The following is a 123,471-nucleotide window of genomic DNA, read 5'->3' on the forward strand; positions in this document are numbered from 1 at the left end:
GTCTGGAGATGGAGCAACTCGTGTGTGGGGCAGAGCCGGCTGCTCGCAGACGACCAACGTGGCAGCTTCCAGGCACTCCTAAATTCCTTTACGACGTGCTCTGTGAGGTCAGGTCCATCCTCCTGTCTCCAGTGTTATGCTGCTAATAATAATTGGAGCTCAGGGAGAGCAGCAATCTTCCTTGGCAAACATCTAGATGTTCCCCCGTGCATCTGGAGAGCTTCCTCTAACTTTAGTGGATGTTTGGTCTTGTAACACTGGGGTTTATGTCTGAATTTTGTGGAAAATATACCTCAAAAAGTTGCTGTATTGGTTTGAGGGATGGGCTGGGTTACCTTTGTGGTCATTTCTACCTGGGGATCAGTTGTCTTGGAGCTGGCTGCACCTTCTGCCTGGCACCAGGAAACTGCCTTGGTGAGGTGGGTACCAGGCACCGTGACAGACTCTTCTCATCTGATCTCCCTTTCTTCAAAAACTAACGACAAGAAAAATTAAAACATGGCGCTGTTTTTAGACAGCTCTTTGCACAGCTGACAGTGGAGTTTCCAGAGGATCCTCCCTCCCTCGGCATGTCCCACTCCTAACGTGAGATGGGAGACTTCTCTCCTTGGGCTTTCTCCTCTCCAGATGGACAGTTGAAAGACGTCTTGAAAGGACATGGGGAGATCAAGGGGTCTCTGTTCCCGGCTCCCACTCCCGATGCTGGCAGGAGCTGGGCTCGGAGCACGGCCACGCTCCGGCTTCCCCGACCTCTGTCCCGGCAGGGCATTAGCCACCTCCTCCCACACCGCTTTGTGCCTCTTTACAGCTTCCTGCTCCCTGGCAATATTTTACATCCTGCCCAGCAATGCTTGGTTTCCTTAATAGTGTCTCATGTGGGATTTTATCAAAGGCTTTAGGACAATCCCAATAAATTATATCTACTGATTTCCCTTTATCCATTGTTTTATTGATTCCATCAGAAATCCTCTCCCAGAGCGACGTGCACGCTTTGCCTTTCAGAAGCCACCCCAGCTTGTTCCTTTTCCATCTCGGCCATTTCATGTTTCAATTAATTTTGAAATATTGAATTATTGTTCGGGATGGCCCTTGGAAGGCACAATCCGAGGAGCAACGCGGGCTTGCGTTGCACCTAGGATCTGCACGTGGCACTCGTAGCTTCTGCTCTTGGGCATCCAGAAGGGATGCTTTTGGTGGGATGTTTGCAGGAGCGGTGCTCGCGTTGACACTGTCCCTGCTTCCAGGAGCTGGGAGCATCCCAGCAGCGAAGGGATGCGTCTGAAATAATCCAGGCTCCAAAAAAGCCCGGCTTGCCTCGGAGCAAGAACGCAGGAGGTTGCTCATTCCCTGTGACATTGGCCGAGCGCTGACTTGCTCCGGCTTTGTCCTTGAAACCCAAAGAGTGGGAGCTTGCCGCCAGGCTGGCTGCGGTGGCTCGGAGCAGGGAGGAGGCGGTGAAACCGGCCCGTCAGGGGTTAATAATTTCCATTGCAATTGTGTCATCTCTTTGGGGACCTCTCGCTCATTTTGCGAGCGGGCGCTGAAAGCAGAGGCGCGGGGGCTCGTTCTTATTCAGCTGCACGCAGCTTCAGGAGCACCGGACGGCCGCGCAGCTGGGCTCGGCCACCCCGGCCTTGCAGATGGATGGAGAAAAAGGATTTGTGTGCCTGTGTGTGCTTGCGTGCGCTCGCGCGCGCGCGTGTGTATCTGAAACCTAATTGTCTGCTGTCTAATCCGTCAGCCGGGGGGACAGCTTGCACAAGCCCCTTCCAGGCAGGCTGATAAATGCAGCGCTGCCAGGCCCCTCTGCGATGGAGTCCGGTTTAATTGGGATCGCTACGTGCGTGGACTCTGCGCACGGGGGAAGCGCGGCCAGGCTCCTGAGGGACAGACCCCTGTGTCCAGCCCAGTGGGGTCCGGCATCCTGGAAAACAGCGTTCGGCAAAGTGACGTGAGGGTAACCCAGTGCTGGACTGGGTCAGGCTAAGGGCGGCTCTGTGTTGCGTTACACCGGTGACATTAATAGTGGCACCGCGTGGTCCTGCTCATACGGACTTTGTGTCTTGGGTTCAGCATCCCCTGAGACTGGGGTGTACATACATCCGGCTGCTGGGATTTCGGGGTTGCCTGGGGTACGATGCGGAAGGTATAGGCATCAGTCTGCTGGCTTGGAGACGTTGTCTGCCATCTTCAGTGCAGCCGAAGGAGCTATGCAGGACTGTCCCCTGCCCGTCCTCCCTGATGACTGGCACCGACGCATCTCTTGAGCATCTCCCAGCCCTGAGCTCGTGGCAGTTCAGGGACTTCCCGAGCCAGAGTGTCTTTAATACCCCTCAATGGATTTCCCATGAATTTGTCTACTTGATTTTTGTAAACACGTAAGTTTTAATCATCCCCAGAGAGCTGTGGCAAGGACTTCCACTGCTTAACCACACACCACGTGAGGAACCATCTCCTCTTGTTTCTTTTGAACCTGCTGCCTCTTAATGTTATTGGATATCTCCTAATTCTTTTATTGGGAGATGCAGTGAGCGATCAATCTCGGTTCACCTTTTTGAGGCCACAAATGTGCCTCTTTAGCGGCTTCTTTTCCAGGCTGAGATCTCTGGACTTGCTTTTTTTTGATTATCCAACTCTAGACCTTTTTCCAGTTCTGATGGTGACATCAGGACTCTGCATGTGGTGACATCCTCATTCGCTCTGTAATTAAAGGTGATGTCACGATTACAGCAAGATGGTATTTGCATCAGCATTGGTCGCTTAGTGTGTGGTGATGTCAGGAGATCCTTGTGCTCTGCCCAGTCATGAGAACTTCTCAGAAAGCTGCTGATCCTCATCACTAGGGGTTTAATATTTTGCTTTTGAGTTCTCTGGTTGAAAGGGACAGGGCCCAGTTATCACCGGGAATCACTCACTCTGCTTTGCAAGATATTCCTGACTCAGAGGAGCGACGTGTCCATGTCGTCTCATCCCCCAGATGCAGTCGCCTCCAGCTCGGAACCCACCAGCTCTTCCACCACAAGTGCACATCAGGTTTCAGGACAGGTGGTTTGAGGGAATCGCGTTTGCAGGTGAGGGACTGTAGGATGGCAGACTGGCTACTTGCATGGTCCTTGGACATCTCCCTCATGGCTGGAAAATCAACCGTGTGCTGCTGCTTTTTCCCAGACCCCAGTGGGGTCCCGGCAGTGCTGCAGGGTTTGGAAGCCGCGGGGCAGGAGCAGGGTGCCCCACCCCAGGGTCACCCCGGCACCGGTCTGGCACCTCCAGCCCGTTCACCCCGTGCTCCCTGCCTGGGGCGGTGGGGGCCCCTGCCCACAGCTGCCCCCCGCCTGGCGCGCGCCGGGGCAGGACCGCGGCGCGCCGACGGACCCCGGCCCATCGCCCTGCCCTCCTGCTGCTCTCTGCTTCCCCATCCCTCCTCCTCCTCCCTCTCCCTTTCTCCCTTTGCCCTCTCTTTGCGTCTCTTTCTCTCCACACCTGCTCCTCTCCTTCCCTCCCCTTTTCTCCTTCCTCCTCCTCCCCTCGCCTCGCTATCCTCTTATCTCATCCCCCTTGTTTTTCTCCTCTCTGCCTGTCCGGCTGATTTACATGCATGCTGCGTTGAAGCAGCTCAGCTGGATCTAATGCCTCCTGCCGCGAGGAGCAGGGCCGTCTCCGGACTCGGTGCGGCACTTCCCTGGACAGGGGGGTGCTCTGTGCCCCCCACCACCTTGGCCCACACTTTGGCCCCCTTTCTGCATTGCCTTTGGCTCTTCATCCTCTCTTCTTCCCTACTCCACCCTTCGTCTGCCGCTGCCCTCCTCTCCATCTCTGCTGGCAGGTTCCCGACCCGCGTGCCTGTGCTGCCTGGGTCTCCTCCAGCCTCCCTCTGGGTGGGTGCGAGAAGATGGACCGAAATCCTGCAGCCAGCCCGAGAGCTGGGGGCTGCTTTGCTGTAACTGGTGCTGTTACACCGGTTACTGGTGCCTTGGCACTAACATCGACCTGAAAACCCAATGCTGAGTATTCCCAGGTGGAGCTCGTGGGCCCCCCATGCCTCTGCCGGGATCCCGGGACCAAGGCGGGAGCACGGGGCATCTCTTCTGCATCCTCGTGGCCCTCGCTGCTCACGGAGCCAGGATCGAAGTGCCCGCGTTATTCCCTGGCTCTAATCGCTCCCGTTTCCATTCTGCTGATTTGCATTTCTGTGAGAGGACGATGCCCTGATTAATATCCCCTCAGAAGAGCTTTATTGCGATGGCTCCTGCCTCTCTAATTGGGAGGTGGCCTTAACCTTTCATGCAAGTGGCTGGGACGTTCCCCGCCTGCCAGAAACACCGGGAAGGGTCTGGCTCATCCTGCATTTCAGGGGAGTGGGAGGTCTGGAGACTCTGCCTCTGAAGCGGGGCAGGAAGCCCTCTGCCCAAAGAGGGCACCCCTGGGCATCGTACCCCTGATACCAGGGGACGGGACCGTCCCCAGCGCAGCAGGTTGTCTGGAGAGAAGTCAGGAGGGGATTGCAGCAGGGGGACGTGCTGGGATGATCCCAAACCAGCAAGCACCCAGCCAGCCCCAAGCAACAGCTTGGTGCGCCCAGCTCCCAACCCCATGCTGACTAAGGGCCCATCAAGGTGCCCGTTCATGTGGTGTCGATAGAGCTGTTCCCGCTTCCCCTCCTGCGGCTGGGAGGCAGGATCCGACCCAGCAGCCGGGATCCTACAGCCCTTGCTCCCCGGGGAGTCCCAGGCCCACCACTAACCCGCGGTGCCGGCTTGAAAGCCTGCCTTGCACTTGGCTGCTTTCTGATCTTCAAAGGCTGTGAATGCCCAAGGAAATCAGACCTTGTGCCTTTTCTTCCCGTGCAGTCCCCAGATCTGGACTCTCATGCAATTTATTATCCCTGACACGTGCCGCTCCCTCCCTGGCCGCGCGTGGGGAAGGAGCATCGCTCTGCCGCTCTTCCTCGGGTGCCGGCCGGCGCCGGGCTGCCCCGGCCGTGGTGCGAAGCTGCTGCTCCTCGCACGATCCCGATGGCTCCCCACCCCGCGGTGCCGGAGGCAGGGCCAGGGACATGCACCAGCGTGGACACTACTGCCGACCATAGCCTGCGAAATCTTCCCGCTGGCTTCCCAGCGATGCGCCCACCGGCTGAGGCTGGCAGCTGCCCGCTCCAGGCGGGTGCCTCAGTCCCCTGCCAGTGGGATTTGCTGCTCCATCCCTTGGGCCGCGGGTCTCTGTCCCTGTGGCCAAGCCTCTTTCCCCATGCCCCTCCTGAGCTGGTGATGTGGCTGCTTTATTAAGACCCCAACTCACGTCCCAAGGTGCTTTTACCTTCCCTTCCCCAAACCCTTTCCTTCCGAGGTCACAGAAAAGATGTGGGTTTTTTTTAATTATTAGTAGCTTTTAATTTTGGTATTTAAGCTGGTTTAGTGGCTGCAGCAGTGAGTGTTCCTGATAAACAGCCCGGGAGATCCAGAGAATAATCTCTCTGCTTGGTGAGGACAGAGGCGCCTATGGCAGCTGCAGGCAGCACGTAAAAAAGCCGTCCTCGTCCACAGCCTGCTCCCCCAGCCCAGGGAGGGGGGAAATTGCCTCCCTCCTTAATCACAGAATTTGAAATCCCGGCTAGTCTGTACCTTTTATTCTTCAGGTTCATGTGGCTTTTCCGTGTGGGTAGAGGGAGAAGTAGCTCTTGGATGGGAGAAGGGACTGGAGGGGGGTCGGGGGAGCAGCAGCTCCTCTGCCTGTGACAGATATCTCCTGGACTTGCTTTCACAGCACCTCTTTCTTCAGGTGGGTTAAGGCTATGTCTTTAATAGAGAGTCACAAAATGCAGTCGGCATGAGCTGTTGTGTGCTCCAAAAGTTTGTGTAACGCTGTTGTGGTTGGTGTGAGTACACGCACCGCAGACGTGCTTGCTGGAGTCCTGGTGCCGGGGCAGCTCCCCGAGAGGTGTCAGAGAAATACAGTAAAAAGGGTGGATGAAAGGGTAGAAATACACAGGGAAGAGCCAGAGATGCTTTGTTCTTGCCTTGTATAAACACCAGTGAGGAAGAAGCCCAAACTTGTCCCCATGTTATGGGCCAGGTCAAATAAAGGACCTGGGTTTGTGGCATAGGAACGGCCCAGATTTATATGTATTGCCCAGGGAAGCTGATACGCTGGTGCTGGACTGCAAAATACTGCAGGTAGCATCCATAATGAACGTCTGTCTAGAGGATGTGTGGTGCTGAAGCCATAATATCTGTCAGGGGGTAGTTCTGGGGTGGAAGATGGGGCTGGATGTACCTCGATAACCCCGAGTGACCGCAAAGCAGCGTGTGGATGAAAGGTGCCTCCGCTCCGTGCTCAGCGCTGCTAATGACAGCGTGGCACGCGTGCCCGTGGGCTGTCACTGCTGGCACTCTGCTCAACCCCACGGTGGGAACACAAACGCCCGCCGTGCTAGAGGCGGGCGTCGGAGTCGCTGGAGAGCGCCTTTCGTAAGACAGATAAAGCAAAATGAAAAGCAAATTAAGATGCAGGGCTGTGACTTTCTTGGGGAGAAGCTGAGGGTACAAATGGTGGCAGAGGCGCTGGAGAGGTGATCATAGGAGATGTCATCTTGCGTGGACTCAAACCAGAGAGCAGTCGAGTCCTTTCCAGTGCCTTCTGCAGATATTCTACTCCGCATCCCACTGCGAGATACGAAGTAGACCCCCGTGTCGCACCTTTGGTCTCAAGGTGCCTGAAGAACGGTGTCGGTATCGTCCCCTCTCTGCTCCCCTGTCCTCCTCTCCCCATTTCCAGTGCCTGGGGTGGGTTTTGAAAGCCCCGCAGTCACAGGAGGCAACGTTCCAGCCGCAGCCCAGTGATGCTGATGGAAAGCGCTGGCTGCCTGAAGCAGGGCTGCCGTGGTCCGGGGCTGCCCGGGACCTTGGCAGTGCATCCCAAACTTTCCAGTCAGCTCAGAACAGCTGAGCTATTTCTGTACAAATCCTGCGCTGGGTCAGGAGGCAGGAAAGGGGTTTTTTGTTCCAGCCAGGTCTGTTCTTGAGCAGAGAGTGTTTAACACAAAAAACCCTCCTGTTTCTGAGCAAAAAATGCTCAGGTGCTGACTACCAACGTGAGTAGCATTGCTCAGGCGAATGATGTTTACACCCCGAAGCTTTCCTAGATTTCACCTGCTTCGCTGCAGAAACCCCTTGAGAAAATGTTACTGAACAGGGCAATACTTGGGTGGATAAATTGCCTGGAACAAACAAGCTGGAATTTGTATGATTCCATTCTTCATGTAAGAAAGATGTCACTCCTTAAGTGGTCCCTGGGGAAAGTGCTCACCCTGGGGAGCATCACCCCGGGCTGCCCGTGTTGGCTGTCCCCTGCTTTGGACTGAGCTGCCTGGGTTTCCTTGCGCTGCAGCGCTTTGCTGTCCCTTCCCAGGAATCACGGGGGGAATTGCAAACAGCAGCAAAGCAAGCATTCTCCTTTCTTTTTTTTTTTTCCTTTTTTTTTTTCCTAGCCCTGGGCCAGAGGGAAGGGGGGATTTTAAGACTGGCTGCTGAACCGGGGCGTCAAGTGGGAGGTTTGGTGCCGTATTTTACTGGTGCTACAGGAGCTGATCCCACCACCAAAGGCGTTTTGGGACACGTACCCTCCAGTCGTCATTGCTCATCCCTCTCATGGCATAGCTATTTCTGCCTGAACTTTCCAGCAAGCCGCCTCCAACGCTTCCCAGTCTAAAGCCACGCTGGTTTAGAAAGCCAGTTTCATCCCTGCTTCCATGTCTCATTTGCATATATTTGCATAGCACATGGGTTTCTGGGAGGGGAGGAGGTGCTGGAGAGGCACATCCTTTAGTCCTTTTTTTTTCCCCTCCTCTTCTCCCCTTTCAGCAGAATTGTACGTGTTTATTTAAACCCGCCACTCTTTCTCCGAGGGACTCATTCCTCACCAGGCCCCATAGGTGACTCAATGGTGGACAGAGGTGTCGGGCTGGTGCCCCCAGGCCCCATCCTGGCACCTTTGTCCCTCTCTCAGCCCCATTTCCAAAAGCTCCCCCTGGTCCCTGCCCACCGCAGAGCCACCTTCTCGCTTCCGAAGGTCCCCAGCCTCCCGCTGCGGAGCACGGGTCCCCGCCGCTGCTGGTCCAGCTTCTTTCTGGGTTGGAGACCAGTGGATTTTGGGCGAGGTGATGGGCTGGGGGGAATTGGCTTCTCGAGTCTGTATTTTTCCAGTTTCCCAGCCAAACTGGAAATGCAAACAACCTACCTTCCCCTCCGAAATCCGGGCAGGCGGAGCGCTCGGTTTTTTTGGCAGTGAATCTTCCCTTCCAGGGATGCTCTCAATGTGAAACACCCCTGGGACCAAAGGCAAGGCGGGTGTAAACTTACTGGAATTGCCACTCGCTATAGGCGATCGCATGGGGCCCAGCATGCGCCCGCCTTCCCGCGGCATCTCCCCCGGCGGGCTCTGCGGCCGCCGGGCCCGGACGGGGGGCAAAGGCTTCCTCGCCCCAGCTCCTGCCTTGCGACGGCCTTGCAGAAGGGAAAGAAAACTCCCTTTTCCCCAGGGTTTGCTGGGTTTTCCCAGTCCTGTCTGGTCCCTCTCTAGGTTTGGTGCCAGCGAGGTGAGCAGCTGTGGTAGCACGTGTTCATGGGGATGGTGACCCCCGAACTGCTCCGTCCCCATCCCCGTGAGCAGCCGCTGGCGTGAACCTCCAGGAACCGGGCAACCCACCTGATGCATCTCAGTGTCTTGGTTCTCATTTGCTGGTGGACCCGGAGGGATTCGAGAGTGGGTGGGGGGTTTGCCTTACGGGCCGTCGTTTCTGCTCTTCCTTCCAGTTCCGTGAACCCTTCCAGGGATCTTCCAGACACGCCGCGTGCTGGGGGAATTGAAGGTGTGGTTTTAGCAGAAAGTGAACTCATGCACCCCCCCGGCCTGTCTTCACTCCTTTCCCCGTGAACCAGGTTTCTTCCCAGATCCTCGCGCAGCGTGGGCTGAGGGGGTTGGGTGGCTGGAGGCTTACGAGCCGGGTGGGATCGGGGGGTGGCCGGCCGGGAAGGTGTCCAGTGCCCGCATGCCTGGAGGGGCTCGGGGGAAGCCCTGCCTGAGGGCTGCCGGCTCATCCTGAACTGAGCGGCCACAGCCGTCCGGCTGTCCCTCGTGGGCAGTAGCGCTGCTGGGGTAGAGCTAGCATTGCTGGTCATAAAGAAATTTAAACAAGGGGGTCCAGCCAGCTCCTCCGCCTGGTTCTGTGTCCTCCCTGTCCTCGGGCACGTCCCTTCGTGTCTCTGCAAAGTGTCCTTTGCTGTAAGAGGGATGAGATCAAGGTACCTCCTTACTGGCCTACGGAGGTGGAAGGGCAAATCAGCAGAATATCACGTTGGGGCCTTGGTCTGTCACCAACGGGGCTGTGCAGATGCTGGGCTCCCTTCGGCTGGACTTCTTCCTTCCTCCAGGGCAAGATGAGGAGGAGAGACCGGCCGACGTGCATGGATGGGGACAGCAGGACGGGGAAGGTGACGGCGGCCGTCGGGACGAGGGGAGGTAAGGTGCGCGTTTCCCGGAGGGGCGAGGTGCAGGGTGTTGGGATGGGACGGGACCGGCCCTGGGCATGTGGAGCCGCGTGGGACATCTCACACCTGGCTGGGGTTTGATTTTTCTGTGCGAATTCCTGTTTGCAGCGAACGTGGTTCCTGGTATGGCAGAACGCGGAGGCGAGCTGCTGAGCTGCGGCCATGCTGAAAGCCGGCTCTAACTGAGCGAGGGGGAGAGCTGGCTGGCTGTGGCCGGAACGGCATGGCACGGCTCTGCCCGCCGAGGGCTGCGCCGTCCCCGTGCGCTGCGGAGGCAGCTGGGCAGGGCAGCGTGGCAAGTGGGTGCTCGGCCGTCACCGGCCACAGCCGAGGTACATGGGATCCGGGCTGGCGAGGCTTTGCAGATCTCCATGCTGGAGACCGTCTCCTTTAAGACCTGGACTCAGGCTATCAAAACCCAGAGCATCCTCCGGGGTGAGGGCCACTGAGCCCCTCAGCCCGGATGGGGACGGGGAGGGGGCTCTGGCGCAGGATACAGCCCGCTCTTTGCTCCCATGCCCTCTCGCTCTCGAAGCTTTCCAAGCCGCCCGGCGCAGAGGCTGTTTGTCTTCAGCTTGACCGTTCCTCCGCCTCCCCCGCCTGTCTCCTCTGCTTCCTCATTCTCGGTGTCGGGTTGAGCAAGAGCAGAGCGGAGCCTCCTCGGGATCAGGGTGAGGCCGGGGGGCCTCCAGTTCCAAGTTCCTTTTTTTTTTCTCCTCCTTCGCTCTGCACACAAAGCCGGGCTATGATGAAACTCCAGCTCTGTCTTGCTCGCAGCACTCATGCACGGCACATGCTGGAAATAATTGTCCTTGGTGGAGCTCTGCGAGCTGCAGAGCGATTTAACCGAAAAGGGGTGGAAAGGAGTTTTATTTCTACACGCTGGGTTTCAGACTCACGGCAGCCCCCAGGTTCATCTACAAGGTGGATCGGCAAGCCCGGTGACCACGGCCACGTAGCGCCAAGCCTGGGTTAACGTATCTTGCCGTTCAGCAGCACTTACTACACTGGGCTTGACACGGCTTTGATCTGCTCGCGCTCAAGCAGAGCACGCCGGGGCTGCCTGCGGTGCCCCAGGTAGCGTAGGCACCGGCACGGGCTCGATGCGAACCCTCCTGTTGGTTTCTCCAAGTTTGGGAAGATGCTGCAGTGGGAATTTCTGTAGGTACCAAGTCGTGCTGGTAAGGGAAATACGTTGGGTGCACGCTGCGTGCAGAGGCTTCCTCGCAAGCCGGCCTCTCCTTTATGTGCCTTAAATCGCAGATGATTTAGCAAGTCTTGCTTTACATTTTCTATCTGTAGAAAGTAGCTGGGGAATGCCTGCTGGGAGTGTCCTGTCCTTTGTGTTATTTTAACGGGCAGAGGCGAGCATGTGAGCTGAAAGAGGTGGGGTTGGCACCAGGACCTTTTGGAGGTGGTTGGAGCAAGGGCTTTGTCTGAGCTGCCCTAAGGAAAGCGCCTGTCTTTGGTGCGGAAAGACAGGGCAAGGATGGAGCAGCCAAGACCACCATAATACCTCTTTGAATGAGATTTTGTCTTACCCAACGAGAGCTCCCTATCCTGAGCTCCAGCACGTGTCAGCTGGAGTCGCATGTGGGGACTGTGCACTCAGCACCATTCAGGATATAGCTCGTTCTTCTTTGGTTTCCTCGTTAGTCATACCAAGTCCGCCTTCTCCTCCTTCTCCTCCAATTCACACAACACTACTGCAGTTTGTCAGGCTCTGTTGTGGAATATCCGTCCACAAAAACATTTTGTTTTCTTCAAACTTCCTTTTCTTTCCAAATGGCCAACCCATCTTCTGTGAATCTCCATAGATTTCTGCTCTCGGTCACCAGGGATCTCCGTTATTGTCCATCTCAGCTGGCTTAGCGCTTTGCGGTTGGTCAAGGTCAGATGTGACTGTTTTCTGATGCAATTGGAGAAAAGCCCAAATCCTTTTGCCGTGAAAACTGGGGACTGGCGGCACAACCATCCACCCCTTGGCGAGGACCTGCTTGCCACTGCTTTTTTGGTTTCACCAGCGTGAGGAGCAATGTGCAACCTCTAAACTTGTTTTCTCCTACCGAGTCAGTACGTGTGCTCCTCAGAGCTGTGCAGAAAGAGGCTTTTGCATTATTTACTGTCTTTTGGAGCTGGAGCCAGACCTGACCCTGGTCTCGTTCAGCTGAAGGCAGTAGAGGTGGGAGCGAAGCCCTCGCAGTAACACCATCGGAGCCCCTGGAGCTGGGCTCAGGTTTCTTCCCAGGCTGATTCTAGCGGCTCAGCAGAGTCCGGCCGTGCTCCCCCTTGGTGTGGAGCTGACACAGGATTTTTTAGCTCAGCTCAGCGCTGGTGTAGCTTCCCCAACCACCACCCGCCAGTGAGGTTTCGTGCTCGGGGCGCTCGAGCCAGGCTAACCTGGGGCTGGCCAGCCCTTTGCAGGCGCTCGGGGCTGCGGCAGAGCCAAATTCTTGACTTCTGGCCCTTCGTCGGTGGCCGGGGTGGGCGTGAGGTGGGGAGGAGGAGGAGGAGGGCTGCGGTGTCAGCCCCGTTTGGAGTCCCCCAACCCCCTCGCCCATGGAAATGGTCCCAGCGAGGCCCTTTGCCCGCTGGCAGCCGGCTTTGCCCCCATCCATCCTTTCTCAAGCACAGAGCTGGGGGGTCCCATTCAACACCCGCTTTCCTCTCCCCCTCTCACCGCCCACATCCCCCGAATTCTCCCCCTCCCAAAAAAATCTTGCATCGCCTAAAAAAAAAAAACCCCACATTCTCCCTGGCTGCTTTTTCTTGCTAACCTCCGCTTGCTTTGCCTCTCCTCCCCTCCCTCCCTCCTCTCCATCTCCCTCCCTCCCTCTCTCTGGGGGGAAAAAAGGTCATTGCGCAAATGATTAGTCAGAGCTCAGTTGCTGTAGCAACCGGCTGCTGGAACTGGGACAGGCGTGCGGCGAGGACAACGGAGAGGTCGAGCATCAGCCCAGGGCTGGGGGAGCCCAGCCTTTGTATTTGCTTTCAAGAGCCGGGGAGCCGGGCGGTGCGAAGCCTCCCTGCCCCACGCCACGCGCGGGGCCGCTCCGCCGGCAGCCCCCGACCGCTCGGCTGCGGTGTGTTGAATTGCCGGCAGCTCGGTGCCGCCGTGGAGCCGGTACGGCACTGGCGTTTCTCCGGCGTCTCTTGGTGTGGAGGCACCGGCCTCCGCCGGCGATGCCCGCTGCGCTGGGAAGGAGGCTCCTGCCCTCGGCCGCGGGGCCGTGGAGCTGGGGCACGTCGTGGTTTCTTCCCCGCGGCTGCAGCCAAGCTGGGGGGGGACACGCATGCTGCTGGGGTTCAGGGCTCCTTGTCCTCTTGCAACATCCCACACGTGAAATATGAAGCCAAGTTCCTCCTGATCCTGCACGAGGAACCAGGCGTTAACTGTGTCTTGCCCGGTTCCAGTTCCAGAGCTGCAATCCCGCTGCCTTCACCCCCCAGCAGCTTCGAATAGAGACATTTCAAAATCCTCCTCTTTTGCTCCCTGCCCTAAACTGGAGGACAGCAGCTCGGCGTGCAACGTCCACGGGCTGCTTGGCCTTGGATGACAGGGCAAGGGCTCTTCTGGGGAGGGTCAGGCCACACGCGCGGTGGTGTTCACCACCACGGTCATGGTTTTCAAAGTGGTTTTGCTGCTGAGGCTGCTGGATGCGGGCTGGGGACCATGCTGTGTAGGCTCAGCCTGTCCCAGCCAAGTCCCAGCCTAGACGACGTGGCCGAGGAGGGCCGGCAGCAGAGCCAGCGGTGATGCAGGCAGGGACCCCTTCAGCTGCCTGTTGGCTGATGGGACCCTGGGCTGGGCTGCGGAACTGGGGAGGTTGGAGGGGGAACCCCATTTCAATTCTTGCCCTGAGCCATGCTGGCTTGACGGCACCACAGCTCTCCCCTGCAGCCCCCAAAACGCTGCTGTGCGGGCCCTTCAGGGCACCTCCACGTCCTTCTGGTGTCAACAGGGACCCGTCCCCACCGCCAGCTCCCTGCTCTGGAGCAGGTATTGGTCCTGGGGTGGGGTGGGCTGGGGTGGGAGAGCCCTGCCGCTCGACTGTCCCCATCTCTGCTGTTCCCCTTGCGCACCAGTCCTTCGGGGGCTGAAGACCGGTTTATCTGCCCGTGTGCACTGCCTGGGTCTTTGAGCGAGCTGCCACTCGCTCTTCGGGTCTTGGGCAGTGATTTGGGGTAATGCTTCCTTCTGGGGCACGTGTGGAGGGCGAACGGGCCTGAGGCTGCAGAGGGTTTTGAGACCCCAGAAGGAAAGTGCCGGGGAGGAGTGATGCACCGAAGCAGTTGGGAGTTGGTGCAAGCGCTGCTGGGGAGGGGATATAAAACCTCCGCTTTGGGAGAGCTGGGTGGGCTCTGGGCAGGATTTTGGGGGTGTCTTCGGTCTCTTGCTTGAGGTTGAGCTCTGCGCATCCACCTAGGAAACTGTGGGTTGGTGTCCTCAAGCCTAGGAAATTATTTCAGTCTGAGTTTGTGGGAACAGCAGGAAAGGGCTATTTATGCAGAAAATGGCTTCCAAAAAACACGCTTCCTTTGCGAGCGGAGAGAAATGGCTGAGAAGTGCTGGAAGTCTTTTCACTTTCCTGGGACTGTCCCTGGTTGCCAAGAGGAAGTCAGCCACGTGCCACAGCCACGCTGGCGCTTGCCCATGTTTGCAGCCCTGCCCCAAAAACCCATGTCCCCAGATCTCCATCACCCCATGGGCAGAGAGGGGCTTTTGAGGGCACTGCTCGCTCTGTGTTGCCCACTGATGCTCCTCTCAGTCCTATAAGAGGTCCTCCAAACCTCTTGAGATTTCCCTCAGCTCCCAGCCTTTCCTTCTTTCCTTCTTTTTTCTGAAGCCGTGTGAGCACTGGCAAGGCTTTTTCTGGTTTAGGGTTTCTTACCTCACAGTTGCAGAGATGAGCTTAGCAGTGTGACGTCAGAGCAGCCTAAAGGCTCAAAAGCCAACAGGGAAATAAAGACAAGCCAACTGGTCTCCCTTCTTTTTTTTTTTTTTTCTTTTTCTTGCAAATCTCATTATTTTAAAGGCTGATCCCTGATTTTTCGGGGGTCTAGAAACCTTTAGGAGCTCTGGATGCTTGGGGTTGGCCACGCTGTTTTGGTCTATTTTTCAGTCGTATTTTCCTTTGGAGGTGGTGAGTAAAACCTGAAAATTCAGTCCATCTGACTAATATTTCAGGTTATCGAAAATGACAAAAGAAAGGAAGAATGAATGAATGGAAGGCCTCCAGGAGAGGGACAAAAATCCCTGTGACTCACTCGAACACTCTATTTTTGAGCTTGAAAATACAAAATGGTGCCTGTTCCCTGCTGCCCCTTGCAAGGGGCTAGGAGACTGTCACCAGCCCGAGTTGGGTTTGGGTTTCGGGGCTGCCAAGTCCACAAACCGTTGTGGACTCCCATTGTGGACTATTTTCTTCTCCATCTCTCGTCTCTCAGGCCCCTCCTCGCTCCTGAAGGACCCCCAAGGTCCAGGCTGAGAGTTGGTTGTGCCGGTGTTTGAAGGCATCAACCGTGTCCTGAGCCTCCATGAGCTAAAAGAGGGGTGGAGAGGGCACTGAGGGTTTTTTCCCTTACGGACGATATCCGTAAGGGACTTCAAGCGATGAGCGCGGCTACGATGGTTTGGGAGCGCATCCGTGGCGGTGTGAGAGCTTACTGCTTGGACAGGACATAGGAGGGGAGAGCTTGGGGACATCCTAGTCCCTCCCTGGCCAGTGGCAGAGGTGATGCAGTCCGAGGAGATGGAGAAGCTTTAAAGCCATTTGGCAAAACAAGTTCGTGAGGTCTCACCCCTACCCCTGTGGCACCGCTCGTCATTGGGAACCACTTGCAGAGCAGGACGGGACCGTTTGTGATCCCTGGCTGCAGAACACCCCCGCAGCGGGGTGGGATGTGACCCGGGCCGGCCGAGCCGCTGCTGAAAGGGGCAGCGGGGCAGGGGAGCACAGGGCAGAAGGCGTGGAGCCCCCGCCTCAGCGCTCTCGTCTCGATGAGCTTGTGCTCCTCCAAAGATGCGTACCCGTGAGCGTTTGTCGGCGATTGCCATCGAAACAGGCAAAAATCTGTACCCCGGGGTCAGGCCCCTCTTCCAGGCTCTCATGTCACGAGATTCCCCTCGTCTCCTCCCGGGAACCGCAGGGCGCAGCCCCCACACGCGGCATCTCGTCTCGCTGACGCGGCCTGGCTGCAGCCCGTGCCCAGGAGGTCGCCGGCAGACGTCGGCTGTCGGTGGCGAAGGGCCGGCGTGGTGCCCCGGGGACGCCGCGGGTCTGAGAAGCGAGCCCGTCACCGCAGCCGCCGGCCCAGGTTCTGCTGTGACGGGCTGGGCGACGCTCCTTGCTGGGGTCCGTCGAGGGGAAATCCACCGCGGCGTGAACGCGCGCTCTCGTTTCAGTTGTCTTTCATTACCGGGCTTGGCGGGGTGCCAGGTGGGGAGCAGGCAGTGCTAGAGGCCCGCGGGGACGCTTTTGGTTCAGCGTCGCGGCTCCTCGCTGGAAAGGACGGTTGGCCGAAGCGGGCTGCGTGTGAGCGCGGCTGTCGCTCCGCCTGGGGAGGAGCCCAGCTGCTCTCTCCGGCATCTAATTCCCCGGGGCTCTCGGAGAGCGTGAGGAAGCTGCTCGCTCCCAGACCCCGCCGCGGGTTGTGCTCGTGCTGTGGCAGATTGCTGCTCCCCGTGTCGGCTGAGTGGGTGCTCGGGGGTCCCATCTGTAGCACCCGGGGGAGATCTGCCCCGCGGGAGGTGGAGGAGCAGATCTAGACTCGGTGGTGTGGGGCAATGGGTGGCCAACACAAGACGGCTCCTCTGCCCAACCCAGGCCAGCTCCGGGTCCCGCTCGGCTTTGGTTAAGCGCAGCGCCGCGAGCAGACTGCCGGACTGGACCCCCTCCGTCTGCCGGATGCGCTCCCTGTTTCGCCCAGCCTTTGTTTCCTCCCAGCTCCCGGGTTTTTTCCATGGCGATTCCCGCTCTTAGTCTTCTGCTGCTTGAGGCTGTTGGTGCAAGCTCAGCTTTTGGGCTCGTGCTTGTTCAGCTGAACGCTTACCTGGGCGAGCCGGCTTATTCCGTGCGCTCCCCGGCACAAGTGGTCCCTGCCTGTGAGGCTCAGCCCTGGCTCGGCTCTTTAACAACAGCGGGGAACGGCACGTCCACATGAACACAAGCCCCAGAACGGCACCGGGGAATGACGCAGCGAAGGTGAAATATCAAAGGGAACGGGAAGTGCATGGCAGGAGCAGGGGAAACGGAGGAGAGAATAGCCGGAGCTGACCTCAGCGGGGCGGGGAGCACGGCTGCACGCATGGAAGGGGAACGGGAAAAGGATACAGCTGGGACCGGCCGCGGCACCCGCGCACTCTGCCCCAACGGCGTTGCCGCTGCTCGCGTCTCCCCCGGGACGGGCTGGGGGAACGGGCAGGGTCAGGGCTAGCCCTCGGCGGAGCGGGGCTCCCAGAGGTGCCCGCTGGGGATCGCAGCAAACGCACTTGTTGGTGCGGCTCAGGAGCTTGGCCAGGAGCCACCAAGCAGCCACACGCGACCAGGGACGCTCTCGGGCATCCGCGTCCCCTTGTGCCAGGAGCTGGCTGCGAGGATGCGGCCCCGATCTGGCGATCGTCGGCTCCGGCTCGCTGCAGATCCACCGCAGGGCGCTGCCAACCCGGCAGCGTGGGGCAGGTCGCGTCCTTGAACCTTCCCCGCCACATAGCGAGGGCCGGCGGTGTCACCACGATCAGGGCCGCCTGTTGAGAAGTGGCACAAGCCGTCCCATGGTAGCTGCTGTCCCTTCAAGCGCTCTCGGCTGTGCCCAGGGATGGCTGACTCTTTTTTTTTTTTTTTTTCATGTGGAGTTTTATTTTTAGCTGGAAAAAAACCAGCCTTTAAAAAACAAACGCACACAAAGTTTTCGTGAAAAATTCTCAACGTAATGGGATTTTTCTCTTCTTTGCAAAACTGCCCGTGACATTTCTAAATGAAGGGTCCCTCCTGTCCTTTTGCTTTTCCCCTTCAATCTTCAGTGAAATTTCTCCCTTCCTTAAGCCGCCCTGTTTTCCTCTCCACGATACGCTCTTTCAGGAGGAGGAGCAGCAAATATAAGCACTGTTTTTTCTGGAATGTTGTTTTTTAAAATAAAAAAAAAGTAAAATGTAGTAGAAAATTTACAAAAACTTCCCTTTTGAACCCATTAAAATGGAATTTTAATTAATCCCAATGGAATGGGATTAACCATTTTGGTTGTTTCCCCCTTCTTCCAACTAGTTCTCATCTGTCCTTAGCCTTTGGTGTGGGAGAACTGGGACAGTAAATGGCAGAAAGTGGCTCCTACTCTTTCTTTACTCAAGGGAGAGGTTTGTCTGTGCCAGCTGAGGTCTTCCTTTGGGGCTGGAGAGGAGCTCGTGAAGCTGTGGGTGCCCAAAAGCCAACATCTGGAGGCGTTCGTGCCCTTGACCTTCTCTCTCTAGTGGAGGGACGTTCAGGAGTCATCAGGGCTCTGGGGGGTTCGAGGGGCTGTGGGAGGGCTGGGGTTGACCCAGGGGTAGGTCAGGGTGGATGTGAGGACTTGGCAGCGGGACAGTAGGAGCCTCAGATTCTGGGGTCTGTTCCCGGCTCTCCAGCAACACTTCCCAGGTGACCTTGGGGAAGCCACTCCTCACCTTTGCTTCCCTACCCGGGAAAGAGGAGGGCTCGCTCTCTGCACCCATGGGCTTAGGTAGGTAGGTAGTACCTTTTGATCACTTGGAGTTGCCGCAGAGATTTGATCGGCCACCGTTGACTTGATTGGAGCAGAGGACAAGTAGTTTTCCTTCCAGGTTAGAAATACGTTGGTTGCTCTTCAAGACCAGCTACTGGTTTCTCAGAGTTGAAGGCACCAGAGATGAGGATGCTTCTGTCCTTAGACAACACGACTCTCTGCACCCTGTTGGCACCCAGAAGCATCCAAACAAGCAGCTGCATTGCAGAAATTTATCCTTCATGGTGCATCTGAGGGTCTCATCTCCTGCCCAGGAGCCTTCACACCACTCGGCTGGGGACGTGGTGCCACAGGGCAGAGCTCCTGGCCCTTGGAAGAAACTGTCTGAGGCTGCGGCAGGCTGAGGTTGCACCATCCGCTGCAAAAGTCTGGGCATGGTGGCCCTAATTTGGTCACCCAAATTAAAGTCATTCCCCAGAGATCCCGTCAGAGCAGACGATGAGGCTCGGCCTCAGGTACCCGGACCCACCGGCTGGGAAGGGGACGCGCTGGGGCAGGTCGTGGGATGGGGCTGGTGCTCGTGTGTGTGGCTGGTGGGAGCCGCTACCCATCTCTTCCCAAACTGCAGGGGAAATACCGGGCTTGCAGGCAGCGGCTGCCTGCAGCCCACGTGGGAGCCTCGCAGTCCCTGGCTGGGCAAAGCCAGACCGGGCAAGGGGAGCAAAGCAAACACGCTTTGTCCAGGCTATTTATTTTGTGCTGGGGTAAGGGATTTTTGGGGTTTTTTTTTGTTTTGTTTCAGACATGCGATGAGTGTGTTACTCAGCCATGACTCGAGAACTTGTGAGCAATAAAGTCATCCCGAAGTCTGCCAAAAAAAAATCTTCTTAGTACACCCACCTCATCACACGTTCCCACTGTAGCTACTTTAGTGTGATCTGCCGCTGAAATGCGGCTACCTCGCGGGGAGGCTGCGGTAGCCATCTGGGAGCTTGCGGCAACGGCCCATGGGCAAACCCGTGCCCATTGGCAGAGCACCGTGGGCTGTGGGGTGTCACCTGCCTGGTGACTGGGACCCTTTGCCAGCAGCATCACAAAGATGGTGGGCTGGGGTTTGCTCCAAAATCCAAGAGAAAACAGGGCTGGCAAGGCTGTGTAGTCTGGTGTAGTCTTCCTCCTGCAGCCTGGGATGTTGGTCCCCATGAGGTGGAGAGCCATGGACACCCTCCTCCTGCCCTACACCAACACAGCTCCATCAGGGCTGGCTGGACATGGGGTGACTTGGGGCTCCAGAGCCCTGCACTGGCCACCGCTGCCATTTGGGGTGGTGACCAGCAGCCTGGTGCATCCTCCAGGCTGCAGGGAGAGGTGGGATGGAGGCGTGTGCCTCCATCAACAACCCTCAGTGCTGTTGGAGGCACCTGAGAAAGTGCATACTGATGCTAAAATTCACATTATTGGGGGCTGACTGGTCCCCTGGGCGAGGAGGCAGGGTGCTGGGTCCCCACATGCCAGACCCCTTGCCCTGGGGTGGCCACGCTGCGTGAGAGGCGGCGCAGCCCTCCTTCGGGCACCGAGTCCGATGCCTCCGGGACTGGGATGCTCCTGGAGCTGGATGTCGGGGCTCACTGCGGGGAGAAGCCCTGCTCTGTTTGAAGGCAGGAAGGGTCAGGGTAAGAAACAACCTCATGGTGGGGTGGGATGCAAGGGGCGGTGTCGGAGACACCCCATCACCTCTCCGCTGCCGGGCAGGAGCCGGGGGCGGTGGGCAGGTGGGTTTGGGCAGAAGCCCCTCGCCTGAATTGCCGGGGTAAAAGCCGCCTCCGCCACGACCTCCTCTCCCTACCCCTTCCCCGCGCCGGGGCTCTAAATAATTGATAATGCTGATAAATAATAGATCTTGTATTTGCTCCTTCGCTTTTCTCTGCCGGGGCGTGTGCGCTCGCAGCCTGGCGATGCTGCATGAGGGTTACGGGGATGGGGAGCGCGCTCCTGCGCGCGCGAGCACGCCTGCGTTGGGCCGGGGTAGGGAGCTCTGCAGCGGGAAGAGCATTCCGGGGAGATAAAGGGCTGGTTTGATGTGTGTTCATGTGGCGGGGCTGTTTTGCCTTGCATGCCTTTCTCTTTTGCTTTATTTTTTTCCTGGAGTGAAGCCTGGCGCCAGCAGTCTGGAACCAGCCTGACAAGCTTTTGAGTTATGGAAAGGGGGAGGAAGGGGGGAGGAGAGAGAAAGAGGGAGCGAGAGAGGCAGGGAGGAGGAGGGCGAAGGCAGAGGGAGGCAGCTGGGATGTGGATTATTAGGGGAGAACAAGAATACACACAAGAGGCTGGTGGGGTGAGGGCTGGGGGCTACCGGGGCTGGCGGGGAGGGGAGGGAGCCGGCTTCTAGCAAACCTTTCAAAGGAGATTTTTTAATTTTTTTTTTTTTTTTTTTTTTTTTTTGCAGGGGGGGTGGGGGGGGAGAGGGGGAATTGAGTCATTTTGGGCATGAAACGCAGCGCTCGCCGCGTCAAGGAACAAGGAAGTTTTTTAAAGCGCCAATTAAAGGGCTTTGAGAGGTCCGGGGCGTTTAAACAGCCTCGGGAAGGGGGGGTCCTGGCCGGCGTTCAGGCTGCCGTCCCATCAGGACATTCCTTTCTGCTGAACGCTGCCGCTCCCGGCCCTCTCCTCCTCCTTTTCCAAAGCTGCCTTCGAATCCTTTCCAACTCCCGCATCCGAACCCGGAGAACTTTGCTCCGTTTCATCTCGCGCCGCTCGCCTCCCCCCGAGCCCGGGCTGCGCTCGGCGCTTTGATCACAAGCTGCCTGCCCAGGGAGCCCCCGGACCCCCGCGCGTCGCGCGCCCAGGGAGCCAGCAGCCCCTCCGTGGGGCTGGCATTGCCCAAAATCCCACCGTCTGCCATCACCTCCCTGCTCGGGGAAGGCAGCTGCTTCAGCACATTGGTAGCTGCGATGCGGGGGGGAGGCAGCCCCCCAAAACGGGAGAGGGTGACAGTGCCCCTGCGAGGGGCGGGGGCGGGCAGCGTGTTTGGAAAGGTCCCGCCGGGGTCCCCACGCCTGGGAAAGCCACGTGGTGCCCACGAGGGTTCTCCTGAGCTGCTCCAGGGGCGTTCGTGGCACCGGCGGCAGCGTGGCCGGAGTCCCGAGCGAATCGGCCGGAGCGCGGCTGTTGCAGGCAGAGGCTGGAGTAGCTCCGTGGCACGTTTCCCCCCACAGACACCCCCTCGTCACCTCCCACGGATGCCCAGCAGCGAGGAGCGCAGGAGCGAACACAACCTCACTGCTTCAGCCCATGGTGCCTGCCTTGCGGAGCGGGGAGCGAGCCGTAGCGCGCCAGGGACCTCTGTGCCCGGGCTCGGGGGGGAAATCCGGAGCGCTGGCGAGGGGACGAGGATTTGGAGCTGCTTTGCAGGGGCTTTGTTCGGTTTGGTTTCAGCGCAGCCTGTTTAACTCCAGTGACTAGCGAAGGTTCGGGAGAAAGGAGCTCTTTGTTAAAGGCTGAACAGCCCCAGGTCTTTAAAGTCAGCCTGTGGGAAGAGCTCTGAGAAGTTGAGATAGCCCAGGGACCGGCCGATTTTGGGATGGGCGGATTTCACGTCGCTCCTACCTCTGAGGGGAAGCAGGAGAGCGAGGGTTCACGCACCCAGCTCCCAAAGAAAAGCCTCGCAGAAGCCCTGCGAAGCACCACCACCATCTGCCAAGTCTTTGTCTTCTCAGAGGAGGTGGAAGGGGGAACACCCAGTTTTCTGAAATCTCCATTACAGGTTGCCTATGAGCTGCAGCTCTTCAGAAAAAATACTTCTTTCTCTGAGTTTCCAGGAAGCAAAATGTTGCCCTCCGCTGTTTGCAGCGTAGCTGGAACCAAGAGCTCGCTCTCGTCCGAGCCCGGCTGCCGCTTTCCTGCCATGTCCCATCCCCAGCAGTGGCCAGGCCCACGCGGTTTGGAGAGGGACAACTCCTACCCAGCCCATAGATGCTGCGAGAGGTCCAGTCATCCTCTGTTGGCCACCACTAACAAAAACTTCCCACCCTCGGGGTGACCTCTTCCCACCCTGGCACCTCAGCACGGGGATGAGGCGTGGTGGTTGGCCATGGGTTTGGTTGGGTTCAGGTTGAGATGGGTCCACTGAAGACCAGCCTCCTCACACCTTGCGTTTCACAAAATAACAACGCCAAGCAGATCAGTTGTGCATCCGTGGCCCAAATTCCTCATTTTCTCCCTTCTCTTTCTTCTCAGTGACTTTCTGAGCTCTTTCTGGTAACTATAGAGCCACACTGGCAAGCTTTTCCTCTAGTTCCTCCTTTCTAGAGATGCAACACAGATGGATCCATAACACTGGTTGGCTTTTATAGACTCCAAAATCTAAACGTTGCAGGCCTTAAACTAGTAAATGGAAGGAGTGATTACTCTTTTCTGTAGATGTGGAAACTGGCACAGGCTACTTATCTGGGTGAAAAGAAGTCAGATTTTAGGGCCAGGTGACACTTGGAAACCTTGGCTGCATTGGCTTCCTTGGCATCTCTGGCTCTTGAGATGCTGCCAAGAAGGAGGCCGCCCTTTTCCCCTTCTTCTTGCCCAGAAGGGAGCAGGAGCTGGGGACATGGCCCGTCCCCAACCCATCACCTCCCCGGTCGCACAAGAGGCAGCAGGCAGAAATAAAGCACAATTTGGGGCTGGCGGGGCCAGGGAAGAGCGAGATGAGTCTTGGTGGGGAGACCAGCCTCACCTTTCGTATTCTAATGCCTTGCCTTTGCCTGATTTGTGAGCTCTCGGGAGTCCTGCTGGGAATTCGCTCGAATGGAGGCACACGCCACCGTCCCTCGGTAAATTACACAGAGATATAATGAAGGAGGAGAAATCAGTTACTCTGTGACTGCGGCTCCCCAGGGGACCTTAATTCAAATATTTGTGGAGCTGAGCAAGTGGGGCGTTGGGGAGCCGGTGAGTTGGAGTGTCTCTCGACATGTTGCTCGCAGGTGGTTGGTGATGGGGAAGCAGTGCTCAGGGCTGCAGGATCCATCCCCAAAGGGGCTTCAGGCTCATGACTGTGCTTTGGGTGTTGTTAGCCGAGAGGAAGATGCTGGGGGAAGGTGGGGTTGTGGTCCGGCTGCGGCTGCCTGGAAAATGAAAGTGGGCTCCAGCCTGCAACGGGTGGCTGTTGGGATGGGGCAGCCTCGCCTGCCCCTTTGCCGATGGCTTTGAGCCACGAACGGTGATGGGGGCATCTGCCCACAGCCCGCGGCTGGGCTCTGCATCGCCCCAGCGCCGTCCCGGGACAGGGACCTGTCCTGCGCTTTCCTCCAGCGAGGGAGGAGCGGGGTTTGCAGAGCCAGGCGAGCTCCCTGCTGCCCACCCACCGTTTTCAGTAATTAATATAGAAAGGGTTAAATGCTGCACGGCCGCGAGGAGGGGGTAAACCCCACATTGCTCAACTTAGGAATGAGAAAATCGATTTACCTCCAGCTCCATCGACAGCCCACTCCCCCGCTGTGCCCTCAAGCCAGGCTTTCCGCCCTCTCTCCTCCCAGGGCGTGCCAACGCCGTGGCCCTGAGGAAGAAAATGGGACCCAACTTGCCCAGCCAGCAAGCTGCACCAGCAAACGGGGCTCAGCGGGGGGGTCACCCCCTTGCAGGGTGTGCGCCAGACCCATTAGGTCCCGCTTCACCCTGATGGCCCTTGGCTCTGCCAAGGACACAGTAGCCCCTTGGCCGCGCCGTGGGGCTCTTGCCCGCTTCAGCAGTGGCTGCTTTTGCCTGAGGATGGAGAGCCGGGGTGAACTGGGGTGCAGGGTGCTCAGTCCCCAAGGAGAGGTGGTGGGGTGGGGGCTGAGGGCAGCTGCATTCACCCCGTGCCATTCTGCACGGCCACGCTCTTCTCACGCGGGTCCCTTGCCATCACTCCGGCACTCAGAAGTGCCGTTGTTGCCAGGAGTTATGCACGCGAGCGTGAGCACACACGGATGTGCCCCCCTTCCCGCTTCTTGCACGCCCGCTCGCACGTGCGCCAGCTCTCCCGCTCCCCAACGGGCCGCTCTGCTCGTGTGCCGGCATCATGCCCCGAGCGCGCGGCAGTCACATATGCGCGCACACATGCTCGCTCCAAGCCGGAGCGCTGCTCAGCATCCCTAAGTTTTATCTCCGGATGCCGGGGCTGCCACGTGCGGCGGGGGCAATCCTGCACCTACCCACCCACCCGCACCCCAAGCCGTGCCACCTGCCAACGGCAAGCACAGGCGCCCTCCCCGCGCCGCGGCCCCTCGCACGCTCGGCGCCTTCGGGGCTGCGTGCACACACGGCTGCGTACGGATCTGCAGCACACCAACTGTTGGGAAGGGGAAGGGAAAAAAAACCCCACGGATTCAGCGGAGAGAGGTGGGGGGGGAGAGAGAAAGAGAGAGAGAATGACAGACTGCAATCCCCCTTGAGTGCCTAGCCTCATGAATATTAATAAGGTGGTAATTAAAATGCAGGGACACAGCAGGACGGATGCAGGCGCTGCCTTCGGAGCGCTGGGAACGGGGGGGGCGCGTCTTTCCAGGCAGGTTTTGATTCCGTTCTCTGATGAAAAGAAGAAAACGGAGCCTTCAACTTTAATCAGTTTAGAGTTTTTTTGACACGACATATCTTTAATTGCTGATATTTCTGCTCTTCTCAAACCCGGCTCCACCAACTCCAGTCTAAGCGGAGATAACAAACCACGCTGAAGTGCCGTGGATTCGTGTCGTATTTACGCCTCGACTTGTTTGCTACTTTCCTGGGGTCTCACCTCTTTGCTGGTGAGAGCACAGCCCTGCTGCCGATTGCCTCTGCAGCCAGGCACAGGGGCTGGAAATGCAACCCAGCATCTCTTTGTCTAACACCCTCCCCCCCGCAACCTCCCCCATGGCAGCCTTAGAGAAATCTGCCTTTTTTGGGTGCTAAAACCCTCTTCTTGGCCACGGCTGTATGGTGAGCTTGGAGTTGGACATGATACCACTTGGCCTGCGTGGAGGGCGATGGAGGTTGGGGCCGCAGGTGTGGCAAGGAGAAGGTTGGGTTGGGTTGCGTTGGGTTGCGTTGGGTTGTGTTGGGTTGCGTTGGGTTGCGTGGGGTTGCGTTGGGTTGCATTGGGTTGGAGAACAGGTCTCTTGAGAAGACACCCTGTTTCCCCTCCCCAGAGGAAGTTCCTCCAGTGTAAGTGTAGAGGTGGCTGTTGGGTTGTTGAGTTATTATGAAGGAGGCTTAAACCTCCTCCAATAACCAGGGGTTTGAGGTTGGGTGAGGGTCCTGTGAAGGGTGCACAGGGCAGGCTCAGAAGTCTGTGAGCAAGATGAACTGAAGCGTTTGTCCTTCTTGGAGGAGATACTCCAGTGGGTCTGGACTATTGATGGGGAACCTCTTTGCTGGGAAAATGAATGGAGAGTGTTGACTGGTGCCCAAAGGGAACATCTTGGGTGTGGGAATTGGACCATGTCAACCCAGAACAGGGATTTAGGAGGCGTTTTCTGGCAAAATGTGAAAGCAAAAAAAGAACCCACAAAGTACCCCATACCAGTGCAAATAGTTGTTTCAGGTAAAGACAGAATGTTTGGTTTGGCTTGAAAGGCTTTTGTTTTGTTATGTTGGGGGTTGCCTAATTTTAACTAGGTCTCTTCTTTTGCATTGAGATCATTTTTTGAACTGAAAAAAATAGATTTGTTGGAATGAAAAAATCAAATATTCTCTTAGAAAATGCCCAAATACATCAATTCATCGTGCGAGTAATGGAAGAAGATGGTTTGACATCTTCAAAGCCTTCTCCCCTGCCCAACATATGTATTCCTTTTTTTCATTCCAGACAATTTTTCAGCTTCATCCTGAGCTTCAGGATGATTCAGCCTTTTTCAATCTTCCAATTTTTGGTAAATCTACTATTCCTCCAAAACCAAGCAAACAAAATCCCCCTCAGCTCTCAGAAAGATGAGACAGACCAGGTGAGTAGAGCACAGCACAAGTCCCCTTACAGCCCCACAGCTGGTGCCTCCATGCCAGGGTTGGAGCTGGCCATGGAAAAATACCCCATGTTTTCTGGGTAATGGAGGCACTCCTGGATCATGGATGGAGGATAAAGGTTTTGCCCCAGCTTGGAGATGTTGCATTGCCCAGAGAGCAACTGTGATGTTTCAGGGCGTTGCTGGGATGTGGTGGTTTGCTCCTGCATCCTTCTGGGTCTGGAGGTATGTCCCAGGAGGATCTAAACTGCACTCCCGCACTCCCATTTCTCCCTCCCAAGCTTTGGAGCTTTCTCTGCCCTGGGATTGTGTCCTTGTGCTTTGCTGACTTGCCTGCGTGGAGAGGTGGAAAAGGAGAGCTGCAGCATCTTGGAGCTCTTGAGATTTCGTTGCCCCGTGAGCCAGGGTCAGAAATGTTTGTATAACAGGGTCTTTTCCATCATGTGTTTCTGTACGGATGTGGGATGCCCTTATCTACCAGGCAGTGTGGCGGGTTGGGTGTCCTGGGCTCTGCCCCATGGCAGGCTGACATCTCCCCGTTGTCCTACCCCATGGCAAGGAAGCAGCTGATCCAGCTTTGGACTTTACTGGATTCAACTGCTGGATCGATCTCCTTGTTGCTCTGGTTTTCATCTGGGGCAAATAATTCCCAGTGTGGAGGGCTGGCTGGTGAGCCTGGGTGCAGGTAGGGGTTGGGAACTGAGCTGAACTCCGTGACTGTGGAAGGACGCTAACCCAGCTAAAGCCCTTTGCTGAGCACTGGCTTTTTGTGACACTTGTGTCAGCCATTCCCCTGCAAAGGAGACACCTCCCACCCCCTCCACAGGGACATACCCATCTGCAAAGCTGCCCTGTGCCCTGCAGCACCGTGGGGTGGCCTCAGGAACCCCCAGGACCTCGGTTGGCCCCTGACACCTTGCTGGAGGGACTAAAATGGGTCCCCTTGCTCAAGGGGTCAGCAGGACTCTGACTCCTTCCCACTCATACCAGGGTGAGCCGAAGCCCAGACTCATTTGGGGTGAACTGCTACAAAGCTGGTGAGTCTGTGACCCGACTTGCCCACTGGGGTCTTTGGGTTTTAATGGCTTTAATGCATTTTGGGCTGGCAGGGGGCTGCTTCGCTCGCCCCTTCTTGCCTTTTAATAGACCGGATACCGCGGCTTGTGCCTGGGGTTGGATCTCTCCTCCCGAGCAGGTAATTTTGCAGGAGTGGCAGTTGAGTTGGCTCTCCTTGGCCACGCTGGAGCTATGAAAGGTGAGGACACGCTGGAGTCCCCATCAGGGACCACGGCACGCAGAGGGGATGGGCGGGTGAGGGACAAGGAGACAGGAGCTGCAGGGAAGACAGCACCCGTGGAAGGAAGGTGACACCGTGGGATCAGCCGGTCTCAGCCAGGGGAGCTGGTGGCAAACCAAAGCAGAGCTCCTTCGGGTGCTTAGTGGGGAAAAAATAATTTCTCCTGCTGTTCTTTTTTTTTCTCTGCTTCTCCTCCTTCATCCTCTCCTTTCTCCTTTCCTACAGCAGCTGGTTCGAGGCAGGACAAGGGACAGGTCTAGGCTGTGCCTGAGCCCCTCTTTGCCCCAAACCTCCCACCGCTACTATCCAGTCTGTGCCGAAAAACGCTTGGGCAATACCAGGTCTGCCGAGCAGACGGGGTGATGGGGCTGGGGCGCTGCGGCGGCAGGGACAGCCCCGGGGGACAGCCGGGGAAGGGCGGCAGTGCAAAACCCTGCGGTGGACGGAGGGAGAAGACATTGCTGTGCTGTTAACAGAGGATTTAGGTGGTGGTGGCGAAACACAAACGGGACCTGGGGGGGGGGGGGGCAGAGGCTGGGCTGGGGCTCGGCCGTGAGGAGCGTGGGAGCGCAGGAGGGAGGGTGCAGGATGGGCGCTTCCTGGTGACACCCCTCCGGCGGTCCCCGTCACCCCCCAGTCACATCCTGCTTGTGCTGGCTCGTGTCTCATCCTGCCGCCTGCAGTTTCTCAATCCCTTTCGTTCCTGCAGCGTTTCCTGGCTGCTGAGGTTGCCGCGGGGCCCGGGGGGCAGGCAGGGCTGGGGGGACCTTGCAAGGCACCAGGAAATTTAGGACTGGGGAGCAAAAGGGAGTGTCCGCGCTCGCCTAGGGATGGTCAGAGCCTGGCCCCGCTCCGGTTCGTGCCTGTGTCCTGCCACCACTTGCTTCGTGCTCTGACCGTCGGCTGCGTGGTGCCCCAGGGGCTCTGGCGGGGCATCTCCTGGTGCACAGCAAGGGCTTGCAGGTCCCCCAGGCATCGGTCCTGCTGCCTTGAGCCCCGGCCACCGGCGCAGAAAGCCGAGGTGAGAGCGAGCTGGATGCAGATTCCTCTCCTCTCTCGTGCCCTGGGTCCCTGCACCGCGCGGTGGCCCGGCAGGGATGTCTGCGAGAGCCGCGCCGGGGCTGCGGAAAGCGCTGGTCTGGGTTGGGTTGGGTCAGTGAGGAGCCCAGCCTGACTCTGCAGTCCCAGGCTGAACCGCGCTCAGGTCCTGCAGAGAAAACAAACACTGAGCTCCATCCTAGCCTGTTTTTACAGCAGAACTGCCATTTAAGGGAGGATTTAGAGAGGAGACATCTTCCTCTTTCAGATTCCTTGTGGCCAGCACAACCTCCCTCCCCTGGCATATGCTGGACCCTACTCTAGGCACCATCCCAGCAGCTGAAGGGTCATCCTCTGGCTGCAGCTCTCCTGCGCTCTCTGGGTCCCGCTTTGTGCCTGGTGCCCTTTCTTCCTTCCCAGCCCCATCTCCGGAGGGGCCCTGCTTACAGCTCGCCCGGCCGCGGGCTCCAGGAAAGGTGGCATGTTCCTCAGGGATGGTTTTTGCCCTGGCCATGGAGCAGCCGGGCTGAGCCAGCCAGCACGGGGGGTTAGCGGCAGCGGAGGCGGCGCATCTTGGCTCGTCTCAGCGCTGGGGTGCAGGGCTTCAGATTTCTGGCCTTGAAGTCCTTCTGCAATGGCCAGGAGATTTCAAGGGTAGTTTTCGGCGGAGCAGGGAGATGCTGCAATACACCAGCAAGCTGGAGCCTTGGGAGGGAGTTGTCAGCTCTTACCTCTGCCACAGTTTTTCTGGGATAACCTTGGTCAAGGCTTTGTGCTTTGCTTGTCCTGCTGTAAAGCAGAGACACGGCTCCTGCTCCTTCTCTGCTGCTGAATCTGCTTGTACTCAGAGCCTGGCTGGCAAGGGGGGAGAGCAGAGGGGGTGTGCACAAACACCGGCTTTTTTAGCACCGGGGTTTAGCCTCGGGGGACGGGGGAGCTTTCTCCCTGTGTGGTTTTTACTCAGGCGTGACACTGCCTTTGCTCGCTGCTCCCTACCCGCTGTGTTGAAGGAGAGGCTGAGCCCCGGCACTCGGCGGAGGGCTGCTGGCTGCTGCCAGAGCTGCACTGCAGCAGGGCTCAGCCGCGGCTCCCTGCGCCCGGGGCTCTCCTGCCGCAGACTTTCGAGGCCATGGGGCTGGAGCTGCCAGTCCCACTGCAACCCCCGAGAAGCGTCGTGTGGAACCCCAGCTCCCACCCTCGCCCAGTGCTGAGGCCTGTGGTGAGTTGCAGGCTGGGGGTGCGGGTGCCCAGGGAGCGTCCATGGCTGGGTGAGGAGCTCCCACGAGCCAAGCCACGGGGACCACGGCACCCGGGGTGCTGTGTTTCGCCTTGCCTGGCATGTGGGAAGGGAGGACATCTCCAAGGGAATCCACAAGGCTTACTGCACCCGCGTAGGGCTCGGGGCTGAGACCACCGCTCACCATGCATCCCTCCATCACCCTCCGCCCAGCACCCAGGCGAGCGTGGCTGGGCAGGGACCCAGCCCGGGGGTCCCAGGTGAAGGAGGAAGGGTCACTCCCCTCTGGGGGAGGTCCGGGCTCTCCGTTTCTTCCCTCCAGGCCAGGCAATGGTTAAATTCCTTTCTAGCTGAGCTGGCAAGCAGAGCCCAAGCATATTAGTCAGATCCCTGTAGGGGGTGGGGAGGAGGAAGGAGGGAGCAGCGAGGAGGGGCCGGAGCGGAGCCGAGAGCTGAGCTATTCTCCGGGGCGCGAGTGCAGGGAGGCAGGCGCAGCAGGAGTTGCTGCTTCCCAGAAACTTGATTATTTTTAACCCAGGAAGAAGAAAGGAAGGAAAGGGGTGGGGAAAAAAAAAAAAAGGAGGAGGGGGTAAATCTGGAGGGACTGGAAAACAGGCAGTTGGCATTTGCAGACAGCTTTGCCGAGGGGAGGGAAGGCGGGCGAGGGTCGTGGCGTGGCGCAGGGATGCCAGGGCTGCCCCGTGTGCCTCCCCGCACGGCCCCGGCCCTGGTGCGGTGGTGGGGACAGGACGCAGAGCGGTGCCAGCCCCGGCTGGCGGTGCCACCGCCGTGACCGGAGAGCCCCAACTGCCTCGTGCCTTCACCACCTTTGCCAACTCCGGCCTCTCCCGGCACGTGCCGGTGCCCCCCGGGCTGCGTGCCGGGGGGGGCAGGATGCGGCCAGTTTCCCTCCGACCCACCCGCTCACAGTGTCACCGGTGGTTGTGGCATCCCGGATCCCTCCTCTCCCCCCTGCTTGGGACTGTGGCGGTTTCAGGGAGCTGGGGGGAAGAAAGGGGCTCGGGGCGGGGGGGAGCCTGATGGTGGCCACATGCTGGTGGCTTTGGGGGCTGCTGGTGGGACCTCGTGGCTCCATAGGGCTGGGTCTTGCACAGCCTCCATAGGGACCAGGGGCTCCCCAAATGGCTCTGGAAATTGCCTGGCTGCCTGAGGGAGAGACACTGGAGAGAAGGTAGAAGGCAAGGTCTTCCCTCTTCCATTGCCTCACCGCGCTTCAGTGGGAGTCTGGCATCAGAGACTGCAGAGGGGCCTCGGTGGCGGTCCCGCTGCCTTGCATGGCTGTGTTGGGTCTGTGGTACAAAGCCTTGGGGTTGGTAGTTTTGAAGCCCTGCAGCTGGCAGATGTTCGGGAAAACGCTTCCCCAAGCCCACAGGTCATTGCAGGTCTGGGCTCGGGCTCCTCATGGTCCAGTCCTGGGTCAGGGCCGGCTGGCCAAAAGCTTCCTGTGAAGGTCAACACCTTTCTGGCTCAAGCTCACAAGGTAAAGACCTACCACTGCTCATATCAAGTATTTATTTCACTGCAGCACCCACACTTGTTGGAAGCTCAGCATCCTCCACGGCTGGAGTGTTACGAGCCCCGGGTGCAGGGCTCTGCCAGAGCTGAAGACCCCATCCCCAAGATGCAGAAGCGATGCCGGCTGCGGCGGCGCATGAGGGAGCTCAGCAGCGCGGCGTTGGGAGCCGAGGGCACCGCTGCAATGGATGGTGATGGGAGATGGAAGCACTGGGCAGAGCCGGCGCTTTCCTCCTCTAACTCTCGCCTGGGGAACCCTGCGCAGGGAAATGGCATCATCTCTATGGCACGCCACGGCCAGCCCAGGTAAACTGAGGCGACAAGTCCCTCCCTGGGCAGGTTTTGCCATCCTGGCCCTTTGTAGAACTTCTACTGTCATCTCCTCCGGCCAGCTGCAGCGGCCAGATCCTGAGCAGAGCTGATTTTATCCACACAGCAACTAGTGATAGGACAAGAGGAAATGGCCTCAAGTTGCGCCAGGGGAGGTTTAGATTGGATATTAGGAAAAATATCTTCACTGAGAGGGTGGTCAGGCATTGGAACAGGCTGCCCAGGGAGGTGGTGGAGTCGCCATCCCTGGAAGTGTTCAAAAAACGTGTGGATGTGGCACTTCAGGACATGGTTTAGGGAACATGGTGGTGCTGGATTAATGGTTGAACTTGATCTTGAAGGTCCTTTCCAACCTAGTGATTCAGTGATTCTGTGATTCTGTGATCAGCACCATTTACCCAAGGGAGAAGAAGTTCCTGATAGAGCAAACGTGACCAGACCTGGCCAGAAAATGGATCTTGTTCCCCAAAGGCAGAGAGGGGAGGACGACAAACAGCTCAGCTGAGCTAGCGTTGGGTCAGGCACTTCTCAAGCTGCGTCCCACGCTGGCAGAGCGTGCCGACTGTTTGCATTTTCTACAAAACCCCCTTTCGACAGAGGTGTCCCTGCTCTGAGCGGTCCAGGTGGGGCTCACCAAAGGTATTTGCCATGTTTTAGACACCAGGGAAGTGTCACCTCATCCCAGCTGAGCAAACTGGAGCTGGGGAACGTCTCTGTCACCAGCCCAGACCACTAGTGAGGAAAACATGTCTAAGCCACAGGGTATTCCCTCGCGCCTCCTTTCCAAGCATTAAAAGCGCTAATTAAACCTGAGCTGCGCTCCAGCATCTGGAGGGATCGGCCGCCTTTCCCCACAGACCGGCTGTGGGTCTCCGTGGGGACAGTCCCTGGTGCCATCCAGCAGCGGAGAAGGTGGCTTGGCCGTGCTGCTCTTTGCCACCTAAATGGCACAGCCCGGGAGCCGGGGATGCTCCCAAAGGGGCTCATCCGCAGGGCAGCCCCACGGACAGCGGGGTGGGATCATCACCACCCCCAAAGCCACGGGCGTGGTGGAGACGGGGCACACAAGCTCTCCTGTTGACCTCTTCCCCCTCTGAGGTATTTGGAGCTGGCTCTCACCAGAGAGCCAGGGTGGGCACGGGTCGGTGTTGCCAGCGGAGGGCAGGAATTCCTGACCCTTTGCCAGCTTGGGGTGTTAATTCCCTCCCAGGAGGCTCGGCCGCATCCCAGACCTCCGAAGGCACAAAAGCCCCTCAGAGGGCAAAGGGCCCAAGAGGGAATAGGGTAACTCCTCCGATGGTGGTGGGGAGACGGCATGGAGGAGAGGAGGGATGATTTTTAGTCCCGTGATTTTGCATGACTGACCTCCCATCATTTTCTAAAACCCAAGGGAGCTAACGAGCTGCCGGAGCAGTGTGCATTGGGGTCCCCAAGCAGGGGGAAGGTGCCCAGAGCTGTGGTTCACGTCCCTGCTGCTCAAAGGATGCGTGTGCATCCCCTGCACCCCGTGGTGAGGCCGAGGTGTCCGTCTGACTGTCCACCGTTGGCCCGGGGAGCAGCTCCATGGGAACTTGCAGCCAAATGCTGCCCGCTGGAGAAGCTGCCCCTCCGCTGGGCCACCTCCGACCTCCCCAAGGGCCCTTTCCCTCCAGCCCTGTACCCCTTGCCCGGAGCCCCATAACTGGGGCTTGCAGGGAGAGCTGAGCCCAGCGGCTGCACCCCAAAACCAGCCAAGGACCCTGACGCAGGGCCAGGAACCGCTCGCACCCTGTGGCCACCTCACTCGGCAGCAAGCCCTTTGCTCCCCCCGCTGCAAGGGCACCCGGGGCTGGGGCTCGCCGGGGGCGCGGGGCGATGGAGGGCCCTCCGAAGAGCCCCTTGTGCTAGAGGGAAACCAGCTCTCTGCCGGCAGGGTATTTTTTTTTCTTCCTCGCTCTTTGTTAAGCTCCCTTTCAGCTGAAATGGCAATGCCTGGGTGTTCTGAGCTGACAATAATTGCTGCAGTCTAGACACTGTCTGGTATGAGGCACGGGGAATCAAAGAGGCCCCTTCTCTCACTGCTACTTTCACACATGCTCCCTCGCTCCGGCTCCTTCCTTCTCCCTCTCCCATGTTCCCTTGGTCTTTGCCTTCTTTTTTTCCCCCTCTTGCTCCCCTCTATCTGCCTCTCGCCGAGATGGAGGAGAAGCGTCAGCATCTTCCCCCCCACGCTCTCCCTCTCTGCCGTCTGTTCCTCTCTCCCGCTCCCCCTCTCCCTCTCTCGCTCCTTCTCTCATCTGTCTCCTCTCTCCTTCCTCCACTCTTACCTTTATGCTATTCCCTTCCTCCCAAAGTAAGCAGAGAAGCAGGAGGGGGGGCTGGCAGTGCGGGGGATTTAACTCCTTCCTCGCCCTCTCGCAGGCTCTGCTCCCCATTCCAGCCCCTTGCTGGGGGTCCACGGTGCCCCGGCTGCTTTGGGGTGCTGGGTTTCTCTCTGCCGCCCAAGCCCGCGCTGGGGCCGTGGCATCGGTGCTGCGAGAGGCCGAGGAGGCACCTCTCGGGGTTGGATGCAGCCTGGCCAGGGTGAAGGGGGCTGGTGCACCCTCCTTCCCGGGAGAGGAGGGGAGCCGCTGGCATCCCGGGGCTCCTCTTGGGTCGTCACCTCCAGCGAACGCGGCACGAGATGGGAGGTTGCTCTGGGGCTGTCGGGGCCACACTGACGCCGGGGCCGTGGGCAGGAGGAGGGCAGTTTGCTCTGCAGCGGGCGCTGCCTCCCACCTCCTCCGGAGATCGCCTTTGCTCTCCCCGTGCCGTCCCCACACCACGGATGTCTCCTGGCTGTGAGGGAACCCGTCCTCGGGGACGTAGGTTGCTCCTTCCAGCGCTGTAGCAAACCAAAAGGAGATTTTTTCCCAGCCCCCCGGGGCTCAGCGGAGCTTGCCGTGCTGTTGGGAGAGCAGATTCAGCCGAGCTCAGCCGGGGCTCGCAGCAACGCCGCCGCCGCGGCCGGGGCTCAGCCGCCCGGGAGCTGCCCTGTGCCTGCTGCGGGCGCCAGCCGGGCCATGTCCCGCCGGCATTTCAACGGAATGCCATGCACGACACGATTCCAGTCGTGCTCAGGAATTAGGCTTTTCCGCTATAATGCTGTTAACATATCGTTTCTAGCTCAACCCTGGACTTGTTAACCTCTGATCCCTGTTCGAAAGACCCTTTTTCTGTAAAGACCAAGAAAGAATGCCAAGTTTTGGTTAATGTGAGATCTCATCACAGAGGACAGAATTTAAATGCTTTTACAAGTGGGGAAACTGAGGCAGGAGGCAGTGAGCCCATTGGGTCAGTCTGCCGTGGCCAAAGCTGCCATGGGGCCATGTGATTCCACTCTGTGGGACCCAAATTTTGGGCCAGGCGTTTGCAAGCCGGCAGAGCCGCTCGCTTGGCCATCCGTGGGGACAAGCGAGCAGTCCTCCCCGCGACCTCCAGCATCTCGGTGGCAGCCTCGCTGCTTGCTTACCACGGAAAAGTCACATTAGGAAAGTATGCAATGTATTTTTAACTGTCTATAATGCAATTTAACAGCTGGAAAAGAGGAAGAAAGCCAACCCCATGCAATCAGCCAGATCTCTGCTGTCCACAAGCGAGGGCTCGGTGGACTCGAGGTTTTTTGGTATGGTTGGGGACCTTGTTTGGGAAAAGGGCAGGAAAAAAAACTTATCCTCGAGACAGGCTCTGTCTCAAGGAAGGCAGCAAGTACAGGACGGAGGCCAGAGGAGCTCCCAGCATGACACACGTGTCCCCAAAAGCCACCGTGCTGCCCGCATCTGTAGATGCTGAGCGCTGTGGCCAGATCCGATTCCTCAAAGAGCTGGGTGTCGTGGCTGTGCTTTGGTGTTGGGATTCTTTGCACGCTCTGGCAGTGGGGCTTGCAGTGGAGGTTTCTGGGGGCCAGGCTCTTCTAAACATCTGCTCTGCACCGGAGGCTTTTAACACGGGACACATCTGCCCCCGCCGTCCCCAGTCCCAGGTTCCTGCAACGCTCCCGGGGCTGGGTTTGCTGTGGAGGTGGGTGCTGCCAGGCACGGAGAGGGGTGCATGCCCCCCACGCCGCCCTCCCGGCCAGCACCTTCCGCTGTGCGCAGGGAGGGAGCTCGGTGGGGCTGCGGCATGAGCGGGACGCAGCACCCGGGGACTGAAGCATCACCTCCTGCCTTCCCTGCCTGCATCCCGCGGCAGCGTCTGCTTCCCGTGTGCCGAGATCCGGCCAGTGCGGGGTAGGAACGGCTGCTGGCGGTGTTCCTCTCCGCGCCATCCGGTTGGAAGCGCTCCTCCACCGCCAGCGACGGGTCTCTAGCGGGGCTGGATGCTAACGGGGACCCTCCGCAGGCTGGGGGCTGTTTGGGTGACACTGGTAGGGCTTGCCTGGGGCGACTGGCTTGGTTTTCTGCCTCCAAGCAGCTGGATGTTTTGGGGGCAAGTCAGTTCCCATCATTGGTGTTCCCCCCCATCCTTCTCCTTGGGGACTTCTTCCCACTGCAGTCCCCAAGACTTAGAGGAAGAGAGCGAGACTCTGTCTCCAGCCCGGTCCCAGGGGACACCCCCGTGGCGAGGCTTACGCGAGGAGGCGATTTTCCCTGGAGCAGCTTTGGGGCTGGAAGCTGCCAGCAGCTGGTTCGTATATTCAGGCCTTTGCACACACGCCATAAAAACGAGCCCCGGGACATCCCGGCGGGGAGGGGGCTCGGTGGCGGAGGGCTCTGGCCAGCGCTCGGAGGATGCAGGACCCGCTGACACTCGGAGCTGCTGCCGCTTGTGCACCGTTGCAGGGTGATGCGAAGTCGGATGGAGCCTCCTCGGGCTGGGGCGGCTCTCGGCAGGCACAGCATCGCTGGGCTTAGGAAGGGCTGAGAGCGGGAGAGGAAGCACAGGCACCGAGGAGGGAAACAACTTGCTGCAGGTCGTCCCCGGGCCAGCGGCAGAACCAGGAATAAAATCCAGGTGTGCGGAGCTGGTCCTTGGGTTGTACTCCTGCACGTGGTTGCATTAACACCGCTGTCCCCGGCAGGGTCATTAACGGTAGGAACAGTTTCCCAAAGCCAGCGGTGCCCTCCGGAGCCATGCTGCAGGCTGTTGGCATTTTGGAGAAGGAGAGGTCTGGAGATGTGGGGTCCCCTTTTTCCTCGGAGCATCCTCTGAGCCCAGCTGGGTGGATGGCAAATGCCTTTGGATGCTGGCTGATAAGGCCAAGTGGTTAAAAACACTGCCTTTATTTGGAAGCTTATCTCCAAATCCTACTGAAAACAGATAGAGAGGGAAGCCCCAGGGATGGCGGAGGGGGAGGACTTGCACCCCAGCGCGGTGAGGACCGGGGCCGTGGTGGGGTTTGCAGTCCAGCCGGCTCTGGCACCACTGGGTAGCAAAATTTAAAAGCTTTGGGGCAAAACCAAGGATCCAGGGCGAGAGCACTGGGTCCTGCATCCGGGGAGGGAGAGCCTGCGGTCCCCCTCCGAGCCTGTCCGTGCTCCGAATCTGGGAATCCTCCCTAGTTTGTTTTGTTTTTTGTTTTTTTTTTAATTAGGTGCTCAATGAGGAAGAAAAACCCTGAAGTCAAGGAAATGAGGGAGACAGAAAGGAAAATGGCGGCTCCTGCAAGGCAGAGCGAGCAGGCTGCAGCACCCCGGGGTGAGGGTGGGTGCTGCCCTGACCCCCCCTCTGCAGCTGGGTGGCAAAAAGGGGACCAGGCCGAGGTGCAATACAAAATGACAAGGTGAAAGGAAGGGTTTTGTGCAGGGAGGGACGAAGGACTTCACCCTGGAGGTGCTGAGCTGCTCCAGAGGAGACCGCTTTGGTGCAAGAGGGGGGGTGGAGGAGGTGAGCAGGGGCTTTTAGGGGACGCTGGGGGGCAGAGAGCAGTTATGGTGGGCTCAGCGATCCCACAAGGAGCTGGACTTGCCAGACACCAAAATACTACTCCCAGACCAAAAGTCATGGGGTAGCAGCGGTGGGAAAACTGGGGATGAGACGTGTGCGTGTGTGCGGATGCGGCCGTGGCTGTGCCAAGCCCCATACTTCACAGTGCGGAATCAAGCTCCATCGAAGGAAATTCTTCCTTGCCAGATTTGGAAATTTCCCCTCAACAACCTCAGTTTTCCCCACGAAGCAGCAGAGATGTGGGATCCTGATTACGGCAAGTGCAAAACCCTCACCGGGGAGCCCTGCCGCCCGTGGTGACGGGGGTGCACGCGCGGAGCCCCGTTTTTCCCCGCATCGGGGCTGACCCGGAGCAGCGCTGGGGGTCTGGGGGTGCGCACCGCCATCGCCCCATCCCTTAGTCCCGTCCTCCCCGTCCGCGGCCGGCCAGGCCCAGCTCTGCCAGCGCTGCCTGTGCTGGGGGAGCGCAACTTGATATTTTCCTACGCGTCCCCCGGAGGGTTTTTTCCATTACACAGGCAGAACGGAGCAGAGCGGAGCTGCCTGCTCGCCCGCTCGCCCGGCTCCCCCGCCTGCAACCTCTGGCACCGCTTTTCCAGCGGCACATTGTGCAAATGTAACCTTTCAGCGAGCCGCTCCTACGGCAGGAAGCCGTGGGGCTCCGCTCCTGCCAGGAACGCAGCCGGCGCGGAGCTGGAAGGCAGCCCGTTAATCAGAGCCGGCTGACAGCGAAGCACACATCCTGGGCAACAGATTTCTGCTCCCTCTCCCTCGCTTGCTCAGCCTCGCCTTCCCGCTCCCGCTCGCCGCGGCTCGGCTACGCGGGCTGCCCCGCCGTCCCCGGCCTCCTCTTCTTCCTCCCCGTCCTCATCCTCCTCTTCCTCCGGCGGCTGACCGGGCTCGCGCTCCCCGGGCACTCGCTTTCCCTCGCCATGCCGAGCAAGGGCTTGCCCACGCCGCTCGGCGCGAGGCCGGCCGGGGTCCCGGCGGGGACCCGGCACCCGCGGCATCCCCCGCGAGGAGGGCACCGGCTGCAGGGCGCGACGCAGCCACGCCAAGGCGAAGCGCGCGCCGAAGCGTCGCGCCCGGTGCCGGCCGGCGGCGCCACGCTCAGGGGTGCTGTGCTGGCGATGGGACCCGTGCGTGGCTGCGGTGCTCCCCAGGACCCTGTACGGGGTCCCCCCCACAGTGACCCCCAGCCGGGGGCTCCCCTGCTGCTGGGTCGCAGTCGTTTTCCCCTCCGAGCACGACGGCAGCGCTTCCAGGCAGCGCCTTGCCCACCTCCTGCCTGCTGTAAAAACCGAACGGGAGCTTTTACCTCCCGCGTGGGCAGCCAACGCTCAGAGGGGCTCTCCTCCGCTCGCGCCCGGCTTTGTCCAGGGACACCGGCGCATCCGCGCCGGCGGCCGCTGCCCCCGGGAAAGGGTCTGTCCCTGGCTCATCTCCACGGGGCCGCAGCAGCTCGCGGCAGCATGCCGAGGCCCGGTGCGGCATCCCGAACGTGTGGGGCCCGGCAGCCTCTCCCTGGGGAGAGGGGCTGGCCGGGAGGGAGCCGGGCCGGGGCGGGACGAGGTGGCCGCGTTGGCCGAGGCGATGGCCGGCGGTGCCAGTTTGGGTGGCGTTCCCCAGGCCCCAAACACGCCCCCAGGCCCGGGTAAAGTCCAGCGAGGAGGAAAAGGTGGGTGAAGAAACCCCGTTGTCGCCTTTGCCGGTGCAAGGGCCTCCCTTCAGTGCCGGAGGGGTGCAGGGCAGCACCGGCGTCGGGCACCTCCGTGCCTTCGCTTTGGGCTTGCCGGGAGGGAAAGGCCACCGAAAATGGTCACATCCAGCTCGGTTCCTCCCCAGCTCCTCCCGCTCCTGCAAGACTGAGTGCTGAGGCTTTTTGTCGCCCAGCAAAGCCCCCTCGGAGGCTCCGGGGGCCCCTCCAGGCAGGGACTGCTGCACGGGGCCGGGGCTTTGGGGGCAGGATTCATCCCCCTCCTCATTGCAAGTGCATCAGAAATCAGCTGTCGAAGCTGTGTGGGGTTTCTGGGCTCACAGGCATGGCCGAACAGAGAGGCAGCGGGCAATTTATCCCCTCCTGAGATGGGTTTGCTTTGCTGAGGGTGAGGGGTTTGATTTCTGGAGCTGCTGAGCCTGCCGAGGGCTGGGCTGTGGGTGCGAGGGCTCTCCCAGCCGCCCTCAGACTCGGCCCCAGCCCAGCCGGTGGGGCCGGCACCGCAAACCCCTGCATTTATTTTTCATGTCTGGTTTCTTCCCAGCTTCGAAGCACTAAAGTGCTGCATTGTAGCATCTGTTTTTGTGGTATTTCCAGCCCAGCTGGAAGCAGGAGGCACTCGAAATTCAGAGATGGAAAAACAATAATGGATCTGGTGAGATTTCATCTTCCTGCCAAACTCACCAAACCTGGGATGCCGGGAGAGCCCTGCTGCAGGCACAGCATCCCGGGGCCTCACCTCTTCCATCCTCTTCCCGCTTTCCGCTCTTTGCTCATCCCAAACCATCCTCTCATTCCCAAAGCGCTTTCAGGATGCTGCACAAAGCCTGACCCTGCTGTTGGAGCCGGGGCCGGGAAGATAATACAGTCGCTGAATTTATTTCACCTTTTCCTCCGGTTGCGAATTGTCCGGGAGCAGATGGCGATTTTCTCAAGTGTATCCGTTATTCGAAGTCACTCACTGAGACAACGATGGCTCAAACAAATCCCAGGCCCCCTGCAAAGCCATCATTTGGTCTTTCCATCTGCCTGGCCGCCGCCGTCGGCGTGGGCTCGGCTTCCGCCAGCGCGCCGGAGGGAAGCGAGGAGGCAGGAGAGCCAGCGGATGGGGTCAGCCCCATTGCCCGCGCCTTCCTCCTCCTTCACCTCCGCGGAGTGCAAGGCTCCGGAGGCTGCCAGGAGTGGTTAGGATCCTCATCCCGGCTTTGCTGGGGTTTGGGGCAGTTCGGGGCCGCGCTGGCTGGCTGGCGCGATGCCTTCCTATGCCAGCGACGGAGTGGGGCTAACTCACCGGGAGAGTGCCCGCTTGCAAACTGGGAAGCGGCTTCTCGGGGGAAAGCACCAGTACCTGTTTCTGCTGCACCTCCTGGCCCGGTGAGGGGGAAATGGGTGCTCTTAGGGTGGCGAAGCACCGAAACAGCCCCTGCAAATGCAAAAGTAGCCCAGGGATGACCGCAGGTGGCCAGAGCCCTCCCAGTGCTGGTGGCCGCTCACCGGGGGAGCCTGGGCAGGTCCGTGAGGGGTGGCTTTTGTCCGGCCGGCTTCTGCCAACCTCCTCCGGTGCCTCCGAGGGGACCTACACACCCATGGCCCTGTGCCAGCTGCTAGCAGATTGGGAAGGGGCCAGGCGCTGGTTTTGATGCAGTCCCCCGATAACGTGCCCCCCACCCCCCAGAAAAACCGGGTGTAATTGTGAGAATGGAGAGAAATGGGGAGAAACACATGAATTCCCAAGCTCACCCTCAGCCCTGCAGTCGGTCCCTGGAGCTGGGGCATCCTCGACTTCCCCACCCAGAGAGGGGCTGAGCCAGGGAAATGCTCCCGCAGGGATCTGCTCCCTCCTCCTGGCTGGATTTGCTTTTTTTTTCTCCTTCCCTATCTTCTCTCTTTTCCCTTCCCCAGCAGAGATCGGTGGGAAGAGGCCGGGCTGGCGGGAGGGGACCCGGTGCCCTCTTGCAGGGGACATGTGGGGACCCCGCTGTAAGTGGCGCCATGTGGGGGGCACTGGGGGTGCTGCAAAGGTTTGACAAAGAGTGAAATGCTTTGAAATGCAGTTTCCTCTCCCCCTTCCACCTCCCTCTGGTCTAAACAAATACCCCCCCAGGCGGGAGATGCCTCCCGCATCCCGCGGGCTTTTGTTCCCAGGCTTTTGTCCAGGCCCAGGGCCAGGACCCCCCAGCCTCCCCTGGGACACCCATGCTGAGAGGGTCCCATGCTGCCTGGGGTGCTGGGAGGGAGGGAGGCAGCACGGGCTGGCTGCACCCCTCATCTCAGGGCTTGGGGACACCCCATGAGCCACCTTGGTGGCCCTTGGTGGCCTCCGGCCGCTGTCCCCCTCTCCTGCTACCCCACTGCCACTTTTTGCCCATCTCTGGGAGCTGCTCATGGAACAGGTCCTGGTCCATCGTGTCCCTACCATGTCCCCTCCTGGCACCCTGACAACAGCACATGGGCAGTGCCACCAGCTCGTGCCCCCCTTGGGACACTCCCAGATGCTGACGTACACCCAGCACCCATGGGACCCCACAGGCAGAGGTGCACCAGCCACATGTCCATCACAGGAGCCCCACAAAAAAAGTTCAAGCAAAAAGTTTGTGGGTTTTGCTGGCCCGCGGGAGCCCATCACTTGGATTTTCATTTACATCCCAAAAGCCCCTTTAATTACGCCCCAGGGAGTGATCACTTCAGGGATTTTCTTTTTTGGACAAAAAGTTGGTGGAAAAAACCCCTTTGATCAGTCAAACAACCCCGATGTGACCCCAGTGCCAGCCGCAAACCACCGGCCCCGTTAGCGACACTCTTGCTCTGTGCAAAAGAAACACCCAAATTAATTCAAAGCAAAGGTAAGACTTAAAACAAACCCGCTGGAAACCAAACCCCAGCTTCGCCCCGGAGCAAAGCGTTTCTCTGGTGACCACGTTTGGAGGAAAACAGGATCCTTTGAGATGTCCCCTGTTGTTCCTGCCTTGCCCCAGGAATCGCGACAAGAAAACAAATACCCTTTTTTTTGTTGAAACCGCAAAAGTGCCCCTGGGATGGGCAGAAACCCTTTGCCCCAGCCTCTCCTCTCCCTTCGTGTCACCGTCCCTGCGGGGCCGGGCAGCCGATGCTGGTCCAGCCGCTCCGGCCGCCGGCAGCCAGGGGTGTGCAGAGCCTTTCCAGGCAACAAAAGCCTCCGGCTGCTGATTTCCCTCTGCCGTATCTCCCTCCCCGACGGCCAGGTTGTCGGGAGGTGGAAGAGGCCCCAGGACACCCTGACCCCAATCCCCGGGGGCCGGAGCCCCGTCAGCGGCGGGCGACGGCTGTGGGTGGGGGGCAGAGCTTCGCAAAGGGCAGAAGCAGGCGCGGCCAGCACGCGGGGGTCTCATCCTGCGTGGGGCAGAGCCCTGATGTCTTCATTGTGCGCAGCGGGGTGGGCGAAACCTCGGGGAGCAGCTTTGGAGCTGGGGTGAGCACTGAGACCTCGGGCCCCCTCCTCGGCACCTCCACCCGTGGGATGGTCCCGGGGATGCGGAGCCCCGGCGGGGCGAGCGGAGGAGGCTGCGGGGCCGGCCGGCGGGGAGAGCAGCCCCGCAGCCGAGTGCCGCGCTTGTCACCCAGACAAGAGATCAATAACTAATTTCGCTGCAGCAGCAGTGCCGGTTTTTTTCCAATAATTGTGAGCCGGCAGTGGGGAATGAGGCTCTCAGCACCGCTCCACACCAGCCTGCACCCGATCAATCGCCACACCGCTGGGGCAGCAGGAAAACTCATTTTTCTCCTTTTCTTCCCTCTCTCCCGCCTCCTCCTGCTCCATCCCTCCTCCTCCTCCCGGCATGGCGCTGGGCTGTGTCCCCACGCCGGGTGGGACACGGGCTCCAGCTTTCCCGAGCTGTCCCCACGGTGGGGGGGGCAATGGCTGAGCCTCCCGTGCTGCCTCGGCAGCCCTGAGCGCTTCGGTCCCCGTCACCCGCGGGCCGGAGCTGGTGCCTTGCAGGGAGCATCGCTCCCAGCGGCTCGGATGAGGGCGGCAGGGGAGCGGTTTCACCTCTCCGCTGCGGGACCAGTGGCTCCGGAGGGTGCCCTGGCTACCAGGTTGCGACTTTGGTGGCCTGTTGATGCCTTTGTGTGGTCCAAATGTGGCCCTTTGTCTTTATAGCGATGCAGAGGGAGGTTTTCATCCCCTGAGCGGTTGGTCTGCCCCAGGGCATGAGCCCTGCTGAGTTTCTGCCATAACCATCCTTTATCCCTTCCACTCCTGAAACCCCACCGTGCCTCAGTTTCCCCCATATGTGTCTAGAATAGATGGGGCTGACAGCATCCCCTCCTGCTCCCTCCAACGCCGTTACCAACCACCATGGGCTCCCTGTCTGGGGCAGAAGGTGTTGCTGGTTCCCAGTTCACAAGGTAGCACTTAGTTTCGGGGTCCCCAGGCTGTTCTGTGGGGTCGCATGGCCCGTGCACTCACAAGGCAGCAGGGAGTGATGCTGTGGGCTCAGCATCGCCCCGGGATCGAGAGATACTCAGACAAGGGTGGAGACTGGGGCACCTCTGGATCTCCTTGATGCCTCCAGCGGGTTTTGGCCGAAGTGCTACGCTGGGGCACTGCAGTGATGAAGGCCCAGCGGGGGGTTTGTCACCGCAGCATCTTCCAAGCCCATCCAAGCACCATACACCCAGTGCAGACGGCAGCAGTGCGGCCCCTCGTCCTTTTCTCCCTAGTTTAAGACCTCCCCTCCCTGGTTCCCCAAGAGCTTCCCCATGAATTAAACACCACCTTCGCTGTGGAACGCCAAGCTCTGCCTGCATAATTTCAAAGTTCTATTACTTGCCTTGAAGGCACTTATTGATTGGGGTCCTCTCCAGCTGATAGACCTTTTAGTATGGCCTGGGCTGGCCAAGCAGAGCTGAAACCTCAGCCTGTCCAGCTTAGCCAAGCCGTGGCTTAAACCCTCCATGGCATGGGCGCCGGGACACCTCTGCTCCCGGGAGCCGGCTCTCCGTGAGCACATCCACACCGGAGCTGTTTGCACTTTGAGATGCTTTTCAGCTTCTCAGTCCTCTCAGTCTCAGCCCAAGAGCCGGTCCCCCCCCAGGCCATGCCACAGCCCACGCGGGGTTTAACCCAGAGAAGGATTTTCCTGGAAGGGTTTGAGGTGCCTTTAGGAATCGGGGTAAGGGCAGTGGGGGGTGTTTCTGCCCTGCTGAGACTCCAGGTATCGCTCACCTTCGCGTGCAAGCGACGGCTTCCTGGTGAGCGCGCGGCGTTTGCACACACACGCACACACGTGCGCGCACACCCGCACAAGTGGCTCCAGCAGGAGAGCCTGCAGGCGCTACCCCGCGGGTCTCCGTGGCGGGCAGGAGGTCGCCGGCCCCTCGGCTTTGGAGAGGAGCTGGGAGCAGCCGGCATCGTCCTCGCTTTCAAGCTCTCCCTGCCACTGCTGGAGGCTGTTGGGGCTTCAAGGGCCACCGTGCTGCCAGCAAGGGCCACCGGCCAGCCTTCGTGCACCCCACTAGCCCGAGCAACCCAGCACCTTCCTGATGCTGGCATGGGGCTCCTCAGCCCCACGCTGCCACCGGCACTGGGTACCACGGGCAAGTGGGGCCTTTGTCCGCTCCGCTCCCCGCACGGCGCTGGGTCTGGTGGCCGGGAACCCCCTCCAGTGGCTTTTTGGCCCTGGAGAAAATGCAGTGGCTGGTGATGAGCGCAGCCAAGCTGTGGCTCTGTTGCCCCAGAATCGGCCACTTCCACCTTCTCCCAATTTTTGTGCCCTCGGGGGGGGACCCCTGCTCTCACTCCTGGTTCCCCCGTCCCCGGGGGTCCCTGTGCCAAGGTTCGGGGGAGCGGGAGGTGGGTGGCGGGAGCCCCCACGGCTCCTTTAAGAAACCCACAACCGGCTCCAGGAACCAGCTCAAGGTCACAGCGGGAACCTGCGGACTTGGCAGCGGCGAGCGAGGGAGGAGGGATGGAGGGAGGGAGGGAGGGAGGGAGGAAAGCAGCCCGAGATCAAAATGAAATCACAGCCAGGGAGAGGGGACGGCTGGCGGCACAGCGGAGGGAAGCGGGAAGGTGGGTGCAGCAGAGCGGGGCGTGGAGGGGGGTCCCACCCATGGGTGCCCCCCTGGGATTGCTGCAGCCCCAACCCCAGCGTGGACCCTCAAGGCTTCGCTGTGTGCCCCAGCACAGAGCCCTGTGCCCTCCTCAGCGCCGTCCGATGTGCCCATGGCTGCCCAAGCCGAGGAAAGTCCCCCCGTGCCCCCAGAGCCGCCCCGGGAGTGCTGGAACCACGTCCCACCCACGGGACTTCCCGGGCTCCGTGGGAGGTTTTCCAGCTCTGGCAGGAGCAGAGCAGGAGGGAGCTGCCAGCCGGGAGGGTCAGATCCTGCGGCGGCTCATGGCATGGCCCACTCCAAAGCTCTTACCTTATTTTCTTTTTAAAGCTGGTTTTCTTTTTAAAGCAGCAGCTCCTGGAGTCCCATGATCACTGCTGAGTCTCTGCCTTCATTTCAGACCAGGAGGATCTTTAGAGCCATCCTCGCTGGAGAGCACAGAGGAGAAAAGTAAATCTTTAAAGGCTCAAACTCCACAATTTAATAAAAAATAAATTTCATTTTTTTAATCTTTGGCATTGAAACAAATCTCACAATTTTGGGTGCTCCGACTCACCCTCTGGGCAGGTAAAGCCAAGTGAAGGGAAGGCACCAGAGATCAAGATAAGCCTTCTCCGAGGCATGATGCTCACAGCCGGGTTAGCCCATCCCCTCCTGGCCCTGGGGGCCTGATCCTGCCCCACAGGCTGCAGCACATTTACCTGTGCGGGGAGCCACTGGCTTAACACGTCTGGGGGCTTTTGAGGGACAAGCAGGAGCAAAGCTCAGGCAGACCTGACCCTCGAGGGTGGCTGTGGCCAGGCTGGGGCTGAGCTGCAGCTCCAAAACAGCCCATTCTGGGGTCGTTTTGGTGATGCCTGATTTTAATTTTCATCAGCAGAATTAATCTGTGGAGTTATTTTCCCTTCCTCCCCCTCCCCTTCCTCTCCTCCCCGCTTTAGATGGAGAATTTGATCATTTCTCCCAGGAGCTCGGCACCATTAACATTCACTCCCGATGCAACGCGAGCCGCGCTGCATCGCCAAGTGCCGCCGGCGCTGCCGGCTCCGGTACCTGACCCCAGCTCAGAGGGGACCTGGGCATCGGCTTCTCCCTCCCACGGCCCGGGCTGGGAGAGCCCCTCCGTCCCCCGGCTCCATGCCAGGCTGCCCCAGCACAGCCAGGAGGGTGGGATCCTGGCCTCCAGCATCGCTCTGCCGGAGCTTGGGCTTTCCAAGAAAATGCAAGCTCTGGGAAGAGCACCCAAGCCAAGGTCATGGCCAAGTCTTGCAAGATTTGGTGTTTTAAGTCATGCGGATTGGTAACCTGGGGCTTTCCCAGAGTCATGTAAATTTGCAGGCTTTGGGTTTTCATTAATAAAGGTTAACTAACAATTTTTAATTATTAATTATAATAACTGTTATTGTTATTTAATATTATTAATGTTATTAAATATTGCAGACCAGGCTGCCTTCCCCAGCGATAGCACTGGGGAGCCACAGTCAGCGCAGCCTCATCCAGCCGGCACCGCGCCAGCCGTGCGCCCCAGCTCTGCGTGTGCTATAGATCCATGGGCAACGTATGTAATCTATATGGGAAGCAGCCCATACTGAGACTTTGCCTTCCTGGCTTAGCTGAGGTCTGAAGGTGGCCCAAGAGCTCGGGCAGTTGGGGCGGGAGGAGACAGGGAGCCTGGTGGGTTTAATGCCTGGCTGGAGCGTGGTGGGGAGCACCATTGCCCATGGACAAACCCGCTGGGTTTCACCCCTGGGGTTCCCCAAAAGCCTTTTTGACCCCCGGTTCAGGCCCTTCTCTCCTCCACAGCTCCCCCAGCAGCAGCACTAAGGGATGTACAGCTTTGCATCCCAAGGGACGCAGCAGCCCCGCGGAGGGAAAAGGGGCTTCTGCAGCAGCTCTGCCCTTTGGGTTTAATTGAAGGCAGCGGTGGCAGCTCCTGCCTGTGCGCAGGCACAAAAGCCCACCTGCGCCCACCGCGCTTAACTGTTTCCTTCCCGGACACGAGCCCTGCCGGGGTGTCCCGCCTGGGAAGTGAAATCGGTTCCGAATGGGAAGTGCAACTGAGCCAGCCCGGCCCGGGGCAGGGGAGGCAGCAAAAAACCCCAAATTCACAAGCTGGAACAGAAAAGAAAGGTTAAACCCTGCGTGTGCTACCATCCTCATCGCCCCACGGCTCGTCCCAGGCAGGAGCAGAGGCCAGAGCGAGCCTCACGCCGCCACACGCCCTCAGCAAAGCCGAGACAGTCACTTTGTCCCACCGAGGCGGTACAGAAAGAGGGAACTCTGAATTTTGCTTTAGAGGGACTCCTGCTTCAGCACAGCCTTGGGCTTTTTTCCCTCCTTTCTGGCTACGGAGAAGGGAGCCGCCGGGTGCTGAGCCCGCCATGGCCCAGCCATGGTGCTGGGCGAGGGCAAAGAGGCGTTAGCTGAGACGAGGAGCTGAGCGCTTTATTTTTAGTCTCAGTTTAACAAGTATTAATTAATAAGAGTGTAAATGCTAATGCCTAGATGACTCAAACTGCGTTGCCTGAAACGAATGTTTGGGACTTGTCCGTGCCAGGATTTACAGCCGGGTGCGTTCGTGGGGCTAAATCATTGCTCGAGCTGCAAGGATAAGCTGAGCTGGCTTGCTGCCACCGAGGCCGGCGTTGGCCATGCCACCATGGGATGTGTCAGGGGCTCCGGGGCCGAGCCGGGGGCTTGGGGCTGGGTTTGGGGCTGGCCCCCCGGCAGTGCCGCGCCGTGCCACACCGGCCCAGCCCTCCCTGGCAAAAACTGCCAGGAGGTTTTGCAAAGCGTGGGTTGTTTTTGTCTCTCCCTGTCGGGGCTGAGTGGGCATGGGTCACGCCTTGCAGAAGGATTTATCGGCCCAGTGAAGACTAACGTTGGGGAAAAAAAATCCTCTTTCGCCGTCGAATCTCTCTGCTCTGCCTGTCCCCTGCCTGTGGCTTCCTGCCCGAGGGCTCGGCTTGGCCGAAGGGTGGGGAGGAGGTGAAGAAATACCCTGGGCACTAAGACGTGAAGAGTTTGGACCCATCAGCACCAACACGCCGGCTGGGTTTGATGGCATCAACAGAAATGATGAACTTGAAGCTCCATCAGTATTTAGGCTGGAGTTATTAGGGCGCGAAGGTCCGGTGCCTGCGGCGCTTGCCCGGGGCATGGGGGGCTGGAGACCCCCTGCCCACGGGGTCCGGCGCTGGGGGCACAGTGCAGCGGGCAGGAGGAGGGAGATGGGCTGCGGGCAGGGGCTTATCCCGGCTGCGAGACGCTTTGGTAGGTCGGAGGTTTCCAGCGGGCTGTGGCCCCTGCGCTCTGAGCCGGGGTGAGGGCGGCTTGGGGTCCCGTGGGACCCAATGGGGTGCCCAGGGGCTCGGGGAGGGGGCAGCTCTGGGGACGTGCTTAACCCTCGCGAGCGAGGCTCTTAAATCTTCCCAGGCGCTCAGTCAGGCCAGAGCCAGGCCAGGTTTTCCTCCTTCTTTCCCCTTCCAAACGCAGGCAGGAAAGATGCTACATGCGACCTGCCTGACTGCCTGGCGTGCTGCGCCGCTGCGAGCTGCCTGCAGCGAGCCCTGCGCACCCGGGGTGCTGGCCGCCGCGGCCAGCGGGAGGCCAAGGAGCGTGGCCAGTGCAAGCCGGGCACATGCCGTGTCCTGGGAGCAGGGAAACTGCTCAGCGCACACGCTGCATCCCCCCACTGCACACACTTCATCCCCCCAGCACACTCACTGCATCCCCAGCACACTCACTGCATCCCCAGCACACTCACTGCATCCCTCCAGCACACTCGCTGCATCCCCAGCACACACACTGCGTCCCCCAGCACGCTCACTGCATCCCCCAGCACACTCACTGCATCCTCCAGCACACTCACTGCATCCCCCCACTGCACACACTGCATCCCTCCAGCACACTTGCTGCATCCTCCAGCACACTCACTGCATCCCCCAGCACACTCACTGCATCCTCCAGCACACTCACTGCATCCCCCCACTGCACACACTGCATCCCTCCAGCACACTTGCTGCATCCTCCAGCACACTCACTGCATCCCCCAGCACACTCACTGCATCCTCCAGCACACTCACTGCATCCCCCCACTGCACACACTGCATCCCTCCAGCACACTTGCTGCATCCTCCAGCACACTCACTGCATCCCCCCACTGCACACACTGCATCCCCCAGCACACTCACTGCATCCTCCAGCACACTCACTGCATCCCCCCACTGCACACACTGCGTCCCCCAGCACGCTCACTGCATCCTCCAGCACACTCACTGCATCCCCCAGCACACTCACTGCATCCCCCAGCACACTCACTGCATCCCTCCAGCACACTCACTGCATCCCTCCAGCACACTCACTGCATCCCCCAGCACACTCACTGCATCCCTCCAGCACACTCACTGCATCCCTCCAGCACACTCACTGCATCCCCCAGCACACTCACTGCATCCCTCCAGCACACACACTGCATCCCTCCAGCACACTCGCTGCATCCTCCAGCACACTCACTGCATCCCTCCAGCACACTTGCTGCATCCCCCAGCACACACACTCTATCCCCCAGCACACTCACTGCATCCCTCCAGCACACTCACTGCATCCCCCAGCACACACACTGCATCCCCCAGCACACTCACTGCATCCCCCCACTGCACACACTGCATCCCCCCAGCACACTCACTGCATCCCCAGCACACTCACTGCATCCCTCCAGCACACTCACTGCATCCCCCAGCACACACACTGCATCCCCCAGCACACACACTGCATCCCCCAGCACACACACTCTATCCCCCAGCACACTCACTGCATCCCCAGCACACACACTGCGTCCCCCAGCACGCTCACTGCATCCTCCAGCACACTCACTGCATCCCCCCACTGCACACACTGCATCCCTCCAGCACACTTGCTGCATCCTCCAGCACACTCACTGCATCCCCCAGCACACTCACTGCATCCCTCCAGCACACTCACTGCATCCCTCCAGCACACTCACTGCATCCCCCAGCACACACACTGCATCCCTCCAGCACACTCGCTGCATCCTCCAGCACACTCACTGCATCCCCCAGCACACTCACTGCATCCCTCCAGCACACTCACTGCATCCCCCAGCACACACACTGCATCCCCCAGCACACTCACTGCATCCCCCAGCACACTCACTGCATCCCTCCAGCACACTCACTGCATCCCCCAGCACACTCACTGCATCCCCCAGCACACACACTGCATCCCTCCAGCACACTCACTGCATCCCTCCAGCACACTCACTGCATCCCCCAGCACACTCACTGCATCCCCCACTGCACACACTGCATCCCCCACTGCACACACTGCATCCCTCCACTGCAGACTCACTGCATCCCCCAGCACACTCACTGCATCCTCCCCCAGCACACTCACTGCATCCCCCCACTGCACTCACTGCATCCCCCACTGCACACTCACTGCATGCTCCCAGTGCACATTGTGTCGTCCCCACAGCGGTCGCTGCATCCCCCAGCGCATGAGCCGGCGCAGAGGGGCGAGCTGGTAGGGCTGCAGACACCCCATGGGGGGACCAGGTCCCCCATCCTTCCCATGCCAGGAGGGGTCTCCTTCACCCAAGGGTGCTCGGCTGCCATTTTGGGAAAGCTGGAAAGGGCTGAGCTGGTTTTCTTCAGAGGCCTGGAAGGGTACAGCGCTGCGAGTGTGCAGGAAGGTGTCACGCTGGCCGGGGTCTGATGGGACACATGGTGGTTCAAGGCTGGGGGGGGGTGTCACAGGGTGGGATGTTGGGTGCTGCATCAGGGCTCAGCAGTGCCAGAAAACCCCTGGTCTGGGGGTTTGGGTGACCCACTGGAGCCCCCCTGGTCACTGGAGCTGGGTGCTTGGCTGCTGCCACCCGCGATGGTGGGAGCTTGGGAATTAGAGCAAATTATTCAGCCCGCCCATGCAAGCCGGCAGGCAGCCCTGCGCCGGGGTCACCCCCGCCTGCACGGCACGGTGCCGGGCGGGCAGCGCCGCAGAGCCGAGTCGTGGGGTGAGGGTGCTCGGGGCTGGCCCCTCGCCGCCCCACGGGGACCCAGCCGGGGCGCCGGGGGCCACACGAGAAATCCCCACCCACGGCCTCGCCAAAACCACCCGCCGCAGCCGGGCCCAAGGCTCTTTCCCGTGGGCTGGGTGCCGCCGCGCTGGGGCCGGAGTGGTTCGGTTCGCCGGGGAGGGATGCGCGGGCGGGATGCGTGGCCGTGGCGCAGGCTCGCTGCTCGGGCTGGCTCCCCGAACAGCGCGCTGCCACGCTGCTCTTCAGCGGCTCCGTTCGTATCATCGAATTTTAATTTAGTTAGTTGAGTTCTTTAAACAGTGTGAACTTGCTAAGTGCTTTGCATATTTTACACTCATGAGTAACATTTATCAAACAGAAAGTACAATTAATCAAAGAGGGGAGCTTTTGTAACTTGGAGCGGTTTGTATTCTCCCTCTTTCTCCTGCTGTGCGCTTTCCTCTGTGACTCCCTCCTCTTCCTCCTCTTCCTCCCCACTGCCCCGCGCTGGCCACGGAGCCGGGGCGGCTTCGCCGTGCACTACACACACATACACACACACGTACCTCCTCTCTCCCCGCCTCATTCCCCCCACCACACCATGTACACCATACATACATATATAAAAATATGTTGTATCTATGTGTATATATATGTGTGCATATATATATATATATATATGGATATATCCATGTGCTTAGGGACATGGTTTAGTGGTGGACTTGGCAGTGCTGGGTTAATGGTTGGACTTGATGACCTTAAAGGTCTTTTCCAACCTAAACGATTCTATGATTCTATATATGCATATATATATTACATATATATATATAATATACATGTATTACATACATATATTCTATGCATATACCTATATCTATCTGGTGTGTAAACATATGCGTGTATATGTATGGTGTGTATGGTGTGCTGTATACATGTATTTATGTATATAGATATAGGCATAAACAGTCCATTTACACTATATATGTGGATACGCACACATATACATAGTTATACTCACAATATTACACACAGTGTATAGAGAGAAGTTATATATGTATATATACACACTGTATCTATTACTTACTATCTAGTATATAGCAGTTTATAGCATATAGCATATATTACACTAAATATAATAACTACATTTTTTATATTCAGGGCTGCTGGGGGGTTTCAGCAGTGTCGGCGAGAGCCAGCGGCTGAGCGAGCGAGGTGGCATGGACCGTCCCTGGCCCTGAGCCGTGCTGGGTGGCTGCGGGGACAGCAGAAGCACCCGACCAGCTCCTTTTGGGGACGGAGCCGGTGACAGGGACACAGGAACCCCTGCCAAGCCCCTGGGCACGAGTGTGGCTGCAGCCTCCCAGCCCACGTCCCCTCTGCCGGGTGCTGGGGGTGAGGTACGCACCAGGGGTTGCTTTGGGGACAAACAGCGAGGGGACGCTGGCCTCTGTGCCTGGGACACGTCTATTTGTTATAAGGGCAGGATCATCCAAACCACATCGGGTTTCGGCTCCGAAGGTCCCAGGGCGACGTGGGGGTGAAGCCTGTGCTGGCACCCGGCGAAGGGCTGGCACCGGTGCTGGAAGATGGGGGGTGACAGAGCATGGCTGGCGTGAAGGGACCCGCGTCTCTGCCACCCCTCCGAGCGCCTTGGCGGCTCTCGGCAGAGCGAGGAGAAGCCCTGACCTAATTTATTCCGACTTCCCGAGCCTTGGCCTCGGCATGGTGGAGGCGGCTGAAGGAGCCGGACAAACGTGGACGCAGGGGCAGGTTTGGCCGGGGTCAAATCCCGCTGCCTCGGCAGAGCAAAGGAGGTGGGAGCATCCTGAGCGGTCCCCAGCAGAGTACTGTACCTCGGGGCTCTTCCCTGGGCCTTGGAGGGCTTCGTCGCTCTATTAATTGCCATTAATGGCAGCAAACGGGGCAACAGGCGCCTGCCCGGACCTGGGTTGAACACCACGGACGGAAGGGCTGTGCCGGCGCTGCAGGACCTGCCTTGCAAATCACCTGCAACAACATGTGCTGTCCTGGTCACCTCTTCTCAAAAATGATAGTGCAAAATTAATTAGAATTAATTAATCAGAAAAGGGTAATAAGGGTGATTAAGCACCTGGGGAAAAGAAAAAAAATATTCCTGAAGAGCAATTGCAGCGCCGGTTGATTACCTTGAAAGGCGGCGAGTGAGCGGGAGCAGGAGAGTGCGCAGGGAAACAAACGGGCTGGAGAAGGGGGTCTGGGGGGTGTTTTCTGTCTCGTCGCACAAGGAATTAGCGAGTGACAAGATTGAAACCAGTCAGAGGAAAAGCATTTCCCGGCAGCAGCGACCACGGGGAGGCAGCTGAGGCGAGGAGGGGAGCGGGCGGCTCTGCAGCGCGGTGCTGCCACGTTTCGCAGACTTGGCTTTGCACAAACTGGTCCCAAGGCTGGACCCGTCTCCAGCAGAGAGTTGGGGCTCAATAGCATCCTCGATGGTGGGACCCTCGTCCCCAGTCCTGGCTCTTTGCTGGGCTCAGGAGCGTCACAAGATGCGGGACGCTGAAGCGATTTCTTTTTCCTCTCAATTTTCAGCCACACTGTTGCCTTAATAATAATAATAATATCAATGGGAACACAAAGGGCTTCAGTGGTGGGGAAGGATGGAGGGAGAGGCTGGATGGAAATGGTCTGCAGGAGTCCCAGTACAGTATGGTGAAAAAAAGGAGAAAAATGTCTTTTTTGGGAAGCAGGGGGAGCAAATACTGCAGGCTCCCGTGGGAAATAGGTGCCATGGGTGGGATGCAGGTGCCTCATGGCCTGTTTGAAAACGCAGGTGATGACCAGAGCGGTGCAACGGTCGCTGGTGGCCTCAGTGAGGGGAAAACTGGCGGCTTTTGGTCATTAAGGTGCCTGTGCTTGAGGGACGCTCGGTGCCAGCTCACCCCCACGCACCTCCCTGAACACCACCCCATCCCAGGAGCAGCTGGGTGCTGCTGCCCTGTGCTCAGTGTCCCCTCCCTGGTGACAGATAGCCTCATTTCCTTAAAATCTGGAAAGCAAAATGGGGCAAAAGCAGTGCTTTTTGTGCTTAGAGGTGCTCTCGCTGCATCCCCAACTCCGCAGCCAAGTAAACATGTGCTCCCAGGCCCTGTCGTCAGCCCCCACCTCGGGTTGCTGCCGCCCCCCGCACTCTTGGGCCCTTTCGCAAGGACCTGGGTGACCTGGGTACAAAAAAGCTGTCCTGGGGTGACAGCTGCTTGCCCAAAGGTGGGGTCTCCCTTTGCTTTCCACACAGGCACCATGGAAGGATGGCAAGGGGCTCTAGCACCAAAGCTGCATCCTGGTTGTGCCATGGATTTTTGGATGGCCGTGGGGTAAGCAGCTCTGTTTTGGGGACAGCAAGTCCTTGCTGGGGCCATTAGGACATTTTCGGGTGTGAGTGGGTGCTGGCTGGGTGGGAGTGGGCCCAATCCCCCTGTGCCCATGCAGTGTTGTCCCTGTCGCTGCTACTTTCCAACTGCTTTGGGTGATTTCAAGCAAATTTTGTGCAAGTCGGTGTCTGGGGGAAGGTGAGGGAGAGGCCAGTGCCCTGCCGAGGGAAGGACTCACCCCGTATTAGACATCAGAGACTCCACACCAGCCCCTTTTCCCCAGGCACACGGCTGCGACCAGCCCAGTTCTGTCACAGTCCCCACAGCAACCCCCTTCCGAGGGCACCCCAGGTCCCCATCTGCGGGAGTGGGGAGGAGGTCAACCCTGTTCGCCGGGGTGGGGGGCACAGGCGGGGAGGCGGTGGGATGTTCGCCCTCCACCGCAGAGCAGCACAGGGACGGTGTCGGCTGCATCCCGGGCTGCCAGGGTGCAGCGTAGCGGGGGACACAGCTGTGATGAGCCTGTCCGGCCTCAGGTCCCCATGTGGGCCCGGCAGAACGGAGCAGCGAAGGTCCCGTGGCGGCGGCGCCGCAACGGCGGGACAACAGCGCCCCGTCGTGGTCCCGACGGGACACGGCGGGCGGGGACGGGACCGGCACCGGGACGGGGACGGGACAAGGACAACGGCGGGAGGGGGACGGGGCAGCAGCAGGGCCGGGCCGGGGGCAGGCGGGGAGTCCGACCCTGACACCCCCTCGTCTGCCGTGCCCTGGCCACCCCAACCCCGCGGCCCTACCCCGGTCGCCGCCATCCCGGTGCCACCCCGCCGAGCCACCGCCGGCGGGCTGCTGCGCCCACCCGCCCCGAAGAGGGGCGCACGGTGCCAGGCTGGGGGCCCGGGGCGCTGCCCCGCGGCGGCGAGCGGCACGAAGCTCCGCTGGGGCCCGCGGGCAGCCCCGGGACCGCTCGACACACGGTGCGGGCACACGCCGGGGGCGCCGGACCCCGGCACCGGGGCAGGCCGGGCCCCCCCCGCCCCCAGCCGCCGCCGCGGGCCGCCCCACAGCGGACACCCCTCGCGGGGCGCCCCCCCGCGGCCGGCCGGTAAGAGAGCGAGGAGGGCCCGCCCACCGAGGTGACCTCACCCTGACGTCACCACAAGCGCCGCCGTCTGGTTGGTTCCCGCGGCCGCCCGTCACGGCGAGAGGGGGTGGGGGGTGGGGGGGACAGAGCGCGGTCGCCGCCTGAGGTAACCGGGGGGAGCCGGGGGTCGCGGCCGCCCGGCCCGAGGGAGCAGGCGGGACCGGGCGCCCCCCCAGGGCCGCTCCGCCGCCCCGCGCCCGCAGTGGCGGTGGGGGGGTCGGGAGGGCCCGGGGCAGTGGCCGGATCCGGCCCCCGCGGTGGGCAGGGGGTGTCGGTTGGTTTAGGCCTCGAACCAGGAACCGCCCCCTCGCACCCCGCGGGCAGGGCTGGTGTAACCCCCCCAACCCCCGGGAGCGGGATCCCAGTGGCCCCCGTGGCGGTCCTGGGGACCCTTCCGCCCACGCACGCCCTTTCCTTGCCGCCCCCCAGCCCGCAAAGGGCCCAGGGGCGAGGAAATGGGCCCCACATTGAGGCGACCCTCCACCCTCCCGAAAACGGGGAGGGCCGGTGTGATCTTCTCCCCATGGCTGCGGAGGGCTGTGGGGCCAGTACCTGCCCTCATGTCAGCTGGGGAGCTGCCACGGTTCGGGGGTTCTTTGGGCAGCAGGAAGGGAAGGTGCCAGCACCAGGGCCCACACTGGTGGGTAGAGCTGTCCTGCTGGGTCGTCCCGCTGGGTGCTCCCGACCTGTGCCAGTGGCCCCTGCCACCCTGAAAATGGCACCAGGGAGTCGCCAAGTCAAACCCGGGGCCAAGGAAGGGGTGACACTGCCAGGAGGGCAAACCAGAGTCCCAACCTATAAGATTAGGCAGCAGTGCTGCCTAAAGCAGGGCCAAAACCTTCCACACACCAGCTGCCCCCATAGCTCAGCCTCCTCCCACCTCTGAGCTATGGGGCAGCAGCAGCACCTGACCTCCAACCGCCCCAGGAGGATGCCTGCGGGGTCAGGGAAGCTCTTACCTCCCACTCCCCGGGGCTGTGGTCGGCCTCGCTCACGCTTGGGGGACTAAAGGTGTGATTTGGAACTAAAATTCAATCTTTTCTTCCCCTAGATCACAGCGCAGAGTGGCTCCTGGCACCACCGAGCCAAACTGGATTTCACCCAGTGATCTGTAAGGTGAGATGCTGCGTCCCCCTGCTCTGTCCCCCAGCTGTTCAAGACCACATGAGGCCACCAAAACTGCCTGAGCTGCCTTCGAAAAGGTTTTGTGTCTTAATGGGATATTTGCCAGCAAATTCAAGCCACAAATGCTTTTCTTTTTTTTTTTTTGTGAAGGTGTTTGAAGTCCTTGAATTTACCCTTTGGCCACCTTAAATCTAGTTTCTAATCCCTGGCACAGTTAATCAAATCCACAGTGGTTTGAATTATGAGATGTCTCAGGGGGATTTATAGCTTGTATTGCTGATTATACCTTGACTTTATTATATTGCAAATATCTAACTTATGGTCACGGCTGACATTTACAATCCTCAGGTAGGTGCTTAGGATAACTTTTAGGAGCTCCAGATGTAATTGGAAGTGACTGATGGGCCTGTCACCATAGATAAACATGTAATCTGTAAAACGTTAATGCTCTTAAGACAGGCAGAGAGCAGGCAGAATAGGTGAAAAGGGTGGGTCAGCCTTAAAAAAAATAAAATAATCTTGGGTTTATTGCTGAGCAAGGCTCTGGGATGCCTGGTCTGGCTGAGACATCCCTGCCTGGGAAGGGGTTTCTGTCTTGTTGGTCTCCAGCAAATACCAGGATTTAGATCTTTGTTCCTTCTTGCTCTCAGCTGAAGGTTTTCAGGGTTTGAAACGGCCCTGGGAAGGAGAGGAAATGGTGATAAATAGAAATCAGGGTACTCACAGAACTGACACCTGCCTCCCTGGATTGCGGAGGCAGGTTTATCCCTGTGGCTCTTTTGGACCTGACCAGCGGCTTCTCTGTTTTGGAAGAGCAGCGAGTCCCACGTGGGCACGTGCCCCTTGGCGAGCATGACGAGCGAGGTGGTGGAGAATGAGTTTGAGTTTTACTCCAAGGCGGAGAAGTACTGGAAGGACGTGCCTGCCACGGTGGACGGCATGCTGGGAGGCTACGGCCACATCTCCAGCATCGACATCAACAGCTCCAGAAAGTTCCTGCAGAGGTTTCTGCGGGTAGGTGGCACAGTCTGTCATGCTCCCAAAACCCCGTCCTTCTCCCAGCACAAAGCTGGGCTCTCCCCTTTGGGTTGCTCTGTGGGATCCTCTGTTGCATGCGTGCTGGGAGACGCTGCAGTGTCCCCCCCATACTCCAGCTCCATTCTGCTTGGTTGCCCCATTTCTCCTCTGTGGGTACCTCACAGTGGGATTCAGCCCCTTGTGGTTGTTGTTCCAGGATGGCCCCAACCGGACGGGGACAACCCGCGCTCTGGACTGCGGAGCAGGCATCGGCCGGATCACCAAGCGGCTGCTGCTGCCCCTCTTCAAAACGGTGGACATGGTGGACGTGACAGAGGACTTCCTCACCAAGGCCAAGAGCTACCTGGGAGAGGAGGGCAGGCGGGTACGCAACTACTTCTGCTGCGGCCTCCAGGACTTCAGCCCCGAGCCAAACTCCTATGACGTCATCTGGATCCAGTGGGTCATCGGTGAGGATCACTCGGCTCACGGGGGTCTCACCAGCCTGTCCTCCATCCAGCTTCCCCCGAGGGGCTGGTGTCCCACACACTGGGGGGAGCTTTGGGGAGAGCAGCTTGAGATTTGCATGAAGGATGAACATCACATCATGGGTGGGCGGCTGTGTTGGGGACCTGCCCTCCATGAGCACAAGGGCATTGCACTGTGGGGTCTTCCCCCCCAAGCCCTCGGAGGCCAGGGCAGAGGGGTGGGTTGGATGGAGTTGGATAGAGCCCGTGGGACACAAGGTGGACACCCCCAAGCTAAAGCTTTGACCTGCAAATGGCTCAAGTATTTGGCTGCATGTATCAGGAGGGTTCCCAACTGCAGGCTCCTGGTCTCCTCCCCTTGTATCACGTGCTGCCTGGGGGCCCTGCCGCAGTCACCCCATGCCCTCTAACACCCACTCTGCCTCTCCAGGACACCTCACCGACAACCACCTCTCTGACTTCCTGAAGCGGTGCCGTGCCGGCCTGCGACCCAACGGCATCGTGGTCATCAAGGACAACATGGCTCAGGAGGGCGTGATCATGGACGATGTGGACAGCAGCGTCTGCCGGGACCTGGATGTGGTCCGTAAAATCATCCGCCGAGCTGGGCTGCACCTCCTGGCCGAGGAGCGCCAGGAGAACTTCCCCGATGAGATCTACCATGTCTACACCTTCGCCATGAGATGAAGGTGGCAGGAGAAGGTCTCTCCGGGGCCAGCTCGGAACACAGGCCAGCACAGTGGTTCCTGCTGGGGCTGGGAGGGGTGAGAACTGTGCCTTCACCGCAGGGTGGTGGATGGCGGCGAGGGTGTCGTGACTCCCTCTCCAGGGCTGGTCACAAGGGCTTTGTCTTCCAAGTTGCTGCTGTTTGTGAAAAAGAGGTGTTTGCCAAATACATTTTCCTGCTGTTGCACTTCTGCACGTGGGCTTTGTTGGATGCAGCGTTGGCTTGATGCCACCTTTGGGGGCTCTGTACAGGAGTAAGAGGGTCTCCCCTCAAGAGGCGTGCTCCATGGGCACCACCAGGTTGCTGACCACAGTCACACAGGGCTCCTCTTAGCAAAGAGGAGCTTGGAGCACCTCTGGGGGGGGTCTGGGCTCCCTTCCTTGCTTGGGTGTTTGACCCTTTCCTGCTCTTGAACTTCTTGCTGCTCTCAGCAACAAGCTGGGTAAGGCAAATGGGAGAAATGTCTGCCATTTCTCTGCGGTGAGTTGTGGAGGCAACTTCAGGTTCTGGGGCCTCTCCTTTAAACCCGTGCACGGGTCTTCCACACATGCAGCAAAAAGGCAGGTGGATGTAATCCTGGGTGCCCCACATCCTCCTCCAGGGATAGGGGTAACCCAGACAAAGCCCTGCAACCCTGGGAGAGAGCTGGTGTGCTCTGGGCATTAACAGGGACCCCCCAGCCCGTTACCACCAGCTCATAGTGCTGCAACACTACAGCTGCCCCCCCAACACCCCACACCATCACCTGGCTTTGAACACTCCAACCTCCTCCTTGGGCATATCCACATCCTTCTGCCCAAGTCTGGCCCCTGGCTCGTGCTGACCTAACTCAACACAACTTTCACAACCACCTGCCAGGTGGGCGAGCCCACACACAGAGCCCAGTTACAGCCTGTCCCGCTAGCCGGGTTCGCACACGATTCCCCGCATCCCCACAGAGCCCTCTCCTCCACCCCATCTCCCCTGGGGAAGAAACAAGCCCCTTATCATTATTATAAAAGGCTTCCTTTAATTGCTCATTTCCCATTCCAGACACCAGGGGAGTATTTGATCACTTTTTTTTTTTTTTAAACATCAATTCATCAAGATGCACAGCTCCAGTTCCACAGGGGGGGAAGATGACCCTTCTGCAGCCAAACTGCCCATGGATTCCAGATCCACCTGCTATAAACCGCACCTGCTCAGAATACTTTTTTTTTTTCCATCTTCTCATCCTCTTCTGCATCTGTCCCCCATGACAAACAAAAAACAACAAAAACGTGGGGGGCTCAGCTCTGTGGCCAGCCTTTGGCACCTCATGAGGAAGCAGATGCCTAGAAGGGGAAGCCAGACAGCTGTGGCTTGGACATGGGACCTCCATGTGCAGCCCCAGAGTTTGTAGGTTCCAGCAGCAGGTTGGAAGGAAAACCGAGTCCTGCTGCAATTTCTTGTACCTGGGAAGGAGGCCCTGGAGACTGAGGTCCTAGGAGTAGTCAGCAAGGCAGACAGCCAAGGAACGGAGACCGAGGCGCAAGGCACTCAGCAGTTAGCTGCCCATTCCTTGTCCTTGCTCTCGCAACACCACTGAAGCCAAGAAACATCCATTTGTCTGTCTTGGAGGCCAGCACCTCTGAGATGTCCTTGGCCGATGCTTCTCTGCACAGGGAGGATGGGGTGCTCCCAGCAGAAACTCAGAGGGTGCTGACCAGCCAGCCACCGCTGCACACCCAGCTTCCCCTCACCCCCGCAATCCTGATTTCAGAAGCCGCCTCCCACCAGCAGGACCGGAGGCAGGCAACCAGGACACTGATGCCAGCACTCTCCTGGCACAGGGAGCACCTCTTCTCCCAGCACCCCGAGGCATCTCACAACTCCACCGCCTGCCTAAGGCACTGCGTCACCCACCCCGGAGCCAGCAGGGCTAGAAAGAGACGGGACAGGCTGCCTGTCTGGTCACAGCACCCCAACCGCCCCACGGGTCCTGTCCACCAGGCCTTTTCTTAAAATACACACGAACCAGCCCTCTGCCCCAGTATCCAGCTCCCTGATGCACAGGGAGCCACGGAGCTCTGCCTGCCTTCCCACCACGTGCCCCAGAGCAACAAGGCCTCCACAGATGCGTGTGCAGTGTCATGCTCAAAAAAAGCACACCTCACAGAAAACGTAGCAGAGACAGACATCACAGGCAGCACCGGCCAAGCTGTGGGCGCGTGGACGGCATGCGGACAGTCCACTTCTTGCAGAGAAAACTGGCGCAGAGCAGAGATTTGGTGGCTGTAGGCACACCACGACCGTGGAGGGGGAGACAAAGGCATTAGTCAGTGTCAGAGGTCCTCATGCCCGGCAGCAGTGTGGTCAATGAGGAGGTACCACTTCAGCCTGTCTGGAAGAGGTAAAGCCTTGATTTTGACGTCTACTGGCCACGGTTTAAGGCGCTGCCGGATAAACACTCTGCAGAGATGTTTCAATGCCTGTGGGGAGCGCTCCAGCTGCTTCAGAGAGCAGAAGAGAGTCCTGATCTTTTCCCCGTGGTACCTACAGCTGCTGGTGTTGACCTCAAAGTTGCTGGGCAGCTGGATGGCTTGTGAACTGGCCATCATGAGCTCCAGCAGGGTCTGACCCTTCTGGATGAGGTCTGTAGAGAAGCTGTCATCTTCGGAGACACTGAGGTGCGAGCAGAGGCACTCAAAGACAATGTGGAAGCCTGACCAGCAGGAGGGACCATGGAGGGAGCAGTTGTAGGCAGCACCCGACTCCAGCAAGAAACGCAGCAGCGGGAAGTGGCGTTTGAAGCTTTTGAAGCAGAGGTGGGTGAGGGACTCGGGGGCCGGGCACTCGCTGGGGTTGGCACCGTGGGCCAGCAGCAGCTGTGTGACACGAAAGCAGAAGCGACTGATCACCTGTGCCTCCTCAGTGTTGCTGCACACCATCTCTCCCAGCAGGAAGATGATGTAGGTGAAGACAGTGTCACCATCTTTGGTGGTGGCCCTGACATCTGCGCCTGGAAGAAGGGACAGAGAACATAACTGGCATTGCAGACAGTGAGGCCAGGACAGAACTAACTGGCACTGCTGGGCTTTATTCTTGCTCAAGTGGGAACATAAAGGAGTTGGGAGGGCAGCACCCACTGCTGTACAACCAATCAGCCAGCACTAGGCCTGCAGGGGCTGTGTGGAGAGGGGAGAAGGCTGCCCTCACCTCCTTCCAAGAGGAGACGGATGCTCTCAGTGTTGTGGATCTGGACACCGTCACTGCTGGCCAGGGCGTGCAACAGTGCTGTCTTTCCTGCAATGGAGCAACTGGTCAGTCAGATGAAAACAGGGTGACACCCTGTAAGGCAGAAAGGAAAACAATCCATCCACCAACGAGATGGCCAAACATTGGGAAGAGACAACCCTTCTTCTGGCAGGCTCCCGCTGTCCCCATGATGGTGCAGAGCTATGGGAACAAGGTGACAGGCCACACCTGCAGTGTTGGTGGTGGCCCCAGAGGGTACGTGTGCCAGGGCAGAGTGGGTTTTAGAGCATGTCAGCACCCAAGGCTGTGAGGGCACAGCCCCATCCCGTCTCCCCCGGACTGCACAGAGCTGGTTTCAGCCTCCTTCTGCACCCGACATAGCCAAGATACAAGGAGAAAACACAGAGCACCAGGGAGGTTCTGCACCCAACTTCCAAACCAGCTGACAACCAGAGAGCATTTGCAGCAGCAAGATGCAAGGACCCAGACCCCATGCCCTGCCCTAGCCCACCCATGAGGGCCAACTGCTGGCAGCACCCGGGCTGGGGGAGCTGGATGGGGCACACGGACCGTTTTTGTCAGCTGCGTTGACATCAGCCCCCAGCTGAAGCAGCCGCTGGAGGCACGGCAGCCGCTCGGGCTCCTCGCTGGCCAGATCAAGGGGACTGCTCTCATGGATCTACACAGAGCAAGAAGGAAAAAAACATTAGTAAGTATTAAAGTATTTGTGAGTGCTTCCGGAGAGTCACTGCTGGGGCTTTGTCATGGCCAACATAAGAGCATATTGGAACCCATCCCCAAAAAACCAAAGTGAACCTTCCCGGTGTACCCATAGGCAGAGATTTGTCTACTCCAGCCTCCTCCCACCCATTGCTCCACAGCAGAGGCAGGTTTGCTCAGCCAAAGGCAACTTGATCTTCTGCCATGGCACTGGAGCACTACAGATGACGGGCACAGGAGGTCACCAAGGGGAAGAGGCACACAGTGAGGCCAGGGAAGTGGGGAGGTCTGTCCCCACACACCTGCTCCTTGCTGTTAAGTTTCAAGGGGGCTCACAGCTTGGCTGTGCCCAGGCAGCGAAGCCCGTACCCGGTCTCTGCGGTTGATGTCAGCCCCGTGGTGCACCAGGAGCTCCACCATATCCGGCTGGTTGCGGAGCACTGCGATGTGCAGGGGCGTGTAGTAGGTGACTGGATCTGAGGACAAAAACACAGAGTCAGAGAGAACTAAGCGTTCCCCAGAACAGCCCTGACACCCTGATTTTCTCCAGCAAAAGTCCTGAAGTACAAACTGGCCCCCAAGCCCTGGTCATCCCCCCATCCCTGCAGCTGGGTCTGGACAAGGGCTGCCACAAAGCACACCCACGCTATCCCAGCCCAGTGGGGGTCTGAGTTAGCATCACCCCCTCTTTCTGCCCCAGCGATCACCGCCTGCCAGGGCAGCTTCTCACCAGCTGGCTCCTCCTGGCCAGGCCCACCCCTTTCCCACCAGCCTCACCTTCAAAGCTGAGGTCAGCTCCAAACTCCAGGAGGATTTCTGCAGCAGGGATGAGCCCCAGCTCGGTGACCTTCAGCAGGGCATAGCTGACACCTTCTTGATAAAATGGGGAGTGGGTCTCCCTCTCCAAGACTCGTCTCACAGCAGACAGCTGGCTCCTGTCGCTGCCCAGACAGGCAGGGCTTAAGACACACAGAAACAACCAATTACTCAGCTGAATGGCACATATCTCGGGTGTGTTTGCAAGGGTCAAAGTAGCACCAGGGAGGAAAAAAAGCCCCAGTGTCTCCTCTTGTCTTGTAAACACTGGGTCTCTAACCTGTTGGCTATGGCATTATGCAGCAGCAGCATCGGGGTCACAGCTGAACTCCAGATTAGGTTTTATTGCCATGGGTCAGGCAGAAAGGGCTGTTCTTAGGGAGCACACATAGTCCCTGTGTTTGCTCTGCTCCATCCCCACATTCCCAAAGAACAGCAGCAAGAGGAGGGTCTATGGGACGAACTGCTCACCAGGACCAGGGTTTGTCCCCAGTCAGTGCTGTGTCTGACCTCAGCTGCATTGCTGACCTCCAGCCATCACCCCCTAAAACACCAAGTGAGCTTCTATCCCCAGAGCTCTGCTCACAGCCCCATCTACTTACCTCTCAAGGACAGTCTGCCGTTCCACATCCTGTATCGCCAGCAAACCCAAGATCTCATCTACCAGGGGCTGATACTCAAAGATGATCCTGCGGAAGCCGTGCAGGAAAGGCATCGTGCTCTGCTCTGTGTACTGACCGTCCAGGGGCCTCCAGCATGGCAGTGGCTTCTTCCCCCGCTCAGGACTCCGGCAGGCAGACCCTGGTGCTGCCTGGTTTCCAAAGGACTTTTCCTTCCTTTTGAAAAAAACAAGCCTTTCTAGCAGTTTTGCATTTGGAAAAAAAATACAGCCTCCCTTCCTCCCTCCCTCATTACGTGTTTCTAAGAAACGATGAAGACCCATGCAGAGACCTCCTCCCACATGCCACAGAGGCGTATTCAAATTATCTCCTGCACACAGAGCCACAAATTGGAGTTATCTGGGCGCAGGAAGAAAACATGCCAGGCGGAGCCCAGGCTCAGGGCACGCCGCACTTGCGGAGGCTCTGCCACAAGCCTGCAGGTGCCAGGGGGAGGGTGGCCAGTGCGGAGGGGCTCCGAGCACTCCGGAGTGCCTGCGACCAGTGGGTCCCACCTGCTCTCTGTGTGCAGAGCAGGGCTGGAGCAGCCCCCTCAAGGCTGGGAGCCCCATAAACCCCTGCGACCCACAGGAGCAGCCCAGGGGCCACCAACCCCACCCTGTGACCCACAGGAGCCAGCCCAGGGGCCACCAACCTCCCCGTGATCCACAGGAGCCAGCCCAGGGGCGACCAACCCCACCCTGTGACCCACAGGAGCCAGCCCAGGGGCCACCAACCTCCCCGCGACCCACAGGAGCCAGCCCAGGGGCCATCATCGCCGCAACACACAGGGCGGCAACCCCGAGGAGGAGCCCAAAAGGCCCCTAAATATCGCTGCGTCCCACAGGGGCAAGCGCAGCGGCTCAGAAAACCCCCAGCACCACGAAGACCCCCGGGACCCCACCGAGACGGCGCCACCGGCCCCTGACGCTCCCGCGCCCCACGGCGCGAGACCCCGGAGGGAGCCCGCAGGTGCCCGAAGGGCCCCCAAGCTCCACAGGGAGGGACCCGGAGGCCCCAGCAACCACCTTCCCCTCACGGAGACCACCCCAGAGCTGATACACGCACCACACCCCACTCGCCCCGTCCCCGTCGCCACCGGAACCGGAAGCCGCCTCTTGCGTCGAGAGGGGCGGAACCTCGCTGGGGCGGGGCTTAACCAGGGGGCGGGGCCTCCCTGGGAGCAAGACTGCGGAGCGGCCGGCAGAGGGCAGCACGCGGCCGGGAGCGGCGCTCCGGGAGCGCGCAGGGGCGCGCGCGGCAGGTGGGCGGGGCAGTCTGGGCACACCCCGGTGCACGCCCCGCGCGCGGGCACACCCCCGCGCACACACTCGCGGGCGCGCGCACACCCGCAGGTGCACGCTCATCCGCGCACATGAGGTGCACGCCCCGCGCGCGCACACAGTGCGCAGGTGTGCACGAGGCCGTTTGCACACTCACGGAGGGGCCGCGGGTGCGCGCACACGCAAGGCGCACGAGCCCCCCGCGTTGCACGCCCTCCCCGCCCCCGTGCACAGGCACGACTGCACGAGCCACAGCAGCACAACGCCTCCCGACACCCCAGATGTGCACAGCTGCTCGCACGCGCGCCGTGCACACCCACGGGCACGCACACAAGGGCACCAGCTCGTGCACAGGCAAGGTGTGCGCGTGCACACACGCACGCGCATAGCTACACCCCCTCCCAGGGCCTGCGATGGCGTCGGCTCCAGCTCCGCCACCCGCGGGGGGAGTGGGGGGGTGCTGTGGTCGTGCAACCTCATGCACCAGCTCAGTTCCCACCCTGCCCCCCCCGGGAGCACTCACCACGGGGGGCGACTCACACCCACCCGGGACGGGGTGAGGGTGCTGGGGAGGCGGCACCGAGCGGCTGCTGCCTCCCTGGGGCTCGGGGCTCTCGGGCTGTCGGGGAACTCGGGGGCTGCTGCCCGCAGCACACCCAGACCCTCCCCGGCTGAAAGAGCTGCTGGGGGAAGCGTTAGCCCAGGATTTAGTGGTATTATTATCATCATCATCATTATTTTTATTATTATTCTGGTGGAATTTCCAGACGCGGGGAGCTCCGGAGAGCCGGCAATAACTGCAGCCGCCTTGGGTTTCCTATTTACGTATTTATTTTATTCTGGTGGAGCGCTTCCAGATTTCAGCAGGCAGCCGTGGCCCGGGGGCAGAGGGGGCGAGGAGGCCACGCCGGTTGGGCATTTTTCTGACATGCCGTCATGCTCCCCCCCTGTTTCCCACCCTTCCCTTCCCCACACAAAGTGGGGTGCCAGGGTGGGGGACCCTGGTGCCTATAGCCCCCCGGCCCCAGGACGGCCTCCGCGGCAGGGCAGGGCATCCCAAGCCCTTTGCAGAATGGCTGTCAGCTCCGGTGCCACGGGGACTTTGTGCTGTGCTGTGACCCCCCTGTCAGCCCAGCAGCCCCCATGAGTAGGGTCTGGGGGGCATCATCCTCGTGCCATCCTGAGTGGGGGGAAATAACCCAATCCAAGCGCCCTGGGCAGGGTCCAGAGGGGAAAAACAGCAGGAGGAGTAATGGGGAGTGAGGATTTCTCCCTCCATGTGGAGGATGTTTTATGCCTGTATGAGCCGGCTTCAAACCACCGCAGCCTGGCCGGGGGGACCCCACGTCGGGTGGGCTGGGCAGCTGAGACCCTCGCTCCGATCCCGAGGGCCTCCCCGCTACTGCCGGCAGCTGGGTAAACCCACACCCTGGACCCTCCGGAGTCGGGGTGGCAGCGCCAGGCGCAGTAGCTGTCCCCAGCTGTGTGGGACCGTGCAGGATCCAGCCCTCCATCAGACACCATTTTGGGTGGAAATCCCCGCTGCGTTCCTCGCTGTTGGCTGGGAAAGGGGAGCTGACGAGCGTGGGTCACCCCACTGCCACTTCCGACTCCAGCTGCGTTGGCCCCGGGGATGAGAGGGGACCCCCACCAGCCCGACCTGCTCCCACGAGCTCTGCAGAGGCTTTGGCCCCCCGGCTGGAAAGGAGGCTTTGGGGGTGCGGTGTGGGGCCAAACCCAGCTCAAAACCAGCCCTGGGAGGTGTCAAGCCCAGAGACCCAAGGGCTGAAACCCCTCCCTGGCCCTTAGCACGGCGAGGCTGGCGGGTGCTGGGTGCACGGGAGCCCTTCCCTGGAGCATCCCTGCCCTGGTCCTGCCATGGCCGTGCCATGAGCCACATCCTCCAGGGAAGTGACTCCCCATCCCCACATTTCTTGGGCGAAAACAATCCATTTTGCAAATAGGGACGTCGCTGGCGCGGTCGGCCGGGGCGTTCAAGTGTCCGGCTAAAATAACAGCGTTGGGATCTGCCCCCTTCCTCCCCATCGCCTTGGCGGGGCGGACTAGGAAGAATGCGAGCTGGCTATCCATCAGGGAGACAGAGCAACAGCCAGCCGAAGAAAGAGGGGCATTTTAGGAGGAAAGCCAGGGAAATTTGATCATTAAGAAATCCTCCTGGCTGTCTGGGGGAATTTAATTAAATTGCTGGAAAGGGCTGTAAGCACATCTGGATCCAATATGTGCAGCTTTGATTTTTTTCTTTCTTTCTTTCTTTCTTTTTTTTTTTTTTTTTTAGTTCACTCTTTTCCCATCTCGCTGTTGAAGGAGGGGGGGAATAAAAGGGAAATAGCAGAGCCACGGAGTATTGGTTCATCTGGGACTGGGATTCCTGGCAGGGAAAGAAAGAGAGAGAGAGAAAGAAAGAGGCAGAAACAGAGGGAATAAGAAAGCTGGGAGAAAAACCTTCACCAAGGGCCTGGCCGGGGTGTTTTATAATGCCACCGACCGCAGCGACAAGGAGCCAGGAGGGAGCAGGGGGAGCTGTGAGAGCTGGAGGGGAGAGGAGGAGGAGAGGAGCTAGCCCAGGGCACGCTGCGCTGTCGGGGCCTGGTAGGGATGGAGGGAGAAATGGGAATTGTTCAGGGGAATGAGAAATAACATTCCTGCTGGGAGCGGCAGGGCTGGGCACGGGGGGACTCCTCCAGCATGTGCCCCCGGCCATCGCCCCTGCGGGCCCTAACCCCTGCCCGGCCCGATGCCCTCGGGGCCGGGGCAGGACGGGGATGCTCTGGTCCCCAGCCCCGGGCGGGACGCAGGGCTGGGCACGGCTCCCAGGCAGGCAGGCAGCCCGGCTTCCCCAGCGCTGGGGGCGGGATCGACCCCGGCCACCCGCCCCGAGAGCCGGTCGCCGGGTCCTGGCTGGGCACCATCAAGCCCCCCCACCTCCCATAGTCTGCTCCTTACTACCTCCTTACTCCATACATCCTCCTCCCGGTGTAGCAGAGGTGCATCTCCATAGTAAGAAAAAATCCTTCCGCCCATGGGGGATGTGGGCAAGCCAGCCCATTTTCTCTGCACAGTAATATGCATAGGGAAAGATTTTGGGAATATTAGGGAGAACGGGCAGTCGGGCACCGACAGGAGCAGCGCCAACCCAAGCAGTGCTCCGAGGATGCTGCACCGTCCCACCCCAGCCACCGCCGCCGTTCGGGGGTGAGGAGGAGGGCTGGGGCTGGCAGAGCACGTCCGGATCCGTGCCGCGGCGAGCGTTGTGGAAGTGTGAGATGTTATCACAGCATGAGAGAAACCCCTAACAAAGCAAGATTACCAAAAAATATCTTTTTTTTTTTTTTTTTTAAGAGAGGAAGATGAGGGACTGGCAAGCAGAAACACATTCATCCCAAGGGCTGCAAGCTGCAAATCTGGCAGGCTCTGGCCGGCCGGATCCTCACCCCGAGAGCCTGGCACGGCCCTGCAGTTCAGTGCCGCTCTGGTTCATCAGCCCAGCAGCTCCGGCTCAGCAAAGCCTGGCTCTGAGCACACACCCAGCTCAGCAAAACCCAGGTGCTCAGCGTCAGGCAAAGCAAACCTGCTTGGCTTCGTCTCCAAACCACCCCTATTCTGCTCTGAGCACGGCCGAGTGTCACCTTGCCAGCTTCAAGGTGCAGTTTTAATCACTTAAAATACATTCCATCCACCCACATCTCCCCCCAAAAAAAGAAGAGCTTGCACAAGAGAGTTAGGAAAGGCCAGGAGGGTGGGTTTCAAACAACTGGGTCTTGCTTCGTGTGGCTGGCGGAGTTAAAAAAGATGCTAAAAAAAAAAAAGTCAAATCCTACAGCTAAAAAGGAAATTGCATTAATACAGATTGTTTTATTTAAAAAAAGCAAACCCTGACCTCTACTTCAAAAAAGTCATTAGACATTCTCCTTCTGAAAGGCCGACAGGGGATATTACTGAAAGGCCAGTTAATTTCTCAATGACTTACTGTTCTTGCTCTGCTCATGGAAATGTGTAAAGAGTCGGAGGGTAATTTAAGGCACCCTGCAGAAAGGTGTGTAAATCTTTGCATGTCTAAAGAAACTTTACCAGACCGCTAGGATTGGGAAAAAAGAAAATGCTTGCCCTCTTTTTTTTTTTAAACTTTTTTTTTTTTTTTTTACTTTCCTTTGGAACTCTGATCCCCTTTGATCATAAAAAAGGTCATATTTCACCCAAAAAAATATCAGCAATCACAGGGCCCGAGGAAGTGCGAACCCAAGGGGGTTTCACTGACGATTATTCCCTCCATTTAATTATTTAATGCCGCAAACTGAGGGAAAGCTGTCTCCCCTGGAAAAGCCAGACAGTTCAAGAATAAGGTCTGGCCCCAAACAAGGAGGAGGAAGAAGGTTATAAATGGGGCTGGGGCTGCTCCGTCCCCCCTCCTGCCCTCACCCCGTCATGGGCCAAGACCAGCCGCCCCACTGCCCCCCCCCAGAATAATCACAGCAAGATGTTCCCAGCCTCTGGGGCCAAGGGGGAAACTCTGGCTGAAGGACGGGGGTCCTCACTGCCCCGGCCCCCCCCTGGCCCCGGCTGCACGGGGCGCATTGCCGATGGGTCACTGCCTGCAAAGGGACATCTCTGTCCCCCAGCTTGGGCCTCGAGCGGTTTTTGCTGGACATGGTGTCATCCTGGGAAGGATGACATGGCCATGGTGGAAAAAGGCAGGATAAAGCGGGTACCTGGCCGAGGAGGGGTGCCCCGGGGTGGCGCTGGGTCCCCAGGGCCCGGTGGTCCCAGGGGTGATGCATACATCTCGTCCCCGCCCCGAGAACACGGGGCAGCCGGGAGGGCTGATGGCAATATATGCAATCTATACCCTAAAATACACCCTGAGTGCATAACTGCAGTGCAGAGCGTCGCCCTGGCACCGCGCACCGCCGGGGACCCATCCAGCTGGGTGCTGGGCAGAGGTGAAACACCCGTCCATGGGGAGCAGCCCCTGGGGGAGCAGGAGCAGAAAGCGGTGCGACACCAGCCCGTGATTTACACAGCCAAGGGCGGGCAGGACCAGACACCAGAGCTGACTCCTGAAGTGGCCCTAGGGCCAATAAATTGGGCCAATAGGGCTAATAAATGGACCCCCTCCCAAAAAAAAAAGAGGGGGGAAGGGAGGTTGGGCTGGCTTGTTTGCACACTTGGGGAGCCCCCCGCAGCGTCGGAGAGAGCCAAAATCTGCCTTCAGCTACACCCCTTCCAAGCTGGGGAGCTCTGGGAAGCTGCTTCCCCGTCAGGAAGATCAGATTTGGCAGCACTGGCTGGCTTAAAAATCTGCACGCCTCCGACTTGAAGGGGAAGAGAGCGCAAGAAAAGCTTTTGACAAATGTTAAAATAACTCAGCCAGGGGTTTGCCTCCCTCGGCCGCGCTGGAGCAGGGATGTTTATGAGCTCAGAGCTGGGCTGCAGCGGCCGATCTCGCTCGGAGATTGCGCGTCGAAGCCTGCGTGCGCGCAGTCCCGTCCATATGTGCCTGCGGTGGTGGGCAGGAGAGCACGCTGGAATCGAGGGGAAGAAATAATAACCGTTAACCTCTTCGATTTCTGCTCATCGCCCCGAGCCCAGCCCTTGCCGGACACCGGCAACCAGCCCCAGCCGCTGGCTCTGCCCCCTCCCTCCCACCGCCTCCTCCCTGCATATATGTGTGTCTGTATATATATAAATATATATATATATAATTTTTAAAGAGGAGAAACTCCTTTTTCCTCTCCCGGTGGCTGGTTTTCATTAGGGAGGTTTCTTTCTAACCCCAAGGGAAGCAGCCTATGAGTTTTTAACCGTGGTGCAGGACGTAATTATCTCATTAAGGCGAGCGAGCCAGGCTCTTCCCAGGAGAGGTGACCTTGCTCCGGGGTTGATGGGGACCGGGGGGGGGGAGGCTGGAGGTGGAGGGGGGCCGTGTCCCGCTCTAACCTGTGGGTCACCTCTCCTTCCAGCCCCATTTGGGTCTGGGGAAACCCGGCCCCTCTTCCCCCCCCATCCTTCCCCATGGAGCACAACCACTTACACTTGTTGATAGAAGCACTTAAAGCAGGGGTTGGGGGGGTGGACGGGGTAGAAGGGGGGGAAGCGGGTGTCCCCCCCCCTTTTTTTCCCGCGGCTTGGCTGCCGGCGGTGCTCGGCCCCTGGCAGGGGGGCAGGTCGCCGTGCCGGGGGGGCGAGGGGCCGCCCCGCTCGGCTCGGAGCAGGGGCGTTTGTTTGAACAGCTCCAGAGCAAAGAGCAGGGGAAGAAAGTTTGGGCTGGGAGCGTGGTTTTTTCCCCAGACGTCAGCACAAGGCGGAACAGGGGCTGGGGAGGGAGCCGGACTCACAGGGCAGCCGTGATTTCCCCCACACACCTCTTTTTTTTTTTTTTAATTATTATTATATTTTTTCTCTCTCTTTTTTTTTGGGGGGGGGGGGGGAGGTGGGGAAGGGGAAGGGGGCCGGGGAGCGGCCCGGCGTCTCGGGGTGGGCTGCGGGCTGGGAGCCATGGACTCGGCGCCAGCCTTCGCCATGGACAAGCCGTTCGCCCCTAGCACCGTGCGCGGCCCGGAGCACCCCGAAAACCCCCAAAGCCGGAAAAACTTCAGCGTGAGCCATCTCCTCGACCTGGAGGAGGTGGCGGCCGGTATGAACGGGACCCCCCCGGCCGGCCCCCCGCCCGCCGGTGGCGGCAAGGCCATGCCGGAGCCGTCGGGAGGCAGCAGCGGCAGCGAGGCAGCACCCCAGGACGGTGAGTCCCGCCGCCCCGGGATGAGACAACTCCACACACACCCTCCCTGGTTTGGGGCAGCCGTGGGGATGGGGTGTCCCCGCCGTCCCCGCGCAGCCCCGGGCCGGGCTGCGGAGCCGGCGGCCGCTGCTCCGTGCCGGGCACCGCGGACAAAGGGGGTCGGTGTGCCCCCGCGGCGGGATGTTGGGGGGGTGCGGGCCGGGTGGAGGCGAGGGGTGACCCGCGTCGGGGCGAGCTGCGGGGGTGCCGACAGCCTGACGGCTGGGGCAGAGGGACCCCGCACCGGGGACAGGGGGTACAGGGACCCCGCACCGAGGGGAGGGACCCCCCGCACCGGCTGCCTCCCCGCCGCCACCGGCGGTGCCGGGAACGGGACGGTCCCGGGCGGCCGGTGCGTCCCGGGGCTCCCCGCCTCGGTCTCCCGGGCCCGGGGAACGGCGGCGGCCCGGCGGGACCGGGAGGAGCGAGACGCGGCCGGATCCTCTCCCGGCGCCCGCAGCAAGCGCGTCCCCGGGCCGGTAGCACCGTGGCAGTGGGGCCGGGGCTGGGAGAGGGGACGGGGACCCACCCGGGACACGGCTTCGTGGCGCTCGGTCCTGGCAGGAGGCGCGCTTTTAACGGGACAACCCCGCCTGCGTGGGGGCTCCGGTGGCTCCGCGGCTGCCGCCCGCGCCGCGCTGCGCGCGCGCCTCCGCACCGCTCTGCCGGCCCCGGCGCATCCCGGCTCCGGTGCCCGGGGCGGGGGCGAGGAAGATTCGCCCCGTTCCTTGCGGGAAAGCCCCAGTCCGGGGACTCCCGACGGCCCCCAGCATACCCCGGAGCCGGCTGTCCCCTCGGGGCGCAGAGGCGGCGGAGGGGACATGGGGATGGAGTGGGGGGGCAGAGCGGGTGCAGACACACCACCTCCCCCCGGCCCGGGCTGTGGTGCCCACCCCGAGGAGACCCTGACAGTGACATCCCCCAAACTTGCCCCCGGGGTGGGCTTTGGTACCCCAGGCTTGATTTCTGCAGCCCCTGGAGCGCAGCCCTGGGGTGCTGGTGGCCCTGCCGAGGGCCTGACCCACGCCTGGCCGGGGGGCTCAGCCCACCCCAGAGGCTGCCCAGACCTGCAGTGAGGGGTACCAGTGGGAAGGTGCCCCCACCCTCCCGTGCAGGGTCCGTATCCTCCCGCGGCTCCCACATTGCATACAGGTCTGAAGCATCTTTCTCCCACCCACATCTCACTCCCTGCACAACCTCCTTCCTCCATGGAGAAACCCCCCGAGCCCCCCAGCCTGCCTCTGCTCGGGATGCTGTGGGCTGGGTGAGGCTGGGCGCTGCTTTCTGGGATGGTGTCTGATATTTTCAGCGTTATTTTCCATCCTCCCTCCCCTTCCCTCGGGTTTTGGTTGTACTTCTCTCATTGCCTTTGGGACAAGGGAGGTTTTCGCCTGCTGATGGGACCATACCGGGGGACAATATGCCGTGCGGGATCAGCGCAGCTTTCGGAAACCTGGCCCAACCCACAGCAGCAGACTCATCTCACAGGGCTATTTGCAAAACAGCAGAGAAACTACCACCCTGCTGAGCTCCCAACGTGCCACAAAAAGGTTCAGCGGGAACAGCGGGTGATGAAAATACCAGGGAGAGAAAGGCAAGGGGGCTGGCTGATCCCCACAAGCCCATTTTTCACCCTAAAAGCCCATTCCTCCTGGGGGAGAGGGGCCCTGTGGGGTTTGGCCCACTGATCCCAGCACCGCTAGACCCCGGGGGATATTTCTCATTAGCACCTGCTTTGGCGAGGTTCAGGGTTGAAGACATCGCCAGCATTTGGGATGGTCTGACAACCCGTCTGGGAGTGGAAGTGTTTCTCCCCCTGATCCCACCTGGAGAGAGAAATACCTGAGCGATGGGAGCTGAAAGCAGCGAGCAAGAAGAGAACAAGGAAACAGGGAAGAAAGCCTGTGTTCATGCAAACATCGACTGGTGAGAGCCATTACCCACTGCCACTGCCTAAACTGGAATGCAATTTCCTAAATCGAGATGGGGAGACTTGAAATACCAGGCAAATGCCCTGCCTTTGAGAGCATCAGCCTTTTGCTACACATCTGCCATGCTTTCAGCATCAGCGTGATGACAGCAGAGCAACTTTTACTGGTAACATTATCTTTTATTGGCATCCTAAAGTAACAGAGCCTCTCGGTGTTTTTTCTCATTTTCCTCTTCACCATTGTGGGCTTTTTCTGCCAGATGGAAGTTTGGAGCCCCGCAGGTTGGTGGCAGTGGGTTTATTATCAGTGCAAACGGACCCTGGTACCTGAGTATGTCTCTGAAGGATGCGGCTCTGCGCTGCGGCCGGGAAGCCGTTGCCAGTGTCGTCGCGCCGGCGGGTTGGAGGAAGAACAGCCCCGAGCCTGCAGCGAAGCTACTGGGACCTCCTTCACCGGGCAGGGCTCGCCGTGGCGCGGGGGGCTGCGCGGGCAGAGCTGGCGCGGGGATGCTTTAGGCAGCCCCAGGCTGTGCTCAGCAGACTGTGACCTCGACAAAACCCTCTCCCCTTCCCCAGGCAGCCTGAGCAGGAGGAGGCCTCTGTTCCCGAGGCTAGCAGAGCCAGAGAAGCTCAGGGCAGGGTTTTATTCTTAACAGAGAGGGATTCAATTTGTCCCTGCCCTCACCTACCACCCCTGGTCCCACAGCCCTCCCCGAGTTGGGGAGGGTGGCTGGGGGCAGCCCTATATCTGGGGCCCTGGGCACATCTCTCCTCCACAGGCAGCCCCTCCATTAGTCCTTTGCAGGGCTGGCACATCCCTTCCCGCTGGCACCGAGGACCAGAGCCATCCCCATCTCCCTCTCCAGCCAAGGGGGCTATTCAGCCCCTGCCTTGGCCCCAGCCCCTAACCGGGCACCCAGAGCATCCTCAGTGGGGGGGCGAGTACAAATATAATCTGTGCAACATGTTGGTCTCACGGCACCCAGAAATTAAGAGGCAGAAATCCCACAAGCCACGCAAGAGCGAGGAAACTCCAACAAGGTGGTGAGGACTCATCCCCATCCTCATCCTCATCCTCCCCTGGAGCGGTGCAGCAGTATCCCATCGAAAACCTTCCGCACAACTTCTGAGGTCTTGAAAGCTTGTTCACCTCCTTTCATTAGACTAACAAATAATGTGTAACGCGAAACATCTGTTAACAACAGCCCTTAATGTTCTCAAGATGATAAAGCAGGAGGGTAATTTTAGCCAGCAGGCCTTGACTGATGGCTTTTCAAACAATGAACTTACTTTTGGTGCCGCCTGGGGATGGGAGAGGGAGTCGGGTGCTGGCTCCAGCAGCCGCTTCGGGGCTGAAAACTCAGAAAGAGCCACTTTTGTCGCAGCTGGGCTCAGAGGAAGGGCTGCGGCCCCTCCGAGGCGATCCTCCGGCATGGGGCAGGCATGCATTGCCCGTTCGGCTGCAGCCAGTGGGGCTGGGCGGTGGGTCGGGGAGATGTGATGGCCCCCGGGCACCCCCTTTGCAGAGCAGCTCCTGGGGCCCCCTCCTGACCCTGGGGCGGCTGGGACCCCCCGACCCGTGCTGGGGCTGTGGGCGCTGAGCAGGGCGGTGATGAGAGAAGAGGAGAGGCTGCATCAAGGCGGTAGAGGGGACTGAGAGGATGTTACAGCAAATTGGTTTTAATTACGTAAACAAGGACAGTTGAAAAGGGAGAAGCGAGATAGGGAGGGGCAGGGACCTGGTAACAGAGGGGAAAAGGGGAAGGGATTTGCTTTTGGGGTCAAGCAGTGGCTGACTGCCCCAAGCAGCCCCGAGCTGCTCCCGGGGCTTGGGCACCTTCGCTGAGGCAGAGCCATCCCGGCTGATGTCCCCATGGTGGCCCAGCCCAGGGGCTGTGCTGGTCCTGGCTCGCAGCACACGTTTCGGCTGTGCTGCTCTGCCTTCCCAAATGCCACTCGTCCCCTCCGGACGGGGGGCACAGCTCGGGGACCCCTTGGCCCTTTGTCCTGTTAACATAACGCTGCTGAAAAAGGGCCGGGATGTGCCTGTAGGGATCTGCCTTCCCTGGGACATCCATGCACGTACGTGGCTCGGCTGCAATTAAACTCAGCGTCATTAACTCGTGGCCAAGCCCGTGTGCCTGGCTCAGGGCAATACAGAGCCCTGGGGCCAGCGGGGTGGGGCCGTGGGCACGGGCCGCCGGCCGGGGTCCCGCTGCCCTGAAACCCCAGACCTGTCAGACCCCTCTCTCCAGCACCCATCTGCTTTTCACGGCCACAAAAGTGCTGGAAATCCCCCGAGCCCCTTTGCTGGGAGGCTTTTTGCGGTTCCTGGGTGACCGCTCGGGGAGGATGGGGGTCTCAGGACCCCGACTCAGCCCCCGCGGGGAGAAGAGGCTTTGAGAAGTGTCTGATGGACATGGCTGCAGCTCTCCGCGGAGGGGCTCTCACGCTTTTGTCCCCCAAAGGAGGGGACAGCAGGGGTCCCGGCTGCTCAGCGTGGCACCAGGACCTGCTTGCCCCAGCCTGGGGGGTGAGGTTGGGATGCACGAGGGTGGGACACGACCCGCCAGCGGGCAGCGAGGCTGGGGCGCAGGGTTTACAGCACCCATGGTCCTTTGCCGCTCCCCAAAACAGCGTCAGCTGAGGGTGCCTGGGCAGAGGAGCCCCTACCCATGGCGTCCTCTCAGGCTGGCAAACCTCCTGCGGGGCCCTGTGCAGCAGAGCCGGGAGCGGTGGCACTCGCAGCGGGGGGGGCGAGCTGTCGCGGTCCTTGTAAGGCCGGCGCAGCCGGGCTGGGTGGCACCAGGACAGGAGCCATCCCTGCACAGCCATGACACTCAGAGGCTGGACGTCACCTTCACTGTCCCCAGCACCTGCCTGGGGACCCCTCCCTGGAGGGCTTTGAGGGCCGCAGACCCCAAGACAAGGGGTTTGTCCCCATGCAGGGACAGTGCCCACGGGGCTGCTGGAGCAGGACGGTCCCCAAGGTGGGGGGGACAGCACAGCCGGGCCTTGCACCCAGGACCAGCACTTGCCCAGTGCCCGATGCTGGCAGGTCCCTGGTGTAGCATCCATCGGCGCGTATTGAGTAAGCACCAATTAATCCGGGCGGGAGCTCCCCGCCCCGGCCCGCCCCCCGGCCCTCCACATTTGTTTGCGCTTAGCACGAGGCTGGCGACAGGCGAGGGATGGATGGGGAGCCTGACGTGTCCCGGCTCGCCCAGACGTTCTCCAGCCGCTCGCAGGCGGCCCAGCGTATCCCAGTCAGGAAAAAAAGGGGCTATGTGGAGGGGCCCACCCCGCACCCTCATGGGCTGCTGCAGGGAATGGCCTCAACCTGCAGCGTGACCCTCTGCAGCCAGGCTTCCCCCTCCCTAATTGGGGACACCCCCCCACCTCCCATCGTGGCTCCCACCTTGCCTCGTTACCATGGGACCCTGCACGTGGGGTGCCTGGGGGTCCCCTCTCCCATGGATGGGGGGAAACCCATCTCTGGGTCTTGTCCATCCAAAAACCATGGGGTGGGTGGGAGCGATGCTTTTCCCATGGCACGGGCAGGATGAGCAGCTGAGTTAAGTCACAGCCCTGCCAAAACCAGCCAGAGCAGCACAAACTGCTGCTGGGCACAGACAGGGAGGGACCCTGGGCTGGGGGTCACGAATGGAAAACCCCAGGTCTGATGGGGCTTTTGGCATGGGGCCCACCCTGGTACCGCTGCTCTGTGCTTCCCTGTGCCCCCCAGCCCCAACGGGTGACACCGGCTCACGATCCCACTCCTCGCCGTGCACCGGGAGGATGCTCTGCACCCTGGGTTGCAGTCAGGCTCTTACTGACTGATGGCACCTGGGCTCCAATTTGGGGAAAATTTGCCCCCAAATGGGCTGAACACCCCGACCTGGGTTCCAGGCTACCCCCAGCCCAGCCTGGGGGGGCTCTGGGTTGGAGCGGGGGTTTTTGCAGCGCCGGGAAGCAGCCCTGCTCGCTCAGACCCTCCCCAGGGGCGCAGGGAGAGAAATACCAGCACGTTTTCTGCAGCATTTGCAGGGCTCTGCGGGGTCCCTGCTTGCACTCGCATCTGCGCCGGGGGAGCCTTTTTTCCGGAGGGAAAAGAGAAAAAAAACCCCAAAACTAGGGCCTGGGGGTATGGGTCCCCCGTTGCTGGGGGAGCCCGAGAGCTGGAGGAGCCTTGCTTGGTCCAGGAGAGCAGGAAAATGACTTTTCCCCCAACTTCTCATTGCTGGGATTTTTCTCCCCTCAGCACCCACAGCGAGCCGGGTTTTCGGCAGGCATTGCTGCGGGGGATGCTTGTTTCCCCCCACCCCTTTCCAGCAGGGAAAGGACACAGGAGTGTGGGGCAGAGCTGCAAAAGCCACCCCTCGACAAGGTCCAGACAGGACAGCGGTGGGGTCCCCGGTGCACTGGGGACATGGCGCTTTGCCCGTTTCCCTTGGGAGCCCCGGCAGCACCCACTGATGTGCTTTAAGCCCCGAGCAGCTCCAAACACCTCGTGCCCAGCCCAGGAGGGTGCCGGGGCGTGGGGACACCTTGCCCGTCCCCCCCCGGGCTGTTATGTCTAGCTCGACCAGGAACAGCTCAGTGCAAGACTATTTCCCCTCTCCTTTTGGGCTGTTATTTCAGGGAACGGGGCTGATTCACAGGAAAAATATGAAATTTCGACTCCGTGCAGCCAAGATGGGTGAATTTCAACGAATCAGCATTTTAAGAGAGCCTGGGCGTGTGTCTGTAGCTGGGAGGCTGATGAAATGATTTGGGGCTTTGAGGCTGCCTCATTAGAAACCCTCCTCTCTCCCAGGGAGTGGGGCCGATCACCCCTTCTTCCCAGGGCTGATTTCCTCTGCCACAGGGAATTATCCCCACAGGGCTGTAAAATCACTGAGCCGAAGGGATGGGGTTTGAAGTAGGATGGGACCCGGGCGCTTTGGGGCTGGCAGAGGCTTGGTGTCCCCAGGCTGGCACCCTCTCCCCTCCCTGCGGCGCGAGCAGCAGCTGGAAGGAGTTATCCTCCCAGGATGGGATCCTGAGCCACCGGGCAGGCTCAGAGCATCCTTTATAATGCTGGGGCAGCGGGTTGGGGCCGGGCTGAGCTGGGACTGGGCGAGGATTTAGACCAGGATTAATACAGATTAGTTTTTTTCCTGGCTGGAAAAAGCAACCGTGAAGAGGGTGAAAGCGCGGTGGGCAGAGGCAGCCGTCCCCTGCCCGGAGCCGGTGCCTGCGCGGGGCCAGCGATGCCCAGCCGGGTCGAGGGGGACAGGGAAAACAAGCCCTCTTGGTGAGGAAGGACTGATTTGGGGTTTCAAGGCGGTTTTCCAGCACCCGTTGGCCAATGCTGCCATGGCACTGCAGAACAGGGTTGTTTTTCACTGGACACCCCCTAAGTTCCGAGAATTAAAAAAAAATCCCACCCTCACCCTTGAGGCATTCCCAGCGTTCGTGTTCGCCCGAGGGACGCATGGCCGCAGGCGATGTTTTCCAGCCTTCCCACGGCGTAACGAAACGTCCCGTCCGTGCTCAGCATCCCTCACCGGACGCTCCCCTGCCCTGCGCTTTCCCTGGGAAAACCAGCCCCAGCGCTGGGACCCGCCGGGGGCATTGCTGGGGGCACGGGGGGGGCCAGCGCCTGCCTGTGGGGCAGCCCCTCGCCCACGGGCAGCCTGTGCCGGCAGCTGCGGCTGCAGGTTCCCTAGCAGGGGGTTGGGGGGTGAATGGGATGCTGATGTTGGAGGGGTTGGGGGAAAATGTCCCAGCTTGGGGGAGAGTTGACGCCGCTCTGGGGACATTAGGGGGACAGACGGAGTCCCCTTTGGCCCCCCCTCCCCTGCAGCTGGGGGCTGCCCCATCCGTGCACGCTGCCGGGGTGCGAACGGCAGCTCGGGGGGCCGCGGGCGTTAATTGGGCAGGAGGCGTAACGAGGCCGCGGCGCCGCTCCTTCACCCAGGACTGGGGGGCGAACGGCCCCCGGGAGCCAGGGCAGGACCGGGGGGGCGGGGGGGCAGCTCAGGTCCCGGGGGGACGCCGGACGGGCTGGGAGCCTTTAGAGAGCGTCCGCGCCAGCCGCCAGCCCCCTCCCCTTCCCTCCTCATCCCCCTTTGGAGTGCATATAATAAAGCAGCTTTTCAGCTGCGGCTGCAGTGATAGATCAGGAAGAATTGTATGAGTCTATTAAAGTCTGTGTGTCTCTGCATGGAGACTGCGGCTAAGCCAGGCGCCAGGCTCGCACACTGAACCAGATGTGGAGAGGCGCCATCCCTTCCAGCCACCGAATCTGCGCGGCTGCAGGCTTCACACGCGAGGAAACTGGAGTGCACATGGCCGGGGAGCCGGGGGAGCCGGGGGAGCGCCGGGGCGCACATGGCAGCGCTGGCGAGAGCGGGGCGCCGGGGAGGGGGCAGAGCCCGGCTGCCGGGCGCGGGGGCCGCGGGGAGCAGCCCGGGTACGGAGCCTGGAACGGAGGCGTTGGTGCAGCGGGTCGTGCCGCCCCGGGCTGTGGGCTGCACCCCCGAATCGTGCAGGGCATTAGGGGGGTGCGTCGCACTCCAGGGCATCGCAGGGTGCGTATGGGGGGGGTTGCACAGCACCCTGAGTCGTGCAGGGGGATTGCGTTGTACCCCTGGTCGTGCAGCGCATTGCTTGGGCAGGGTGGGGATTGCGTTGCGCCCCGAGACGTACGGGGCATCGCAGGGTGTGTGGGGCGGGTTGCACTGCGCCCCGAGCTGTACAGGGCATTGCAGGGGAGGGGGGGTTATATTGCACCCCGGGGCATTGCTTGGGCGGGGTGGGGGGACTGCATCGCCCCCCAGGCTGCACCGGGCACTGCAGCGTGTGTATGGGGGGGCTGCGCTGCACCCTGCGCCGCACAGGGCGTTGCAGGGGCTGGGGGCTTGCACTGCTGCAGGGGGGGTGCCGGGGTAGGAGCAGCGGCGAAGCTGCAGGGGAGCCCGCAGGGGACCCCGCGCGCCGCGCTGGGCGGGTGGTGGGGAGCAGAGCCGGGGCCGGCAGCGGCACGGCCGAGGGTGCGGGACGGGGTAACAGGCGGGGGCAGCTCCTATCTCCAAACCCACCGGTGCTGCAGGGCTGCTGCTGCCTGAGCCCGCAGCGGCCTGATGTGGGTCCAGGAGAGGGAAGGAGAGAAGGAAGGGAGCGGGGGGCAGAGGGAAGGACGAAAAAGGAAGGGCAGAACGAAGGCAGGACAGACAGAAGGATGCCGTCCTGCCAGGGACTGCCCATGGCTGGCAGCTCGGGGGGGACAGGTTGCCCCGTGGACTGGCATCCCACATCCCCTGCAAAGCAGCTGTGGGGTGCTTTGGAGGGGACATGGGTGACATGGGGACGGCCACCGGCGCGGTGCTGCTCGGGGCCGTGCTGGGCTCAGCTCGGGCCGGGGCGGCCGCCACGCTCCTTCCTCACCGATTTCACTTTCTTGGCTGGGCCGGCCACATGGCTGTAATTTGGGGGTTGTAAATACCTCAGGGGAATTTTTAAATTAAAAAAATAACTGTTTTCATTTAAATTAAAAGACACTGAAGCACTTCTATTAGTATTAGAGATTTAAAAAACTTAAAACAAATGTCGAAACTAAACTACCAGGCACTGTCCACTTGGCGAAGCGCTTTGCGTATTCAGCACAACCCGGTTACCCATCGGGGGTTAAGTTTTAATAAGATTTATATGAGAGTGCCCAGAGGTCCCTGACCCGCACCCCAGGACCCATCAGTGCCAGCGTCCCCCCCACTTTACTCCTGGCTGGGTTTTGGGGCCTCAGCCCGTCACCAGACTGGGGTTGGGGTTGGTGTCCCCAGTGAGGCAAAATGGTGTTTGGGCTCCCCAGGGACCTGGAGGGCACGAAGTCTTGGGGTGACGAGGGTGAGAATCTCAGTGCCGCCCATGTTTGCAGAAGCGGGACCTCGATGCAGCGGCCCCCACCCTGGCATCTCCAACATGTCCTCTGGTGTCCTCAGGTGTCCTCCCCGCAGTCGGCACCTGCCTCCAGGAACCTGCCGGCCGTCCCCTCCGTCCCCTCCGTCCCCTCCGTCCCCGTCACCCCACCATCCCCGCTGTCCCCGCCACCCCGCCGTCCCCGCCATCCCTGTGCATGGCTCTGCTTTAACCTGGAAACAGTTAACCGGGCTGGGTTTTGGGGAAAGAAAAAAAAAAAAAAGATACGAGCCACTTATTAAAATGAATGTTTTACAATAAATTTGGCGAGAGGCCACCGACCTCAAATGAAAACCAGACCGGAGGACAGCGATGCTGCTCGCTGGCGAGGGTTTCCGGGATGTCTGTGCGTGCATGCGCCCACGAGGGTCCTCCTCGGAGTGGCAGTGGGATGGGGTCCCGGCGAGGGGCTTGTGCCCATCCCACGCCCTGGCCAAACGTGCCGGTGTCCCCGGTCCAAGGATGCCGGCCGGTGGCCGCGGGATGGGCTCTCGGCAGGTGCCGGCGCTTGCTGATAAAACGGGCGCTGGGTGGCATCTTGGCCTGGGTGTGAAAAACACCCAGTTGGCCTCAAAACAGAGAGGGGAGTCAGATCGGTGGGAGGCGACGGGAGGGGACACCATGGGGGTTCCCACCGCTCCCCCCGTCCTTGCCCGCACTCTTCCCTCCCCCTTGGCAATGACCCTGATTTAATGGGGTTTGTGCTTTAACCTGGTGGGCTGGGGTTGGGTTTCAGTGCCAGACGCCATTGGGGCTGGCTTGCTATAGGCTTTTGCTTATTAAATTTCAAGTAAGCCACCTATTTTGGGGGGGGCAAGGGGAGAAAGGAAGGCTGGGACCGCCATGCCAGGGGTCCCTGGCTGGCAGTCCGCCTTCTACCCAGTGTTCCTGCTACGCAGCCCTGGCTGATGAGTTTTATTTCTTAAACACCGTGCAAAACTCCCAGCGAGCTCTCGACACCGTGATGGTCCGAGGCACCCGCCATCCCAGTCCCCTTCCCAGTCCCCCTGGGAAACCCACTTTGCAGTTAAAGCTGAGTTTTCGGCGGAGCTTTGCAAGCGCAGGCGGGTGCTGCTCTGAGGGCCGGCCCTTGCACAAGTCTCATTAGCGTTAATTAATTACACATGCTCTGGGCCCCACTGGGAAACCGTGTAACCTGTTATGTCAGGCGGCTGCGTGTGAGAGATGTGGGCACCACCATGGCTGTGGCACGGATGCACCGAACGGTGCCTGAAATGTCTGCAGGATGGGGGAGAGAAGCAGCATCTGCCGTGCTCAGCCCCTACACAGGACAGTGGTGTCCGTCCGTCCCGGCGTTGTCCGTCCCGGCGTTGTCCGTCCCGGCGTCCCGCTCGCCGATGGCTGTGGGCAGCCGCCGTGGCCGTCCCCTCTGCCCGGACCCCCTCGGGGCGATGCCGGGGGCTGACCCAAACCTCAGCATTTTGGCAGCGGGGCCCGGGCCGGCCGTTACACACATCTGTTAACCATCGCCGGCGCTGCCACTCTCTGCCCTCAGCTATTTTAACGCACAGCATAACCGGTGCTGGCGAAGCGGGGAGGCTGCGTCCCGGCTGGCTACCCGGGGGCTTCGTCCGCAGGGACACCCCGGGGTGCTACGGCAGCGCGAGGCGCAGGGCAGCCTGGGCGCTGGTCTCGTCCCACCACGAGAAGGTCTCGTGGCCGGGAGATGCAAGCAAACCCCCCCGGTCAACGCCTCCTCGCCGGGGAGGCCCCCGGCTGCCGGCGCTGGGGGAGAGCCAGCGCCTTTTGTTGGTCCCCGGGCCTCCACCGCGGGGGCTGCCGGATTCGCGGGAGAACAAAATTAAAATTCCGGCTCCCCCGTGGGTCGGTGCTGCTCTGCGCCTGGCCCGGCTCGGCGCTTCGAGCCCACCGCGGTGCCTTTCCCCGAGCCGCTTGGCCGTGCCGTGAGGCCTTCGGCTCGCCCGGCCCAGCAGCTCCGGCCACCCCGGGCCCCGCAGCCGCGAGCGTCTGCCCGAGGAGCCCTTGGGCCTGACACGGCCTCCCGGAGCAACCCTGGGGAAGCCGGGAGCCACGGCACCAGCCCACAGCCCTGCGTCGGCCCTGCCTCCCCCTCGCCCTCTTTGGCGTTTGCGGGGGACGTCCCGGACCGGCAGCGCTGTGGGTGAGTTTTTGGAGGCTCAGCGTGGCCCCAACCCCATCTAGGCAAAGGGGGACCCCAGAGGGGTGCGAACGCCCTTGAGCTGCCTGCTCCCCTGCCACGAGCAGGGAAGATGCCAAACCCCGGCCGGACCCCGGCCAGCCAAAGCCAACCAGGGTGCTCGGCAGCGGCGGCCGCAGCGCCGCCGTCCCCAGCAAACTCGTGCAGGCGACAGACCTTTTCCAGGAGGCTTTTCTCCTCACCCTGCCGTCCCCCGGGGGGAAAATGGGGGTACCCGGCAGAGAGCAGCACCCCGGCTCGTCCCCCGCTTGGCTCCTCTGCGGCTCCAGCCCCTCGGAGACCTGACACAATGGAGGCGATGGCGGCGCTGGAGCCGGGACAGCCCATTGTGTCGGGCTGCGGTTGCAGCCTCCTCCGAGCGCACGGGATGCTCTTGGCAGCTCCTGAAAGCCCTTCGCCAGGCTGGGGTCACCCGCCGCACGGGCACGGCCCTGGGAGGGAATATTTTGCTTGCAGATCACCGAGCCCAAGAGATGCCGCTCGGCACCCCGGGTGCCGGGCTGGATGCCCTGGGCCGGTGCCACCCGTCAGCGGGTGCAGCCAGGCAGTCTGAGCCCTGCAGCCCTGCACAATGGCTCCCGGGGCACGCAGGAGCCAGGCGGCTGGGAAAGCGCAGCACGAGGCTTCGCTGAGCCCCGCGCCGCGCGCCAACGCCGTCACAGGGCTTTAGAAGCTGTTTCTGGAGCAGTTGTTTCAGGGGAGGCTGACGGTGCCAGGCTCTGTGATCTGGATCCTGCCGCAGGATCCAGGCTGGGGCCAGGATGCTGGGGTGCATCCCAGAGCCGGGGAGCCTGGCAGTGGGGGCCGTCCCCGGGCAGGTGGTCCCCACCCCAGGTAAAAGGCCAGTGATGGCACCATCGCCCGCAGCCACCCGGGTGAGCGGGAGGAGTTTCTTGCGCTGCTGAGCCCTCTCCTGCTGGAGCTTCATGGCCAAAGATGCTCCCCAACCCCTTCCTGAGGCTTGACAGCATCCCACCGACCCTGCCTCCCGCTTCGGGGAACGTGGCTGCAATTAAGTTCATTAAACGCTTCCACTGACGCGGGAGCCGGCCATGCCGGAACACTGACTCTGTGGCCTGACCCCAGCTGGGCGAGCGCCGTGCTGGGCTACGCACGAGCCTGCGGCCGGGGGAGAAGCTTCTGGCGTGGTGGGGAGGGTTTGGCACGTCAGAGCCTCGGGGCTTTACCTGCAGCAGACAACTGCAGCCCCGTGGACGTCGCCAGCTTTCAGGGCGTCCTCTCTACATCACAGCTCACGATGCAGCCAGCCAGGTCCTCACCTGGCTTCTCCAGCATCTGCTTCCCCTCTCTCCATCCCCTTTTTTCTTCATCTCCTTCACCCCCTCTCTTCCTCCCTTCATCACTGTGACGCCTCCTGATCTTGTCCCTCTCATGCGCTTGGGTTTTGCAGCAGATAAATCACCGCTGCCCTTGCTGGAGAGGGGCTTTGAATCCACTCACGGCACTCACCCGTGAATTCGGTGGCTGCTGCTGGGCTGGGACCATCCCTAAGAGAGGCAGCACCCTGCAACACAGGGCTCCTCCTTTCCAGGTTCCTTCTGGTCCCAAAGCCCAGCTAAGCATCACATTCCCACCACGTTTGCTGCATCACTGAAGATGAGGATGAGCTGAAAAAAGGCTGCGGTGCCGCAGTCAGGTTGCAAGCGCAGGTTGGACACATGCCCGCTGGGATGCAGGGATGCTGCCGGCTCGGACGGCTCTCCAGGACCTTCCCAGCTTGCGGTCAGATATGCCACGATGAGTGCTCAGACACCGCACACCACCCCCGGCATCGCCGCCGAGCGCCGATGGCAGCTTCTGCGGGTGCAAAGGGGAAAAGCCTCCGGGCTCGGGGGGTGCAGGCTGTGCATAGAGCATCCTCGGGGTCGCAGCACCGCCGGGCGGGATCTTCCCGAAAATCGGGTGTCCGCACGGCCGGGGGCAGCGGACCACGGCGCTGGGTGGTTTCTGGCTGGTGCAGCAGCAACTCTATAACCATAAAACAGTCTGCTGCTGCCTGTCAGTGAGCACAGGCTAAGGCCCTCCCGGGACAGCCTTGGCCTCTTTCTTGGTCCAGGCTTTTGCTGCTCCTTTTGAGAGACACTTTTCCCCCAGCAAAACTGGCAGCCTGTAAAAACGTGTCAGCGTTTCAGTTTTTTCACAATTAATGAGGTGAAACATCCTCGGAAATATTTTGCTGTAATGTTTCTCCAGTAGCTGAGACTTGCCCCTCTCTTAAATTTTTCATGTACGCCACTTGAGCTGAGAAAGTTTCCTTTGGACTCAGCACATTTGGACCCCCCCGGCTTCAATCCCCCCCGAACCTCCCGCACTCCCAGGGTCTTCGCGAGGGAGCAGGGAGCGGCGGTGGGTCGGGTCAAGGAGGTCGGAGCCTGCGCCTGGCAGCGGGGGAGCCCGGGGAGGGGCTGGCAGCCCCCGTTCCCCAGGAATACCCCTCCGTGCCCACGGGTTGTTCCCGGGATGGGTTTGGACCTTGCAGCATCGTGCCGCGCAAAGCCGGGACCGGCACCCTGTGGGCAGGGGTTGGTGGCCCCAAGGGGCTTCTCCCTGGGTAGCGGGGTGAAACCACCCAGAAAACGGAGTTACGCCGATATGGTTTTTCCCCCAAGCTGCGCCGCCGCGTTGGTCCGGCGCGCCCAGGCCGGGCTCCCTAGTGGGAGCAGGAAAGGCACCGCAGTTGGGCCACCCGGCACACATGGAGGGGCAGCTTCCCGGCTGCTTCTCAGCCCCCCGCGCTTCCCGAGACCATTTGGAGACATTAAAGACCTGTAGCGGCGTGGGCAGCTCCCGCCATCACTTCTGCGACAAGCCCTGTGCCCGCGAGCAGGGACAAGCCCCCAGCTCCCCTTTGGCCTGTAGAGCATCCCTCCTGCCATCCCTCCGCGCCGCAAAGCCCCAGCGCAGGCAGGTGACCCCCCCGGGGGCTCCCAGGCTGTCCCCAACCGTGTCCCAAGACAGGGTGGTGCCGGCAGCAGCTGCTGGAAAAGGGGTTCAGCTGCGCTCGGCCGCCCGTGCACCCCCAAACGACCCCCCAGCTTTGGGTGTCTCAGCTGAAGGTTACGGGATAAAAAAGAGCCGGAGCGGGCAGACACCGTGGAGGGGCAATTCCCAAACCCGAGAGCCTTGCTCCGGCGCTGCTTGCCACGATCCGAAGGGAAACGTTTCCTCCCCATCGCATGATTTAGAGGAACAAGTTAAACAATTGCACATGAAACTTTGGCGGACGTCATCGCCGGAGCTCTCCTCGCTTCCCCCGAGTGTATAAAGGGATGAAGGGAGTCCACATGTTTACCGAGAGAGACCATGGGAGAAACGAAAGACATTGTTTTTCCAAAGGATTTCTTGGCTGTAAAAGGCCTCCACCACCCTGCGGCTTCCCTGATGAAGGCCCAGCGTTAATTTGTTAAATCCACATCAAGTGCCCAGAGAACCCGTTGTTTATTTTTGCTAATTCAGCCGGCCGAGATCAAATTGGGGTTTTATTTGTTAAGGATAAACCTTAATTAATAAAAGCTATTTATTTGGTTAAAGCTGGCCGCAGCCTGAGGGTCAGATATGCCACGATCATTATTTCAAGTAAAACAAACCCAAAACGTCTCTCAACAGTTTGAAAAACGTAGAAACTTAGAGAGCTGAATTTATTTGTCTTAGGAAGAATTTACAGCTAATTCCCTCCAGGCTATTTCAACCCTTAAATTATACCCAAGAAAAAAAAAGGGGGGAAAAAAAAACGCCCTTCCAGGCGGAGAAGGGAAGTAAACGGTACGGCAGATTTGATCATTTGGCTGGGGGGGGTGTGAAAAATTTAAAGCCTAAAAGGTCTTTGGCAAACCGCTCGCAAATAAATGGAACGCGTGAAAAAATTTAATGGCAGAAAACTGTTCGGGGCTCGGGGGGCTGCGGCGCAATGGAAAATGAAACACGTTGGAGGAGATGTAGCCCGGGTTTTTTGCAGGAGAGGCTGCCCTCGCTCCCTCCTGGCACGGCCCCCAAAAAAAGGGGGTATTCGCACCTCAAAGCCAAGTGGCAGAGCCGGAGCCAGCACAACCTGTCCCAGCACGCGGCGGGTTTTGCAGCATCATCCAGGGGACAGGCGGGCTTGCGGTCGGCCGAGGTGACCATGCCAGGGCGCAGGGACGGCGCTGGGCGAACGCTGCGCTCGGGGACGAGCGTTTTGCAAAGAAACCCCACGAAGCGGGTGCCCCGAGGGCAGCCGCCCCGCGGCAGGAGGCTGAGCGCGGCCGGCGACGGAGCCCGGCGACGGAGCCCACCGCCGCGAGCCCTCCCAAGGGAGGAGCTGCCCTGCGGCGCATCCCTGCCCGGGGCGTCGCGGCCCCGGGGCTCAGGCGTGCGAGCGGCTGGGATTTTAAACGCTGGTTAGGTCTGGATCACAGCTGCACCGAGGTCGTTTATCGCTCGCTAATGGAGGTCGTAAGTGGAAGCCGAAGCCTCGGTGGAAATCTAGTGAAAATTACCTCTTTACAGCACCGGGCGGCTGCCGCGCGGAGGCGCCGGGGGCCCTGCCAGCGTGGGGCCCCCCCTTGGCGAGCCCAGCACCCCGGCTGCGGCAGCCGAAACCCGCCGAGCCCTTGCTATGGAAAACTAAGGGAAGCGCAGAGGGAAAAGGCAAGAGCCGAACAGCGGGCTTGGCGGGCGCCCAGCAGAACCAGCACGGCTCCGACGGTGCCGCCGCCGTCGCAACCGGGGCAGGAGCAGTCGCTCCCCAGCTCCCGGCGGCAGGGCCAGCACGGCGGGGTCCAGGCTTGCCGGCGTCGGTGCTCCTGCTCGGAGAAGGGTTTTGGGGTGACTCCCAGCAGCCCGCAGCGCCCGTAGGGCAGAGCGCCGTCCCGCAGGCTGCCCGCGGCTCTCGGCAGGGCGCTGCCTCAGGGTGGGCGTCGGGGAGGGGAGGCCATCCTGCTCTGTGCAAAGCACCAGTGCCTCCCTCTCCCCATCCTCCCCCCACGTCATCTTCCGTTAGCTGGTAACGTCATCCCCCCCGTTTTCCCCTTTCCCCTGCATTTTTTTCCCCCCCTTTAGCGGAAATTGTAATCAGTGGAAGCTAAATCCACCCAAGGCAGAGGTGGCTGGGGGGATGGCTCAGGAGTCCCCTCTGACCTCGGGGTGGACAATCAAGCCCATGGCTCCAGCCATGCCCCAAACGAACTTGGTGTAATTACAAACTTTTATTCCTGGAAGCCCATCGGGGCAGGGAACTGGTTTCCGACTCCTCCATCAAGGTGTCAGCGAATCCAGTTAAATCCGATTCCCGCAGATGGGTGGCAGCGAGATGGCAGGGGGGCTCCAGGGGACCCATCCCATCCCCTTCCCGCTCCTTCCCCAGTGCCACAGAGCTTTTTTGGAAAGCTGATTTGGAGTTATTAAAGCATCTTTGATAGAAGCGATCCGGCCCGCCTTTGCACGCTGTAAACCTGTCAGACGCACGCCGCCAGCAATTAGGGTGGCATTTATCTGGTCCCACAAGCCCACGATGCCTGAGCTAATGGGGAAAAGATGTTGATCCGTGACCAAGGCTCGTCCTTGAGCGGAACACAGGACCCAGGCAGGCGCCCTGGGCATGGAGCTGCCTCCCTGCACTACGCAGATGGGGTGAAAACGGGAGGGAAAACAAAAGTAGCAGAGAATTGAGCTGGAAAGCAAAGGTTTCCAAGGGGGGTCGGGGAGCTCTGAGCTACACCAGGGTGCAGCGTGCTTTAGGGGAGGTGTGAGTAGGTGGGGAAGGGGTTTTGGCCACCAGCATCCTCCGAGAAGCTCCCTGGAGCATCCCGTGGCGTTTTGTGATGCAAAAGAAGGTCCCTCCATTAAAACCAGCAACGGGGGCTGAACAAAATGCCCCAATGCAGGCACAGCCCAGGGCTCGCTGCTCGCCCATCACCCAGGCACCCAGATACATCCTGACCCAACTCCAGTCTTAAATCTCCATCCCAGGACACCTGCCAGCCCCGTATGGGAGTCGCTTGGCTCCCGTGGCCTTTGAGCTCTTGCCTCTGTGGGTTTGGGGAGATAGAAACCAGCCAGAAATAGGGCCAGGTCCTATGGAGCTGGTTTGAGAGTTAATTTAAGAAACCCTTCCTCCTCCTTCCTTTCAGACAAATTAGAGTGGGTGAGAGAAGCCATCACTTATGCAGAAGTCCTATAGCCGGATTTTAAACCAGGGACAAAACCAAAGGGGATTTATAAATTTTATTTATACATTTACTAGAGTTCTGTTGAAATAATTGCCGGTTCAGTGGGGGGCAGCTGGTGCCCTTGGTGACAGCACTTTTTGAACCAAGCCCTGGTCTGTAATTTCCCCAGAAGCCCTATGGGGTGGCCATAAACCCGCAAAAAAAAGTCTCTCACCCTGTAACATCCTGTAGCTCCTTCCCAGCATGATGGTTCCCATTTCAGTCCCAGGCTCCCGGAAGACTCGGGGACAACCATGGCTGGGCTTCATGTATTTTAATCCAGCAGCTCGTTAGCTGGCTGAAGGAAAACAGGACCAAAAAAGGAGTTTAACTAAAAGGGGCAACTGGAAAGCAGAGACTGGCAGAACATTTGAAGCTGCAGGAACAAGGGCTGGAGGGAATCTAGAGAATTTTATTTGTGAGCCTTTAAACACAAACGGCGATGGAGGGCAGCCTGTGGTTTCCTGGCCGGGGAAAGGGCCTCAAACCCGCATGTATTTCAGGCACGGCACCGTCCGTCATGTCTTTACCCAACCAAGAAGGCCATGTCCCAAATACAAGAGCACGGACTGTTTCCAGCCCAAGGGATGGTTAACCAACGTCCAAATGCACCTAGAACACAATAAAAGACCCAGAGAAACTCCGGTGGCTGCAGCAAGGCCCTGGGAGGTGGACAGAGCTCCTTTTCCTCCCCTTCCCATCCAGGGATGCTCTTCCCTCCCCACAGTCCCAGCATTTTGGCCCCATCGTGGTCAAAAGGACACAGCATCCCTGTATGTGCCTGGGAGATGGGGAACGGGGCTGGTGGTGGTGCCCAGGTCCCACCTCCTCATCTCTGCATCCCCTCCCAGCCCAACACTTCATCCCTTAACAGGTCAGGGTGTTGGAGGCACCCAGCGCTCCCAGGCCCTTGCACTGGTCCTCGTTATAGCATAGTGCCAAGAGAAGCCATCTTCTCCTTTCAGGAGGCCACTGCCAGCAATGGAAATACATTTAACCCTTCCTCCTCTGCCGCATCCCCTGGCATGACTCCCGTTTGGCACCGGAACGCTGTTGGTGGCATCAGGCAGCAGCATGGTTTTCAGAGACGGGTGCAAGAAAACTCTGCAGTAGCTCTATGTTTGGACCCTGCTTTGGGCAGAAAGTGATTAGTCCCAGGGACAACCTACCAGCAGATATTGGGGTCCTGATGGTTCATCTCGGGATGGGACAGCCCTTGACAGTGCTATACTCACGCACAAAGGGACCTTAGGGACTTGATGGAGAACTTGTTGGTGGAGGTTTCATGGCTTGAATTATTCAGAGTTAAGGTCCAAGAAGGTTTTTCTGGCCTTAAAGATCTTGGAACCTGTAGTTTCCTCCTGCCCAGCAGCTTGGTGGTATCTTGAAGCAGGAGAGTCAATATCCCTTCCAGTAGATTCTGGATACTTGCTGGATATCTGCTCAAGTATCATCTGAAAATGCTGCACTTCTATTTAATAAGTATCAAGATAGCTTATTAGCAAGTATTTATTTCTTGAGCATATTCAGGGAGCAGTAATTCCTGCCATCATGGCCCCTGCAATGATATAGAGCAGAAAACCCCAATAAAACCCTGCTATGAATCAGAAAGTCATAAAACTATTAACATTTCAAATAATTCCAAAATACTTTCCCACCAGTAGGTACAGATTGGATCCAGATGCTTTATTAACAGAAAGAATAATTAACCACTACCTCCATAAGGAAGAACGACAGTGAGATGTGTTCCCCATGAAGCCTGTGCAAGCAGCTGACTGGGTATCTCAGAAAAAGACTTCATAAACTTGCCTAAACCTGATGATATTAGTGACAAAGAGGAGATTAATCTCAGCCTGGCTGAAAGCCCAAGATCAATACTGAGAAACCAAACTACACCCTCAGCTTCATGTTTCCATGAGCCAGCAAAGCCAGAAATAAACACTGCGGAGGCTGAGCTCTGCAAGACGTGGTGGCGTTCGTTCCTAGCTCTGAAGACCAGGCTCGGATGAGCAGATGCTTGGCTGCAGCCCTGTGTCACCCTGGGGACGTGCCACAGCTGGGGCTTCAGGGGGTGCCCGAGGTGGGAGCTGAGACCCACATCTCAGATGTTTTGGTGCTGAATTTCCATTGCTGTCCATGAAAGCTTGACCTAAACCCTTGGCAAGGGCCAAGCCCAAGACACCCTGTGGACATGTCCCCTTTGGGGGGTTGGGGGGAAGGCTGTAAGATGCAGCAGTTTGGGTCAAGTACTGCCCCAGAATCCACTGAGACTGGTATTCAAAATCAGGTGTGGGTGGTTTTAGCCAGACGTGAAACCGCCACAGGTCTTTGCCAATGTTGGGTTTAACCCTAAGCTCCAGCAGGTCTTGAAATAGGTTTTGATTCTCGTGGAGACCACAGGGTTGCACGTATGCTGCTCCCCGCAGAATCCCAGGTACCCGCAGGGAGCACGGATGGCACGCAGCAAGGCACTGCAGACCCCCAGGAGGGCTTGAGCCCAGCTGGGTCCCTATGTGGGGTCTGTGGGGGTCTCACATGGGTCTGGCTTTCATGCGGCCCCTTCTGTGCTTTCCCCCACAGGCGAGAGCCTGAGCCCGAGCCGCGGGGCAGCCAAGAGGAAGAAGAAGCAGAGGAGGAACCGCACCACCTTCAACAGCAGCCAGCTGCAGGCTCTGGAGAGGGTCTTCGAGAGGACGCACTACCCCGACGCCTTTGTGCGGGAGGAGCTGGCGAGAAGGGTCAACCTCAGCGAGGCGAGAGTCCAGGTGAGCAAAGGTTTGTGTGGGAGAAAACACCACCCTCTCCCTTGTCCCCAGGTGGGAGCAGGGACTGTCCCCTCTCTCGTTTCATCCTGCACATGACCACGATCTGTAGGACGGATGCTTGGGACGTCCCTGCTCACACCAGGTCCCTGCTGACCGCCTTCCCTCCCCACGCAGGTCTGGTTTCAGAACCGGAGGGCCAAGTTTCGCCGTAACGAGAGGGCGATGCTGGCCAACAGATCAGCATCGCTCCTCAAATCCTACAGTCAAGAAGCAGCCATCGAGCAGCCCATGGCGCCACGGCCCACCGCGCTGACCCCAGAGTATCTCTCCTGGACCAGCACCTCCCCATACAGGTAGGTGCAGGCACTGGAGGAGCTGGGGAGGAGGTGGCCATGGGACAGGCTGCCTAGGGACCACCCCACCGCCGCCGGAGTGCAGCCCTGTGCTGCTCCTGAGGACGCAGGGGGTTTACGGGGGCTGAAAGGAGCTCGTCCAGCTTTGCTTTTGGAACCTGTTTCAGCCCCGTCTGAGCATCCCCTGCCCACCACTGAGCAGGCTTCCCTGCCTCCATGCATTTTGGGGCCAGAGCGGGGGCCCTGGTCCTCACAAGGGATTCACTTGGCCTCGTGCTGACCCTTCCCACATCTCGGCACAGGGGGTGGCATGGGTCCCTTCTGGTTCCCAGCTCTCCGTATCCAGCCATCTCGTCCAAAAGCTCAAGGCAGGGCCTCCTGGTGCATAGCTTGAGGGGTTCCCACATGCATTCAGCCACATAAAAATGCTGAAGCCTTGACTGCTCTTGTGGGAGATGTCTAAGAGGGAACGGCCAGTCTGGCCTGGGAAGCCAGCAGGACCGTGTGGGGCACCGGGACTCCTCTGTGGGCCATGCCTCATTCCTCCCCTGCTCCCTCTCTGCAGCACTGTGCCCTCCTACAGCTCCAGTGGGACCGCGACGCCTACCCAAGGGGTGAACATGGCCAACAGCATCGCCAGCCTGCGCCTCAAAGCCAAAGAGTTCAGCCTCCATCAGAACCAGGTGCCGACCGTGAACTGACCAGGGCAAAGCCCGCCCCGTTGCCTCATCCAGGATACAGCGTGGAGCTCCTGTGCCGGTCCAGGACGAATCTGCCGCCCGCCCAACCCACATGCCACTCATCCAATGTCTCAGCACCTCTCCTCTCCTCTTCCCTTTTGAAGGTAGAGTCAGTCCCAGGCTGAAGTGGCACATAATTATAGCCACATATGGAGCAAACTTGGTTAGAAACTTGCTTTTCCGCACACCCTTATAATAAAGGCTATATATACACACACATACCCCCCACACGCTCTTCGAGGACAAACAGACTTGCCAAGGGAACAAGAATTTGCTTCCAAACATGGAAGGATCTTGGACTATTGGATTTGACCAATTTGGGTATCTAGCCCAGAGAGCCAAAGAGTTATTGGGTCTTCTCCTCCCGCAGGGACAGTATGCAGCGGTGGGAGGATCACGAGCCCCCCTTTCCGCCGGGCTGCAACTCGTGGTGCTCAACCGCGCGTGCCGAAGCTGACCCGGGCGTTTGCCTCTGCGCATCCCCAGCCACGGCGCTTGGGAGAGACTTTGGGAAGCCGACGGCTCGCCCCTGCCACAGGCGGTCCCTGCCAGCCCCCCGCACCATGCTGCCTGCATTTAGGAGCTACCTATGTCGATGGCATCGGGCTTTGTCCCTTCCCAGAGGGTTGAGGAGGGCTGGAGCATCGCGAAAGACTCGCTCAGAGTCCGTGAGCTCTCCTGCGAGCCGAGGAGAGCGTCGCCGGTCCCCAGGCAGGCACCGCTGCCCTGCCTCAGTGGGTTTGCCAGCGATTCTGCAGAGCCCCAGGTCATTGAACCATCCCAGGGAAAGGGAAAATTGGAAAAAGCTGTTGGGTTTCAGCTGAGTAGGCGGCTCCCAGCGCTTCGTGCCAACGGCAAAGCAGGCTTCGCCTTCCGGAGGCACAGCCTCCCCGTCGTCAGCTCCACAGATGTGTGCGGGGGTCTGGGGCTGGTGACTCTACGGGGGTGGGCTTTTTTGGTTTTGCAGAGAGGAAATGGTTTTTCCCCTCGTCCCACCCTGCCGTGCAGCCTAATGGGGTTGCAAGGTGGGACGTGCAGGGGGATGGACACAGGGTGGGCAACCTTGCCCCAGGCTTACACCACCCCAGTCCTTCACCCATGGGACTGAGCCAGAGACACGCACCCTCCACCTTCCCCCGCCAACACCACAGCACAGGGGGATGAGCCGGAGCGACGGAGGTTTTACCCTGTGAGCAAAGCCCTCTGGAAACCAGACCACCCTTTCCTCACCCACCACAAAGATCCACCAGCCAAGTGTGGGGACACCACCAGCTCAGGTGGGTGGCCTGGATGGAGAAGGCACTAGCCCTACTTGCCTAGGACCTAGCCCCGCTGGGGACCGTAGCAGTAGATCTGAGGACAAATACAGCAACTGCTGAGGTGCTTCCTCCAGATAACCATCCTCTGGGGTGTGACACCAAGGCTGAAAGTGTCCCAACTACTGTGCCCCCCCAAGTCCCCACTGCTCCCAGCAGCATCCTCTCCCTTTCCCCCTGGGGCTCTCACTGCAGCCGCACGTGGTACCCAGCGGCTGCCACACCAGGACCCTCAGCTTCACCCCAGGCAGCATCTGTGAGGCCCGGGGGGACTCACCCAGCGCCCGGAGCTGGAGACCTGATGGGAGAACCAGGAGAGGAACACATCTCCTCTGGCTGGGGGTGAAGCAGCCCCTCCCTCCATCCTGCCCCCAGCCCCAGCGTTCTCTGCTCCAGCCAACGCAGCCCCCGCTTGGGAACGGCCGCCGCCTCCTCCGGTGCACCGGGCAGGGAGGGGGCACAGCCTGACCGACACTGCCCACCTCATCCAAGGAGCAAAGTCACCTTAAATACCCACCCTGTGCCCCCCACCCTTATTTCCAGGGCTGGTACCCCCCCCCACATTTGCATGCCACAAGGGAAGCACATGGCTCCCCAGACCACAGCGAGATGCTGCACAGAGACCTGACAAAAGCTGAGACACGCCAGGCCGGGGAGAAGACAGATCCACTGGGGATCAAATCATCCACCATGAGAAACGCTGCTTGGGGCAGGAGGAGGGGGCTGGGGGGGTCCTATTCCCATGGAAAGCACAGGGCTCTTTTTCGGTTATACAAGATGAAACCACAGGGATATAAATGTTGCTGCCTCTTTGAGAGCATTAATGAAAATAAACCCATTTAATAGTTTGCAGATGCCATTTCTGTAAACCTAAAAAAAGCAGGGAATAAATATTTCTTCACTAAATATCTATATGTATATATATATTTGAAAACATTCGCTCCTAATCTTAGCGCCCCTCCTTCACCGTGCTCTTGGCAGCTTACCGCAGCTTGTCAGTCAACGCTGAAGCCTCACTGAGACAAGATACAAACTGCACCCACAGAGGGGTAGCAGGACAGAGGGATTATTGTAATCTAAGCTCCCTCTCACCCTTCCTATTTGTACATTTAAATTACTTGTACCAAGATCCACGGTGTTTTTTTTTTTTCTTCTGCATGTCTGTGTTTTGGAAACTTTTGTAAGGTTTTTGTAAAAACAACTCTTGTGAAATAATGGAGAAATAAATATTTTACTGAGTATGGATGCGTCCACGCACATGACACAGACATGGCTCTTTCCTTGCCAGCCACTGCGGTTTCCCCACCTGCCCTGAACAAGCAGCACAGAACGAGAGCCACGATCCGACCACCTTCACCTCGTGGGATGGTGGCATCTCACAGCTCCCCCCAAGACCCAGATTTCATCCCAGGCTCCCAAACAGCAAGTGGTCCACATGCCCCAGGAGGGTGTCAGGAGCAAGGGGGAAGCGTGTGAGGGCCCTGTGGAACTGGGACAGAGCAGAGGGACCACACTCCCTCTGGCTCTGAGACCCTCAAGCCATGCAGAAAACAGCCTAATGAAGGACCCAGCTAATTGCAGGTGCCATGCCAGCTCCATCTTATTTCATTCCGGGATAATGAGTGTGGGCTGTCGAGGAAGGGGTGTCAGGGAAGAGGGCTCAGTTTGCTTTTCCTCTTCAAAGTCCCACTGGGAGGGGCAGAGCTTATAGGATCTGCCCTGGGCAGCTCCCAAATTCCCCACAAAGCAGCAGCTCTCATAACGCTGGCCCCAGTTCACACCCATGGCCCTGGGAACAGCACCCACACTCCCCCTCAGCAGCAAGGGGAGGGGATGCAGCCAGGAGCAGGCAGCAGAGCCCCTGGCTGCTGGGTTATCAGGTCAAATCCAGGATTTGAAATGGGGGTGGAAACCTGCAAACACTAATTGATGCTCCCCAGACATCAGGGGTGAGCATCTGTTACGGTCACCCCATCCTCCTGGGACAAGCACCCAACAGCCCCAGCAGAGATCACCAGTTATCACACAGCCCTGGGAGCTGGAAACAGGCAACATGGAGGTCTGGACCTACTTAGAGAAATAAGGAGATTGTCTCCTACACCATCCCTGCAGGCACCTCCAGGCAGTCAGATTCTGCTCCATGACACACACGGACTAGGTAAGGGCTGGGCAGCACAAGCACTGGGAGCCCAAATCGGCACCAAATCCAGCTCTTCCAGGCTCCATCCTGTGCACCAAGGAGGGCATTAAGCTGTCGAGATGCAGGCTGGGCACTGATGGAGCACATAAGCAGAGCACCAGGCTGAGAGGGTGAGAAGATGTAGGACCCGAGGGGCAGCCCAGCCTTACTGGGGGCTCAGCAGAGGCTCACAGTTGAGTGGATTTGCTAGGAGCTGGGATCAGCATGGGATGCCGTCAGCGGGATGGCTCCGGGGAGGGCCCCGACGAGCCCACAGCAGGCGAGCGTGCATGGAGGGACCTCAGCAGCACACAGCACCCTGGGGGTTTTCTCCTCCAGATCTACAGAAATTGAGCCAAGACGCAGCAAGGAGAAGGGTCATATTCTGCACAGACAACTAGCTAAAAGAAACAAAAGGGTAGGAATAAACCATCAACTCTTCGGTTGCAGAGTGCTTCCCAGGGAGCAAAGGTCCACAGGCACAGAGCACCCAAAAGCAGGGGGAAAGCGGTGGTCAGACAAAGGCGATACCAAATAGTCCGGGGCAGCCAAAGCCAAAAAGAGCTCCAGGACCTCGTTGTGCTGAGCTATAAAGGTAACGCAATGCCAAGAGGTGTGAAGATGTGCCCAGGGGAAGCCACTCAGCACACACTCAAACTAAAAAGCAGGAATTGCTAAGAGAGCATTAGAAAACAAGGCAAAAAGTGTCTTCACAGCTGTCACAGAAACCCACAGCACAACTAAAGGCTGAAATCCATCGCCTCAAGATATTGTGGAGATCAAAGGTATAAAGTGGATTCAGAGAGGGTTAGAAGTTAATGGTGGGTGGGTCTGTGTCAGTGCAATGTCTCGGAGCTTCATCTGCTTGTGCAGAAAACCACTGCCCTGCTGACTTGCAGGAGCAGAGAGGGCTGGGTGGAGAAGGGACACCCTGGGTTTGCCTTGTTTCTTTTACCTGACTTAATCTGCTGACTCGCAGCAGACTCCTCCCAAGACAGCTCCCATGGTATTGCTTACAGGATGCCCGTGTCACCACCTCCTCCTCCAGCCATCCCCAATCCCGCCTACAGAGCCGGGGGGACCGCAGCTCTCCCATGCGCCCAGAGGAGCTCAGCTCCATGAGAGCCCACAGGATCAGCTCCCTTCCAGCAGCAACCCATGTCCCCTATCACCAGTGGCCTTTGTGACACACAGACCCCATGGGACTGCAAGATTGAGGAAGGACCCCTACAGAAACACATCCCAGCTTTCCCCAGAGGGGAACAAGGCTCATCCTGTTTCTTCCCAGAACTTCAGTGCAGCACCCAGTAGAAGGGGAGGAAGTCCCTCTGTTGGGCATCACCCCAAGCCCACTAACTGCCTGAACTTTCACGTCTGCCCACCCTGTTTTCAGTTCTAGGAGAGGGAAACCAAGGGGTGGCCACACAACGAAAGGCTTGAAAGGAAAGTGAATCCTCCACAATGTAGCCACAGAGCTCCTTGTGCCATCCTGGGGCCAGTGGGCAACTCCATGGACAGACACAGAGATCTTACCTGCCATGCTGGTGCCCAGAGCCACAACTGGCTGCTGGGACTCGGGACATCCCACACAATTTATAGACCTGTTCTGTGGGATGCGTAGCCCACAAAGCCACACTGGCCCGCTCAAGCGGCCATGGTCCTACACACCAGCAGCTTAACCATCCCTATCATACTGCTCGACTACTGCTTTGTAACCACTTTTATTCAATAAGTGACTTGTAGATCATTAAGATCATTTATCCAACCTCCTGCCTAGTGCCAGGCAGAGAATACCCCAAGCAGCATCCTCACGTCGTTAGCATTGGCCAATGCAGAGCCCTTTGGAGGGCATCCAGCCCCATGTCAAAAGACCCTTGGAAGCAAAGAGCTTGCAGATCCCAGGGCAGATTCTTCCAGTGACTCATTACTGTTAACTGCTGGAAATATGTCACTTATTTCCTGCCTGAACTGTCCCAGCTTCAGTTCAGCTCCTGCTAGAGCAGAAGGTCTCAAGACATGGTCCATCAGCTCCCAGGAGCTGATGAACTACTTCTGAGGGGTCTGCAGTCCAGGAGACAGACAAGCATGGAGAGTGGCAGCTCACCTGGCAGGCAGGGTCTGCACTCCACAGCCAGGGGAAGGCTGCCGATGAAGAAGAGCTCAAGGGCATTGTGCAACTTCTCCTCCTCTTGCAGCACAGGGGGATTTTTTCCTCCTAGGAAGCAGCCCATCATGGACAGATCCATCACCAGAACAGATTTCTACAGGAGAGCTGGTCTCCCTCCATACACTACAATTTAAGGTTGTAAGAACATTATTTGCAAATTGTGTTTCCTTCCTCGAAGCAAAGGGCAAGTTTCAGCTGATGGGGGGACCTCCTTGTACCCCCTTCGCTTGTTTCCAACCCCACAGCCCGACACTCAAGCGTGACTTTCCGAACGATGAAAAGTTGAAGTTTGCCCCTGCAATATTTTAATGAGAACAATTTTATATTTGTCATCAGCACCGGCTGCCACGGCAGTGAGACAAAACAGAGCTCACATTTTCCAGCTCGCGGGGACGCCAGCCTGGTTATCCCCGTCCAGAATGAGTTGCACAGACATCTAGCGGTTACAGCATCCTCCCCTCCCGCTGCCCTTGCGCTGAGTCCTTCTCCGGGCACAAGGGGAAGGTCCGGACACGCTCCAAGCCCTGTTGCCACCACCTGCGAGCTATGGGAACGCAGCTACAGATGACAGCAACGCGGCACCTCCCGGCAGCTGAGACCCTCCTGTCCTGGGGGATGCGACGGTCACCCCAAACTCTGTGCTCCCTTTGGGAGGAGCATCTCCTCCCTGCAGCTGGTATTTGGCTCGCTGCTGCTTTCCGAACTCCAGAAGGAAGCGACCTAAGGCAGCAGAGAAGCGGGATGGCGGCTGTGACGCCCCGAAACAAGCGGGGCAGGAGGGAGGAGGCAAAGGTTCCCTTTGTAGCGGCTGCGACCGAGCCAAGGCAGAGTTACCGCACCCAGACGCGCAGCGCGGCCGGGAGCAACGCCGAGCTCCGCGCCCGCCGGCTCCTTCCCGCCCCGCTCCCCCAGGAATGGCACCCAGCACCCACGGTCTCACCCTCCCAGCACCCCGAGGTTTCACACACAACCCCCCCCCCCCCCGACACCTGCCCACGGCTCCCTGGTCTCCGTGGGCGGGGGGAGCAGGGCCCCCCCGCAGCGCGCGCTCGCCGCCACACGAGGGTGCTGCAGCCCCGCGCAGGGGAGCGCAGCGCGGCGCAACCCGCGGTAGCGCAGCGGGGTCGGGGGTGCAGAGCAGAGCTCCCCCCCCCCGCCACTCTGCCCCGCACGGGGCCAGGGACCCCCCGTCCGGCTCCCTCTTCCCTGCCGGGAGCTGGGGCGGCACCTGCGTGGCCCTCACGTCGCAAGCGGGGGACGTGTCGCAGCTCAGCTGCGGAGCCGGGCAGGAAAAACCCGATGGATAAAGTTTTCCTTGTGCCAGCTTCACCCTCGCCTACGCCAGACAGGAGCAGGGAAACACCGTTATCTTCTCCAGGGGAGTCACCGCTGGGATGGCGGTACCTGTGGAGCTGGCTCCTCTCGCCCTCCCTGCGAGCCAGCGAGAATCCCGCTTCCTCCCGAGGATTAAGGGGATTTGCGTGGCAAAACCCTCCAGCACGAGATGGAAGAGCCCCACATCTGCTAGAAGAAACGGGAGCTTTTGGGAGGGCAGGGGAGGCAGAGTGACCTGTGCCGCAGGAGAGATGCCCAAGGGGGAAGGCCTGGATGAACAGGGGAGAGCCGGGAAGCGGCCGGCAGGTAGGGCAGGAGTGAGCCCAAAACTCAGGGGTAGGGGGGATCCTGGGGCTGGAAGCACACGGGAGGGGAAGCAACTCGTGCTGGGTCTCCGCTTGCTTTTCCCCCACCTCCAGACAGTGTGAGTCATATTCAAATATTTAAGCAGCGACCTCCGCAGCCCCAGGTGGCTTTCGCAGCGTCACCGTTTCAGCTTCGAGCCAGGTGTAAGTGCCAACAATGTGGTTTTCACAATGCACAGACTGAAACCCAGAGACTGGCAGATGCAACCACTGTCCCTGCCTCCTGGAGCCACGAAACACCCTGGGCTCAGCCACCCCGGCACTGGGGCGGGAGTCTGGGCGCTCCGGCTTTAAGGATATTCTTTGGGAAGAGGCAGGGGATGCTTTAGCTCATCGCTTGCCCTGCATGCAGAAACACCACTGGATCCAACCGCCTCGGTCCTGGGAGAGCCCTGACAGGGCTCGGGCTGAGCGGGCAGCCGAGAGCCGGCCTCTGTCCGGCCTCTGTCCAGCCTCCCACAAACCTCCGCAGCATTTCAAAATAAGCGCAATGGTTGGGCCTCTCTGAAGTCTGCCTTGTGGGCTTTTTCTGTTTGTTTTTTTGGAGCCAGGAGAGTTCACATTCCCAAGCTTTTCCCTACAGCCAGTACAGCAGGGTTTATTTTTTTTTAATAAAAAAGAAGAAAGCAGAGCTCTGCATGTAACCTCAGCTTCCCTGAGCAGGGCATCAGCCCCAGGCACCAAACAGGCTGTTTAGAGGAGACTGAAGGAGCTGGCAGCTCTGGGAGCTGGGGGAGTTCTGCAGCCCCATTTCTTCCTTTCCATGCCAAAATCTCAATCCCAGCTACATCTCTAGCCACAGCCACATGTATTGGAGAGACTCCATTTTATAAAGCCACTGTCTTTCTTATGTAAAAGCAAAAACCATGAGGGAAAGAAAAAACTACCAAGTGGAGCCATTTTGTCCATCTCCAGCTAACACAGACACCAATGGGGCAGCACCTCCCAAAAACCAACAGTTTAAGGAAAAAGGGGAAACCAGGGAAATGAGGCTTTTGCTTCCCAGCAAGCTACCAAGAAGAAAAAGGGGGCTGCTGAGCTTGAAAAATACAGGCAGCTCCTTTGCAAGTCACAAGCACAGAAATACAAGCAACCACCTCTTACCTGAACTTCTCCAGCCCTCCAGGCTTTAAGCACCAGCTTGGCTCTGCAGGGAAGGAGCACCTGGCTGAGCACAGGCGGGGTGAGAAGAAAGCTTACTGGGACAAAGCATCTCATACCGCTAGCCTGCTTTGGAGGAAGCTGGGATGGAGGACGGTTAGGTGAACACCAAGCTTTATAGCAACCCACTACTCCAGAAAAGAAAACAGAGCAAAGCTGCTTTGCTAGCTCCAGTTCTGCTGAATTTAAAGGATCAGCACAAATAATGCACACCTGGAGAAGAGCTTCCGCTGCAGGGCAGGCAGGCCCCAGGGAAAGGGACATCTCTTTAGAAGTTCTGGGGCACTCCAGGCTCTGCAGTGGGGTTTAGAAAAGCGCTTTGCAGCTGGGGAGCGTCCTGCTGGGTCTGGACCCAGCTGCTACCCAGCTGCATCTGCTGCTCCCGAAGGAAGGATGTATCAGAGCACAATGATTTGTTTTTATTGGGAATATTTGCTTCCTGCCACCAGGATGCATGTGCAGCAGCAGCGAAATGTACAGGGGTTCGGGACCTTGTGTACCATGTGAGACAGAAACGCTTGTTAAGGGGGGTATGTATTACCCAGACATCTGTTGAGGCTGTGTAAATGAGAAGTGGCCAAGAGCAAGCTGCTGAACCTGCAGCCCTGCCCACCTTCCACACGCGATGGGCCCCGCATCCTCAGCGGGAGAGCAGAGCACCCCGCTCCAAACCTCACCGCACTGCTTAGCCTAAGGCCACATCTGCACCAGGGTCGGGAGTTACTGGGACAGAAGCTGCTACCCAAGCCAGGCAAGGGCTCAGAGCATCAGTCTGAGCTGTCACTTCATCCCCTGCTTTGTGCACGGAGATGCTCGGTGAGGTCTCAGCAAGGGCATCTCCGAGAACAGCGGGGTTAAGGCAACGGCTTCAGTGCTTAGGACAGGTGGGAGGGGCATTTATTTTCTGCTCATTCTGGTTCCCCCCGTGACCTTAGTAAAACTCTGCGCTGCCCTCAGAGGAGGGAGGAGGCACAGAACAGCAGAGCCTTCCTCCTGCCTTGTCCTCCAAAGGGGTGCTCCGTCGCGTGCGGCTGCTGCCTGGACCAGCCCTCGGCACTTCGGGACAGCCGCACGGCAGAGGGTTTGTCAACCTGCAATACCCTGGTGCCAGCCTCTCCGCCCCAACACCATGGCTTTCAGGCGACACGGCAGTGGCATTCTCCTCCTGCCAGGCAGTTCAAAGCCGCTCTGCTCGTTTCCAGAGCTTTCTGCAAACTCCAGCTAATCCAGGCTGTGCACGGCTCGGTGGCAGTGGACAGCAGGAAACAGCTGAAAGAAAACACCCCCAAAGCGGTCACGGCACATTCCCCAAATAGCAACGGGCTGTTCTGTGGCCAGAGAAAGGCTACAAACAGAGGGGGAGAAATTTGGTCTGCTGTCCTGGGAGCGTTTTCAGGCATCAGTGGCATGTGAACGCAGATACCACCCTTGGGAGAAAGCTCTGTCTGCAAACTGCAGACCCCTGTTTTGTGTGAGCATCCCAGTCTCTCCAGAAGTCCCAGAGCTTTGTGCGAGGGTACAGAGTAAGTGATTCGTGCCGGCTGCTCCAGGAATGTCCCTGCTGCATCTTGCCACAGTGAGACAGATGGAAAAGCCACGGCTGCTGCTGGCCAGGAGCTGCCAAACACTAGCCACGGGGCGTCCTTGCTGGGACAGGCCGGCTCCCGCCTGCAGCGAGGCTCCCCGGGAGCGAGCTGCGTCCCGTGGCGCGAGACGGGGCCGTGCTGGGAGCACTGAGCGCTTCGGTGGCTTCATAACATCACCCCCGAGATTTTGACTTCCATGTTACGCTGCCTGGCAGGCACCTGCCTCCTGTCCTCCTCCTTGCACGAGAAGGAAACCAAGGGACCCCGCCCCCCCTCCCCACAGGGCCAGGCAGGAGGGGGGCGGCTGGTTTACAACCCCCCTCTGCTACCACCCACCTCTGCCAATGAAGAGATTTCATGGGACCCTCGTGGCTTTCCCTTCCCGATTCACGGGGTATTCGTGACCAACGGGAAAGGGCACATCTTTCCCTTCCTAGTCCCAAATGCGTCTGGGCCAGAAAACCTTCTTTCCTTCAATGAACCCCTTCTGCAAGGGGTGGTCAGGGTGTTTTCTCCCTCCCACCCTTAGCAAGAGGGAGAGAAACCGGCCTCCACATCCTCTTCCCGCTCCACGGGGAGACGTGCCCCTTCTCTCTGGTGACTCCCTGCCCGATTTCAATAGCACGGGGACACGGGGACTTTATCGAGGCTGCACTGAGCATCCCTGGGGCGCAGGCGGCCTCCCTGGCAACCTCCCGCACGCACACGCACACACACATGTGCACACTCACACTCACACACACACCACCCGGTCCAGCCGGGGAAACCTTTGTGCCGAAGCAGCAGCAGAGCGCAGGACGAGGGAGTTCAGATGGTCGGTCTTGCTGGGCGTTACCAGTACGGGGTGGTGGCCAGGAGGATCTGCAGAGCCATGGAGAAGCAGGGCAGCTGCGCCACGCCATAGGCCACGGAGCGCGTGGGTGCCTTCAGCTGCAGGAGGTAGGCGATGGTGTGGACGATGCGCCCCACGCAGAAGATGAAGAAGTGGATCCTGGCTACTGCGGGACTGGGATCCAGCAGGGAGTAGATGGCTCCGAGGAAGAGGAAGGGAAAGATGTTCTCCATGTCGTTGCGGTGGGCCCTGAAAAGGGAGATAAGGTTGCTCCTTCCCACCAGGCCCCCCTGCTGTCTTCCATCCCTTCCAGCCAGAGCACCCATAGGTGGTCCTCTCCCCTGTAGGACGGGGTGGATGCAGCCCCAAAGGAGTCAGATCACGTGCAGGCAGCGGGATTTCACACCCAACGTCTCTCCTTTGGGATGCTGCGCTCCCAAAGCTTGCCCTCTGCCTGGGACACCTTTGCCATGACGGGTGACAGCTCAAGGGTTTGAGCTTTTAAATAAACAAAGCAAAACAAAGACCCTGCAAAGCTGCGAAAAGCTCAAAGCTGGTGCGGCGCCAGCACGGCACGGCCCCAGATGTGGCCACGTTACACAATAACGAGGCAGTTTCCAGACCACGGTTTCCCCAGAGGAGAAACTCACAGGATGGGAGTGTTCGTGGCTTCGCCCCTCTCCAAAAGCGCACCCAACGGGGACCAGGGAGGAGCGCCCCGAGCACCCCTTGCACCCCCACGCTGTGCCAGCAGCACCTGCTTAATCGCCCCGTGGACTGCTGTGGCCACGCGATGAGCTGCTGACCTCGATGGGGCCAAACGCTGCGCTCTGCCTGAACACTCACCTGCCCGGGCGTCACGGCACAACTTGCCACCACACACACCGCACCGCTACCGAAACGGGAGCAGATCGTGCCGGGAGCTGTGTCCCTCCTCCCCCAGGTACCATCCTTCGGAGCAGCGAGGCTGTCCTCACCCTCCCACTGCCTCCACCTCTCCTTCTTTTGATCCCCTGCGATGCAAGACCTGCTTTCTGCAGCACAGAGCCCCGGCCCCGTGCTTCGGTGGAGGGGCTCTCAGGTCATGCCCTGGTCGGTGGGGATGGACCTGGGCTGAAGAGTGACCCAGGCACAAGGCTCAGTTGCCTTTTCCCCCTTATCTCTGAAGGTTTGAGAAGCAGAGAGCAAGCCTTGGTACGGGCTGCCCCCGCTTTCCCATTCCTGTGCCCCAGGGAGTTTAAATGTTCATGAAGGCCAGAGAAAATTTTAAGCGATTTCTTCCCTGAAGCAAAGGCCAAGATGCCTGTGCTGCCCTTCTGCACAAGCTGAGAAGTGGCTGGGCAGTTTTAGGATGCTCAGTCACAGCTCATTAGTGCAGACACAGGCTGGGATAGACCCGGCTGAAAACTGACTTTGGAAAAGACAGAGGTTTGTGTTTTAAGCTCCCTCTCCTGCCCCTGGAGTCGGGTCTATGGTGTGGGAGATGTCCCGCCGTCTGCGTTGGCAACTACCCCACCAAACACTGATTTCTTCAGGCCACAGTTTGCCAAAAGCTTCTCCATCAGAAATTTTCAGCACCATGTGCCCTGGTTTTTTGGAGGGTGACTGTCCCCAGGCAGGATCAGTCTCTGAGCACTGGAGCAGGAGCTGCAGGGAAGGGCTCCGGTCACCCAGCTTGCCTGGACCTACTCCCCCTCGCTGGGATGCCTGGGGATGGGGACATGAGCGGAGGCTCCAGGTCCAGCAGCTGGTTCCCATCACCACGTCACACGAAGTGACCCGTGCGCTGACTGCCAGTCCCCGGCAGCGTCCCTCGCCACCCCCTCCCCACGCCAGGGCCCGGGCCAGGCACCCGGGCTCAGCAGGGCCAGGGCACCTGCGGGTAAATATTGCACCTGAGCTTCCAGCCCCGGCTTTGCTGAAGCACGAAGGGGATGCGCAGGCTGTTGTACCCAGGAGAGAGCTACCCGAGGGCTCTCAGCACCCCATTATCCCACGGCAGGCAGGAGAGCAAGGGGCTTTCTCCTGCCTGCTCTTTCACCTCTGTGGGGAGCAGTCCCTGGATTAAGGGCCGTGTCCACAAGCAAGCAGGGGCGGAGGGGTGAACATGGCAAGGAAACTTCTGGAAACCCTATTTCAGTTGCTCTCTCTGGGTGTGATTTTGGGGCAGCATGGAGGAATTGGCCTGGAGAAGACACTAAAATGAGTCCTGCTGCAGTAGCAGCAATGCCAGGAGGACTCGGTGGGGATGAGCTGATCAGAATCCGGACACGGAGAAGACGTGTTCCCTGCCAAACGCGGGAGCGAGGTGGGGAGCTGCAAGATGCCCTCTGCTCCTCCTGGCCAGATGGTCCCCGGGCACAGCCAGCCCCTTCCCGGAGATGAGGATGGGCTGCTGTCTGCCTGCTCACAGCCCCTTCCCAGCCCAGGGTCCCTCCTGCCTTCCCAAGCCAGCGTCGCCTCTGGGGGTATTGCCACAAAGCCCTCCCGCAGCCCAGCCAGGGCCGCGCCGAGGAGCACGGTTTGCTTCTGGTGTCAGCCGCGCCGGGAGATGGCAGCTGCCCGACACCCACCGCCCTGCCCGCAGCGGCCCTGTCCCAACAGCCCCCCAGGAGTCAGAGGTTCAGCAGGGCTGGAAGGACAAACGCAATAACGGGGAGGAGAAAGGAAAGAAAAGGCAAATTGTCGTTCCAGGGCTGAGATGCAGCCGGGGGCCTCTCTAAGAGACGAGGGGGAAACCTCCCGCAGCTGCTTGCTCTCCCCTGCTGTGCCCTGCCCTGCACAGCCCCCGGCTGCCCGGCCACCGCTCTGCTCCCATCCTGGTAACACCTGAGGACAAAACCCGACATCACCCTTGTTCAGAGGAAACACCTTCCCCAGGGCTGGAACAGACCAGCAAGGACTGACCCCGACTGCACAAGTCGGATCCCAGACTTCCCCAGGTCTTTGCTGCAGCTCTGGTTATTTATTTTTATGAAGTTAGTCTTTTCTGACGAATCAAAAGAGAATTATGATTATTATCACTACCATTATTTTCTTTTTCCTAGCAAGGAAACAGCTTGTTTGCCATCCTCTTCCCTCTGGAAGCCCAGGGATTAGGTGGCACTGGATGTTTTTTAAAGCAAATCTTGCAGGCGGCAAGCGGGAGCGGTGCGGCCCCCCACCCGCGGCAGAGCTGGTGGCCGAAGGCTCGGTGACAGCAGGGCACAGCTCCAGCCCTTTTCCTGCACGTCACCAGCCCACGCACACGATCCAGCCCAACGCTCGGGGCACCTCCTGGGTAAGGGGGACAGCAAAGCAAGCCCGGGGCTGAATACCTGATACAGGGTTTGCCCGATTAGGGAGACAAAAATTATTGCCATCGTGTCCAGCCTCTTCGCAGATCCCCAAATGGGGCAGCATACAGCACTGGGACCAGTCACACAGGGCCCTGTCCAAGCTGTGCAGGGATCTGGGGGCATTTGGGGTCTGTAGGAGTAGGGCACAAGGAGTCTTTGGGTGTGGGTATGGGACAAGCCCTTGGGGACCGGGGGGACTTCGAGCATCTAGGAATTAGTTTAATTGTGTCAGAGTCAGACCCCAAACTTGGGTCCTTCCACGTGTGCTGGCTCCAGCGCACACCGCGCTCCCATTAAAGATTAAGCTGCCCTGGCGTGCAGGGTCCCACAGCCGAGCTCCAGGCATTCAACCCGTCTAGGTAATTACTTAATTAATGAGCCCTTTAGCTTCCCACTGCCTCTTTGCCAGCAGCTGCCAGGGATTGCCCTGCGATGCAGGGGGAATGCCAGCACCGCCGCGTACTCGCCTGCGGCACCGCTCCACGTCGGGGTCCTCACGGTAATACTGCAGCCCCCCGTTGCGCAGCGCGTCCTCCGGGTTTGCAAACGCCTGCAAGAGAGAGTTGCCATAATATATATGCTTATAATATTTTCAGGAACTTCACAGGTAGAAGCTTTGCCCCCCATCTTCAAGACCTGCAGGGATTTCTTCCTGCCCCGGTTTCTCACGGCCCTTCACAAACATGGGAGCGACTGCACTTCCATCTGCGCGGTGCTGGGGTGTTAAACCCTGCACCTCCCGAGGGGTTTTCCTTATCCTCCGAAAAAACCCAACTCTGCCCGCTGAGCAGGTCCCAAACCGGGGGCTTCAAGGGACCTCTGGCCGGATCCCAGTCCGCTTGTCCCCGTGAAACCCGTTTAAAGGAGACTTTGCCAACCACCAAATGAGATCACAGCTGGCACAGAGCTTCCAGACGCTGAATGCGGCATCCAAAAGATAACCAGGACTGACAGATTAGTTCACCCTACCGAGAGGGAATATTCCCTGACTGGCTTTTTGGCAGTGATACTGTGTGACTGAAACCAGCCCCAGGGAAATTGGATCCTACATTAATAAACTTACAAATAAAAATTATTTATATGAGCTCCCCACCTATGCTCAGAAGCTGTTCCTCAGGGACCTGGTTACACACGAGAGCTTCACTTTGCAGCCTGGAAAGGACCTTGGCACTTTCTTTAATCGTGTTACAAGCCCAGAGTGTCCCAGGGCTGGAGCATCATTTAGAAACACCAGGGGAGAAGCCAAATCATCTGTTACAGTGATGCTACAGCGCAGGAATATCTATCTTTGTGTTTTATGTGAGAGCAGAAATCTCTCCCTCCCACTCCACTGATGTAGTCGGAAACTCCTCAAATACTTTAAAACAGATTTTACAGACAGCTGAGTTTTGCCACAAGTTCAATTTGCGTTGCGGGCAGCAAAAGATCTGGTTAACCCTGTCTCCTGACAGCAGCTAGAGCTCCTGGTCCTCCCTGTATTTTCCCCTGTGTCCAAGAACCATTTCCTCCAGCTATTGTTTTTATTTTCCACGACTTTCTGCTCTGGAGCATTCACACAGCGATTCAAAATCCGAAAGCACAAAAGCTTTCTGCTACATTGCAAGAAAAAAGACCGTTGCAATAATTTGTTCTTAAACCCTTTTTAAAAAAATCTCCTTTTCTTCCAGACATGGCAAATTAACTGTAAACAGTCTCTTTCCAGAAGCAGCTCACCTGTGTGGCATTTTAGATCTGAAATTACTATTTAGATTGGGATTCAGAAATTATAAACATCAAGCTACAGATGGGAGAAACAAACAAAAAGAGCCAAAGAGAAGCGAGATATTTATCTGCTGCAGCTATGAAACATGTTTTGCTTTCAACTTAAGCCAGAGAAAACTCAGCTTGCTTCAGGAAAACTTTGTCGGCCTTTACAGGAATAAAAGAAGAAAGAAAAACCACAGAAACCCAAGGGAAAAGCCGGAAAGGGAGAAAAAGGTAAAGGAAACTGGAACCTACCTTCTTTCTGAGTCTCACTTGTCCCGTAATGATGGCAACGACATACATTTTTAAAATCAAGATCGTGCTGTAGAACGTGAATGACATAAACACTGTGTTTTCCATCATCTGGGGGGAAGGTGCCAGTCGGTCGCCGGCAGCACTCACAGCCAGCGGAGATCTTGCTTGGGCTGCGAGAGGGCTCTGCAGGAGAGGGGGCAGGAACAGCCACCTTTAAAGACAACAGAAGTCACCACTGTTTCTTCATCGAAAGCCCACAGCCCCGGCAGAGCCCTCCGGGCTGGACAGGAGTAGAAGATGCAGCAGAGCTGCTGGTGAGCGAAGCCCAGGCGGGGATGCAGAGCAGGCTGCCTGTGCCGCTCCCAGGCTGCTGCTGCTCCTCACTCCTGCCGCCACCAGCTCCACCAGGATGCCATGCCCCACGCTGGGATACAGCCCTCTCCACCGTGTGGGCCACAGCAAGGCTGAGCCTGACCACTGCTCCACCTCCTGCCTCCCTAAAACAACCCGCCACGATCCCCCCGTCTCCCCGTCCCCTGCCCAGAGCATCCCTCACCCAGCCAGGCACAGCTCACCCACGGGACACGAGCTGATCAGCCCTGGGAAGAAGGAGGAGTTAGGGAGAAGGTAGGCACCTACCTCAGCGCATCCAGCCCTGTGCTCCTGCGCTCCCTCCGTCCCCAGTCCCACAGCCCACCCCTCCGTGGCAGCGCTCCCAGTACTCCCCAGTCCCGCCCAGTGCGGGCTGAGCGCTCCCGTGGCAGAGGCAGCCAGCCCTCCCCTACACAGCCACCTGCCAAGGGATGGGGCACAGGGGACAAAACCATCCCTTGACCCACTGGCGCCTGTCACCGGGGGGCCTGGGCTGCCCCTGCACCCCCCGCCTGGGAGGGGAGCTCCCAAAGCGACCAGCCTGGAAGCACAACCAGGCAAGTCACAGACCGCAACACCCCAAACCTGCAAATAGAAATAAACACCAGTCTGCCCAGCCCCAAAGACAGCTCGTCCTGGTTTTCTCCGGGAGGGTGAATCAGGGCAGTCGGGTGTAATTTTGTCCTTGGTCTAGAAAGTGCTATTTGAATTTGGAGCTGGCTTTCCCCAGCCATCAAACACTGGTGAAGAAAGAGTGGGATCTAAGCCACTGCAGGCAGCTGGGCTGCTCTTCCAGTGCAAACCTTTAACTCCTTCTTCCCCAGCCCTGGCCCCAGAGCCAGCAGCAGCAAACCTCCAGCCAGCCCGCAGCTCTGCGCAGCTTGGAGCTCTCCAAGTTTATTAGTGTTGAAGGGCTGGATTTGGGGTTCTGTTCCTTTACAGAGTTGGGGGGGGGGGGAAGATATATTTCAGGCAAATGGAAACTGTCGGAGATTGAGTGGAAAATGAGGATGCTCACTTTGAGGATGTGAGCAGTTTTTTTAATTAACTGACATGTTGGAATAAAAAAATTTGTTTCAAGCCACCAAAAAAAGCCCCAAAACAAAGACCTGAGCACAAGGGTTTGTCATTTACAAAACAATCTATCAAAGCATTGGTGCTTCTAGGACTGGTTTTGTTCTTCAGGGCTTTTTAACTTTTTAACTGCCATTGAGCAAAACTAATCCTGTCCTTCCCAAGAGGGTCCAGAGGAGCATCGCACTCGGCCCGGGACCAGTGTGGTCCTGTCACTGCAGACCCTGTTGCACAAGGACAGGTTTGTCCCCAGCACTGGGACGCTGGTGGCACCCAGTCCCCCGGGGAGAGAACAGGCTACAGGAGCCTTTTTCCTGGGGCGCTGGTGTGAATTGAAGGCAGCCTCGTGCTCTGGGCACATTCCGTCGTGCATGCATGAATCGGGTTATATGGGCAGCTCCGGAAGGTCGGCTGCTGCTCAGGGAGCATGCCAAAAAGGAAAACAGTCACCTCTCCGTCTGGGCAGCGTTATCCCACCAGCCCTGACCAGTGGCCAAGAGATGCCACTGGCCAGCCCTCGCCTCTGCTCCTGCAGAAGGGAGGGTTACATCATTTCTTGCGTTCCCAGCAAACCGTCAGCGTGGAGTCACACCAGGGCAGCTTTCCTGCCAGGATCAGCGCTGCGGAGAGGTTTTGCTCCTGCCAAGCTCAGCTCAGACGTGAGCTGCGTGCTCCGGCCATCTCGGCCAAGGGCTGAGCTCTTCCTGCGCCCGTCCAGAGCAGATTTCCTTCCTTCCACCCCAGCCTGCCCGGCTCCAGACCCCTGCGCTGGCTCCCAGCCTGGCAGGCCAGGCTCAGAGCCAGAAAGACCCTTGAAGCACACGATCTCCCTCCCGGCATGAAGATCTGCAAATTCTTTGCATTTGCCTCTGAATCTCCCTCGCCACCGCTGCTCTGCCCTGATGCTGCAAACCCAAAGATGCCGCACTGCTCATCACGATTGTCCTGGTTTCGGCTGGGATAGAGTTAGTTTTCTTCCTAGTAGCTGGTACGGTGCTGTGTTTTCAATTTAGTATGAGAATAATATTGATAACACACTGATGTTTTAGTCGTTGCTTAGTGCTTACACGAAGTCAAGTACTTTTCCATTTCCCATGCTCTGCCAGTGAGGAGGTGCACAAGAAGCCGAGCGGGGAGCACAGCCAGGACGGCTGACCCAAAATGGCCAAGGGGATATTCCCTACCATATGATGTCACGCTCAGTGAATAAATGGGGGGGAGTTGGCTGGGGGGGGATCACTGCTCCGGACAGGCTGGGCATCGGTCAGTGGGTGGTGAGCAATTGTTTTTCATTTGCATCACTTGTCTTTCTTGGGTTTTATTTCTCTCTTTTTTTTTGTTATTTTCCTTTTATTCTTCTTCATCATCATCATCATCATTATTATTATTATTTTCTTTCAATTAATACACTGTTCTTACCTCAACCCACAAGTGTCCTCACTTTTACTCTTCCGATTCCCTCTCCCATCCCACCGGAGGCAGGGGGGAGCGAGCGGCTGTGCGGTGCTTAGTCGCTGGCTGGGGTTAAACCACAACAGCGACGCCCGGGCTCAGGCCCATGACGTCCCGAGTGTGCAGAGAGCCTTCGAAAACCCCCAACGCTTGGTTTCAAGGGAGAGGTACTTGCAGCTGGTCACCAGCACCCTGGCGTCAAGGTGGCTGTTGAACAAGTCCCGGCGCAGAGCTCCGCAGGGAATGCCTCCGTCGGGCTGCTTCCCAGGGCTGGGAATGGGGACACCGGACACGCAGCAGCCGTGGGGATTCAAACACTGTGGTAAGGGTTGGGGTGCTCACCCTGCACCCCAGCCCTGTGCTGCCACCAAACTGCATCCAAGCCCCACTCACGCCTTCCTGGGGCTCAGCAGTTATAAATGCCATAAGCATAAGCAGTTGACGGCAAAGCCACATCCCAAACACTGCTCCCTCCCATTTCCCCTCTCTGTAGTCGACAGGGACAAACCCATAGTGGGGAGGATCTTGGTGCCCAAGGACTGGCGTGACGCAGGGGCCAGACCAGCCCTGCAGCAGGGATGAGACTCTCTCCGGCAGCCCCTTCCCCAGCTCTCCCGGGAGCCTGGGGCTAGGGCAGGCGGCCAGACCCTTCACCAACACATCACACCCTCCATGGAGCCGCTCCAGTTTTTACCAGCTGAGGATCCAGCCTGCAGGCTCTTCGGCAGTGAGACCTTTTTCCTTCGTGCACCTTCTCCCCCTCCGGCGGCAGCCGCATGCCTCACTGAGCAGCACGAATACGCACAAGCTTGGTACCACCTGCAGACAAGCCAGGACTTCTCCTGCTAGCCAGAGACGGACTTTCTCCTCCTCTGCATTATTCAAGCACTGGCACGAAGCCCTGGACAATTTGCACCAGCAACTGGCACAAATTTAAATTGAATGGAGTGATCAAGAAGCACAGTTTGTTTAAGCGTAACTCCCTGGGGCAGACCCAGGCATGGGTGTTGTATGTACTGGGCGGGCTCCATGGTGTATAAAAACCATGTGGGCAAAGAAAGTTGTTTTTTTCCATGTGTTTATGCATTTCAGATCCTTTCACCGTTCACAGAGCTGAACCCCAGCGGGGAGGGCCGGGTCTGCCAGCGCAGCAGCTGCATGGATGGGGACGAGGGGCAGAAGCTGCCTGTGAAGGCAGGTGTAATGCTCCTGGGATCCCAGCTCCCGCCTGATCCCTCAAATTTTGGGGCCTCGCGCCATGTAGGACACATCCGCTCCAGAGTCACACCTTCCTGGCTTTCCTGACCCGAGGCAGCACAGCTCCCGGGCGCACGTTCAACCATCCCATTAATCTGGGCGGAAGCAGGCTGTTAATATTAACAGTTTGATCCTCCTCCACAGATCACGTCCTGCTAGGACAGAGCCATTGCTCGAACGGGACCAGCTCCTAAGGGCAGTATGTCTTGAAACTACGAGCCCTGCCTTAAAGCCCTTAGCACAAGAGGTCTCAACCCAGGACAAGACCTACCCAAAACCAACACCGCTAGCAAAAAACATTGCATTTTTTTGAGAAATTATTAATAAGAATTGGAGTCAGGCTTTGAAAGACTTAGTCATGAGGTTAGGCTGACAGGAGCTGTGGGGAAAAGATGGAGGTTTTTGCTGGAGCAGGAACCGAACTGCAGCAGGCAGAAGGAATGAAAAATGCATGGGAGATGCTTGAGAAAAGTACTTAAAAATAGAATCCTCTCATAACAAACCTGCTTTGGAAAGATTATGGACAAAAATCACCCTCAGTTCCCACATGAGTTGTTATTTATTTGACCAGCTGAATTACACTACAGTGTTATAGCTACAAGTTTTTCCACTATTGCTATGCTGGAGAATTTCCTGGTGGCAGCTACGTGAGAGCGCTGGTTGTGTAACAAATCCTTGTCAGCGGAGCACAGGCACGTATGCTGGGGTGGCACGGTCTGGCCTCCAACCTGATCTCACAGGGCAGCAGACGCTTTGGGCAATTACAGCTCAGATTCCCCAAAATTTTCCCAAATGAGCAATTACATCCCACAGCCCGGGCTGGGCAAAGAGCCTGAGGGGACCACTCCAGCCTGGAGGAGACAGGCAGGCAGGTGGCACTTCTCCAGCGTGCTCCCACGTGCTGGTGGAGCAGGCGCAGAGCCCAGCTGGGATTTCGCCTGCCCGGGGCCCGCAGCTCAGCCCATAGCTCCAAGCAGCGCTGAGCCACATTCCCGGCTTGTCCCGGCGCTGCTGCAGGCGCCGGTGCCCTCCTCCCCTGCCATTTCTTCCTGCTTCTCCCAGCACAAAGCCTCAGAGCCTGCAGACGTGCCCTGCCCCAGTGATCACTTGCCCTTGGCTGGACCCAGCCCTGGGAAATCCGGCTGCCCACGGGAGGCTGCGCTGCCTCATCAAACAGCAGCATTTTCAAGTAAAGGCATGAGCGGTTTAGCTGTTTATTAAAGAGAAAGGCGCTCCGCCTGCGTTCACTCCTTAGCCTGCATGAAGAGTCACATCACCGTGACGCACCTTCTCCCCAAGATGAATGAAATCCCGTTGCTTCACCTGCAGCTCCCCGTCCCGCAGCTCACGGGCTCCTCGCCGCTCTCTGCGGCGTGCAGGACGGCAGAAAATAACCGCGAAGTCACTCAGCAGCGAAACCACCGGCATTAGCATCTCCTGAAACAAACGGGATGCTTCAGCCTTTGGCAAACTCAGGCAGATTTCGTCTGTTTTGCATTTTAAAGTGACTGTACTGGCTGGAGCTATCCGAGAGGCCTCAGGCATGAGGAATGTAGGATCCGACTCTCCCCAATAGTCCTTCACTCAGAAGACCAGCTGCCTGCAGCAGGAGAGGTCCCGGGGAAGGGGCAGTGCTGCAGTGGCTCCAGGTCTCAGGCAGAGAAGAGGAGCAAAGGAAGCTGCTCTTCCTCAGCCAGCCCCAGGACAGGGATCAGGCCCAGGGCCAAGCAAGAGGCAGCGGCACATCCTCCTGCCTTCTCCCTTCAGCTCCATGCACCATCCCTTCCTGCCTGCCCCCGGGCTGCTGCCCTGCTCCCAACCCTTCTCCTGCCCCAAGCTGTCGTACCCACCCTGGCTGCAGGGGAGTCCCTATGTCCCCTGCTGCTGTGACAGCGAGGAGACACTAGAATAGAGGCCATCAGGCTGTGAGCATGCGGGAAGCAGATTATTTTCTTTTATTCTGAGCCTCACATGGATCCACGCCTGGGCTTTCTCTTAGAGGAAAGAATTCCTTGGCTATGCTGCTCTGTGCCTTCAGGGATACAACCCTGCTGGGAGAGGGGCTGAGGGAAGTTATTTCTCCTCTCCCCTGCTTTCTCCCTCTCACCCAGCTGGTTTAAAGCTGGGTTTAGGCAGAGCTGCACCTGCCACTGCTGCCACGGGCAAAGGTGGGAGACAGGGGTCAGGGCTTAGGGTGTGCGGGAAGCCGGCACCTCTCTCAGCCACACCGCAGCAACTCGTGATGTGTTTCTCTTCCCAAGAACCAGATCCCATCAGCTGTAAACAACAGGCAAAAACCACTTATGCTATTGCCCAAAAAGAGGGAGTTTCCCCACCAGACTGGGAGAGGAGAGAAACAAATCCTGCTGCCAAAAATTTCAGAATTGGGAAACGTTTCCTAGGCTTCAGGCATTTGCAAAACTACAAAGTAAATACAGATTCCCTGGTGGGATGCTCTTGAGCAAGAGCAAAGGTAAAGGATGCTGCATGGTCCTGCCTCCACATGCTGTGCTATGGAGAAATAGGAATCAGGGCATGTTTTACAGCCTCAACAGCACTGGCTCACTAACAGGGCTGGGAGAGAAAGCAGACATGGTCCCAGATTTTATCCTTACGGAGACCTGACGTTCAACAGCAGATGAGCAGCTTCAAGAAGAAGAGTAGAAAACAAACCAAGACAACCTTTCTCTTCTTCAGTACCTGACCAAGGACTGTGATCTCCTGCTGGGTTGATCCACAGGGCTCCGCTTGCCCTCAGAAGTGCAGCGGGGTGCCCAGCTTAATAAGAACAAGGAGCTTTTTTGGCAGGTGGGTACCTCAGGTCCTGGGCTGTTAACCCTGCCCTGAAACCCAGGAAGAGCACCAGGCTTCAGAGCTCACCCATTTTAAAGCCTTGTAAGTCCCATTTTCAACAGAAAAGCATTTTCAAGTTGTCACAGAGACAGGGAAATGAAAGGTCAGCGCTTCATTGCCTGTCCCTGTCCCCAGCTGAGAGCAGCTATGCCATCCTGGCAAGACCGACTCTAAGGAGAGCCTTCCTTCATGGCCTTGCCATAGGGCTTCACCCACCACAAAGCTTTCCAAAACACAGAGCCTATTTTTAAACCCCCAAGTTCTCTGTGTCCCCTCCATCACCCCTAGACTAAACAGCAGCGATTCCTTCCACCCTTCCTTATAGGTCATGTTTTCTAAATCTCTTTATCACACATGCTGATCTCCTAAATGCTCTCACTTCTCAGAACATGGTCCTCAGCCGCAGGAAGGTGGCTGGGCTTCCTAGAGCAGCAGACCAGGGCGTCCTTCTCACGAGACCTGACTCAGGCAGAAGTCAGAGCTTCTTGGCAGTTTGGGGTTTTTTGAGTTGAGTCACTTGTCAGCCTGTAGCTATGCCCCAGATGCATGTTAAAACTTTCCCTTTCTTTTCTCTGCACTGGGCGGTGCACAACGCGTCTTTTGGGCTTGCTTCAGCATCTCAGCAGCCAGGAGAAAGGCAGTCCAGGTCTCAGCTCCAATGTTATTAATAAACACCCCCCATATGCAATGCTAAGAACACCCTTCCCATAAGTAGGGAGTAATTTAGCTGCATTATTTACAGCCCTCATTGCCTGTAAGCTTTTTATTGCACTGTTGTCTCAGCTGCCCTCTTGCTCACAGCGGTGGGAGCACTCACAGAGCATGACCCAGGCTAGAGTCACATCCCAAGACAGCGGAGCAGGAGATAGGGAGAAGGGAATGAAGCTCACAGGCCCCTGCCTGGACGTCTGAGCAGGGATTACATACCCTGTGCAGTACAGCATCCACTGCACTTCAACATTAAAAACAATCAGTGCATATTTCCCAAACCCACAGTGAGGAAAGGGATGTAGGACCGTAGAACCTCCCAGAGTCATCCCCTGACTTTATCAAGACCAGAATTTTGCCTGAATGACGCAAAGAAGTACAGAAATCTCTCTCCATTCTACTCCATAGGCAGTGATGCTTGAACTAACGGTCCTAAGATTTCTTCCCCTCCTGCACAATCCATTAGCAGGACTCCACAGGAACCTGCCTGGGTCTCATGCTTTGATTACTCTCCTGATTTGCAGGCTATGTCCTTGTGTCCATCAAGTGTGCCCAGAAATCTGCTCCACCCTGTGTCTACCCAACCCTGACGGCTCTATGCAGCCCTCCACAAGGAGATACGTTCTTGTTAGAAATATTTACAAAGCAGCAGAATGCATCTGTCTAGCACAGCATGCTTCTGTTAACAGTGCCGCCAACTCAGCCAAAACTGAACAAGAAGTGGTGCTCACCCATGGTGGAGGTGGGTCCAGGTGGGAAGGCAGCTGTGGAATGAGTGTCAGGACAGGAAGCTACAGGATACTACAGCCACATTAGCAGGGCTAGAGCTGTCCCACAAGGAGAGCTGGGGGAAGTTCACTGGTGGGACCTGCTGCTCTTCAACAGGAGCAGTGAGCCTGCCGGGCTGCACCAGCCGTGGGACGCACCGTGGTTTCAAGGGAGTGCAAGCCCCTGTGGTAGCCAGCAATGGACTGAAGCTCTCTGGCCCCACACGCCCTGTTTCATCCAGTCTTCAGAAGTTAGAGATTGATTTAAGCTCTGAATCACACGGTTTAATTCTCTTTCTTGCAAATTTGTTGTCATACATGACGATAATGCTTGATAATTACATGTGTCAAGTCACTGTCCAAACTGTTAAAATTTAATTAATTCCTGGGACAATAAATTCATAATCAAAGACTATTTAAATTAAGATGATGATGATGATAATTTTATGGAATCTTCTTCTCCTCTTGTTCATGTCAGAGAGAGACACGCAGGGGGTTAGGAAGAACAGCAGTTCTTGCTCAGCTTTGTCTAGCGTACTCCTCCTTCGATACATGTCTGTGAAATCACCTCTTACTCAGCTTTACCACAGTCCCACTCGCTTTCATCTCTCTTCAAAGGACATTCCTCCATGCTTTTGATTATCCCAGTCATACTTTCTTCTTTCCCTTCAACACTAAAGCAAGCAGATGACCAGCACATGACTGCCAACTCCTTTCACCCCTTGCACTCCAACCATCTTTCGGCCTCCTAATAGCTCATTTTTCTTTTAAACGCCACAAGTCCTCACTGAGGGGTCTAGGATGACTCCACACCAAGTTATGTAGTACTTTGGAGGGGCTACTCCCAAACTGAAGGAATTTCAGCTATGTTCTTACAGAAGACAGCCCTGGGACATTCACTCCGCAGCTATCCGGCAATAGATCTGGCTTGCTCATCTCTGTTCCTTCGGGGCCTTTCTACATCCTCCAGCGCAGTCTCCTCTCGCTATGCTATTAGCATGGACTTAACATTGTTCTTTGTAGAGCACGTCTGTTCTCCTGTTTTCAACTCATTCCAGCTCACCATTGGCCATAGAGTTCCCAGCTCTCAAACACACATTTTAACAATAGCTAGAAACTAAAGCCCTGCACGCAATCTTGTATTTTAGCAGAGTACATTTTTCTTCCTGTTAGATAACATATCTCCTGGAAAAAGAACCTACCATTTTCAGACCCCTTCCTGACCCTCCATCCTTATTCATGAATCTGTATAGGAATCACACTTGCCAGGTCATTCCGAGTAAGATGCTAGCCATAAATTAACAGGTCCTCATAGAGCACTTCAGCTGGACATTGCAAAAGTGAAAAAATTAAATACCTCTCAGCTGGTCCTGCTTAAATAGAGGGACGCATTTCTAAACACTGAGACCTAGTGACAACTGTTCATTGAGGTGTTTTCAGTAAGTCTGTCACTTGTCCCTCCGCAGGAGCAGATACAGACATACTTCCTCCAGTGCACGGGAGGAACAACCTGTATGTGGCTGGACAAGCCTGGAAGCTGGAGCGAGGGGACTGGGAAAGCCACCCAGCGCACTTGATGGTGGTCACCATTAAGGGATGAGAGCAGGGCTGGTAGCTACAGCCTTTCTGTGAGATTTACCTGCCCAAGAGCAGGTAAATCTTCAGGTCCCACCTACAGAACAATCAGAAGGAGCTCCTGCACGGTGTGATGCTTTTCCCCTCGTACTGTAGCACTCAAGTCAGCTGAGTAAGTGGACTTCAGTAAGTGTCTGTTTGCAGTCACTCAAGTTCACGCTCCTGAGCTACAAGATCCTCCCCAAACTCTCAGTACATGTAGATAATTTTAAAATTTGCTCCTGGATTTTATTTTTTTTCTTTCAGTGACACAAACCAACCAATCCAGAAAGGACCTAGAAAAAACCAAGATGACATTTCTTCTATCGGGTGAATAGAGTGGGGTTGAGCGAATTCATTTTGCATCAAGCTAGTGCAGAGTTGAAGCTACACCCACAGTACAGGAGTGACCAGTATGGGTAGGGCAGAGCTCTACCCTGGGTGTGAAGGACAAACGCAGGCAGGCTGTAGACAACACAGTCGTCCCTGGAAAACGGGCCCGAGACTGTCAACTCCAAAAGGCCACATGCCTTTTGGACCACCTCAGGCCCTGCAAAGCCATTTTTTCTCCAGCTGTCTGCTTAAGTCAGCTATTGTTTAGCAGAAACAGCTGCACAATAGCTTGTCATCTCAGGGTTTCACTCTGCACTGGAGTTCCTGTCTAAGAGATACTACCCTGGGTGATTTCTTCACAGTTGTTCTCAGCACCAGAGGCGGAAGAGGCAGCACACAGGTCAGAGACGGACTGGAAAGCTCCCGACGGCAGCTCACCAAATAGGACAGATGCCTTGGTTGTCCCACACCGACAGCCTGATGTCCAAACCACAGCGATGACAGACCTGGTGCAATTTCCAGGAAGCCTCTCTGCTGCGGTCTCCAGAGAAATCACCACATCCCTCCTTGCTCAGGAGACCTCACCGCTGGTGCCAAGGTTTGCTGGCTGCTGGTGCTTGTTATTCTCTGGTTACAGATCCCCTCTGAGGCTCTCCAACAAACCAGGAGCCCGAAGAGGAATTGCTGTCCTTTAGCCTTGGCTGGCAAACTGCTTGGTGTTCTTCTCTTGCCTTGCAACCAGCTGGTAAGTACCAAGCCTAGCTCCATAACCTTCACAGCCCTCCAAGGGCAGCCAGACCTGGCCTGTCTGAACCAATGGAGGAACTCTTACAACAGCAAATAGTTGCTTTCTCCTGGTGAACCTACTTGCTCATCAACGCCAGCTGTAAAAGCTGATCAAAACTAGGCAGAGGTCTTTATTCAAGCATCAGTTGGAGCCAGAGGAGCAGGACTAACAGAGGCGCCAGTCAGAACAGCTGCTTTGCAAGACTAATTTTAGTGACCTGTATTTACAGCTCTTTCACAGGAGATGGGTGAAAGAGCAGGGTGTTTAGTTTTGCAAACCCCAAGCCAAACACAGCCTCTGATTCTAGTCCAACCCAAAACCTATTGAGCACTTTTAAATCCTCTTTCACCTAAGGGTCCCAAAGCGTTGGATGGAGATGTCTGCTTAATCACACCACCACCTTAAGTATTTTGGATGAAATACAAGCCACTTGCCACATCAGAGCCCATGACTGGAGCGAGGGCACAACGTTACTCATGCCCTATAATCCTCTTCCTGTAGCAATCCTCCCTGCCATGTAAGCATAGTGTTTTCTTATTTCATTAAGTTCAGGTTTCACCCCTTTCACACAGTGTTTATCCCTAAATTATTATTTGCAACAGAATTCAAGCTTTAAGATAGAATATGGGCTAGAGTTTTACTATTATTTCTTGATCTCTCAATTAAAGCTATTGCTACACACAGCAGACAGGCTCATGCAAGAGCTGCTCTACTCCAGCTGCTTCCAAGCCAGCCTGGAGAACAAAACCAGAAAGCAGGTCCCAGACCCAGACTGGAGCCCAGTCAAAGCCAACTAGGAACAGTCTCCAGTTTCAGATTCTGGGCTCAATTTTAAAAGAAGGGAAAAAAACAAAGGTAGGATTGAGGCAGGTGAAATCTAACTCTCACAGCATCCCCATCTTACCAATGAGGAACCTACAGCACAAGGTTTAATTCTCTTTCTTGCAAATTTGTTGTCGTACATGATGGTAATGCCTGATAATTACACACATCAAGTCCACTGTTCAAACTGTTAAAATTAAATGACTTCCTGGGACAATAAGTTCCAGAATGGAAGACAATTTAAATTAAGATGATAACAGTAACCG

General features: G+C 58.6%; 4 protein-coding genes across 4 annotated transcripts; 2 read left to right on the plus strand and 2 right to left on the minus strand.

The window, feature by feature from the left end:
• Nucleotides 1-56,899: 56,899 nt before the first annotated feature.
• Nucleotides 56,900-59,206, plus strand: NTMT1 (N-terminal Xaa-Pro-Lys N-methyltransferase 1; the record flags this gene model as incomplete). The annotated part of the gene is made up of 4 exons (XM_082009164.1): nucleotides 56,900-57,005; nucleotides 57,833-58,028; nucleotides 58,249-58,501; nucleotides 58,950-59,206. The coding sequence occupies exons 2-4, from the start codon at nucleotides 57,867-57,869 to the stop codon at nucleotides 59,204-59,206; spliced, it is 672 nt and encodes a 223-aa protein (XP_081865290.1). The 5' UTR covers nucleotides 56,900-57,005; nucleotides 57,833-57,866.
• Nucleotides 59,207-61,549: 2,343 nt separating this feature from the next.
• ASB6 (ankyrin repeat and SOCS box containing 6) lies at nucleotides 61,550-64,713 on the minus strand (the record flags this gene model as incomplete). Its single annotated transcript, XM_082008816.1, has 6 exons — nucleotides 61,550-62,226; nucleotides 62,424-62,510; nucleotides 63,033-63,141; nucleotides 63,552-63,658; nucleotides 63,960-64,141; nucleotides 64,601-64,713. The coding sequence occupies 6 exons, from the start codon at nucleotides 64,711-64,713 to the stop codon at nucleotides 61,550-61,552; spliced, it is 1,275 nt and encodes a 424-aa protein (XP_081864942.1).
• A 7,199-nt stretch (nucleotides 64,714-71,912) lies between these two features.
• PRRX2 (paired related homeobox 2) lies at nucleotides 71,913-94,936 on the plus strand. Its single transcript, XM_082008869.1, has 4 exons — nucleotides 71,913-72,697; nucleotides 93,612-93,796; nucleotides 93,971-94,149; nucleotides 94,715-94,936. Exons 1-4 carry the CDS (start codon nucleotides 72,454-72,456, stop codon nucleotides 94,848-94,850), a joined length of 744 nt encoding a protein of 247 aa, XP_081864995.1. The 5' UTR covers nucleotides 71,913-72,453; the 3' UTR covers nucleotides 94,851-94,936.
• Nucleotides 94,937-105,829: 10,893 nt separating this feature from the next.
• Nucleotides 105,830-111,274, minus strand: PTGES (prostaglandin E synthase; the record flags this gene model as incomplete). Its single annotated transcript, XM_082009103.1, has 3 exons — nucleotides 105,830-106,079; nucleotides 109,636-109,718; nucleotides 111,167-111,274. The coding sequence occupies 3 exons, from the start codon at nucleotides 111,272-111,274 to the stop codon at nucleotides 105,830-105,832; spliced, it is 441 nt and encodes a 146-aa protein (XP_081865229.1).
• Between the last annotated feature and the right edge of the window lie 12,197 nt (nucleotides 111,275-123,471).

Source organism: Phaethon aethereus (genome assembly GCF_964289735.1).
Source record: "Phaethon aethereus genome assembly, chromosome: 20".
Classification (NCBI taxonomy): Eukaryota; Metazoa; Chordata; class Aves; order Phaethontiformes; family Phaethontidae; genus Phaethon; species Phaethon aethereus.

Bases quoted from the DNA above. Each gene is read 5' to 3' on its own strand.
- PRRX2 (XM_082008869.1), top strand. From the start codon at position 72,454: ATGGACTCGGCGCCAGCCTTCGCCATGGACAAGCCGTTCGCCCCTAGC. The intron at 93,797-93,970 runs GTGAGCAAAGGT...CTCCCCACGCAG, and splicing joins TCAGCGAGGCGAGAGTCCAG to GTCTGGTTTCAGAACCGGAG. The intron at 94,150-94,714 runs GTAGGTGCAGGC...CCCTCTCTGCAG, and splicing joins ACCAGCACCTCCCCATACAG to CACTGTGCCCTCCTACAGCT.